General features: G+C 43.0%; 2 protein-coding genes, 1 long non-coding RNA gene and 1 other non-coding gene across 4 annotated transcripts; all 4 read left to right on the forward strand.

Annotated features, from left to right (window-relative positions):
- The first annotated feature begins 5,310 nt into the window (after positions 1–5,310).
- On the forward strand, positions 5,311–53,743 carry Aplf (aprataxin and PNKP like factor). Its single transcript, XM_052720717.1, has 10 exons — positions 5,311–5,618; positions 9,943–10,014; positions 19,445–19,617; positions 24,268–24,409; positions 24,711–24,840; positions 29,714–29,898; positions 38,469–38,821; positions 42,954–43,079; positions 47,699–47,745; positions 52,465–53,743. The coding sequence occupies exons 1-10, from the start codon at positions 5,523–5,525 to the stop codon at positions 52,671–52,673; spliced, it is 1,533 nt and encodes a 510-aa protein (XP_052576677.1). The 5' UTR covers positions 5,311–5,522; the 3' UTR covers positions 52,674–53,743.
- Positions 15,659–15,822, forward strand: LOC128100236 (U1 spliceosomal RNA). The gene has a single exon (XR_008214748.1). It is a non-coding gene; the product is annotated as a U1 spliceosomal RNA (small nuclear RNA).
- Positions 53,744–54,205: 462 nt separating the features above from the next.
- On the forward strand, positions 54,206–58,790 carry LOC128099064 (uncharacterized). Its single transcript, XR_008214417.1, has 2 exons — positions 54,206–55,998; positions 58,260–58,790. It is a non-coding gene; the product is annotated as an uncharacterized LOC128099064 (long non-coding RNA).
- A 32,262-nt stretch (positions 58,791–91,052) lies between these two features.
- Prokr1 (prokineticin receptor 1) lies at positions 91,053–103,315 on the forward strand. Its single transcript, XM_052720149.1, has 3 exons — positions 91,053–91,197; positions 92,807–93,426; positions 100,090–103,315. The coding sequence occupies exons 2-3, from the start codon at positions 92,924–92,926 to the stop codon at positions 100,784–100,786; spliced, it is 1,200 nt and encodes a 399-aa protein (XP_052576109.1). The 5' UTR covers positions 91,053–91,197; positions 92,807–92,923; the 3' UTR covers positions 100,787–103,315.
- Positions 103,316–132,554: the final 29,239 nt, after the last annotated feature.

The following is a 132,554-nucleotide window of genomic DNA, read 5'->3' on the forward strand; positions in this document are numbered from 1 at the left end:
GAGTTTCACCTGATGTTGCAAACTGTGAGGGCGGTCATTTGTGAGTGGCAGAAACGGGAACCTGAAAGTTTCCTATCCCCAGTAAGGTGGGGAGTATCAAACATTAAGACCACCTTCAGCTGTGACAATTGCATAAAGTGCTGAGGAATCAGAAAAGGTAAGGGTTTTCATTTCTTCACGTCAGAAGACTGTCACAGCCATCTTGCAGTGATGGCCTTGTACACTGGTGACCTTCACAGTTGTGTTCACTGGACTCTGCAGCTTCAGCTCACATGGAATACACAGGTAAGTGGCCTCAATGGAACTGGATGGTGATAGGCTCAATGCTTATGGCTAGGGCTAGAGTTAGTGTTATGTGACAATCTTTTCTGGAGGCACCTTGTATAGATTCATGTCCCTTCCTCTTTAAGTGTGCCTCTTTGTTTTTTTAGATTCCATACCATTTCAAAAGCCCAGTATAACCAGTGCAAAAGCCAGATGGCCCCTAGAGAATGACAGTGGGTTATGAAGCTAAATAGTTTCTCCCACTTATGTGTTCAACATTGTTGTTTTGACTGAACAACTGGATCAGGATTAGGGTCTTTCCACCTTGCTAATACATTTTTTTAAAAAATATTCTCTTGGATGCTAGATCCTAAGACCAATTTGCATTTACTTGAAATAGTCAAGTGTGTGCCTTCGGAGATCTTTCTCAACGTTCTCTTTGTGGTACTGCTTTTTGTAATGGGATAGTGACCAAGGGCCCTGCTTTTTAAAGGTCTATAGGAAGGTTTCATTAGCTAGATTACATCAAGCTAACCCCAGAGAGTTTTTACAGATTTAGAAAGGCATCTAAAAACAAACAGGTGAATCTAAAGAAATGGGGTTGAGGACCAGTCCACACAAGGTGAACCTGAAGGGGATGAGTAACCAATCTATACAAAGTGAATCTAAAGGAATGGGGGTAGGGACCATCCATACAAAGTGAACCTGAAGGAATGGGGTGGGGACCATTCACACAAGGTGCATGGGGCAGGCTCAGCTGTATGATACCTAACAAAGTCATTTTGAAAAATTTTACAACTTGTTCCTGTAAAACTACCCTAGGTATTCTTGGGGCTACTGGGTAACTGGTAGATTTTCACATCCTGACTCACCCAAATTGTCCGCCACTTATATAACTTGACAAAGATGGGCTCCATGTTGGGTTTGGATAAAAAGACTCAAAAAGGTTTTGGACAGGCTAAGTGTATCCCATGGCACCAGTGTCCTTCCATGTTATAAATGTTATAAATCAGATGAAAACAATTGGACCACAAACTGGCTATTAAAAAATAAAAATGCTGGGCATGGTGGTGCATACCCTTTAATCCTAGCACTCAGGAGGCAGAGGCAGGCAGATCTCTGTGAATTTGAGGCCAGCCTGGTCTACATAGTGAGTTCCAGGAAAGCCACGACTACATAGACACTGTCTCAAATCAATACCACCACCACTACCCCATATAGCCCATATATCTGCAGCTATTAAACTATATATTCTCTGCTCTCTTGGGGGCAGATTAGAAGTTTGAAGATTGGACTGGAGAAATGGCTCAATGGTTAAGAATTCTGACTTTTCTTCCAGAGGACCCAGGTTCAATTCCTAGCACCCACATGGTGGCTCACAACTGCCTGTAACTCTAGTTCAAGGTATCCAACACACTCACATAGACTTACACGCAGGCAAAACACCAATGCACATAAAATAAGATTAAATAAATTATATGTAAAAAGAAGTTTGAAGATTTTCAGATTTCATTATACAGTGTATTTATTTCTTCCAAAGTACATCTGTGATTGTCCCATCCCCATTCAACATCTCCTGTGTAGTGTCCACTTACACGCAATGTTTTACAGATGTGGTATACAAAGATAAATATGATATGTAGCGTAGCTCACACTGTAAGAATGTTCTTTCTCTTGGATTGGTGGACAGACTTGCATCAGCTGATACCAAGGGGTAAGGAGTATTAACTGTCATTCTAGCTAACTTAAGAGTCTTTTATTTTTTCTAAAGATTTGTTATTTATTATGGATACAATATTCTGCCTGCATACCAGAAGAGGGCAGCAAATCCCATTGTAGATGGTTGTGAGCCACCATCGGTTGTTGAGAATTGAACTCAGGGCCTCTGGAAGACCAGCCAGTGCTCTTAACCTCTGAGCCACCTCTACAACCCCAACTTCAGAGTCTTAATGGAACCATTGGTATTAGGATTATGAATCTTTCGGGAGTAAGTAAGAAGAGTGACAATTTGCAGTAATCTTGTGGAAATTGGTACTGTGTGTGTGTGTGTGTGTGTGTGTGTGTGTAACCCCAACCTTAACCTTTCACCAGTGGTCTCTCCTGGGCCCAAGCCTCAGCTACTCTCCATGACACCTTAATGCCTTCAAGACAGGTACCACATTACCTAGTTCGGCTGCCAGCATGAGGAGCAGCCTCGGTCCCCTCCAGACCACAGTTTCTGTGTGCTGACCCTGAGGAAATACTTCCAGATTTCACCTCAGTGATGCTGGACTCTTCTTACGACTAATATCTCAGCTCTGGCTAACCGGTGTAGACTGTCCCAGCAGAGCAAAGGCATCCCTTTAGTGCTGCTGGTCTCCTGTTAATCACAGCTGAGTTTTAGCTCCAGCTGACCATAAACTACAGATTCCTGACACATAATATCACACAAACTGCCATGATAGTCTTTGGCTCCTCTGAAGCCGAACCAACCAGGCCTCCATCAGCTTCACTGCTCTCAGCATTATCTCCCAGGCTCCCACAGAACAGCCCAGTAAGCTCTAAGCATTCAGTTCCTTTTCAGCCCAAAAGCCCAAAGTCTCAAAAACAACATGGTCAGGTCTGTTACTGCAATATCCCACAAACCTAGTGCCAGTTTCTGTTCTGGTCTAGGCTTCTATTGCTGTGATAAAACACCATAACCAAATGAAACTTGGGCGGGAAAGGGTTTACGTCAGCTTGCCGTTGTAACACACTATGATGTAACAGGCCCCTAGACCTTAGTACAACTGATGCCGTGATGGAAGTGCCATTCAGGCCTTGGAACCCAGGACATAGGCAGCACCACCTGCCAAAGCAAGAACAAAGACCTAACCCAGCCAAGTCCATAGTTCTGGGAAAGTCCTTAAATAGTAAACTTGCTTTTTGGCTTCCCTAGTTCTGATTCAGGCTAACTGAGGTCTGTCAACCCAGGGTGTGATTTTGTGCTTAAAAAAAATCACCCGAGAAAGGCTTGGGAATGCATTCGGGTCCCGAACACCAATGTAGTCACCGGCTGGCTAAAAGACTTTCTATTGGCTTGAACCCATGCCTGAGTGGTCTTCTCTGGTGGATACCTCACGTCTCACAATCATGAAGGCAAGTCAGGGCCAGAACTTGAGGCGGGAAGCTGGAGGCAGGAACTGGAGCAGAGAGCGTGGAGAACCACTTACTGGCTTGTGTGCACAGCCTTTCTTCCATTTTTTTTTTTTCCAGTTGATTTTGAGACAGGGTCTCACTATGTAGCCCTGGCTGTCCTGGAATTCATTATATAGATCAGAGTGGTTCCAGACTCATGAAGATCCACCTGCTTCTGCCTCCCAAATGCTGGGAAGTTCCATCACACCTTCTACAACCCATGACCACCTGGCCAGGGGTGGCACCAAATCAGTGAGGTTGGCCTTGTCAAATCAATCATTAATCAAGAAAATGTCCCACAGACATGCCCAGGGGTGCATTTTTGTGCAAGTGGGAGATAAAGATCTAGTTTCATTCTTTTATGTGTAGGTAATTAGATTTCCAGGCATCATTTGATTTAGAGACCAAAGATCAGGTTTGCTCTAGATGTATAGGATTACTGCTGGATCCTCTGTTCCACCCCCACCATGCTATGTTTTGTGCCAATACCACACTGCTTTCATTACTATAGCTCTGTTGCATAATTTGAAATCAGATATTGTGATAACACCACCATTTCTTTTTTCCTTTAGGATTGTTTTGGACATTTGTGGGTCTTTTGTGTCTCCGTATTAATGTTTAAATTGTTTTTCTTAGTTCTGTGAAAAAATTTCATTAGGAGGAGGGACAAAGAGCTCCAGTGACCCTCAAGTCCATCTTCAGCCTCCTAAAGCAAGGTTTAAATAGAGGGCCGGAGTCATGAATATCTGAGCTAGGGTGTGGCCCTGCCCGTTACTGGGGGTGTTGCCCTTGCTCCAGCACCGTGTTCTGACAAGTTGATGGGGCTGTGTGAAATCTTCTTTGGAGGAAAACTCTCTCCTCTGGCTAGGCCAGGCTTTAGGCTTTTTCTTCACACAGCATGAGCTTACTGGGGGAAATTCCAGTCTCTTAGGACCCATTGTTCTGATAGGACACAAGTGTCTCTTTAGAATATCTTCATCCCTACCAGGCTGGTTACGAGGTGGCCTCTTGGGGAAAAGAAGATCTTGTTGCCTTAGGGATGCATTAGGCATTCCGACTCCAACTCTGTTGCAGAGTCCTGCCTGTAGTGCAGGCCAGAATACGGAAGGGAAAGCCTTGCTGAGTCTGGACTCAGCCACAAGAAAGGAAAAGATCCGAACAGGGCAATGCCAAACTCTGGGCCAGGCTTCCTCCAAAAAGAAAGTCCCCTCTAGCTGGGAGCCCTGAGCTTAGCACATGGCTTCTCCATAGGAAACACCCTCACCCACCCCCACCCCCCACCTCCGGTATATTCACTTCCCACAGGTCTCCCCCATTTCTTTTTGGTGCCTCTATAGATTCCCAGCGAGAGAACAGGCCTCCTCTATAGAGAAGGAAGATTCTCCGGCTCCGCGGGCCAAGCGCCTAAGCCAGGCTTCTGCCGTAAAGAAGAGAAGGCCCACTGGCGGCAGATCCCTGACTGAGCATGGGACTCCTGCACAGCAAAGAAAAAACCCTCCTGAGGCTGAACCCTAAAAATCTAAGTCCAGGCATCCTCTTTGGGGTAGGGAAGACACTCCTGCCACTGAGGCCTTATTCTAGCCCAAGCCTCCTCCTTACAGAAAGGAAAAGAACGTCCTCCTGTCGGGAGGTCACAGGGCCACCAGGCCAGCGATGTGGCTGTTTAAACACCCAGGTAAAAACTCTCCACGAACCTTGACGTCAGGACTACTGTAGCGGGTTCCGCCCACCCCCGCAACTCGAATCTGCACAGGCGCAGAGATGCTCATATTGCCTTCTGGGATTGGTAGTTTTTCTATGAGGCCTGCCCTCCAGAAAGGAGCGGAAGGGAGGGGTCAAGGACTACAAGTCCCAGCGTTCCACGAGTTCTGTGGGAGGAAGGGCTGTGTGAGCTCCAGCTTTTAAGGAGTAGTTTGGCGGTGAGCTGACGGGGAGTCCCTGCTTGAGTCACTGGCTTGCGTGGCGTGGTGATTCCGGAAAGGGAGGAGGCTCGCTCACCAGTGAAGGAGCCTCAGGTCTCACACCCCTCCGGGACATGCCCCGTGTGTCTCGTGGTGGTGGCTGCGAGGCATCTCCTGGCGAAGAAACCTGCTGTCATCGCCATGTCTTTGGACTTCTTTCTGCAGCCTCTGGATGGCGGTCCCCGGGTGCCCGTGGGGCCGGGGCAGACGGTGATAGGCCGCGGGCCTCTGCTGGGAGTAAGTGTGGGAGGTGCTCCCGGGCTCGGGCAGCCGGAGTTTGCTCAGCTGAGGCCCTGTCTCCTGTCCTAGGGAACTCCACGGCTTGGCTCCGCTTGTCAAGATTTTAGTTTGAGGGCGGTACGTTTTCAGTCAACGTTAGTCAACGCACAGACATTTCTTTTTGGTATCTGTAAAAAGTACTGAATGTGTTAACATCATTATCATCCTCTCCAGCTGACAAACCAGGGTCAAATCCAGGTTGAGATAACTAAGTTCGGTTATAAGATGTAAAATGTAAACAGACACAAATAAACAAACAAAAACCCTATTAGCTTTTAAGGGCCAGTATTTTAGTTACTCCAAGGTTAACGTATTTCGTGTTGACCTGAAAAACTTAACAATATTTACAGTACTGTGTGGCCCATTACAGAAAAGGTTGGTTAACCCAGTTAACTCTTTCTTTTTATCCCCTGGCCTCGTCTGCAGGGCCAGTGGATCTTATCATAATAGTAGTAGTCCTTTCAGTAATATCAGTAATTAACCCTTAAGTAGTCTGGGTAGTGAGCCAGTCATTGGTCTAAAGAGATAGTCTAATTTAAAGTCAGGTGCTTTTTATTAGCCTCGTTCAGATGAGAAAGTTGAGCTATAAACTGGTCATTAAAAGATGATACATATACAAATGGCCACTAAGCTATATATTCTTTCTCCTCTTTGGGAAGATTAGGAACCAGAACATTTGCAGATTACACTATGAAATCGTATTCGGTAGTATCCCACCATTTGGCATTGCCACAAGACATACCATTTACAAAGGCCACTCTAGAGATCCTGGCAGTCAAGTAAGAATATCAAAAGGGGCTGGAGAGAAGGGTTAGCTGTTAAGAACCTGTGGCTTCTTGCAGAGGACTGAGTTCAGTTCCCAGCACCTATGTTGGGCCGTTCACAACCACCTGTAATTCTGCCTCTCCTGGCACTTCACACACATGCATATCCTGACATATATAATAAAAGATAAAACCTTAAAAATCACATCACAAAAAAAATCCTCAGTGTTTTCAGTAAGTTTATGATCTTTTTGGTTGGCTATGTTTATATCTATTTCCCTAATTATATCTGTAACCCCCCCCCCCCCGTGCCATATCTCCTATAGTGTCCACTTTGTGCACACCGTTCGATGACTGTAGCACTGTAGGCACACAAAGATGAGTGAGGCATACAGGGTCCCCGCCCTGCAGGTGTTTTGTCTTGGGTTAGTGGAGCAGACCTGGGTCAGCTCATACCAGGGTATAAGAGTGTAGTCAGATGGCTAGTTTCCAGCGTCCGTGTGGAGCCGTTAGTCGTAGCTTTAAGGCTGTTTTGGGAATAGGAAAAGTGGTGCTTGAGGTTGCCCTTTGTATGCTGGCTCTAGGGGTGTGTGTGAGAGAAGAAACAGGTATGCATGGCACAGTATGGATGAAGCGGAAGTTCACATGCTGCCTACCTCTTCCCCACGGTGATTGTGTACATCTTTACGTAACACTGCGTAGTTTGCCTTAGTTTGTTGGGTGGCACACAGGTTGGGAAGAGTTTCCTGGGAACGTGCTTCTTTTGAATGAGGCTAAACCTGCAGCGCAGCATGTACTTCCTTTGGTAGTCAGATGTCGGAGACTAACCTGCTGTAGCTTGCTTCAGAGGGGCAAGAAATCCTGCCGCCAGTGCAGACTACTATGGATTTGGTGAGGACAGGGGTGGATTTGGGCCTCTGTTTTATAAAAACAGGTCCTGCCATGGTTTCTTAGCCCTGCTAATAAGAGATGAGCCTACCTGATGGCTGGTTTTTAGCAATAGCAAAGGCTAGAGACTCAGCAGCCAGTTTTATCTAGTCAGAAGTTAAACTTTCCTCTTTAAGCATCTTTTTTGGGTTCCTTTTCTTCTGGAAAGATGGACTGCCGTCATCTCCCACCTGAGTGCTATTTTCTGTATTCTCACTGACCTGCTTTCCTGTTTTCTTCCTCCCTTCTTTCCCGTTACCACATGCCTTTCCTGCTCCCACATAGACTGTCAGATTGCTGTTTCTGTCTTTCTTGAGCATGTTAGCTGCAGTGTTTTGTTCTTTTTTTTTTAAAAAAGCATTTCTTTTGATTTATTATGTATACAGTGTTCTGTCCATATGTATGCCTGCAGGCCAAAAGAGGGCACCGGATCTCATTACAGATGGTTGTGAGCCACCATGTTGATGCTGGGAATTGAACTCAGGACCTCTAGAAGAGCAGTCAGTGCTCTTAACCACTGAGCCATCTCTCCAGCCCCTAGCTGAAGTGTTTTGTAATCTCTGTTTCCTGGTTGTACTTTAGTCACTGATATGGTTTGCTCTAGCTGTTGCTTTCTTTGGCTTCTTGGAGGATGTGTTGGTGTGTTAGAATTTAGGTTATTTCAAATGTATTTGTTTTTAAAGACAGGGTCTCTCTCACTACATAGCCCAAGCTGCTCTTGAACTTGCAATTTTCCTGCCTCACTCCCAAGAGCTGGGGTTATGGGCATGCAGCCCTGTACCCAACAAAAACACTTTTTTTTTTTTTTTTTTTTTTTGGTCAAGAGATGTTTGTAATGAAATAAACCGAGTACCCACTAGAGGTCACACTATACTTTTGTGTTATTCAAAATATCCTTTTCTTCCTAGTGTTAAGTCTGTTAAAAGATAGATTGGGATTAGATAGTATAAAAAGGAAAGAAAACTAAGGTAGACTATTAGAGGAAACTTCTTTGTATATCGTGGTTTTATCACAACATTCCTCTGACAGCAAATCCATTTGTGGTGAAATAACAATGAGATCTCGATACTCAAAATAAAAATAGGAACTTTGTACTCTGAGCCGCAGAGTAATTTGTATTTCTGTTATTGCTTCTGAATGGTTTTATTTAGGTATAGTCATATGTAAATGTTTTCTATATCATTTGTTTTTATTAGAGTAAGGATTTTGAACACTGCGTAGTCTGTGAGTGACTACCTAAGTTATCCAATCCTCTGGGCTTTCAGTATCGGGATTTGTAAAGTGAATAATAGCTGCAGTAGCTTTATGGTAAGTCCCAGTATGTAGCTCAGCATGTAGCTTATTGAACGATAAGGTGAGTCATTAGTAACTGCTGCTGATTCTGTCCACTCAGGGACACGTCACAAAACAATGACGGAGTCTTTAAACTTTGATTTTTTTTTTTAAGTTAGTATAGTTACTTCTTTGAAATAGCCATATTTTAAATGAGGCTTTGAAGATATTTTTCCTAGAAATTATTATGTTTTAAATTAACTGTTTTTTTTGAACTAATTACTTTTTGTGGTCCTCACATTGTTGTGGCCCTGTACATTTAGAGTCATTAAGTGTGGAAGTGCTACATGATTTTGAAAAATGAGTACTGATTGGTGACAGTTTCTATGTTTTTGCAGCCTTAATGGGTTTAATTTTATCTATACATTGCTATAGCATGCTTTGAGAGATAATGTTGGTCCTGCTGTATATAATGCTAGACTTCATGTGTTTGATAGTAAATAAACTAATCATTAGACTGGTCATATCGTCATAATGTCATATAGTTGTTGCTTAAGATGTTTTTATCATGTATCAGCCAGGGATAAAAAAGTTATTCTCAACTATTACGTTTACAGTGAGGTGGGAAGGATGATCATTTCAGCATTTAAAACAGAAGCAGTTTTGAACTTTGGTGTGGGTAAATAGTTATGAGTGTAAATTGACCATTGCTGACTCAAAGCAAGAAGTAATTATATTGAAGACATAGATGTTGATCTTTTCTTCACTGTAATGTTTGACTTGGGCTGTTTCCCTCCTGCCGCCTTCTCCTCCTCCTCCTCCTCCTCCTCCTCCTCCTCCTCCTCCTCTTCCTCCTCCTCCTCCTTCTTCTTCTTTAAACTACCACACGCGGCCCCAGAACAGGAATGAGGTTGTTGGATCTGCGTCTATCTAACCTTGTGGTCACACCCTTCACATTTACCGCTTAACATTTAGGACAAGCTGAAATTTTATATTTGAAATGTTCCCTAACCAGTACATCCTGAATATTTTCTTACTTGGTAGATTTTACTGGAAGGAATCCTCTCTAGATTTCATTGTAGGAATTGGGATGTTTGGGGATGTGTAGATCCCAGGTAGTCATTTACTCTTTAATGATTTGGGTAAGTCCCCTCTTCTCTTCATTGTTTCGTTATCTGTTAAATGAGGGCAGTTGTTTGACATGTAGTTATTGAGTTAATAATATATTTAATGTCTAGCTACTAATTTCATAGCTGTTGCTAAGGGTTTTGTTTATCTTTTAAGGAGGTAGCTAAATTTGACATGTTTTCCCCTTGTAGATAACAGACAAAAGAGTATCCAGAAGACATGCCATTCTAGAGGTGGTGGGTAGTCAGCTTCGAATCAAACCAGTGAGTATATTGATTCATTTTTAACCCTTTGCCTCTTGCCCTTCTACCATCTGATTAGAGATGCCTGTTTATTCTAAGGTTTGGAAATAGGGAATTTATATCAGAATCTATTTGTCTCATACTTGCAAGGTAAATTTCTAAATAATAAACTGTATTTCTCATAGTACAGAGCTGAATTTGAATGGTTAGATTTAATGGAAAATGATTGCCTGTGTGTAAATTGTAATTTTGTTCGTTACTAGATTAGCCAAGTAATTCCCAAAAATACCTGTAACATGGGTAAGGAAGAACACTTCCTCTGTGAGAAACCTGAGCTCTCATCCCTAGTGCACATGTGAAAAGCTATGTGTGGTAGTTTGAAAGAAAAAGGCCCCTAAAGGGAGTGGCATTATTAGGAGATGTGCCCTTGTTAGAGGAAGTGTGTTACTGTAGAGGCAGGCTTTGAGCTCTCATATATGCTCAAGATACTATCCAGTGTCTCAGTCTACTTCCTGTTGCCTACATATCAACGTGTAGCAACTCTTTCTCAAGCACCATGTCTGCCTGCATGCCATCATGCTCCCTGCCATGATAATAATGGACTAACCCTCTGAACCTGTAAGCCAACCTCAATTAAATGCTTTCCTTTATAAGGGTTCACTGCAAGATCACTTGTCATAGATGAGGACACTAAAATAAAAAGATGAAGCAAACGGTCAGCCGATAGATAGTGGAGGAAACTCTAAGCTTACACTTCCTCTCAGACAGAGAGAAGCTAGAGATATCTGAATGGCATGTCTCCTCACAGCAGTAGAAACCCTAACTAAGACACCATGTGCGTCTGTAACCATAGTGGTAAAGGGAGCTGAGACAGTGTACCTGCAGCTTGCTGGCCAGCTGGCCTAGCTAAAAAATGGTGAGTTCTAGGTTCAGTGAGAGACTCTGTCTCAAGAGAATAGAGAAGAAAGTGATAGGACACCTGAGATCCTCCTCCTGCCTCCAAGGGACACGTGCAGTGTTCCTCACCCCCAAACCAAAGAATGCCTGTAGCTATGTAATGTGTGGTTTTATGGGAACAGATGAGGTAGTAAGTAAATTCACTTCAGTGTTAGAGGATTTTTATCAACACTTTTCTATGATTCTTTGTATAGAAGTGAATATTTGTAAATTGTGGAATGTATTCTATTTCATTGTTTTGTAGATAATTTTCACTTAAAGCATTTTCTGTAGGCTGGACTTTTAATCCTTTGCTCTATAGCCTGAGCATCAGTGTTTTGCAGGGGTGATCCTGAGACTATGTAACTATTCTCTTTCAGTTGCAAACTCCTTTGTATATGAGAATGGGTTGTGTGTATGAGAATTCACTTTGGAGTATTTTATTTGTGGTGAAATAAATATTATGGAACTAAATCCACTGATTTATGACATTTAAGCCATTTTATATTTTTACCCCCATCCTTGCTTGTGCTCTACTTCTGAGCTATACCCTAGCCCTGTGATTTCTATTGTATAAGTCATTACTTGAACTGTTGTTGCAATGATAGCCTATTAAATTAAGTACTGGGGAAACTTTTAAGTAGAACTGAATTTACCCTATCTCAACCCTGAATAAATAACATTTTAAAACTTTGTATGCTGTTCTCATGTTGTGCTGAGTGCCTTGACAATGTGTCAGTGTCATAGTTAGCACCCCTGGAGCTCAGCAGTAGTGCATCTCCGGATCTTCACTTTCTTATTTTCCTTAGTTGAGATCACTTAAGCTCACTGACTATGGGGAGTTGGACTAACTTTGTGTCCCTGGTATTTACTGTAATGCCAAACTGGATCAGGTTCTTAGTACAATTGAATGCACGAGTCAGTGTTGTGATGAGAAGTATAATATGGAATTTCTGGAAGTGGGTATATTGCGGGTTTTTATAAAAGTACTTGTTTTTCAGTGCCCAATTTCTAATACTCTTCTAATGAACTAATGAAATAAAGAAGTTTGTTGTTACTGAAGCACCTTTAGGGAAGGAGTCAGGGGTATTTTGGTTCCTGTTTCTGCAGAATGTTGTTTAGACTTACTTCATTCAGAAAAGGAAGGGTGGATGATGACATATCTGGCCCCAAGTGAAAGCTATGTGACAACACTCAACATTCTGCAAGGTTTTGATCTGTTATCCTCTAATCCAGGGACATGACAGGAGGAATACACACTGCACTTTAGTTTTGGATTGGTAGATCCTTTGAGTTGTCTTGATGATTACATTTCTTTTTTTTTTAATTAACTCTTAGACTTTTCTAGATTGTATTAATATTCAAATCCTACTGATAATATCATGTGCAGAGAAATAAACCAATATGATTTTTACAACATATGTATGTTATGGGATATTTGATTGCACTGTGATACTCTGAGACTGTTAATAAGGTTAAACCTTGAATCAAGGGGCAGAGTCCACAACTAGCTGACTGGAATTAGCCATAGAGATTTTTGAGGGCCCAGATAGAGAGGCACAGGAAGAGACAGGGAGAAGCTTGAAGAGATTCATGGCCCTTTTGATTTGGGAAGGTGGAGAGAGAGGGTCAGCTAGAGGTTCTGTGGCTGCTTTCTTGATCTATCAGGTTTGTACCCCAATATCTGATTCCTGAGTTTTTATTAATAATAGAACAATTTAGGTAATTGCTTCACCTAAATTTCCCCCTTTTTGTCTAAATAAAAAAGGAAGGTTTTAACTTTAACATAGTAAAACTATATACTTTAAAAACAATTATCAGTAAGAATTATATTTACAATTTCCAATCCATTCATATTTGGCAAGTTTGGAGAAATTACTCTATTATCTATCCTATCTTGATGAGTCCAAAGTTTTATACCTAAACCACTTTCTATCATAACTTGTATTATCATCCTAAAAATACCTTTTTAGACCTTGAAACATTTTCTTAGATAAACAACTTAAACTTTTATGTCTCTCAACCTTATAAATTTTACATCTCTTTTATAAGTTTCTTTTCTGATGTGTAACTATAGAATCAGCCTTTTCAGAACTCAAAACAGCTGCCCATTGAAACCCTGAATATGTATCTATGGTATGGTATACATACTTTAATTTTCCAAACTCTGCAAAATGAACCACGTCCATTTGCCAAATTTCATTTCTTTGAGTACCTTTTGGGTTTGGTAATGAAGTTTGGTTACACAAAGAACAACTAGGACATTTTCTTATAATTTCCTTGGCTTATTGCCAAGTGATAGAAAAATATTTCTTCAAACCTTTGCTATTAACATGGTTTTTCTTATGAAATTCTGAGACTTCTAGCACATTTCCCACCAGTAGCTGATCAATTTAATCATTACTTGTGCTGGAGGGCCTGGTAGACCCCTATAGGAGATGATATGTGTTATATACAAGGAATCATTTCTATTTCCAATTACTTGTTATAGTTTGCAAATAACAAAGTTAATTGTGAATCATCTGGAATAAATTCAGTAGTTTCAATATGTAAAACAATTCTTTTTACATATTGAGTCAGTAGCTATGTTAAGAGGTTCTGGAAAAGTCTAATAATACCATGAGAATAGTATATAATTCTGACATTTGAACAGAATCATAAGGGCATTGAGCCACTTTACTTATTTTTCCTGACTTATAACCTGCCTTTCCTGCTTTATTTGCATTAGTATTAAATGTAAGGGCTCCAGAAATTGGTGTTCCTCATACAATATAAGGAAGAATCCAATTAGTTCTCCTTACAAACTGAAGTCTCTTGCTTTTGGGATATTTGTTGCTAATCTTTCCCCCCAAATTACGTCAAACTCTTTGCCAATGTTCATAATGAGGAAATTTGAGCATTAGTAAAAAGTTACCACAATTCTATCTGGTACAATCCTGTTAATTGATGGAGTCTCAATTTTCCTCTCAGAATCAATTCTGAAACCCTTTCTACATAGGTCTTTAATTTTTTACTCTGTGTACTAAAAATATCCATTCTAATATATTATCTTCTCTCTGCATAAGAATTCCTGTGGGAGAATGCATAGAAGGTAAAATAACCAGAATACAATCAAGCTCTGGATCCAAACAACCCACATGTACATCCTGTAATTTCTTTTCTACCAAAGTTAATTTTCTCTCAGTCTTAGTTGATAGTTTTCTTGGACTGTTTAGGTCCTTATCATCTTGTAAGGTTTGAAATAAGTTACTTAGTTCTTGAGTTATTTATCCAATTGTGGGCTGTAGCCAGTTAATATCTTCCAGCAATTTTTGAAAATCATTAAGAGTTCGTAATTATTCTCTCCTGATTTGTACTTTCCATGGTTGAATTTTCTGTAAACCTATCTTATATCCTAGGTAATTCATAGAATCCCCTCTTTGTATTTCTTCAGAAGCAATTTGTAATCCCCAACAAGGCAAAATTCTCTTTACTTCATCAAACACTTTTCCTAAGGTATATGTATCTGAATCAGCCAGTAAGATATCATCCATATAATGTTAAATTATAGGTTGAGGAAATTGTTTATTAATTATTTCTAACATCTGTTGTACAAAATATTGACACAAGGTGGAGCTGTTTAACATCTCTTGTGGCAGAATTTTTCACTGATACCTTTTAACAGGCTGAGAATTATTATAAGTAGGCACTGTGAAGGCAAATTTTTCTCTATCCTGTTCTTGTAAAGGTATAGTAAAAAAAAGCAGTCATTGAAATCAGTCACCATAATAGACCTAATTTAGGTAATAAAGAAGACAAGGGAATTCCAGATTACAAAGAACCGATTGGCTGGATCACCTTGTTAATAGCTATCAAATCTGTTACCATTCTCCATTTTCCAGATTTCTTTTTAATGACATATATATGAGAATTTCAAGGACTGGTCGATTCTTCAATATGTGGAGCATTTAGCTGCATCTGTACCAGCTGTTCTTGTACCTATAATTTTTCTGATGTCAAAGGCCGTCTTTCCACCTAGACAGGTTTGTCAGTTAACCATTTTAAAGGTAGAGCTTTGAAAGATCAATAGCTGTTGTGTCCTGATTATATACAACCTGAACAGTCAGTGACTGTTCTTGATAATACCTTTCAATATTTTTCTCAGAAGCATTCTTTATTTTATAGTTTGTTTCTGAGATTGGAGGAATGTTAATCTGGAAAATATATTTTTACTCTTTTCTTGGTATTGCTTTTGGAAATTTGTTATTGTATTTAACAACTTACAGTGTCAAGGTTCTAGAAAAGGCATGATCTTATATAGTTAGCAACTTTTTGAATGGGAATTAGAATCAGATCTTTTAACTCTATGGAGTAATTTTTCTCTATTTTATTATTTATGATTCATAATTTTTAACTATTGAGTATTTTTCTTTAAAAAAATTTTTTTGTGTTAAAACTGCTGATTTACCTTAAGGAGTTTTAGTGATTTAGTTGAATAAAATTTTAGATTATGAACAACCTTAGATTTATATATATATATAAGTTTGATTTAGGACAGAGATGGTATTGGGGCAGGAGATGCCTGTGGCTCTTAGAATCTTTTCCACTCCTCTTCTGCATAAAGCCATGAGGGTAGGGAGTTGATAAAGACATCCATTTAGGGCTGAGTGTCCAAAGTCTCCCACTTTTTCCATATTGTCCAGCTGTGGATCTCTTTGTTAATTACTGTCTACTTAAAAGAAGCTTCTCCATACTTACCTGGCAGGGGAGATACCATGATCACGAAGGTGGTTTTCCCAGGGCGAGGCTTATCCATTGCACTCCGGATGTGCTGACCCCTGCGATTTCCCCACATGCGGGAAACTCGACTGCATAATTTGTGGTAGTGGGGGACTGCGTTCGCGCTCTCCCCTTTAAAAAAAAAAAAAAAAAAAAAAAAAAGAAGCTTCTCCAATGAGGGTTGAGTGATGCTCCACTCTATGGCTATAGCAATATGTCATTAGGAGTCATTTTATTGTTATGTTTCTTTAGCACAATGATACTCAACCTTCCTAATGCTCCGACTCTTTAATATAGTTCCTCATGTTGTGGTGACCCCTAGTCATAAAATTATTTTGTTGCTACTTTATAACTGTAATTTTGCTACTGTTATGAATCATAATGTAAATATCTGATATGCAGGATATCTGTTAGGCAACCCCCAAAGGGGTCACAACCCACAAGTTGAGAACTACTGCTTTAGCAGAATAATAGTGGTAGGTTTTCACCTAGGCCCATGATCTGTTTAGTCTTAGGTTCTTGTCTACTTTAGCAGTGTCAGGTATGGGGTTCATCTCATGGATTGGGCCTTAAGTCCAATTTTAAAAAGTGGTTGCTTACACCTATGACATCTGTGCCACTGTCCATTCACTTTATTCTTCTAAGCCAGTTCTCTCTCTACACAGCTTCTATTCTGTTCTCTTATTTAGCTCCTTTCTTGCCTGATTTCTCTCTACATTTTTCTTATGTTCCCTCTAAGTGCTATCTTAATTCCTTCATCTTGTTCCACTCCATCTAGGTTCTCATTCATCTAGTTCTTTCCCTCTTAGCTCCTTTCCCATCTTCTTTCTCATCTAGTTCTTCCTCATTTTGTTTTTCCCTACCTGGCTCTTCCTCATCTTCCATCTCATTCTTCTAGTTCTCTCTTCTAGTCCTCCAACCTAGTTCTCCTCAAGTCTCTGAGGTTTACAGTTATATACCTGTGCAATAGCAATGTTCTGGCTAAGGCAAGGTCACCAGACTTGAATTCCCTCAGGATCAAAAGGAGGGACAATAAGATCCACACAAAAGAGCAGTAGCTGTCAGCCATCATCTGCAACCCAAAAGGGAAGTGACTAATGGGGAAATTAATCAACTAAGGGCTAAATTCGGTTAATATCTAAGCAAAGGGAATTTTATGTGCTCAAACTATGTTCTTAGAAGTAGTTAGTTAAAATGTTAAGGATCTATAAGTCACTAAGTCATGGGTGAAAATAAAACTGCCTTCTTTTTTCCTTTGGCCCCTTACTGTCCAAGCTGTCTCGGCTGCCCATGTTTTCTGGCAGGGTGGGGAAAATGTAGCTAGGTAACCTATGTCACAGCTTGATATACCTGTAAGTCGAAACCCTTTAGTTCTAAGTTAATTGTTAAAGGTAGATCTAAAACTAGAGATAAGACTTTGGAAAGGGGAAGGTTAATAAGCTTAATTAGCACATCTGCCAGGCCTTCTCAGACAGATAGTCTGGATGCTTATATCTGTTCTTAGAAAGTCTGGGGAGTATCTCAGATAAGATACTTTCATCCAGAGAAGGTCCTGGCTGGATGTTGCTAATGACGAAAGTTACAGAAAGGCCTGAAACTGGGGGTGTGGCTGTGTTGCTGTTGCTGCTTTAGCACAGTTGGGAGATGTGTCCAAATACTTTAATTGTGCCCAATGGATGATCAAACACACTGTTCTAGGAATGGAAAAGCTACAATAGTACATGAGAAATTCATAGCAGGAAACAGGTAATATTCAAAAGCCAATATCACCAAGTCTCCTTAAGCCCTGGCTTTATCCCCTGGAAGGCCCTTGGCTTCTTCCAGGTATTAGCTTTTGCCATAGTCAGCTGAATTCCTACTTCATATTTCTGTGGCTTCCAGCAAGGGTCCAGTATTGACGGTGTAGCAGAAGCCAGAGGCCTTGAACCAGACCAATGACTCATTACAATGAACATTTGCAAGTAAAGCTGTTTGGGCCAAAAGGTATACTACATGACACATTGCAGCTTCCAGTGCCACTATGACTAATGAATATGTGATGGGGAGGGGAAAGACAGAAAGAATGGTACATGTCCAGTGGAACTGGAGACGTGACAGCTGTGATGGGAGGGAGTGAGAAAAGACTGTGCCCAGAGGAGCAGGTTGTGCCCAGAGGGGTTGGTGAGGTGTTTTTTATTTTATTTTATTTTATTTTATTTTTATTTTCTTTTGGTGGGAAGGTTACAAGGGGAGAGGGCAGATATGAAAGAACTGGAAAATACATGGGATTGGGGTGCATGATGTGAAATTCCCAAAGAATCAATAAAAAATTTTGTTAGAAACTTTGATTGTATATAATTTCATATATATGTTAACAGTAAATAATATGTATTTAGGCTTAACTTAAGGATTGATCAGTATACGTCCTTGGAGTATCACGTTTACTCTGGAGTCCACTGTCTAAATAACTTAAGAAAAAGATTACCAAGGACCATTAATTCACTTTTTTGTGGGTAGATTTAATAACTGCCTGAGGATCTGATGTTTTAAACCAAGCTTTCCTAATTCCTTGGGATATGTTATTGCATAAATAATGATAGTCTCCATCTCAGACAGTCATATGTATATGTACAAATACACACACACACACACACACACACACACACACACACACACACACACACACACATAAATGGCTGATCAATAAAAAATGCTGAGTGATTAAGTTGGTATGCTAGGGAAATGGTTGATTTCTCTAGGAAAAAGTAATTTAGCATAATGTAATAGAGGAAGAGGTCACAGGGAGAGTTGTTCAGAATCTATTGATTTGTTTGCATTACGGTAGATTACGTTATCATGTAGTAAGGCTTCTTTATTTCAAAACCTAATAGTAAAATAAAAAATTGGCTATTTGACTTACAGAAATGGCCAGTTTTACCTTGATTGCATTTAAGATTTTTTTTATTACATTTTGTGTTTAGGGGAGGCATGTGTGTAGAGAGCAAAGGACAACTTGCTGAAGTTGGTTCTCTCCTTTCTCCATTTGGGTCCTGGGGATTGAGTTATGTCCTCAAGTGTGGTGGCAGGCAGGCACCCTTACCTTCTAAGACTGCTGACCAGCTTATATTTGCAAATTTTGAAGTGCCTTTCAGTAGGTATTTTAAAAATTCCTTTTGAGGAAACTAATTATCTCTGCTAATATGGAGGCAGTCAGTGGAAAAATATAATCTAAAATAATTAATGCACTGATAGTTTTGTCTTTGATATATGTTAATTACTTGTGATTTCAATCTAAATGATATTCATGGAAGGAGTTATTTAAAAGTAAAATTATTCTTCAAGACAGCTAGAAAGAAGGCAGTAATGCATGAGATATTTGATCACCATATCCTGCCTCACGGTTTTTCACTTTTAAATTGTATCAGAAATTATTAGGAGAAAATAAATAATAGCAAAGAAGTGCTTTTGCCAGAGGACGAGTGCATTTTGGAAACACAGTGGAGACCCTTCTCATACTGAGAATTATTTTTTCATCTTTCTTATCCATTGAGTAGCTAGCTTATTTAACACATCAATTGCTGATTTTGCTTGTTATCTTGGATTCCTTCAGGAACGGAAGGTTTTCATGTATGAATGATTATGTTACTAGGTGCCAGGCTTACTAAACTTTCAAGTGTAATTTTATACTTAATTGTTTTGATACCAAAATTCTGGATCATTTCCTATTAGTTGTAGTTTTCTCAATCCTGCTGTACCACTGTATTCTTTTATTGATTAGATCCATACAAATCCGTGTTTCCATCAGTCCTCTGAGGAGAGCCAGCTCTTGCCAATGAAGACACACGTGTGGTGCTGGTTGAATCCTGGGGATAGCTTTTCCTTGTTACTCAACAAGTACTCTTTCCGTGTTTTCTCTCCACAAGCTGAGGTGGAAATGGAGTGTACTTTAAGGTAAGCTTGCCTGGTGAACTTAGAGTGAGTAATGGCATTTGTATCTGAGTCCCCTACCCCCACAAATGCTTCAGTGAAAATTGTTCTAGGTTTGAGTCATATTTGGCTGCAGTAGCCACATAATTTGTGTTTCTGGAAAACATTTGGCTTTGGAAATGGATGCTTCATGGTATGCTCCAATGTGTGCTATCCTTTACCTTTTTATTCCTAATGTTTCCACCAAACAAAACTAACTACATGTTTCCTTGAATTTTTACCTTTATTAAAAATTTTCAGGTATTCTGACTTATATCACTGCCTTATCTTATAATAATATCATAAAGTACAGAGTAGGAGGACTGAAGAAATGAGGTAGTAGGATGAATGCACGGAATCTGCTATAAAGTTAAAATTCGCAAACTAGTTTCTGAGCCAGTTGCCAGGCAATGGCTGGGCTTTTTTCTGGCTCTAAATGACAGAGTTCAAACACTAGACCTGTAGAACTGATTGGATTAGTTATATAGAACTAATATTGACGTATGCATTAGACATTTCTTGATATCATTGAGGTTCTCATGCACTTTAGAACTACCTCAATTTTGCTTTGTCTACCACATCAAAATTTAAGATTGTTGTTGTCAGTCCTGTGTTCATCTGCTCACATTGAAAAGCCAGTACGTGGTAGACAAGAGTGCCCTCAAGAGCCCTCACCCTAAAAAGTGGAAGGAGCTTTCTTCTCCCCAGAAACTATCCTGGGGACCTAAGTACAGGGAAGGGCTTATATAGAGATAGAGAGGAGGTGCATAGGCAGTGATGGGAAGACCATTTGCTGGACAAGGTCTTAAGGCAGCATGGTTGTCAGATGGTGTGGGTTTTAAAGAAAGGTTCTTTAGCAGGTAGTCATCTAGGTGTTTGTATAGAATGTAGAATAGTGGACAAAGGGAAAGGAAGTAAAAGCAACCGCCAAACACAACTCCTGAGAGTAGCCACTGTTAAGTATGGCAATAAGCTTCATGTATTTGAACAATGAAATCTTCATAACAATGAGTGTGAGGGATTCATACTACTAATATCTCTGTTGCAGTTCAAGAAAGACAGAGAAGGTTTGAGACTTGCCTAGGGTTACATAACAGGTCCGGGTTCTAGACTTGAGCAAGCTATTTCCAGAAGGATGCTCTTACAGATTACCCACTACTGTTCCACTCACTGCAAAAATACCTGGAGGATGGTGAAGTCAACCTGGAATAGTCATAGAATGGAAAGAAAGAGGGAGGGAGGTGGAAGGAGAGAGAGAGAGAGAGAGAGAGAGAGAGAGAGAGAGAGAGAGAAAAGAGAGAGAGAGAGAGAGATCCTCATTAAAACTCTGTAGTATGATATTGAAGGAAAAAATTAAAAGTATATAAAGTGTATACTATTTCTATCAAATGATGGATGCATTCATATAATGAAGTCATAAAGACATCATACTCAAGCTTTTGGGGATGGAATGGAGGGGAGAGGAACAAATTTGAGGTTGTGTACAGAGAGGGCTTTGATTGTTTTTAATTGGAGCAAATTGGACAAAGTACTCTCGTTGGGGTAGTATACATAGTATTCATATTTGTAGGTAGGGAGATAGGGTATGCTGTCTTATTGCTACACGTTTAACTCTTATAAGAGTTTAAACAAGACTAAAAAGGATCCTCTCTGTGTAGTACTTTGTTGCAGTTGTTAGAAGTCTTTTACCCTGGTAATTTTTTTTCTTCCAACTGATAGGATATTTAAGTTTTGAACCCAAATAACAAAATAGCAGTTAAAAAAAGAAAACAAAACCCCTGGTTAGTTCTCATTTTGCATTTGTTTACATACTTTTTACAGCCTGTTAAGATTTTATAGTATCATTCACAGCCTACTTTTTAGGAGCATGTGGCTACACATCACCTATAAGTTTTCATTTTTGACTCTTGTTTTTACTTATGTCTGAAATTATTCTGCTAGAAATACCAAAGCTCACACTTTTCTTTTGAGAAGCCATAGAGAAATCCAAATGAGAAAAAAATATACCTGGTTTTGTATTTAAATAATTAAATAATTCACATGGGAGCAGGGTTAATTAATTTTGCATTCCTGATGCATCCCCAGTATTGGGGTGCAGAGTGTATGTTGGCTCCTTGGATATCAGATTGAATGATATTGTGAGGGAGCAGGATTTTGTTTTCATAGCTAAACTTCATTGTTGATAAGGAAGTAACATAATTTTATTCCCTGGGGAGATTTTCTTAAAGATAGTCTTAAGGAAAGTACAGTAAATTTTTGTCATGCTAACTTATTTTTTCCAAACTATTAAAGTTCTTAACACTCAGATTCCATGTAAATAGCTGCTAGTTTCAAGCACTAATTCGGAACAAAGCAATAAAATGTTGATGAAAATCTCATTATAATGTGGGAACAAATAACTTTGAAATTGATTTGTAATTACAGAAAGGGTATGGATTTGAATGGGAGAGGAGCTTGGAAGATCTTGGGAAGTGGTTGGGGGAGGAGAACCATAATCAGACTATATTGTATGAAAAAATCTATTTTTAATAAAAGAAAAATGAAAGGAAAAAATTTCATTTGTAATTATTTTCAAATTAGCTCATTTTTATTAGTAGCATATTTTATATTAAAGATATAAAATAAGTAACATATTTGAACATAGCTTAGAATATATTTTGAACTCTTAAGGAAACTTAATTGCCCAAACAATCTTAAATATAAGAATGCTACTGAAGAACTCAACATTTCCCAATTTCAAAACCAGCTGCGAAACACAGTTATCAAGATAGTGTGGTCTTGGCATAAAAACAGACATAGCTCAGGGAGTTGAGGGTTCAGAAATTAGCCCTTACATTTACAGTCTTTACTTCTGACAGGGGCACCAATTAAACAGGGTAAAGTCAGTTGTCCAGACAGTACTGGAACAGCTGATAGCCACATGAAAAAAATGAAGGTAGACTTTTACTTTATATCATATAACAGTCAAAATGGATCAGAGACCTAAATATAAAGAGAGAGAGCATAGGTATGTATCTTTACCACCCTGCTCCAGGTATGGCTTCACCAGTCTAACATCAAAGCAACAGCGAAGACAGGAGCATTAGATAAGCTGGATTTCCTCCCATTTGAAATATGTGTGCTTATAAGAGCACAGTCAAGAAACAAAAAGGACAAGTGAATGACAAAACTTTGTAAATCATGTATCTATAATGTTTTACATCTAGAATATATAAGCAGTTATAACTCAAAAATACAAGGCCAACCCAGTTTTAACATGTGTAACTGATGAGAATAAATATTTCCTAACAATAAAATGAAAAGATAGCATCATTAGTCATTGGGAAACTTAAGTCAAATCTATAATGAGAAAGTTTTAACAATTTGAAAAAAAATGCTCACTAAGCTACTAGGCAGCTATAACCAAAGACATTAGTAAATGTTGATGTTAGCATATGGAGAAACCAGAACTCTCATATATGATGTGGTGTTGTGAAACAATACATTCTCCTTGGAATGTCCATATTCTGATAAGTTTTTAGGCTGTGGTGGCACACACCTTTAATCCCAGCACTCAGGAGGCAGAGGCAGGTGGATCTCTGTTGAGTTCCAGGCCAACCTGGTCTACAGAGTGAGTTCCAGGAAAGGCGCAAAGCTACACAGAGAAGCTCTGTCTTGAAAAACCAATTATATATATAAACAGCTGTGTGTCCTGGCACTCCCCCTCCTAGGTTTATGCCCCCAAATTGAAAACATGTGTTCACACAAAAACTTATACTTGGAATCCCACAGTAACATCATTCGTAATAGTCAAAGTTGAGAAACAAGTCAAATGTCCATTAGCTTTTGAGTAGTAATCAAATATGGAATAATCTTGGAATATAGTTCCTGCCATTTATTATGATTCCTGCCATTGAAATTCAAGTCCGCCTTTGAAAGAGATCATTCCTTATTTTATAGCTACTAAAAGAACATTTCAAAACTACAAATCAGACTCTTCAGCTACACATTTCTGAAATCTCTTATCTTCAGTTTTAAAGGTGTTTTTATTTTCATTTTATGTGTATGAGTGTTTGCCTGGATATATGTGTGTAAGTGCACCATATATGTGCCTCTGGCCACAGAGGCCAAAAGAGGGCATTGGACCTGGAGTAACAGATGGTTGTGAGTTGTCATATGGATACTGGGACCTAAACCTAAGTCCACAGCAAGTGCTCTTAACCACTGATCCATCTCTCTGGCCCCAGCCCATGATTTTTAAGACTAATATATGTTGTGATAATATATGTGGCTGGAGATAAAACATTTTACTGTAGTATAAACTGTTTTTAGTTTTTTTTTTTTTTTTTTTTTTTTTTTTTTTTTTTTTTTTTTTTTTTGGTTTTTCGAGACAGGGTTTCTCTGTGTAGCTTTGCGCCTTTCCTGGAACTCGCTTTGGAGACCAGGCTGGCCTCGAACTCACAGAGATCCGCCTGGCTCTGCCTCCCGAGTGCTGGGATTAAAGGCGTGCGCCACCACCGCCCGGCTGTTTTTAGTTTTTTAAAGTTTGACTGAAGGAGCTCAGTACCCCAGTGAGAAGTCCTCAGAAGCATAGAACTGAGCAGCCTCAAGGTTGCCACCAAATGATAAAAAACAGAGTTCTGTTGTATTTTACAGGAACAGTCAAATACTTGATGAAGATGACGTGTTGAGTGAGATGCATAAGTCCCCTGTGATTAAGCTGCCTGATGAGACAACCAGTGCTTCACGGCTGCAAGGAAGCCCTGAACTAACCAAGTGTGCTGCCGTCGAGACTCCGGTGAGAAACCTCAGAGGCACCTTCCTAACGTGGTCTGTGCTTCCCAAATAGACAACTGACGTCATGCGTGTTATAACGCCTGTGGCACTGACCTGCTTCTGTTGTTTCTAAGTCTGTAGAGAGTGTCAAACTAGGCTGACACAAACCAATAGATAATGAATTTCTTGTCAAGAATTGAACTGACTGGGTCTACAGTTGTGGGTAGCTCTGCTAATGGTAATTTTCCTCAAAGTAAATCATTTTACAACTTCACTAAGGGTGCATGTCACCTTTAGGAATTAGTTTATGAATGTTCTTTTAGTCCTCTTCAGGTGCACGTGGAGATGGCAGTGGGCACCAGCCACACCCTGCCCAGAGGAAAAGAATCCTCCCAGCTTGGATGTTAGAAAATTTAAGTGATCAAAACCTTTCAGCACCTGTTACGGGTGGAGGTAAGTTTTTGTCTTTGCTGATGTTTTCAAGGAAACATTAAAGACAATTTAAAGGTTTTCTGAGCAAATAGGTATCGAGTGGTGGTCGCACACAGTATGGGTTAGCCTGGGACTTTAAATTATGTTCTGTCTATTTATTTACTTTGAGACATGGTCTTAAACTTGTTATGCCCCTGCCTCAGTCTCCTGAGTGCTGAGGTTACAGTTGTGGCTGCTATGCCTGTTAACCTAAGATTTACTTTCAGATGTGCATGGAATATAATTCAGAACATAAGCTATTACTTTATGGTACTTGTCAAACAGCATTCTATCCACTGATATCTTGTTGAGCATGTGATATTCCTCTTTTATTGTTAGATGCACTGTTAATATATATTCTCAGGTGAGCACGTTGGTGTCATTGTAGCAAGAATCTTAAAATTCTTATTAATAAATTCAAACCTGAGCCAGGTTGGGGTGAACTGGAAGATCAGAGAACCAGAACAAGCCACAGCTACCTCACCTCGCCAGATCCTCAGCTGGTCTTGTTTCCTCAGACTGGAGGCCTCTGAGTCCTCATCCAGAATGGGTCTCAGCTGAGCTGCTGCTCAAAAGCCTGAATGCTTAACCAGGCCAAATGCTTAACCAGGCCAAATGCTTCTAGTTCCTGGTCCTCACGCCTTACATATCTTTCTGTCTTCTACCATCACTCCCTGGGATTAAAGGCGTGAGTCACCATGCTTGGCTGTATCCTTGAACACATGGATTTCTGCCTAGCTCTGCCTCCCAAGTGCTGGGATTAAAGGCATGTGCTACGCATTCTGTCTCTGACCCCAGATAAGTTTATTAGGGTGCACAATATTTCGGGGAACACAATACCACCACATGTCATATCTGAGATGAAAGGACACCACAACCAAAATATTTTAAAATAATCAAATAAAGTAACCAGGCACACAGTGTGTGTGCTACGAGATTAAAATACACATGAGTCTTGTCATGGCCCAGTTTATGTCATGAGCTTATGCCACCTCAGTGATTTATGTCTTTCTGCTGGACATCTATTGTTTCTTATTCATCTATTTATTTATTTATTTATTTATTTGTTTATCTATTTATGTATTTATTTATTTATTTTTCTCCCATATAGTACATCCCTATTGAAGTTCCTCTTCCCTCCTCTCCTCCCAGACCCTTCCTCTGACTTTCCTTCTCCCCCAGTTCCAGTCCTGTTTCCTTTCAGAAAAGGGCAGGCCTCCCAGAGATATCAACCAAACATGGTATATCAAGTTGCGATAAGATTAGGCACTTTTCCTCATCTTAAGGCTGGATGAGATAATGTAGTAGGAGGAAAAGGGTCTCAACATTAGGCAAAGGAGTCAGAGACAGTTTCCACTCCACTGTAGGAGTCCGATGAGAAGACCAAGCTATACAACCATAACATATATGCAGAGGGCCTAGGTCAGACCCATGCAGGCTCCCTGATTGTCATTTCAGTCTCTGTGAGCTCCTATGAGCCAAGGTTAGTTGATTCTGTGGGTGTTCTTGTGATGTCCTTGATCCCTCTGGCTTCTACAATCCTTCCTCCCTCTTTTCCACAGGGTTCCCTGAGTTCCCCTGATGTTTGGCTGTGGGTCTCTGCATCTGCTCCCATCAGTTGCTGGATGAAGCCTCTCTGATGACAGTTATGCTAGGTTCCAGTCTAGGAGTATAGCAGAAATTCACTGGGAATCATTTCACTGACCTTTTTTTTTTTTTTTGCTGGTCGTGTTTGGTTCTGTCCTAATTCTTTTCTGTCTGTGATTTTTCTCAAAGTTTTTGTTTTAACAAATGTTAAAAGTTAAGTGCCTTTTCTGTACATCAGTAAGATTTGATGTCAAATGCCTCTCCTATACATCAGTAGGATTTGATATCAAATGCCTCTCCTGTACTTAAAGAATTTTGAATATCAAATCAGCCTTGCATTCTTGATAAACCCTTTGACTCTTGGGCTCTTTTGGTTGTCTTTGGATTCTGGGAAATGAACTTAGGGCCTCATTTGCTGAACAAATTCTACCTCAGCAGATTTTCACCTTTTTTTTGTCCCTTTTATTTGTTAAGGATTTTTAAATGATTGTTTTAAGTGGTGTTGAGCAATAATCTTATTTTAGTGTGAAGTATTTTGGGGGTTTTAATGTAATCGCTGGCCTGGTAAAATGCATTGAGAAGTGTTACTCTTCTCTGTTTCCTGAGAGAGTTTATCCTTGTGCTGCCCACTGTAATAGAGTACTGTAGCCTAGGTGACCTAAGTGACATTTACTTTCTCACAGTTCTGGAGGCCAGAAATCCAAGATCAAGGTGTCAGCATTGTGGCTTGCTGTTAGCTATCTTCTCTATGTATCACATCTCTCTCTCTCTCTCTCTCTCTTTTTCTCTCTCTCTCTCTCTCTCTCTCTCTCTCTCTCTCTCTCTCACACACACACACACACACACACACACACACACACACACACACACGAATGGTTTTGAGATGTTACAAACATTCCATTTGTAGCAAATTTGCCAGTGTCACTATTCCTGTGCTTTGGAGACATTACAATTATGATTGCTTGAATATAAGGACTACAACATGATTGACAGTAAGTGAAACAAGGGAAAATGGTGGGATAAAAGGTGACTACTGTATATTACTCCTATTGTGGTGCGATGGATAGTTCTGTTGATAATATAGACAGTTGTTGAATGTTGCACAGCCTCAGGGATGGACCTGATTGGGATGGTGAGGATAAATGAGGAAACTATAAACACATGGACACACAGAAACACAAAAAATCTGGAATTGAGTAGACTGGGCTCTCTGATGGAAAAACTGCAGCAACCTAGAAGTTCAGCATGCCGTGTGTGTGTGTGTGTGTGTGTGTGTGTGTGTGTGTGTGTGTGTGTATATGTATGTGTGTGTATGTGTATGCATATGTGTAGTTGAATATATATATGTATGTATGTAGTTGAACAGAGCAAAGAGGCAGGTTTATTGCATACAGCTCAACAGGAGGCAGGTTCATTACATATAACTAAACAAGGAGGCAGACTTAATTAATCTCAGTAAGAACAGTCTCTAGGAGTGGTCTTCAGGCTATAAATATCCAGGGGAGAAAGCTGTGGTGGATGTTTTCTTCAAACACGGTCAACATCCACACTGAGACTCTCGTGGAAGGCCTTGCCACTCCCATGGGGCTGAGACATTGCAGTTCTCAGCATGGCTGTGCCCATGTCAACAACATGTATTCGTTCACTCAGGGCTTCCTCTGCTCCCTACAGCCAGTGTTCCATCGGTATTTATTCCCTGAAACTGCTTTAGGCCCTTCGGGTATCCTTCAGAATAAGGCTAAGAGACTGATGCCCATAGGCCAGATCTGGCCACTGCCCATTTTGGAGTAAACCTGTATTGGAGTACAGCCATGCTCATCTGTCCATATCTAATGGCTACTCTTTGTTATGAAGGCAGAGTTGAGTAGCTGTAGTAGACACCCTATAGCCCTCTACAGAGCTTTATAGTCTGTCTTTTTCTTTTTTTTTTTTTTGGTTTTTCGAGACAGGGTTTCTCTGTGTAGCTTTGCGCCTCTCCTGGAACTCACTTGGTAGCCCAGGCTGGCCTCGAACTCACAGAGATCCGCCTGGCTCTGCCTCCCGAGTGCTGGGATTAAAGGCGTGCGCCACCACCGCCCGGCTAGTCTGTCTTTTTCTAAAAAAAAGTTACTAATCTGTCTTAGAACGACAGTGACTACGAAGTGTATACATACTTACATCCTAGACAAATTTTGGTTATATTCCTAATTTACTTAGTCCAAAATATTGAGCACTAGTTTTATAAGAGGCACATTTTAAGGTCCTGAAGGCCTTCCCCAAAGGGGGAAATAGTAAGCAAGGCATATAAAGTCTTTGCCCTCAAGAAGCTCTCCCTGCAGTATAGAGGACACAATTAGCCATGAGCTTTTTCCTCTTACGGTACAAAGGCTGTTTCATCTTTTCTGATTAGACAATTATGAATTTGTTGACAAGATGGGATTCTGACTAAAGGTTCACCAACTATAATATATGGATAATATGAAGATAATATATGGATAATATATAGCATATAGTATACATTGTTACTGAGATTTCTTTATTTACAAAGTCTATAGAGGACATTCTCATTCCTAGGTTTTTGGAGTTTTTACATATATCTGAAATCTGGGTTACTCTGTCAGCTTTTCTCAGAGAAAATTGTTGCTATAATTTAAAAAATTGTAACTAATGTGTCAGGTTCTCTCTTACTTCATTTACTTCTAGTGACTCTGTGATTTCCACTTTGCAGTTGCAAACAAAGCTTGGAGTTGAAGTAAAACAGTTAAAGTGGACCCATTGTGTCTGAGCTTGGTGCGCTCTGGGTTGGCGTTCTTAGCCACTGTGCTGCCTAATGCTGTTTGAGATTGCAAATAAGTATTTCCCAGTGGACATTACTGGAAATGTCATTTGGATTTGCAGGTGTCCAGCTCTATCATTCTGGGCCATAATCCCTTAAGACGGGGTCTCTCACTGAATCTGGAGCTCGCTGGGTTTGGCTCCACTGGCTGGCATCAACCCCAAGTGTTCTTTGTCTTTGTCTCCCTGCTCCCTCCAATGAAGTACTGGGGTTACAGGCCCAGCAAGCTCTACCCCCACTTTTTTTCCCTTTTCTTTTCTTGTGTTGGTGCTGAATATGCACACTCAGATCCTTAAGCTTGCACAGCAAATTATCTTCCCCACTGAGCCATCTCACAGCCTGTGAGTCACTTGCTCGTTTATCCTTTTCAGTCATGTAGAGTATTGACCTTTGAAGATACGGGAAGTAATTTTCTTCTTGTTCTTTGTATGTGTGTGCTTGTGTGTATGTTAGATAAGGATGTCATCCAGAGGAGTGGAGAAGAAGGAACCTGCAAAGATAAAACTCCAGTAAACAGAACATGGCATGGAAGAAAGCGATTAATTTCACTAGGAAATTCAGAAAGTATGTCAGCAGAACAGGATCCTGGGAAAAAATGTAAAAGTTCTGATCAAGAAGGACCATTTGTTTCATCCAAGGTGATTAAAAATATGTTGTTTATTTTCTTTATCTGATATTTGAGACAGGAATTACGTCCTTTTAGCCCTTTGGATAAGACCAAGTGATAGAAATGAATCATGTGCTAAATTTATCAAAAAAAAAACTAAGCTACCGCCTTTTTTGTGTTTATATAGATATAAACTAGCTTGCTCTCTCTCTCTCTCTCCTCTCTCTCTCTCTCTCTCTCTCTCTCTCTCTCTCTCTCTCTCTCTCTCTCTCTCTCTCTGTGTGTGTGTGTGCGTGCACACACTTATGTATTTTTCTTTTTTAAGAGGGTGCAGATCCCCTGGAACTGGAGTTACAGACAGTTGTGAGCTGCCATGTGGGTGCCGGTCAGGAAGAGCTTTATTGAAACTAATTTTGAATCTAGAGGGAGAGTTTGCGTTGTGGGCTAATATTTCAGAGTAGAGAAAGGCGGAGACCTCTTGGCTCTGGTCTTAGTTTGGCCTTTGTTCTGGTCGCCTGGTTGCTGTTGTGTGTGGACTTAATGTCACCACTGAGTAATAATGGCGAGGAGAACAAATGGTGTATCATTCTTCACAGAGCCACAGGATTACTCTGCTGTGCCTTCGAGTGATTGCAGACCTTTCATTCCTCTTCAGTTTGTCCCAATCCTCTAGAATGATTTGGCCCAATTGACATTCCTTGATGTTGGATATTTAAAAAGAAACAAGGCCTGTTTATTACATGAAGTTTTTTAAAAAACAAACAAAAAAAACTTGGATAATTGTATTTATTCTTTGGGAATTTTGTATAATGTGTTTCTTCAGCTCCTCCCATAATCACCCTCTCCATCCTTCTACTCATACCTACTTACCTGAGTTTTCTTCTCCGCCAAGTCCCATCAAGTCCAGTTTATGTCGCACAACTAGTCTTAGGAGTGAGGCCTACCTGGATATGTGGCTGATCTACCAGGGGGCACATCCTTGAAGAAAACTGACCTCTCTCCCAGCAGTTATCAAATGCCAAGAGCTCCTCAGTTAGTGGGGAGATTATGCTCACCTTCTCCCTCTAGCCAGATTCTGTGTAGCCTGAGCTTGCACAGGATTTGTGCACACTGAGGCATTGTAGCAGGAAACAATAGAGGTGGCCCCAGAACAGAAAGTCCAGGCATTTTTCTTCCTTTGACAGTGGTAGCTTAAGGTGACAGATTCAGGGCTGGGTAGGCCACTGGCTGAGCTCTGTGGGTCTCTTAGTCTCAGGAGGCCAGGCTGGTCCTGTCCTGGTAGAATACACCTTCACGTCCACCTCTTCCCCTAGGGAGAGACCAGACTCCCTTAGCACCTGTCCCAGTGAGAGAAGTGGATCCAGTCTCTAAGACTTAGTGTTTTTGCTTACTAATGGCGTCAAGTAATAAATCAAAACAAGATGAATTCTGGCTCATATATATTTGCCTTTAAATATTATTAAAATGCAATTTGTCTTATATAAACTTTTAGCCTTCATATATTTTGAACAGTGAGCATATCAATTCACTTTGCCTATTTTACAAGAAATTATTTAGTTCCAAAGAAAACCTAATATATGTGTTTTAATATACTTTATCCTGACTAAGTTTCATAATTATAAGAAAGACTTTAAGAAATATCTTCTTAGCTAATAGGTAGGAGAGAAGCAGTGAGGAGATCCCAGTTAGTCAAGGTGTTTGTGAGGTTTTGATGCCATCAAGGGGGTGTAATAGATACAGGAGGACTGCAAGCTCCACTTGGCTAAGTGTTCTTCCTGTGAGGGTCCTGAGGGAGCGTTACCTCTCTTTGTTGAGTAGAAAGGAGGCCCAAACCCTCACAACCTCTCTGCCGGGCTCTAGTGAAGTTGAGCCGGAGAACATGGCTGACGCTGAAGACCCAAGCCAGACTGGCCAAGCTCCTCCTCCATGTCTGCCCAGTTTCTGTCTCGGTCTTATCTTATCCCCAGAGAGCAGCCAGTCGATGGGATAGCACAGTGAAGAACGGGGAGACAAGCTCACCATGAGAGAAAACAGAAGCTTGGCTGGTCCATCCAGTCGGATGTGTGGAGATGCCTTACAAGACCTCAGAGCAATTGTCCAGGACTCTAGAGTAGACATTTTCTTAAGAAAGACTGGAAAAGGAAGTGGAGAGAAGGGGCAGAAATCCCTTCTTGCCCCTTTCCTGAGCTCTGACTCATTTAGTCCATGGCCTGTGTCTAAGTAGTGCCTTATGTGTACTCCTGCGATTTGAACATGCCCTCAAGGAGAACTATTGATACGCCATCCTTCAGCACCTGGAGGAAACTGAAGCCCAAGGCCACACTGCTAAGAAGCGCTGATGGCCGAAGTAGATGCTTTTGTGTACAGTGGGTTTTCCTATTGTGCACATTAGACTATGAGTGAGTTTGTGACGAGCACTCTTCTCTTCATGAAGTTAATTGTTCTTTTAAAGTCCAGGATTTTGTCAGTCCTCACAGGTCTTCTGCAGTCCTTACAGGTTGTATGTCTGTCCAGCTTATGGCCAAAGTGAGGGCTCTGGAATTAATCAATGTAAAGATCTCTGCTGTGTTTTGGATGTTTTGTCTCCTCTAAAAACTTGTACTGAAGCTTACTCTCCCTGTGCAGTGGTGCTTGCTCAGTACTGGCTCCATACTCAGGAGTAGACTCCAGTTGCTAGGAAGTCCACAGGAGCCGGTGGACTCTCTTTGCCCTTGTGTCACAAGAGGACACGAGTGCACATCCTGCTGTGCCTCTGTCATGTCAGAACACATTTGTCCTCTCTTCCCTTCTGCCCCATGAAGACAGAGTAGGAAATCCCACATCAGATGCCAGCAACTTACCATGGCCTCCCCAAAACTCAGAACTGAGAAAATACATTTTGTCTTTGATAAATGACCTAGGCTGTGGTATTTTGTTGCAGTAGCACAGAGATTAAGACAATAGTATTTCTTTTACATAATCTAATTAGAACTGTCACAGGCAGCCGAAGGAAGCACAGCCAAAAAAACTTCTGCAAAATCCTTTCATAAAATTATTAGTTATCTCTTGCTGTAATCAAAGTAAGCCCAACACTTAATCACTTAGCACAACATGACTTCTTATTTATTACAAATCGTCTGAGTTGGCTGGGCTCAGTTGGACACCTCTTTATGATACATTTTTGGTATTAGTGGTGGTGGGTTCAGGTTAAACGACTCTGCTCTCATGAATGATGCCTCTACAAGGATTGATGGGATGTCTGCAAGCTGACTGGGCCTCCCTCCCTCCACTTACCATTAGGTAGTTGAGACTCAATCCCTTTACCCAACAGCCGGATTCTAAGACGGTAAAATTAAAAGCTGCCAGATCTTTAAGGCCCAGATCTTTCAATGACTGGAACTGGTCATTTCTACTGCACTTTTTGGTCATGGAAAGTTACAAGGTTCCAGGTAGATGACAGACCAAGTACTAAAGCAAGGGAGAACAAATACATCTTGAGAACCCCTAATCCAAAAGTGAAAAATAAAATACCTCAAAATCTGAAACTTTTTGCATACTGGTAAGATTCTCAACTCACTTGGGACTTTGGATAGTTTCAGATATTGATGCTCAACCATAAATCTTTACAACTACTCCAGACTCCAAAAACTCAGAAATCCTAAGCATTTTGAACAAGGGGCAGTCAGTCAACTGTTGTCCTTGGAAATTTGGATACAAGGCAGGCATTCATTTAAAATTGAAGCAGCAGTGGGGACCTGCGCAGGAGGAGGCACTGGAAATGTATTGAGTACTGAGGTCCTTTAGCTCTCTAGAGAGAGATTGGAAGCGACAAAGTAAGATCTCTGAGATAAAGGAGGGAAATGATGGTTATATTGACACGACTAAGAAGTGCAGAGACTTTAGCCACTTCAGGATGGTGAGCCATCGGATTGGAAAAGCATCTAGGATGCAAAACTTCAGTGCTGAGTGTCTGAACACTGGATCTGGGGAAGGAGAGGGAATAAAAGGCAGGTTCCAAGTTTCCAGTTGGGAAGGACAGATAGTTAAGGTATTGGGAGAAGTTATGGTAGAGAACACACAGGTGGAATTTCAGTTGTTGTGTTTTCAGTTTCGGGGGATAGACTTCCTAGGAAGCAGTATTTAGCTAGTGCTTGAACTGTCAGTCAGAGATTGAGTATGAGGCTGGGATTTTTCCATTATTCTCCAGGAATGTTAATGGAATTGATACAGGACTTTTAGGCAACTTATCAGCACAGACATTCCTGCCAAGAGCATCTTGGAAACAACAAACCACCCTGCTGGATTTATGTTAGAGGGTAGTTCTTTATCCTATCCTTTAAAATACATTAAAACTTCAGATGGCTGAGGGGCAGGAAGTGCTTACTAGACAAGTTGATAAGCTATTTTAATAGTCTTAAGAGTGCATTCTGCTCTTCCTCAGAGGACCACTAGCCCCATGATCTCCAGTCTCAAACACATCTTTTTTTACTTTGTAGGAGATCTTTCTGTTATCAGAACTCTCTCGCCTCCCATGTTTAATCCTTCACACGTTCAACAAATAGCAGGGGATGCTTAGTAAAACTGAAGCTCTCATTCTCCTACTTGCCGTAGGTGATTCACCTTCCATTTTTCTTGTTCCCTTACCCGCCCCACCAGGTCGCTCATGAGCTTTGGAATTGGCACAGTTCAAATTTGTGTATCAGCAAACTTAAAAATTACTGCGTGTAATGGATTTTGGGATCATTTATAAATAATTGAAACCAAGAATGTTAAATTCTTGAATGCCAAGGCTACTATATATTAATATTGCATGAAGTTCCATAAGAGCATTATGATTTCCAACTTTTGTGTCTCTTATTTGGTTTTTTTGGGTCGGGGACTGTCTCAGGTCTCTCTACATAACCGTGGCTGTCCTGTAGCTTACTGTGTAGACCAGGCTGGCCTCGAATTCAAGGAGATTTGCCTGCCTCTGCCTCCCAAGTGCTAAAGGGGTGTGCTACCATGCCCAGCTGTCTCTCTTATTTGAAACCCCCTAATTTACATATTGATACCTGTGATTTTAGTGTTCCTTTCTCTCTAAATTAGCATGTTATACATGTTGCTGTGGGGAACTAAAGTTCAGTTCTTAATGAAACAGATTCTTCTTTATGTTCCTTAGAACTACACAGTTGAACTATGATGCTATACATTTCATTCTCTTTGGTTTTTCATTTTCAAATAGCAGAATAATACATGCTTATTGCCCAAATAGAATATCCAGAAGCATGTTTATTAAAAATGAAAACTTCATTTGCCTCATCCTTCAATCCCATTGTTGCATTGACTTTTGTAGCATTATAAAATCTTCATCTGGATTTATACAGGCAAATACACACACACACACACACACACACACACACACACACACACACACACACACACATATATGAAGATGTTATATTTATTTCCGACATGGTTTTGCTAAGTAACTTAACTTGGCTCATAACTTGATCCTTCAGCTACAACCTCCCAAGTACTGTGATGACAGGAATGTGCTACTGTGCTTGGCTATGAGAATTGTTTTTAATTTAAAGTTTTTGAGAGTTTCATACTTGAGTAAGTATTTACATCATTTCCATCCCTTCCCCTACTCCCACTTAAATTTATGACCCCTTCCTCTTTAGTTATCATTGATAAATACATAGGCACACACACAACCTACTGAATCCACCCAGTGTTGCTTATGTGCACATGTGTTTAAGGCTTCCCCTTTGGACTGGATGACCTATCAGAGGACTCATCCCTGGAAAAAATGGAATCTCCATCTCTCAGCAGCAGTTGAGTGCCTGTAGCTCTTTATCTAGGGGTGGGGTCTTGTTAAATTTCTTTCATTTTATGTTGGCGTGTCAAATGGTGTTCTCATTATACAGGTCATATTTAGACCATATTGTTGAGGTTTGGTGGATACAGCCTCCCTGTCATGTCTAGAAGACATTGTCTTACAGCAGGTGTTGTGGTCCTCTGGCTCTCAAAAGCTTTCCGCCCCCTCCTCTATGACTTCCCCTGAGGCTTCTGTATAGGAGTTAGTTTGGGCACCCCTCTGTCACTTGTTCTCTGCATTTTGACTGATGGTGGATCTCTGGAATAGTCATCATCTGCTACAAAATCTTTGATGGGGGGTGGTGTGAGAGATTACTTAAAACATTAAATGCCATCACAGAATAATACTGTTCTTTAGTTAAAAATATCCTTAGAGGGCCAGGGAGATGCCTAAGTGGGTAAGAACATTTACTCTGGAAGCATGAGAATCTAAGTCCACATCTCCAGTCCCCACATAAAAAGCCAGGCACAGCTTCATGTGCATGTGACCCCAATACTGGAGGGAAGAGACAGGCAGATCTGGAGAGTTCTCTGGCTGCCCGGCCTAGCCTAAAAGGCAGACTTCGGGTTCAGGAGCTCCTGTTTTGAGCCACTAGTGTGAAGACTAAGAGAAAAGGCATCTGGCACCTTGCTCTGGCCTCTGCATGTGCGTATGTGGGCATGCATGCACCACCCCCAACAAATACAGAAACCAACAAACCAACACAACACTCCTTTTAAAAGCAGTCCTTAGCCATGCCACTGTTAGGTCAACAGCTCTCCAATATTTTATAGAAAAGATGTATTTTTTTTTTTATCACTTTCCAATGTCTCTTTGTTCTGAAAGAAACTGACTAAGAAGTTGAGTGGGATTGTTTCCCTTCAAACATCTGCTGTGGCTGGATGCTGGAACAACAGTACTGTCAGGATCCCGTGTTTGGAAGTGTGAATCACCCCTTTCCTGTGGTGCTTGTTGAAAGGCGTGAGAATCGTCTGCCCTTTCCCCTCCAGGCTTTGTACACACAGATATCTGAAAGGCTGGGAACTCTTTTTTTTTTTTTTTTTTTTTTTTTTTTTTTGGTTTTTTGAGACAGGGTTTCTCTGTGTAGTTTTGCGCCTTTTTTGGAACTCGCTTTGTAGACCAGGCTGGCCTCGAACTCACAGAGATCCGCCTGGCTCTGCCTCCCGAGTGCTGGGATTAAAGGCGTGCGCCACCACCGCCCGGCAGAAGGCTGGGAACTCTTAAGGCCTCGGGAAGTGTGGTGCCTCTGAGGAATCACAGCCTTCCTTCCTAAGCATGGAAAATGCCTTGTAGAGTCTAAAATGCCACAGGAATAATAATCTAACAAGTTTGGGGCTCTTCGTTTCACTACCAGACTCACTGACTTACCCACCACTGAACAGGAGTGAAGGAAATGGGGGATCTGTCAAGTGGACGGTAGTCAGGACTTCTCAGTTCCTGTCCCTGAATTCCAGCTGTTGGCCTGTGCCAATTGGTCCTGAATGGAAGGGGATGGGACTGGGGTGTGACAGAGAAGGTTGGAAGTAGAGTGTATGGTGTAGAGGGATGTAGCCTAAATGCCACCACCCAAGTGTAAGTCATAGAAGATAGCCAAACACCTGCTTTTCCTAGGTTATCTGCTGCTGTGCAGAGCCATGATAGACCCACATCCTGTGGAGAACCTATTTAGCCAGTGTGAATACTGTTTCAGAGTTACAGTTTCTTTTAAAAGTATTGAAACATTTAAATAATTAGTCCAAAAGAAGTCATGTGAATAATATGTTAGGAAATTTGAATTATCAGCTATCTATTCGTACTAAAGTCAGCTTTCACCAGATGGTAGCTGCCAGGCCCCGAGCCCTTAGAAATGGAGGTGAACATTGATGTGTGTCTGGTGTGTGCTCCTCATATCTGTGACTTGGTTAACAAGAACACATGTGTTTAAATGAGCAATATTTCTGCTCCACAGAAAGGAGGTTTTTGAGATGAGGCTTACTTTTTATGCTGGTGGCCAGTACAAATTAAAAAGGCATACCGGGGTGATTGGAATATCTCCTTGGTACCGTGTTCCTGCGCCTTGGTGCAGGGACTGTGTTGTAGATCTCCCATTTAAGGTAGGACTCTCCACAGTCACTTGTTCTCTGCCCTCTGACCAGTTGTAGTTTTCTGTGAAAAGAAGCCCCTTTGATGAGAGGTTAGAGCGGCACTAGTCTACGGGTACTGAAGGTCAGTATCAGGGCAGCTGTGTATTTTATCCATTTAACAAGATGGCAGTAGTCAGCTCTCTGGGGCTTAATTGGCTAACCTGACATTTACTTAATCAGAACTCTCAAAGGAAAGGTGCTTGCTTTCTCCGTTGGTGATAGCATACCCTCATGCAGATTTATGTGTAGACATGAACCAGTTGGTCATTCTGCCATATGAAAACTACCTTTATTTGGAGAGAACTAAGTATTGCAGTCATTTTTAAGAAATTACAAGGACAGTGTTGTTGGATAGTGACATTTAAGAGCTTTTTGAGTTAGATTATGTAACAATGAAATAGAGTATCATTATAGCTACAAATTAATATTGTGAAGTCTACAAATTGTTAACAATTTATAAACTAAAAACAGAAAATGGTATCTTTAGTAGCTTCAAAATAAGATGTTTGAAGTTTTAAGCTTTAAATATCATGAAACTTGTATTTTTGTCCTCTTAAACTTTAATTTATATATTTCTTTTTTTTTTTTTGTTAAAGTTTGCTTTTTTAAAATGATGCCTTTTCTGGCTTTCTTTTACAGGAAGTTCCAGAATCATTGTCTTCAATCACATTAGGTGATCCAGATCCAGATACTGTGAAGATGAGTGAACCGAACACCGCAGTTCCAATAGAGGAGCTTGGCGAGGTTTCTAGACATAAAACTGTCAGCCAAGCAACAACAGATGGAGAGGGGGAGACAGTGAGCCGTCCTGAGAGTCATTCAAGCGTCCAAAGGAAGTCACCTCCCGAGACATCGCAAGGGTTCTGTCCTGAGTCCAGCTCTGCTCCCTCCAGTCCTGATGCTTCGCACACAGTGGCTGATTCAGTTCTAGGCTGTTCAGAAGGAAGCAAGGTCCGGAGGGCGTCCTGCATGTATGGGACTGACTGCTACAGGTAAGATGGACCCACAGGTGGCGTTTCAGCCCAGTGCTTCACTACCTGCTGCCTTGCAGTCCTGTGCTGTTGTGTTAAGAGCCTAATAAACCATTGCCCTAAGGTTAGGTGCTTTACCACATTTCTACCGGGCTGCACTTTCCCACTGTGCATTCTGGTAAATCCTGCCAGAAGCTTTTAAGATGCAATGGGGAATTAAATGTTTTATGTGTAGACATGCTGACTAATGCAAGTACCTGAATACTGGGGAATCCGGACTTAAAAACTGAATCACACAGACTTAAATACCTGCTTATTTAATATCTTAATTTTAAAGAGATACTTTCAGAAAGTTATTATACCTGTCTACTAAGATAATTTTAGATTGTGTTTAGGCATTGTGTTATATGTATATTCACATTTTTCTATAAAATAGAAAATTTTCTACTTTGAAAATTAGAAAATGAAATTTTTATGAATTCATATTTCATCCATTTAAATTGTAATCTTGGTTTTACAACAGCCTGTGTTAATCGGTCTGTTTCCACTGTTAGCCATCCCACTTGTCAAACTGTATCTGTGAAGTGCATCCTCATGCCATGTGCACAGAGTATGTACACCACACATTCTATGCATTTCACACTCTTATTATTGCTCTTTAAAATACATTGTTATTTTAGCATTAAAGTAGCTATATTTTTCAGTTTCAACAGTCCTGAGTTTTAAATTTATATATGATATTGTCTGTGGAATGTCCTTAAGCCTAGAACACAATGTAAAAATCTACAGCAAATCAAAAGCTATCTATTACTTTGGATTTGGAAAGACCCTGTTTTGTGTCTGCATTAGTTGGCGAGGGCAGCCATAACAAAACACCACAGACTGGCTTGCTTTGGTAACAGAATTCCCCTTCTCTCAATTCTGGACTTTAGAAATGCAGCCATAACAAAACACCACAGACTGGCTTCTCTTCTTGCCCTGAAGGTGGTTGTTTTCTCGGTGCCTTTTCTCTGTATGTCATTTCCCTGGTGTCTCTTCCTCACCAAGGAAGACACCAATCATTTTGTGTCAGGGCCCCAGCGTTATGACCTCACTTCACCTTAATTATCTCTCTCCTAGGTATATTGGAGATTAGTGCTTCCAACATAGAAGTTTTGAGGGGACACAATTCAATGAATAGCAGTATTCAACACTGTCATTTCCTTTTGTTAAAAGGAGTAAATGTGGGCTGGAGAGATGGCTCAGAGGTTAAGAGCACTGCTTGCTCTTCCAAAGGTCCTGAGTTAAATTCCCAGCAACTACATGGTGGCTCACAACCATCTGTAATGAGACCTGGTGCCCTCTTCTGGCCTGCAGGGATATGTGCAGATAGAACACTGTATACATAATCAATCAATCAATCAATCAATCAATCTTTAAAAAAAAGGAGTAAATGTTTTATCAAATAATAATTCATTCACTTATACTTTATAATAGTATGTTAGTTTTAATCACTCTTAGCTTTAGGCAGTAACTAACTTTATTAATTTTGAAATAAAGGATGTCTGAAAAATGTTTAAATCAAAAAAATTGTATTTGTAACAAAGAGGAAGAAGTAATTTTATTGAAATGTTTATATTTGTAAAGAAAGGGGAAGAATAGCATGTTGAATTTGAGATAAACCCACATATCTACACACATACATGTCTATAAAATCATTACAAAAGTCTAGCTTTTCTTCAGCCTCTTGAGCCTCTCCCTTCTCTCAAATGGATAATGTCCCAAGTCTCTATAGTTTCTAAGTTTGCATTCCTCCTTGTTTTGTGCTTTAATTTTTAAAAATTAATATACAAAGTAATGGGTTTTATTATAATATTTTCACATATTTGTTATTATAATTTATTTAATTTATCCTCCTCTGATGTTCTCTATGTTCTTTTTTTGTTTTTTGAGACAGGGTCTCCCTATATATAGTATAGTTCTGGCTGTCTTGGAACTTGCTATGTAGACCAGGCTGGCCTCGAACTCATAGAGATCCTCCTACCTATGACTCCCGAGTGCTGGAATTAAAGGCATGTGTCACCATGTCTGGCTCTCCATGCTCCTTTTATCCACTTCCCCGAACTTGCTGGTTCCCTTTCCTTCCTAAATAATCCCTTTTCCACTTTCATCTCACATCTGTTAACTTACCATCTTTATTTCCCTTCTGCTTTAAGATCTCTCTCTCTCTCTCTCTCTCTCTCTCTCTCTCTCCCTCTCTCTCTCTCTCTCTCCACTTAACATGATGATTTTCATTTCCATCCATTTTCCTGCTAATGTTAAGATTCTTAGAATGTGATTCTCACATGCATGCAGTAGAGTTCCCTAGAGACCACAAAGCATTACTGTTGTTCCTGATCAAATGTAGAAGCAAAGAGGAAAAGCCAGATACCTTTTCTTAAGCATGCATTATATCTCCATGAATTTTATATTGGAGCTATGAAGTTACATGAGGGTCAGTGAGGTGGCTCAGTAGCTGTGCTGGGTAGATGATGATGATGATGATTACTACTACTACTACTATATTGTCAACTTGACACAAGCAAGAGTCATCTGAGAACCTCAGTCGGAAAAAATAAGTGCCTCCATGAGGTTGGACTGTAGGCAAGCTTGTGGGACATTTTCCTGATTAATTAATGTGGGATGGCCCAGCACATTGTGGGCAGTGTTAGGTAGGTCTTGAGTGGTAAAAGGAAGCAGACTGAGCAAACCAGTAAGCAGCATTCCTATGTGGCCGCCAATCCAGATTCTGCCTCCAGGTTCCTGTCCTGACTTCCCTCAGTGATAGAGTGTAACCTAACAGTTGTGAGTGGAAACAAACCCTTTTCCCCAAGTTGCTTTTGGTTATGGTGTTTTATCACAGCAATAGAAATCTAATGAAGACAATGGGAAGAGGCACTTGCCACCAAACCTGATGACCTGAGTTGGATCCCTAAAACACACGTAGTCCAAGGAGAGAATGAACTCCCACAAGTTGTTCTCTAACCTCCACATGTGGGCCATGACTTACACACACACACACACACACACACACACACACACACACACAAATAAATACAAAGATTATTTTTTAAAAAGCTGTTAAAGTATATTATTTGTAATATGTGAAAAGGTATATTACAGTTACTGTAAATAAATAAACACACTTTTCTGATTTTTCACTTTAAATTTCTGCCAGGGTAAACCCACCACATAAAGAGATGGCTGTCAAACTCTAATAATAATTTAAGAGTAGAAAAGAAGCCTGAACCAAAGAGTTTGAAAACTGCTTTTAGAAGACATGATAGTATACTTTGTGTAGTCAAATGAGTTTAAAGATTAGAAAGGAAACATGGATCTATCTAGAATGTTGGTAATGTTTTTATCTTAGCATAGGATATAGAAATTTACAAAGGCTATGGATGCTTATATTTGTTGTATACCTACATAAACAATATAATGTTTACAAAGTGTGTTTTTGTACACATGACTTGTCATATCACACTAGAAATTGTTTACCTGGGAGTCTTTTGATGATTAGATGTCACTGCTCTAGAGGCAGTGGGACATGGGAGAATAGAGCCAATAACTGAGGTGGATTATAGTCTCATGCAATAGCCGACTTTATTCAGAGTCGCAGACAATTTATATTCTGAGGGTTAAGAAAGGTTACATGAGTAAAGTTCTCATGAGTTCAAGCTATACAAGGACAAGCCACACGTGGGAATATGTTTTCCCACGTAGGCATATAAAGGACAGTTTAAACATTTAATTGAAATAACAGCAGCAAGCAATAATGAGTAATTTGAAGTAAACGTACTCCTATCTGCTATACCTGGGAGGAGTATGAAAATACATTCCAAGAACAATTCTGTGTTTTGACGAAACTGAAGTCACAAGACTCTTGTCTTGTTTCCTTGGAGTTCTCTCACAAGCACCCAGAATTCTGTTCACACAGCTTTATTCCTGGACCATTTTCCAACAACTCTGTCAGGTTGGTCAACAACATGGCATGGGGATGTCCTCAGTCTTTATATCATCAGCACAGGTGTTTGGTTCCTTTCTGGAATAATCGGGTATTCTTGGTCTCACTCTGTAGCCACTGTAAACCCGTAACTTCCTGTTATTTTTTTTCTTCTGTTTATCACTCTCACAGGAAGAATCCTCTCCATTTTCAACATTTCAGCCACCCTGGTGATAGTGATTATGGAGATGTACAAGTCACAGATGAAGGTGTAACTGGTGACAGGCCTGAGTGTCCCTATGGGGCATCTTGTTACAGGTAAGGGAACTGAGCCATGTGGCTGACTCCTCCCTAAATGCTTCCACGCCATGTGAAATCAGGTGACTGGAGCAGCTCTCCATCTTAAGTCTGTAGCATAGTTTTCATTAAATTTTTGGGGAACACAGATTTTCTTTCAGATAATTCTAAATTGCTATCAATCTTCCAAGTACCTGAAGTTTTTCTGTATTTCTGTCTAAAATACAATCAACTTAATTTATAAGACATCCCAATACATACTCTATGAAGACTCTGAGATGTGATATGTAAGTCTATTGGGGATGTTATCTCTATTTCTGTCTGATTCCTCAGCTCCCACTAATCCACCCCTCTTGTCAACGCCTGGAACTCAGTGGCAGCTGAAGAACATGAGAACCTCCCCTCTGCATGTCCACACTGTCACCCTCCCCTCTGTCAGACAGAGTAGACCTCTCCATACCACAATCTTTCTTTACCAGAATGTCTCCCCAACCAAGCAGCAAGCATATTACATTGACAGAAAGGATTCTTGGTATTTTGAAACCTTGTTTAATGTGTGAATAGACTTAAATTTAACCAGATTGCAAAAGAAAGTAATCCCAAACCTAAAGAGCTTTAATGCAGACAGCCATTTTGTTTTTTTAGCTAACTCTGAGTACATATTATTGACTGAATCTAGTGGCCACTGTAAGTTATTGCACATGGCCTGTTTTTATTGAACATACCAAGGGTACTTAAATTTCTATTCTGCAAATGCTCCAAGCTAGTTTCTCTGTTGATTTGATCATGTGTTATGGTGTTACTCAGATTTTCTATGCTCTCACTGATTTTATTCTGTTTTTGTTACTGAGTACTGAACTCAGTAACAAAAATTCTTCAGAATTTTTAAATCTCTTAACTTGTATGTTTGTCTTTTTTCTTTAATCCTGCTAGCATTTTCTGTCTTAAAAACTTTTCCTCACTGGAAAAGTCATAAAATGGTTAAGTGAGAGCTGTCTGCCTCTTCCACATTGGTGGTTTAGGTACTTTTCACAGCTGCTGTGACTGGGTTATTTTCCCAACTTCTTTTTCTGCATGTTCACTTTTGGTGTGTAGAAAGTTGTTCTTTCGATGTTGATTTTTTTTTTTTTTTTTTTTTTTTGGTTTTTCGAGACAGGGTTTCTCTGTGTAGCTTTGCGCCTTTCCTGGAACTCACTTGGTAGCCCAGGCTGGCCTCGAACTCACAGAGATCCGCCTGGCTCTGCCTCCCGAGTGCTGGGATTAAAGGCGTGCGCCACCACCGCCCGGCTTGATGTTGATTTTATACCCTGCTACTTTGCTGGAACTTTCCACTGTAAGTCTTCTGGTGGGGGTGTAGTAGGGTCTCTTAAAGAGAGGACCATATCACTAACAAAGGGGCTAGTTTGACTTCTTCCTCCCCTGTTTGTATCCCTTTTATTTCTTTGCCTTATTGCTCTGAGATTTCATACATTATAATGAGTAAGAGTTGAGAGTGAGCAGCTTTTCTTATTTCTTCAGTTGTCAGAGGCCGCCTCCAACCTGTTGAAGGGTTCTTGCAGGAAGGAGTGAGGAATGAAGAAGTATTAGATAGAAATAAAGGCCTAGTCGAAGAGAAAGACAGAGACACAGGATAGCTTCGGAAGGGCCCTGGATTAATACCCAGCCGCCCTGAGTTTAATCATGATGGGCTTTTTATACATAAGCAAGGGGAGGAGCTTCCCCCTTTCAAGGTCAAAGTATAAAGTACCAACAAGTGTAGACCCTTCAAAACACCTGGTAACCACACCCTTGGCCAAATCATCCCATTATGCAGCCCTGATGGGTAAAGCAAGCTCAGACTCTCTGACCTGGAGTAAGGCCTTACTAGGGAGCCTCTGTGGGCCCCCACTCATCAGCATGATGTTATCTTTGGGTCACAATGAACTCAATGTTGAGTGGATTTAACCAGATGTGGATCTTGGAGCCCATGTAGCAGTGCAGGTGCTGGGGAAGCTGTCTTCTGGGTCGTGGATCATGTCCCAGTGATGGGGGGGGGGGGGGGGATTGGAAGGTTCCTGTTTGAATCTGTGGCTTTTGTAGTCATGGGTGCTGTCTTGTTCAAGAACCCTCTAGAAAAGTCAGTGCTGAACCACTGGGTGTTGACCTGTAGCACTGGTCAAGCTACCAGGGAAGGAGTTTGAATTATAACTGCAGAGAGCCCTGTGAAGATAGCCAGGCTGGAGAGGAAATGGAAGTGTTTTCCATCCAGCCATCGAGTAGAGACCCAGGGAAGGGAAGATGGAGGGAAGGGACCAGATGCAGGAGTGATTGTGACGCCGCAGTGCTGGCCACTGCACCCCATCTTAGGACACTGCATCTTCATCTTCCCTTTGAAAGTTACAGCCCGCTTCACCCTTAGCCAGCCAGCCACATCAGCCAGCCTAAGCTTTTGGTTCAGTTCCTTCACTTGTTTTCAAATCCCAATGTTTAGGTACTTGGCATTTCTAAACCAAACTTTGAAAGACACTCAAGTAATAAACAGCTAAGACCATATTTGACTTTTCAATGATCTTGCTCAACTATTATTAAGGGGGGAAGACCCCTTGGTACCTGAAACAAACATGTGCACAGGAAAAAGGAAAAAAAAACACTTCAAGTTTCAAATGACCCCAGATAATGATAAGTGATCCATGTAGAAAATAATACTTACCAGCTGGGGTTGTAGTTCAGTGGTTAGAGCACTTGTCTGGCATGCTCAAGTCCCTGGGTTTGATTCCCAGCACCTGTGAAGAAAAGAAAAGGAAGGAAGGGAGGGAGGGAGGAAGTGGATAAGAAGGGGAAGGGAAGGGAGGGGAGAGGAGATGAAGGAACATTTGTCAGTAGCCTATTCTTTCATTTTTGTAGGTTTGAAATTTTTAAAATAAAAACTAACAAAACTCCTGAGCTGCCCAGTAATCTTTTTCCTAGATGGAGGAGGAAGATCTTTGGTGTCCATGTTTTTTTTCCGTTCCTTCTTCCCTGATGCTCAGCACTGACAAGAACTGAGTTTACGAGTCAGTCACCTGCTCCAGCGTGTTCAGTAGAGAAGGTGCCGAAGCTTTGCTGTTTGCAGCTCTGGGGGCACATGTCAGTTGTCTTGTTCATTTTTCTCAAGCTCAAAGTTTCCATTCCAACAGAAGGTCAGGTTTAGGTTAATTACCCCACAGTCTTAAGTAGACTCGTTTCCAGCCCCCGAGCCTGTTGAGTTATGACTCTAATTAGCTGTACAGTTGCCCCCTTGCACTGTTAATGCTCACCCACAGGAGAAGTTGTGAAAAAGAGATATAGCATCAAGGACTGCCACAGACACCTGGCCCGGGGCTGGCCTGGGAAGGAGTCTGGCTGATCTGGAACTGTTACTGGCAGTGCCTCTCCACCCATGAAGCTGCAGTCTCCACCGCGTGTGGCTCTGTTGTTAGATTTCCTCAGACGGGGGCACTGACACTTAGTCTGTGAGAGGGTGCTTGGGCTGGGATTCTGATCGGTGTTCCTCGTGTTAATCCCCACCCTCCTTTCAGTAGTGACATTCCCATCGATAGAACTGTTACTTTTCCCAAGGGTCAGTAGAAGATGTTTTATGGAGGAAGGTTTTTTTTTTTTTTTGAGGGGGGCGGTTTGAGACAGGGTTTCTCTGTGTAGCTTTGGTGTCTGTCCTGGAACTCACTCTGTAGACCAAGCTGACCTCAAACTCAGAGATCCACCTGGCTTGCCTCCCGAGGTGTGTGCCACCACCGCCTGGCAGGAGGGAGTTTTTAAAAAAATCGATTTTAAATTGCTCTTGAGTGAGCAGGGAGCTCTACCGTATTTGTTTGTTCGTTTGAAATTTGTGTTGTTCGATATGCTAGTTAAGTTAGCTATAATTTAACTAAATTAACTAAAATCAAATAAAACTCATTACAACTTACATGCAATGACATTGTATTTTTCTAAATCTTATTACTTAACTTAAAGTTATGTTTTTATAATGACTTCCAATTGCCTGGAATAAGGAAAATACTTGGAGCAGATATGAAATATTAGGTAATGCTGAGAACCAGGAAACCACTGTTTATATGAGATGGTTCCATATAATTAGAAGTTATTTGTTTTATCTAGTAGTTTCAGAGGCACGGAAGAGGAAAATCATAGTCCTTTAAAGATAAAATTTTATTGTGGAACATTTTAACAAAGGGCACAGGTTTTAGCTGATAAAAAAGAACATTTTTACATTGGTGCTGTAATTTATAAGTGGAAGATTTAGTCATCTGATTATTATGAAGCTCTTAAATCCAGTTCATTAAGTTGTCTGCCTTCTCTCTGCTGTCGTTTCCCGAGTTCTGAAGTACTGAGCCTGGCAGGGGATGCACACTCAGTAACTACCGCATCGAGAAGGCGAACACTACTGGGCAGAGCGGCACGTGCCTGGTCGTCAGGCGGTGATGAAGATGATGATGGAGGCAGAGGAGGGGTGGAAAGGCGGGAAGGAGGGGCAGGGGCAGGGGCAGGGGCAGGGGCCAGATCCTTTCATAAGGTGCTGCTTGGCCCTAACGTTATTTCTGGGTTACTGAGCATGCACGTACCGTCCTAGCACTTTTCAGTCTTTGGGGAACCCTGTCCTATTTTTGCCTCCTGTTCTTTTTCAGGAAGAACCCCCAGCACAAGATGGAATACAGACACAGTGCACTTCCGGGTAAGTAACTATATATACTTTGGTAAACTCAAAAGAAACCTGTAAGTAATTCTCCCATTAAACCAGTTATTTAGAAAATATTGTTGCTTTTGTGAATTATTGTTGCTGATTTGAATTATTTCTCCTAGGTTTTTTTTTAATGAGTTTTTAGTTGATTTTTTTTTTAAATGAACTTTCAGAAGCTGAGTATGATAGCTCATAACCTGGAATCCCAACACTTGGGAGGCTGAGGCGGGAGGATTGCCTCAAGTCTGAGGCCAGCTTGGGCACCATAACAATTTCCTGTCCAAATAAAGGAAAAACTTATAAGTTTATATATAGCAAATGCTTTTCCCAGTCATAGCCCAGCAGTATATGATGTTCCTGTGTCTTTTAGGCATCTTTTGTTTTTAAGTATGTGAGAACAAAATAGAAACTGGTATGAGCAGTGATGAAAGCGTGTTGACTTCCGTAACAGAAAAGCCCAAGGGCGGGCCTGGTTTTGCACAGTGCTTATTGTGTTGGCTGGTTATTACTGTCAGCATGTTCCTCATCTCCTTTCATCATTCTGTCATAGAGGACTGTTCCTTCTCCAGGTACTTCCTCTCAACTAGAGGAATTTTTACAGCCTTATTAAGTGGGGCAGTAGAATCAGTGCTGACATCTGAGGAAAGAAGGAACACCTTCTGATTCATGATTATTAGAAGGAAGGCTGAATTTCCCTCCTTCAACTAGCCTAGACCAAATCTTCCCTTTGAGCCAATCACAGTAGCTGGTTATTATTCTGAACCAGAGCATGAACCTTCTCCAGTACCACTGGGACTGTGGGCATCCTGTAGAGTGTAAACTTGTAGCTGTCCAGTTGACCATTGTTTTACCTGGTTTTGAGCTCTTTAAGAATTTTCCTAGAAAAAAAAGAATTTTCCTTTCAATAAACCTCAGTTTCTTTGGGTTGTGTATATAACGGAAGGACTACGTCAGCAGATAGTGTCTGTGCCCATGAGGAGGGAGAGTAAAGCAAATGCTGTCAGGACTTTGTATCTACGTGTGTAAACCTGCTTGTGTCCAAACCATGAAGATAACTTGCAATGAGAGAAACCCACCGAGAACCTCTTTGTTGACCACTCAAGTGTGTTAGTACTCTAGACATAAATGGACCCCTTTGTCTTGGCTAGCAGGCTCTGGGGCCGTTGCATGACAGAATCTCTTTACTGGGTTGGATTTAATGATTTTCCAGCAATGATATTTATTTAACTATTTTATTGGCAGATTATGCCAATATATTGTCCCATATAAAGACATTTGTGGGGCTGGAGAGATGGCTCAGAGGTTGAGAGCACTGGTTGGTCTTCCAGAGGTCCTGAGTTCAATTCCCAGCAACCACATGGTGGCTCACAACCATCTATAATGAGATACTGTATACATAATAAATAAATAAAATCTTTAAAAGAAGACATTTGTGTATCTTTATCAAAATAGGAACTATTTACCTAAAAGCTGTCAATATGCATCATATAGCATAGTTTAAAATGTCTGAATAATCTTTGAAAAGTTTGTTGGGATTTTGTGGAAGTGTTTTCTAAATGAAGAATATACTTTAGAACTGTGAACTTAAAATATTTTTTGAGATTAATATAATTACAACATTCAACAGTGAATGTTTAAAGAAATTTTTTTTTTGTATTGGGCAGCTACTTTTTCTTATTAGCAACCCAGAAGCACACACATTTAGACCGCTGTTTAACTGGGTATCGCTGCCCACTGTTTCAGTTACTTGCAGTCAGTATTTGTCTGAGGAGAGCAAATAGAAAGGTCCCGAAATAAGTAACTCATAAGCTTTAACTACTGTCGTTATCTATTCCATTTCATTATTGTTGCTATTAGTCTCTTACTGTGCCCAGGGACAAATCAGACTTTATCATAGGACGTGTGTGTGTGTGTGTGTGTGTGTGTGTGTGTGTGTGTGTGTGTGTACTGACTTCAAGCTCCCCTGGAGATCTTAGGACAGCTGTAAGAAGGGAGCAACTCTGAACTCTTGGGAATCTCTGTGTGCTGATGTAATCAGAACACCTTTTCCTCCTCTGAAACTTGTGAGCCTGAATACTTTCAATGTTAAGTTAAAGGCTAGGGTCTCAAGAGTTCCTAATTCAGAGATATCTAAGACAGAATTCTGACAGTTGTTTTTCTCATCTCCCAAATGTTTAACGTTTATCATTACCCAGCTCCTAAGCTCATATATGTATTTCTTCACACACTCATTTTTTCAAGTGTCATGTGTCTTCTGTGTGAGGAAGGTCACAGGGATATGAGAAGTACCACAAAGCTAAGAGGTCTTGAAAGAATCAATAGGACTTGCCAACTGATGTGCCATGGAATGAAGGCCAGCATGAGGGAAAGGAAACAGCCATGACCTTGGACGGTAGTGCAGGTGATCAGGAGAATGGAGATGACATTCCACATAGTAGAAGTAAGGAGAAAGAACTAGGTCCATTTTTGTTTCTTTTTAAAAAATTAAACATATTGCATTTGAGGTGGACACTCCTGACCACATAAGATAATACAGTATAGCATAGTATCAGCATTAAAGCAACCACTTAGACTCTGGGATTTGGTTTCTCAGTTGTAGCCCTCCTGAAACGCTGGGTCCAGAGTTTTACTACATGTTGTGGCTAAGGGGTTGCATTGCTTGTGTATTGTTCTGTTGCCGTCAGCCACGTTTCTTCTGTATCTAGCTAACATGATTTCTTACTAGCTTTCCACATATTTTCAGAGTGCTAGAGGTTTGGCACATGATAGTGAATGCGCAAGAAATCAGTGCCAGGAAAATTGTGTCATATTGCTGCTGCCCTACCTTTTGATGGCATGTCAAAGCAGTTATCGCCAGCATTCACCTCTGACTTTCGGAGTTGTTCTTTCAAGCCCCTCGCTATGTGGTATGCATCCTTCTAGGCAACTGATGCTGCTTCAAGAACTCAGAGTGATTACTGAGAGCTGCTGTAAAGTCTCTGAACTTCTGTAGTGGTGTGCACACACTGATATGTCCCCTCGTTCCCCCAAGAAACGGAACCCAAAGATCTAGAAAGAAAGTGATTCAAGAAGAGCAACAGGCTCACCTGGGCTGTCAGAGCTGCTGCTTAGACGGGAAGGGCTGAGAGGGTAAAGGCGTGTGGGCTGTCAGAGCTGGTGCGGTGGTGTGGTAAAGCGCAACAGGAGTTTACAAGTGTGAAAACCTACTGCCGTCTTGATACGTTACAAAGACAAACTGATCCAGGCAGTAGTGATGTACGCCTTTAATCCCAGCACTCAGGAGGCAGAGACAGGCGGATCTCTGTGAGTTTGAGGCCAGCCTGGTCTACAAAGTGAGTTTCAGGACAGCCAGGGCTGTTGAGAGACCCTGTCTTGAGAAACCAAAAGAAGAGAAAGAAAAAAAGAAAAAAAAACTAGTCTTTGGTTATAAAATGAAACATTATTAAAAATATTATCATAGCATATAGTAAATTTTCCTTCTCTAGAGGAAAGAATATTCATGGGAAAGAAGAAGGAAGATAAAACCTGAAGAATTGAGCTGTCAATCTGCTATGAAGCATGCATAGCAGCATTGGAGTGGTTCTCCTTGGAACTCACCCAGTGGTTTGTGCCAGGCAGGAGCTCTGCCACTGAGCTGTGTCCCCAGCCCCAGAACTGCTCTGCCACTCCTACAGTTCTTACTATGTTGTGTTATTCTTACGGCTTCCTCTGCAGAATTAGAGTAATTAGAGAGTTAGAGAAGGCCAACATTTCCCTGCAGGCTTAGAGGCCGACATGGCCGCATCCTAGTACGGTCTGGTGAACAATGGGAAGTCAAACTTGTAGTTATTGCTTTTTCTAAAAGGTGTTTCACCATCATGGTAATGAAGTGTTTTCCATCAGTTGGTAAAAATAAACGGCAGCTTATTTCTCCTTTCTGTCTTCAAGTAGTCAAGCTGCCAGTCCATTTTCACAGTTCACATTGTCCCACTGATTTGTAGAGATAGTGAAGATTCCTATTTTGGCTTTAAAATGATTATAGAGTTACGGAAGATCTTTGAAATACTTTAATTACTTTATAGATTTAAAAACAATATTTAATTCCATTAGATGAAGTAAAGTTCATCAGAGAATTAGTCCCTACTTTAAGAGATCATTCAGAGTCTGAAAGAGTAAGAACACAGTTGGGGAGTCTATCAGGAAACCTTCCCCTACAGCAGTTTGGGGTCCAAGATCAGAGGAAAGGCAGACAGGACCTGGGACAGTCTGTAGAGAATCCAGGCCTGACAGGAGTTTCCTAAGCTCCTGCTGCTTGGGGACTGCCCTCTGTCACCGAGGTTTCCAGAGAAAAGGCTTCCTGGTTGGTTCTTAGTTTCTAAACATCTACTCACAAGTGGCACATGGTGCCACCACTTGACCTTTGGCTGATTTAGTGGGGATGGGAGAGTATTCCTATCAGCAAGGCATAGCGTAGCTGGGGTGAAGGTCTGGACAGCATGGTCTTACTAGGGACCATTGCTTTGACTCTCACAGGCCAGGCTAGTCACAGAATCTCACAGTGTGGAGAGTTAGAATAATAAGAAACAAAAAGTCATTTCAGTACCTGTTCTAAAACTTAAAGTAGTAGGCTATATAGTAATTAATTCTTGCTGCAGGGAGACATTTTATGACAGACATCCCTCATCCCAGCTTGAGTAGTGATTGATGTGTTGTTTGCAATGTTCTGCTTTTCAGTCAGAGTGGCTCTAGATGAAGATAGTGATGATGTTGGGCGGCCCAGTGAGAAGGACCCGAATGACAGCTTTGCTGACGACGAGGATGAGGAAGAAGGATATGAGCCGACAGATGAGGATTCAGACTGGCAACCAGGAGAGGATGATGAGAAGGAAGATGTGGAAGAGCTTTTGAAAGAAGCAAAAAGGTTTATGAAGAGGAAAAAGTAACTTTTCTACAATAATATAAAACTCAGATTTGCTTTTTCTTTATGGGAAACATCCAGAAACTGAGTAGGCACTTCAGTAATCATTTACTTCTTTTAATAGTTCTCTGCACTTGAAACACCAGCCATCAGTGAAGTAGGTGGACTTTATGTGATTGCCTGCTTGGTGTCTATTTAATTCATCTGTCAGTGGAAGCAGGTCACGAGGTTAGGCAGGGACTGATATTTTTCATATACTTTACATACTGCGAATAAAAGCCATAGGTTGTACACACCTTTGACCTTTGTAGTGTACTATGCAAGCTTATCCAGGCAACCGCAGAACTGTGGGAGGCATAGCCCTCCACTGCTGTTTAGAGTCCCCCCCCCTCCCCCCAAAGCTCGACTTGATCAAAATGACAGCCATGCAGTGTCTGGTATTTTTCTAATTCATTAGATGTGGCTTGTGATTTCATTCATGCTTTTGTCCTTTGGATCCTGGGGAAATTATGAACCAACCGATGATGGAAATGATCTTGTTATCCCATAGGGAAGCGATGCTCACCTTGCAGGGAAATGCTTTCTGCACACCCCACAACTTCAGCTCTTTTCACATCATGCCCTTCTTGATTACTTCACTTGCACTGTGTAGCTTTACACTTAGGCTGCAGAAAAGCTTCTGGCCATAGTTTTCTCAGAGAGTCTCCTCAGCTTGGCCGAGAGGGGAAAGTTCCCTGCCATGGTTAGGGTTCTGGCCTCTAAGAAGGCCCTGCTCCAAGTTAATGAGGTACATCTCCTCACTCCTGCCCTTGAACCAAGCTCTCAGTAGCTCTTCATTTTAGGCAGCTTAGAGTTTCTAGGAGCGCAGTTTTCACTGTGAGCGGAGTCTACACACAGAGCTGGAGTGTATCATCATGAAGCAGTGAGCTGGAAACACCGTGTCATGCTTTAAGAGGAAACAAAATGCGCGTCTTAGAAGAACAGAAGGTGTTGAGTATGGTTTCTTAGTATATATGAGTCTCTCCATGTAATTGTACAATGTTAAATTTTACTTAAACTAAAGAAGGACAAAATAAATATTTCTCTATACTCTTACTAGTTACTTTGATTTATTTGCAAACGTGTTTTTCCCTTCTGTGTTAGGTTCTCTAGAAGAGCACAACTGATAGGAATATGCTATAGGGGGATTTATAAGATTGGCCGACATGGTGAGGGCTGGTTAGTCCACATGGCTGCCTTTGCCCTGGAGAGGCAGAGGACCAGAAGCTGCCCAGTACATGAGGCTGGCTGAAGTCCTCAGCAGTCCCATTCCGGCGCTGGTAGCCTAGAGGATTCCGGAGAGCTGCTGATCCTTGTTGCACTTTAGAAGGCCAAAGAATGGAGATCAGAGTGTTGATAAAGGATGGCTGCAGCAGAGGCAGAAGTGGGTTGACATGCTCACAACAGGGAGTGAAGGTGGGTGACAGAAGCCGCATTACTTTCCTCATAGCCTTAGATCTGTACCTTTGGGTGGCAGCCGCCTGGGGGTTCCGGGGGGGGGGGGGGGTTATCCTGGGAGATACCTTCACAGACCTGCCCAGAGACACATGGCTTAACTAATCCTAGATCCAATCAAGTTGACCAACCAAGATTAACACTCACACCTTCTGTTCTCTCTTTATTCTTGAGGGCCTTGGATATAGCATTATTTTTGTCTCCATACCATGGGTTTATAGACATGTACCATCACACCTGATTTATGCAGTGCTGGGAGTTGAATCCTGGGTCCTATGCAAATCCTCTGAGCCACATCCCCAGCTCAAAAGCAATATTGCTTGCTTATCTATCTGGCTGCCTGCCTGCCTGCCTGCCTGTCTGTCTGTCTGTTTATTTTGAGACAATCTTTCTCTGTAACCCTGGCTGTCCTGGAACTCATTATGTAGACCAGGTTGGCCTTGAACTCACAGAGATGGTCCTGCCTCTGCCTCCGCATGCATCATCACACCCAGCTTAAAAACTTGTTTTTAAGCCGGGCGGTGGTGGCGCACGCCTTTAATCCCAGCACTTGGGAGGCAGAGCCAGGCGGATCTCTGTGAGTTCGAGGCCAGCCTGGACTACCAAGTGAGTTCCAGGAAAGGCGCAAAGCTACACAGAGAAACCCTGTCTCGAAAAACCAAAAAAAAAAAAAAAAAAAAAAAACTTGTTTTTAAAAAGTAATTGTCTTAGCCAGGCCATGGTGGTACATGCCTTTAATCACAGCACTTAGGAGGCAAAGGCAGGTGGATCTCTGAGTTCAAGGCCAGCCTTGTCTTCAGAGGGAGTTTTGGGACAGCTAGGGCTATTACATAGAGAAACCTTGTCTTGAAAAACCAAAAAGAAAGAAAGAAAAAAAGATTATCCTAAACATCAATTTAGAACAAATGCTGTCCAACGCAGTGTTCAGTGAATTTAAACTGTGTTCCAGCCTTGATCATAGAGTTATTTCCTGTGTGTGTCTCACTTAGGTTTAATTTTTGCAGCAAATGTGTTTAGTTGATCTTTTGAGAGGTAGAGGGTTTTCTAGGACCTCGGGAAGCTGGAGACAAGAATATGGGGGATACTTGATTATTTAGTACATTGTCACTTGGTTCCAAATGACTTTCTTTATACAAGACTTTTTTCTAAAGATGGTAGTGATTGCAAGTATTCATTGTAACAGAAACATACCGACTGTGAGCATAGAATGGCAATGCAAAGCTAAGAACAAATGGATGCTACCTTTCTTTCCATTAATCTGCAGAGTTCAGTTTGCACAGTGAAGGGGAACCACACACCCACAAGCTGCATCCAGCCCTTCTTTATGGTGTTCTCCTTGTTGGTTAGGAGTCTCATGGGGGAGGGGGTCTTCCTGCTAGTCCTCCCAACCTGTGCAGTTCCACCTCTAAACACGAGAAAGAAGTGATAATAATTGTGGTGGTTGACGTTAGCATTTGCCGTCCTAATGTAATTACGTACTAAATATTGTCTTACTTCATTTGTGCAGAGTTGTGTTCTAGACCTTGTCTTTGCCTTACACTAGCAGTACAGCGAGAACACAGCGGTGCTGTTTTTGATGTGTGCACAAGCTTCTTGGGATACTTGTTCACTTCCTCAGGAATTAGTCTAAATGCCTAATGCCCTCATGAGCCACCCAGTATCAGTATCTCTGCATCCACCACCTGACACGCCTGATCCCCTCCTCACACTCAGTTTTTCTGTAACATGATTTCTTTCCACAGTGTGTAATTTAGGTTTTCTTTTCTCCTTTAGGATGTAAGCTCCATCAGGACAGAGGTTTTTGTCTACTTCCTCCACTGCTGCTAGTGTTTAAGAGTAGAATGCAGAAGATAATGGTATGTGGTGTGCTATTTGTGGAGTGGACGTGTAGTTATTGAGACATTAGGGGCCGTGTCAGAAAGAGGAGTGCGGTGTGGACAGAAGCAGGATTGCAGGGTTTCTCGGGTACAGTGGTGGAGAGAAACCACGGCACTGATTCCAGTACTGGAGAAGCTCAGAGATAATGAAAGCAGAGGGCGTTTGTCTTGTTGCATTGTGATAATGAGAACACAGGGACTGGTGGAGAGGAAGACTTTAAAAGATGTGATTGTCAAGGAGTGAATATTTGTACAGTAGTTAGTATTTAAATTTAATTATTTTAACTTTTAAAATTAAAATAGAATTACATAATTGTGATGGTTTGAATGAAAATGGCCCCCATAGCGTCATATGTTTTTTGTGTGTGTTTGTTTTTGAGACAGGGTTCCTCTGTGTAGCTTTGGAGCCTGTCCTGGAACTTACTCTGTAATGCAGGCTGGCCTCAAACTCACAAAGATCCGCCTGCCTCTGCCTCCCAAGTGCTGAGATTAAAGGTGTGAGCCACCACCGCCCGGCCACTTATATGTTTGAATACTTGGTTGTGGTGGTATTGTGTTCCCCAAAATATTGTGCACCCTAATAAACTTATCTGGGGTCAGAGAATAGAACAGCCACAATATTAAACATAGAGGTTAGGCAGTGGTAGCACGCCTTTAATCCTAGCATTCCAGAGGCAGAAATCCCTCTGGATCTCTGTGAGTTCAAGGCCACATTGGAAACAGCCAGGCATGGTAACACAGGCCTTTAATCCCAGGGAGTGATGGCAGATAGCAGAAAGGTATATAAGGCATGAGGACCAGAAACTAGAAGCTTTTGGCTGGTTAAGCTTTTAGGCTTTGAGCAGCACAGTTCAGCTGAGATCCATTCTGGATGAGGACTCAGAGGCTTCCAGTCTGAGGAAATGGGATCAGCTAAGGAATGTGGAGGTGAGGAAACTGTGCCTTGTTCTGTTTCTCTGATCTTCCAGCATTCACCCCAATACCTGGCTCCAGGTTTGTTTTTATTAATAAGAACTTTTAAGATTCCTGCTACACTTGGTCCCTAGTTGGTGGAACTGTTTGGGAAGGATTAGAAGGTGTGGTCTTGTTGGAGGATATATGTTCCTGGGGATGGGCTTTGAGGCTTCAAAAGCCTCCTGTCATCCCCAGAGTACTTTCCGCCTCCTGTCTGTGGATATGGATGTGAGTTCTCAGCTGCTGTTTCAGTGCCCTGCCTGCTCCCATGCTCTCTACCCATGGTGATGGACTCTTATCCCTCTAGACTATAAGTCCAAATAAACCCTTCTGTCCATAAGTGGCCTTGGTCATTGTGGCGGTTTGAATAGGAATGGCCCCCATAGTCTCATGTATTTGGATACTTGGTCCATAGGGAGTGGCACTATTAGGTATGGCCTTGTTGAAGGAAGTATGTCACTGTGGAGGCAGGCTTTGGGATCTCATATGCTCAAGCTAGGCCTGGTGGGCAGTCTCCTTCTGCCACCTGTGGATCATGATGTAGAACTCTCAGCTCCTTCTCCTGCACCATGTCTGCCTGTGTGCCACCATGCTTTTCTCCATGATGATATTGGACTAAACCTCAAACTGTAAGCCAGTCCTAATTAAATGCTTTCCTTTATAAGAATTGCTGTGGTCATGGTGTCTCTTCACAGCAAGAGAAACCCTAACTAAGACAGTCATGGTGTTTTTATCACAGCAACAGAAAAACACCTAATATAATGATTTTCTCTCTCCCCTCCCTGTAACTCTTATGTACTGCCCCCCCACTCTCATATTCATGGCTTCTATTTCTTTAATTGTTATTATGTATATATCTTAATTTACATTTATTAAAACTGATTTTCAACTTGATTATACAATTCCTTCTGAAAATCTTTTAAAAGATAAGTGCTGGGCTGCATCACAGACCTGCTGGGTCAGAATTTCTCAGATGAGCAGCAGTACTGGTGCCAAACAAATAGACCGTCACAGTGTAGTCTGGCATCAAGGATAAGATGCTGTTGAAGTGGGAGGGCAGTCAGTGTGAGCCTCTTCTGTGGGTCACCAGTGAGCAGCCCAGCCCACACAGTGAGGAACAGACATCTCAAAGGAAAATGATACCAAAGCTTAGGATTAGCCTGGGAGACATTCATTTTCATGATAGATGAAGATAGGTATAGTAGCAAATATTCTTTGAAATCAAACTATAAACTCAAGGCTTCCATCAGCATCATGTATTAACCTTGCATTTTAAACTCTGTTAGGTGTGAGCTCAGCCTCTCACACTACCAGCGATGGCCAGAGAACCCAGACGTGGGGGAGAATCAGATCTGTGGAGTCTGGGAGGAAGGCCTGCAGAAGCCAACACCTGGAGGACAAGAAAAATACACCCAACTATCTTAGCTTCATCTCCTGCTGCTGTGATCAAATACTAAGGACAGAAGAACTTAAGAAGATGAAGGTTTGCTTTGGCTCACATCCACACAATCCATCATCGTGGAGAAGTTGAGGCAGCAGGAACTGATCTCATTGTATCCTCAGTGACTGAAGAGGCAGAAAGTGATGGATGCTTGTTAGTGCTCATCTTACTTTCTCTGCTTATACGTGGCAGGGTCCCCTGCCCGAAGATGGAAGGGAGGGAAGGAGAAGGGAATTCTAGATTCGCTTAAATTGGTAACATTAATCACCACACTAACAAATGTGATATTTTAATCTGAATAAAATCATCTTTGTGGGGAAAATATCAGATGGAAATTGGAAGTTAGAAATAATTACAACATTGTGTGATACACAAATATATGCTTGGTGAATATTTTGTTTTAAATGTGAAAAATAAACGAACTAGGTGTTTTACCCCCCAAACCAGACAGAAGTATCCATATAAAACCAGGAAAAACAGGACAGACTGAAGATCTTAAGATGAAGGACTAAAAAAAGCAATAGACTTGATTAATAAAACAAAAAATAGTCTTTGAAATGATCAATAAAGTTGACAACTCTTCACAAGAGAAAGACAGGAATTAGAGGTAGAAAGGGTTACCACTGCAAAATATGGACATTTTGTAAAGGGGTATATATAATTTTTCTTCAATTTGTGGATCTACATGAATATGACTTTTAGAAAAATACAATTATTAAAATTTACTTATTGAGGTATTTTAAAATCTTAATAGATCGAGGCCTAGGAAGTATTCAGAGGTCAGTTCCTAGCTCACTGAATCCCTAGCTTTGCATGTAAAGTCCACCAAACCTTAATTCATAAAATAGCTTTCCTGTTAGAAATCTTAAGATGTGGGAAAATGTGGGGCCTCACGATTCTTTAAGTCATCTGAAGCCAGCTCTGAAAAACTTAGAAGCTGATCCCATTGTGAGCATAGAAAGTCCTGATGACTGGCCGGTACCCAGCACTGCAGTGAGATCCCGGACCTGGCAGGATCTAGGCTGCATATTGGAGGGACTTCAGTGCCGGTAATGGATCCATGCACTCCATCATGTAACGGGTTTTTAGATGAAGCCTGGATTCCAGCAGCACCAACAAGCCATGCTTAGGCACCTGTCCCCTTAGGCCAATTACAGAATTACAACAGAAAACAGGAAGAGATTTATTCAGTGTGGCCACCCAGGGAGGAGGAACAAAGGAATCCAGTAGCACCAAGTGCAGACATGAGAGAAACAGTTCTTGATCACCAGCCTTTTAGGTATATGCACTTACAATTCTCAGTGATAAGTACTAATTGGCCAGGTCTTTCTAGAAGTCAATTTAGCCATAGCTATTAATATCAAAATATTTGACTCAGCTCTTCCTATTTTAGGAAACTGCCCTACAGACACATTTGAGCCTCACTATAAAGATGAATACACCAGGACACATGGCTCCATCTGTACTAAGAAGAAAGGGGGGCTGGAGAGATGACTCAGTGATTAAGAGCACTGGCTGCTCTTCCAGGCCCTGGGTTCAATTCCCAGCAACCACATGGTGGCTCACAACCATCTATAATAGGATCTGATCCCTCTTCTGGTGTGCAAGTGTACATGCAGAACACTCATGCATAAAATATAAATAAATACAATTTTTTTTTTAAAGAGGAAATGAAAACATGCAAGCAATGAAGTAATACAAAAGGAAGCGACTGTCAGGCAGTGGTGGCGCACACCTTTAATCTAACACTTGGGAGGCAGAGGCAGGCCGATCTGAGTGAGTTCGAGGCCAGCCTGGTCTACAAAGCAAGTTCCAGGACAGCCAGGACTGTTACAAAGAGAAATCCTGTCTCAAAAAAACAAACAAAAACTTGAATAAATAAAAAAGGAAGTGACCTAAAACATCCTTCAATGGGGATAAGTTATGTATAAAAATGATAGTGCTAATTCATGGCTCTAAGGTAAATAATGAGCCCAGCATAATATATGCAAAGCAACTGTGTGCATATGTATTTACATATAAACAGAAAATGATAGGGTGCATACATAACTGCTGTAGTACTATCCTCCAAATCAGGATGGTCCTAGAGGTGGACTGTCAAATTCAGCGTACATACTAGTATTTTGCCTGAATAATATCTAAGATGGGTTTAAAGTAACATTTGTGCCACAAATATATGTTTCTAGGCATTACATTTGATTCTGGGAGTGAAAAAGACAGCGTGCAATCATGAAGACCTCAGGGGCCCCGAGAACTGTTATTTCTGGTGCCCCAGAGACGTTTCTATCAACAAACTGTTTTGCTAAGTAGTAACCCTAACCCTAACCCTCAGTCATTGCCTGTGGGGTTCTGCTAAACCATAAAACAAAAACTGTTTAACCGCTAGAATTTTAGGAGATTTTATGGATCCCAGGCATATTTTTTGTTAAAGGTTAAACAGTGAATGCCCTGGCCCACATCTGATGCCTGGACTTTTCTCATATTCCCCCAATTCCAGGAACTTTCAGCATAGCCTTGTAAGGCAATGTGGGGTGGGGAGTTGGTGGGATCTGGGGGTGGAGAGAAATGAGGTGAAAGGGTGAGCATACTGAGTTATGCATCTTTACCCAGAAGGCACTGCGCCTTCTGGAGATTTGCTGATATTCTGTGGTGATCCATCCCCACAGTGACACTGAAAGATCTGGTTTCTCCTGGATGTCTGGGGACATGGACTGTGCCGCAGTGTTGATGTCGCTAGGTCATTAGTAGACATGGAAGGTTGCTCGTCTGTTGAGTATGGCTGGGAGAATGCAAGCTGGATAAATGCAAAATTGAAGAACTTGGACTGGTTCTGACCCCACACCACAGCCTCATCCCAGTGTTTAGGCAGGGAGTAGGGAATAGTCTCTAATTGTACTAATACCGGTTTAATGAAAGGTTATCTTTGGAACTCATCTCTTTGGCTTTAAAAGACAGGTTATTTGTTCCAAAACTGAGATTAAGCAAAACATATACCAAGCATCCTTGATTACCTGTTGGAGAAATTTACCTCTTTCAACTGTGTTGAGAGATAAGTGCTAATGGACAGAAGATACTTAGATATTTAGATACTTGGATATTTAGTTGCATGGTAGGTCTAATTAGGAGCCACAGATCTTGCCTGATGGTCTTCAGAGATTCAGTACTTGTTTTTAAATAGTGGCTGACATCTCAAGATGGTGCTGATCACTATGTCTAAATATTAACCATGCCACCTGGAAGAGATGGCACTCTCATGGCTTAGCTGTTTTCCATTCTGTATAAAACAGCTTCTGGCAATTAGCAATCTGGATTCCCTAGCCAGGGTACATGTTTGTTGCTGAGGTAAAGTTGACATGGGGGATCTGACTAACTCTACGCCATGGTCTGGCTATTTACTGAGACAATGTCTAAGAATTTATATGATCATGCAGGCGCTTTGTCAATATTCCCCCTGAATTCCAAAAGCATACAGGGACTTTGTAAGGAAAAGTTCCTTGGATCTTCAGAGCCCTGTGTGCAGTGTGCTGCGCCAAGGTGCTTAGCTTGTTACAGATTTATGTACGGCTGGAAGCGGCAGCTGTTGGAGAGGCGTTTTAGATGAAGCACATATTGCAAGAAAAGGAAAGTTTGACTCTGAAGGCGGGAAGCAGAGCAAAGGCTGCACAAGGTATACTTCGTGGCAGGCTGAGCCTTTCCCGAGGGATGTCTTTGATACTTCCGAATAGACAGAAGTGGGACGGGCTGCAGCGACACAGGCTGGAGACAGGACCGTGAACCCCGCTGTGCTTCCCATCACTTCTCATGCCCGCTGCTTCCCTTCTGTTGAATGAACTCGGCTCCGCACAAGTCAACTCTGGGCTTGTTCCAAACCCACCGAAACTCATGTTTGTGCAGGGTGAGTCGTTGTCTCCTGCCAGCCTGGGAACTGCTGCTCTTCAACCAGGCTGTACGTAAAAATGCAGTAACTAATCTCTTAGGCCCAGGGCCAGATTCGAGCACTGAGGCTGGAGTTTCTCCGAGTAGATAACTCAAAGGGAGGGTAAAATGGAGTTCCAAGCAGTGGAGAGGAATCGCTATAGGAGTAGTTAGTATGTATGGCACGCAAGTGAAAATTTATTTCTTTTAGCCGGGTGGCAGTGGTGCAGGCCTTTAATCCCAGCACTCCAGGCCAGCATAGTCTACAGAGTGAGTTCTAGTACAGCCAGGGCTACACAGAGAAACCTTGTCTCGAAAAACAAAAACAAAAAAAATACTTTTTAAAAAGAAGAGATATATTAAAAACAAAAAAACAAAACCAGCCTTCTCTGTCCTCTGCGATGGCAGCACAGAAATGTGATGCAGTTTACCATCAAATACAGGGTGACAGCATTCCATCACCCAGCATGGAACGAGGCCTTATGACGTTCAGTTTGGAAGATGCATAGAATAGGGAGGAGAACAGAACGGGATGTGATGGATAACGTTTATTGTCACTTGACAGGATCTAGGCACACCTGTGAGGGGTTATCTTAATCAGAGTAACTGAGGTGAGAAGAAGACTCCCCCTAAATGTGGGCAGCACCATCACCTAGGCTAGTGTTCTAGAACAGAAGAAGGAAAATCACGCTAAACCCCAGACGCTTTCTGCTTCTTGACTGAAGATGCAGTGTGGCTCACTACCTCAGCTTCCTGCTGCCATGACTTCTCTGTCCTAACAGGCTGAACCCTGTGCTGTGCGATGCTGTTCCTGGGGCGATGTGAGCAAACGTCTCCCCCAATAGGGAATCCACACTGGACCAAAGTAGCGACACCAGCGAAGTCCAACCTGGAACCATGAGTTTATTGGGGTTACTTACCGTAGTGTGGGTGAAGGGTTTCTTATAGGATCTGGACGACACAAAGGCAGCTGCCTCCTCAGAAGCACACCTCAGCATGAGTGACAGCCCACAAAAGCTGGAACCCCAGAGCACACTGCACAACCTGCAGGCAGCTCAAGTGGCCCAAGAGTCTCTTCAGCAGTTCTTACTGCGCATATAACCTTGGAGGAGGAGGGGCCTCTGAATCAGGGAAGATTTTAGAATTTCCTTAGACCAGATTTCTTCACTTCTCAAGTCTTAAAAGTCTCCTTTTAGAATTTTTAGTCTTCTGTGACATTACCTCCAGGGTAGAGTGTTTCAGTTTAGAGAACATTGGCATGCCCCACCGTGGAGGTGTGAACGGAAGCAAACTTTTCCTTCCATAAGCTGCTTTGGACAGATTTAAGACACCAAGTGAGTGTTGCTGCTGAGAACTGGGGACAGTGCTGTGGTTAACCTGACCATGTGGTTCTTAGGCCTTTGGAACTGCTTCATGGGGAAAATGTGGAAGTGTTTCCAACTTTGGATTAGAATAGTTCTTTAATGCTTTAGGCAGAACTTAATGGGTCATTCTGAAGGGGTTTGGAAAACCAGAAGACACAGAAAAATGCAGAAGCCAGGCTCAGGAGGCTTCAGGGGGAACCAGTCTATCAGGGGCCATTTTGTGTGACATTTTGGGCTAGGATCTTGCTTCATTCTGCCCATACCCTGAGAACTTGAGTAACATTGAAGGCTGTGGCATGGCTACTTCTCAATGTACTTTTCCAAGTCTACAGGGGGAAAAAAGCAAAAAGTAGGGAAGAGAAATACGTATTTTTAAAAAATACAGTATATTGAGGAAAGAGTACAAAAAGTTAAAAGTTGAAGCCACGGATCATGTTAGAGTAGAGACTATAACTATTAAAGAGAAGCATCCTGCTAAGCAATGGGACAATAGCAAATGTGTCCCCAGGGCAAGACCCCTCCAAAAGTGGGGGGGGGGGGGCTTAAGCTGTGAGGATACAAATTTAGTTGAAAAGAGAGAGCCTGAACTGAGAGTGCAGTGAAAGGTCTTTTAAATCCTCAAAAGCGAGTATCCAGGCAAGTGTTTCCTCAGGTTCAGCACAGACATGGAGACAGCTGTGGTCTCAGGTACCAGGCCACATCTCCAACTGAGGTTGGAACTCAGAATCATCTAAGTGGCGCTAGTGTGCATTCTTCATTGTGCTATTCAATTAAACTCTCTATTCTTAATTTACTACTAAATCCTCCTTTGTCTTCAGGCACGAAAGATGCAAAGTCAGGGCCTCATGAAGTCTTGCTCCATGGTTTCAGAGAGCAGCTGAGGCCAGGCTATGTGTGGCAGGGTCAGAGTCCCTTCAACAAGACTCTGAGAGGTCACTGCACAAAGCTGTGGAGCCTAAGTTGCAGTGGACAACCGAGGATGCTGGAAATGCCGGAACCCAGGCTATCCACCCAGGAAAGCTTCACGCACACAGTGGAGCCATCTCAACAGAAATGCTGTGTGTGCTATAGGTAGCAGAGCTGAGACTACTCAAAGGTCCAGGTTATTGTTTGTGGCTTGTTATGCTGTTCAAGACAAGGAGGAATTTAGTTGCTAAGGGGTGTAGTGACTGCAGTTGTTGAATTGACAGGCTTGGATGGTGTCAGCATTTGCTCACTGCAAATGTCCATTCCCGTAATGCATCTGATTCTAGTCATACACACCCAACTATGCATGAGATGGTAAGTAGGGGATTCTTCCTAAAAATTCAGTCAGAGGAAACTTTTGACCTTATTGCTCTTGCCCCCCAAACCAGTTCAGGCCAGATCAGCCCATCTCCCTTGTTTGGGGGATGTGTTCGGGGACATGTTTGTATAGAAATTATAAGGGGTTGTTGAAGGGCATGCCTTACTTCCATTGTTTAAAGCAGATGTGTGTGCAGCCTGACCTAAGTGGGGACATGGGTCACACTATAAGAGAAGCTGTGTCCACATAGTATGTGCAGCTGAGGGTTTAGGTTGTCAGAGGAGGGATGTGTACATAGCCAAACCAAGAGGAGTCCCAGCTTCCTGAGCCCTCGCCTATGGCTACATCAGGGCTGCAGGATTTGTTGTTTCCCCTGCCGCATTTCAGTCTTGACTCGGTGTGACCACCATTCCTCGCTATGCCCATTCTTCCCTCTTAGAGGGGTGAGCAGTTATGACTTCAGAGTGATAATTTGGGGTATCAAGTTGACAAGGGATGAACCTGGGATGGTCAGCATTGATGGGCCACTTGGCAGGCTCTAGAATCTCTAGGAGACAGGCCTCTGAGCATACTCTGGAGGTATTATCTTGATAAGGGCGGTTAAAGTGGGAAGACCTGCCCTGAACAAGAGAGGTACCATTCCCTCGGCTGGAGGTCTGCACTGCACAAAAAGAAAGCTAGCTAAGCACATTTACAGCTCTCCGCTCCCTGGCTGTGAATCACTGTGACCTAACTGCCTCGAGCTCCTGCACTGTGACACCTCTGCTGGGATGGACACGACTCCTCTGCTGGGATGGACTCAACCCTAAAAACTGGAGCCAAAATAAACCCTTTCTTCCTAAGTTGTTTTAATGTTTTATTATAACAACTTACAGAATAACTAAGGGGGCAGGTAGTTTTGGGGGGACAATTCAGAGTAAAACAGTACTGTTGTAGAAGGATTCCTGTCACTTGTAGGAGTCAGGTCTGGTGTCACACTGACTGCCTCCTTGTGGCCTCGTTAGCAACCAAAATCCAGTGGCTACCAGGATATCGTGTTTATCTTTTCTCAGTGAGCCTAGACTGCTGAGAGTGGGAGTCTGTTCCTGGTCTAGGAAAGGTAGGGACACATGGCAGAAATGAGAAAGGAAGGGGTGCAGGGGGCTGCCTGGAGGTCACTCCTTTCCTAAAATGTCCCCAGCAGATTGCCATGTCTAACTGTAGCCTTTCCCAAGGAATTATCGTTCTGCGGGATAGTTAGAAGTGGGTGCAAAGGTAGAAATTTGCAGAGTGCTAGTCAGCTGGGTTCTTGTTTTGAGGCATGCCATTGATTATCATACATGAGTGTAGAATGTGACTCTTTAACATCAAGAAGGAAGAGTAAGGATTAGTGAGGGCATTTGCTGACCTTTGAGAAGTTCCAGTTGAGGGGCCTGACCCAACAGGGAACTGATGGTTGCTTACACTACCTGTGTCACCAATGGTCTAGTTTTCCTGACGGTGAGGGCTGTCTTTGTTCTCACACAATGCTTAGCCCAGTGCTGTGTAGAGCCTCTTCATAGCCAACAAAACCTAGGTCCCTTTTAGCTAAGGGATAGATTATCTGCAACACAGGGAACACTGTAAACATTTCCATCATAACTACCTGTGACGCCCAAATTACTCAGTGTTAAAAACCAACTCCAATGGGAGATGCCGAATAACGTGCATGCGTGGTGGTGGAATGTGTTTTCAAGTACACCTGCGGCGTGGAAGAGAGCAGTAGTAGACCTCAGCCCTTCATAGGTGTTAGGTGTGTGCTTGGCTATTTCATTTCTAAGTTTCAAAGCTTTTAGCTTTTGCTTTCAAAGTTTTATCATGTTTATGGAATTCAAGCTAGTATGGAAAAGTCAATTTCTTCTCTATATTTATCACTGTATCTGGGAAAATATTAAAAGTGGTTGAAAATGTGATTGATCATGCCATAAGTGATTTATTAAATTTATTAAAGGCTGGCTCATATTCCTGGACTTTCCTCTATAACTCAGTAGTTTTCAGTCAGATGTAGCCTCAGAAGGTATTTCTGTTTCATTGTGGTGACCGAAGATGTGTCGGGCAAGAGCAGTAAGGACATCGTCACTCAGCTTCGCCTTGACTGAAGCAGCACCACAGGCTGTCCCTCTAATGACCTCCTGTATAAAACATCTTCAAAAACGACCTAAGAGGGCCGGCGAGACAGCTCAACAGGTAAAGAAACATGCCGCCAAGTTGACAGCGTGAGTTTGATTCTTAAACCCCACGTGGTAGAAAGAGAACCAACTCCTGAAAGTTGTCCTCTGACTGCTGCATATGGCATGTACATGAGCGCACACACACACACACACACACACACACACACACACGCACACACACACACACACACACACGCACGAATAAACTAAAAAAATACAGAAGACTATTTGTTACAGAATCATACAACAGAATACTAAGGAAACTATAACATAATAGTTAAAGAAAGAACATTGACATTTTATACTAATCTAGTGATTTTGTTTCAGTAAAATCAGAGAAAACAGAGAAATGGCACAAACAGCGTGCGAACCACGCACAGCTACTGCCGCCATCGACCCACGCGGGTAACTCCCCTTTGTGGAGCCTATTCCTGCTTTACAGCAGACAAGTTAGACTAGTGTGAAATGAACTCGCCAGTTACAAGGGAAAAAAATAGCAGCAGTGACAGTCTAAGGAGGGAGTCATGTGACCATGACCGCTCTCTCACGTGTTCCACAGCAGCCGGCATGGCGCACCTAAACTTACGAAGTTTGTGAGGTCTGGTTTTCATCTTGTCCTTTGACTTTGCTGTAAGGCCCCACTGAAATCACCGTCATCCAGAACTGGCATCTTGTTTGTTAGATTTGCTCCCGAGAAGAGCAAGCTGCCATAGAATGGCAAGATGGGTGCCCACTTGGCAATCATTCCTTCAGCTATAAATGAAGTATTTTGAAAGAAGAAATTCAAATTAGAGACATAGAGACCCCATTATGCTAATTGTAGCTGATTTCCTGCATCAAATGTCTTCCTGCCTCTGTTCCTGGCAGTGAGTGATGGACAGCTAATTCAATCAAATTCAAGCACTGTTTGCTTTTCTTGACCTTTACCAAGAAACAAATTTTTGAGCGCTGGACATAAATGAAGTGTTTAATGTGGGGAGAATAATGTGTACATCACTCTTGGTAGCAGGGTGATCTGATTAGCTGTGCCATCTATATCCTACTCCAGAGTTCCGGGATGGGGGGTGGGGGGCTCATCCGAGCCAGGGATGCTGGTCTCTGGTTAGGGAGGCCTCTAGCTAACCACTGCTCCCAAGTGATTCCCAAGCACATTTATTTGAAACATTCCAGTTGGTTACAGTTTTCTTTGTGCTGGTTGAGTTGAACAAATTCTTTACCTTGGTTTGTGTGTGTGTGTGTGTGTGTGTGTGTGTGTGTGTGTGTGTGTGTGTGTTTTCTGCTTCCATATGTGCTCTCCATGCCCTCTCCTGGGAAGATTGGGTAGTGCAGCAGCTGATCTCCATCCCCTCTGAGGTGTGGACTCCAGGCCACTTTGCATCAATTGTTGCAAGGACAGGGACAGAGGACCTACCATGTGTCCAGCATACGCTTGGTACCTGCTGTGGTGAACACACCCACTCTTCAGCTTTTTACTTGTAGATCCAAAGGTGTCTATATGACCCTTCTTTCACTTACCATGTGGTCTTTCACATTCTGACATATTTTCTAAAACCCTTCATAGATAATTGCCTGGGAGAAAATTTCCTTTCCACATCAGGATTAGTTTGGCTATTCCCAAACTGGCTAGGGGCATTTTCTCTATCTGGTTGTCATGTATTGGGACATCTCTTCAGTCCTCTCCTGACAATGGTGAGCTCGGTCTGTGGGTGGCAGCCTCCTCTGGGAACAGAGCCCAGGAAAAGTAGCCATGAGGTTCAAGAGCCCATGTTCAGAGTGCAGGTGTGCACGTGACTTATGTGCAGTGAGCCTAATGCTGTAGAAGCAAATAACTTTGAAAATATGTATTTAATAACCAACAAATAAATTATATTCTGTTAACAATCTGTAAAATTATTGTAGCCAAAGTGTTTTTTTCAAAATAAAAAATTAAAGCTTAAGTATATAGATACGCACAATTTACCGAAACTGCATATTCTGAGTTTCAGCATTAGTATAATATTTATTCTTTGTGCAGATTCTTGTGCTTTAGTCATTTTCTTAGCCATGTCTGTTTTTTTACGCGGTGACACAGTGTTCTACTGAAGAATACATGTTTAAAAACGTAGCCTTATGTTTACATCTTCATGGTTGCCGTGTATGGGAAATCAACCTGAAATCATTTTACTTTTCTCTGAAGAACACAAAGCTGTTAGTGGACAAAATATCTGCCATAGATGCTGAAGTATCCAATGAACTTAGAGTAAACTTGGCCAAACAGAGCTGCCCCCAAATACGTTTGGTTGTGTATTGATAGGGAGCTATGTCAAGCCAAATATTTTTAGAGCCACGATCTCGTGCCTCCACTCAGAATGTCTTTCTATCATCTATTTTTATACAATAGACTCATCAAATATATGTTCAGCAAAGGACTGCAGATGCCTTAAACATCATAGATCTACTCAGTCTCATCCAATTTCAGCACTGGATGTGATTATAAATAGAAACTCCATCAAATATTCTTCTTGGGGGGACCAAAAAAATTGCAAGACATAAAGAAAACAAAACAAAAGGCAACAATGATTTTCCCTATCTACAATTACATCAAACATAAGTAAGATTAAAGTCCTCTATTAATGTGGATGCACAGGTGTCTCTTTAGTGAGATATAGAGTCCTTTGGGTGTATGCCCAAGGGTGCTATAGCTGGATCACATGGTAGATTTATTTCTAGCTTTTTGAAGAGCCTCTACACTGGTCTCCATAGTGACTGAACCAGTTTGCACTCTGACCATCATGAGTAAGTGTTCCTCTCTATTTACAGTAACTAGAATGGAAGCAGCCTGGATGTCCATCAGCTGATAATGGGTAATGGAAATGTGCTACATTTACACAACAGAGTATTATTCAGCTGTTAAGAAAAATGAAATTATGAAGTTTGCAGGTAAGTGGATCATGGTGGAAACAATCATTCAGAGTGAGGCAACCCAGACAATGAACATCACATGCTTTCTCTCATTGGTGGGAATTAGCTTTGAGTCTTCAGATATGTATATTCCCTTTGGAATACCCATAAAGATCAGGAGATTAATAAAGGGGTTTGGGTGGATTTTGAAGAAAGGAGTTAGAATGAAATGATAGGAAGGGTTAACAGGAAATAGTGGAGCAGGAAGTGTTAAATGTGGAGGAGGTGGGAAGGCAGGGTAGAGGAGGGATACAGAAAGGGATTAATAACATTTCATAATATTATTTGGATAAAAGACACTTCAGAAAAAGTCACACAAAAACCTACTATTGTAGAATCTTCCTAAAAGACATCCACATATAAAAAGAGTTTAGATGTAATTACCCTACAATGAGGTGACAGTGCCTCTGCTAGACACTGTAGAACACCAAAGAAAAAGTCCAGTGCCTCGAATGGGTTACCTCTCGTGGAGTTGTTGGCAAGTGAAGTCCATAGACACCCAAATATTAAAGACTATTGCTAATGCCACTGCTCACCACCCAGAACTCAACAGTAAGACTATATTGCTGAAGTCAGCACAATGCTTGGGTTGCAGAACATGGAGAAATCAAGCTGGTACTGACCTGGAAGCTTCGTCCCTGCTGGTTAGGTTTCATAGTGTTAGAAGGTGCTACACATACTACTGGAGGAATGAAACAATCATTGATCTTACCCAGGTATAAACCCTGTGAGCTTTGAAAATTACCTTCCTGGCAATACATATTCACCGGTGCACCAGTGGCATGATCATCCTGGGAGTAACCAACCACTTTCTGATTGGATTTAAGGCCTGCTCCACAAGATGAAACCCACACCTGGCACCATTATCAGAGCCAATAACCTTAGATAGACTGGTCATAGGCCCTAGGGGAGAAACTGCTACTGCTATTCAGCTACATAGGAATAATGTTAAACAGACACTTAGTGACATCATTATACCCATAGATTAGGTTCTCACTAGAGAACCTTCTTTTTTGCAGTTAATTGTAGTTAACAATTAACACGGAGACATAGTACTGGTCAAGGCACAGAGAATAATAGACTGTGGAATGTTGAATCCTAAATGGGACATCTGTATCACTGCTCCTGCCCCAGAACAGAGATAGTAAGAGCCAAAGCATGGCAGTTGTACATAGGAAGTCATAGTGATTGAGAGAGACAACGCACACAAGACCCACACAAGCTCAAGACTGACAAAATTCTACATGGAGAGTGGAGGTGAGTGCAAAGTCCCAACTCCAGATAAGGAGTGATTGGCAATGGATAGCTGCAAAAAGCAAAGGATAGAGACGTTTTCTTTAAGGGTGTGTCACCTCATTGGCAAATCATAGTCCAGCAAAAGCCACACATCCAAGAATATATGCCTAGCACAAACTGTGCTGATGGATTAAGGGAAAAAAAGACCCAAATTTGGGTGGGTAGGGAAGGATAAAGGGAGCTGGGGAAAATGGGGAGGAGGGAGTGAATATGATTAAAATGCACTATATGGAACTTGCAAAGAACTAATAAAAACAAGAAAAAAAGTCCCTCATCAAAACTCACTTTATACCTAAGGACATTAAAGTGACTAGATCGCTTAGTGGCAGAACACTTGCCTAGCCTGGACAGGGCCTAGGTGTGAGCTTCAACACAGCAAAAGTGAGTAGGTAGGAAAAAACATCCCACAAAAATCATAAGCATATATACAAATACCACACAAAATATACTTTAAGTTAAAGACTTATAAAAGACAAGCACAGGTAGTATAAAATGTTTAAAAGATTAATTTACTGTGGAGATAAATAATTATGAACATATATGTATCTTACATCAGATTTTCTAAATGTATAAAACAAATGCTGGTGAAATCTAAGGGAGAATTAGCCTGATGTACAAAAATGGAAGGAAACTTTCATTCCTCCTCTTTCATAGTCAATAAGTAACCTCATAGACGCTCAATGAGCAAGCTGGGAAAATGAACAACACCAAAGTTCAGTTATAGCTAACAAACATCTAAAGAACATCCACCCAACAGGAGTAAAATGCACATTATCCTCAGGTGCACATGGAATGTTCTCCCAAACAGAACATATGTTGGGCCACAAACAACTCTCAGCAAAATTTAGAAGATTAAAGTCATACCCAGTCAGGATGGACTGAAACTAGGCATTACTAGCATCGAGAAACTGGAAAGATAACATGAATATTGGAAATGAAGCAGTGTACGTTTAAACATCCAGGAGACTAGAGAAGAAATTACAAGGGAAATCAGAAACTATCTTAAGAAGATGAGAAGGAAGCAGCATGCCATGGGATAAAATCATCAGCAAGAAGGAAACTTACAGCATGTTAATACACTAAAGGGAAGATATAAGTAAAAAGCTGAAGTTGACATTGTATAGGACAGAAAAAGATGGACCCAAAGCTGAAACAGGAAATAATCAAGATTAGAACAAGATAAAGTGAAAACAGAAAAGCAGTGGAGTTAACAAGGTAAGGCTTTGTTCTTTGTAAGTATCAACAAAATCATTTGAATGTTAGTTGGATTATGAGGACTAGAGAAGACCCAAGTAACTAAAAGCAAAAGGAAAACGGGGCACTGCAACTGATTTTAGGGGACTTCCAAGGGTTACAAGCTCATGTAAAGTGGCTACCCAGCAGGGAATATGTTAATTTCTAGAAACACAATCTACCGAGACTGTGACTAGACATAAAACTGGCAAGTGGGTGGAGCCAATCACGAAGACACCACTCTAAGAAAAGCCCTGGACTCATTGTTCTCCCATTTGTAAACTCCTCTTGGTACCAAAGCCAGACAACACAACAAGAAAACATTTATCTTCAGTGTCCTCATTGTAGATGCAGACAAAAAAAAATTGACAAAAGTCTATGCCTTTTTATGAAAAAGAAATCATGAAAGGAAAAACAGAAAGAAATCACATGAACATAATATAGAGTCCATATGAAAAACAGACAGCTAACATCATGGTCAAAGACGAGGACTATGACAAGAGCCCCTGTTTTTATTACTTGGGTTCAACTGAAAGTCCCAGACAGAGGAATCAGACAGGAAAATATAGAGAAAAGGCAGAAAATTTAAAAAGGAAGCATCAATTCTATTTGTTGAAAGCATACATAAAAACATCAAAAATCATACATACACACACATGTACTCACATGAATATAGGGATATATTCACATATGGTGATATTTTATTTGTATTAAAATGTTATTTGTATGTTAATAAATAAAGTTGCCCGGGGGTCAGAGCTATTAGCAAGCCATAGGAAAGCAGGGCAGTGGTAGCGTACGCTTGTAATTCCAGCACTTAGTAGGCAGAGCTGGGTAAGTCTCTGTGTGTTCAGGGATACAGCCATTATTGGATACACATGCCTTTAATCTTAATACCAATCATGGAAAACCTGGAGGCCTATACAGACAGGCTGTGAGGAGGCGGTCATGTGGTTGGGTTTACAACCAATGAGAAGGCAGGACAGGAACTCTATATAAAGACTTTAACACAGGGGTAGCTCTGGTTCGGAGAGGTAGGACCACTGCAGGAGGAAGGGTAAGGTTTTGGCTCTTGGCTCTGACCTCTTGGCTTTCTTCTTTGCATTGGTTCTGTGTTTATTGTTTGATGGGAAGGTTGGATACATCTACATTTGGCGCCCAACGTGACAAGAATTCATTAAAAACCGATTGGCTTGGCTTGGCGGCAGGTCCGGTTTCCAGCCTGAGCGGCCCGGCTGCCTAGCTTGGGCCCAGGCCTGACTGACCCGCAGGGCAGGTCTGAGTTGTTTGTAGCATTCACACATCCTGTTCTAACCCATAAACAAATTCAGCAAAGTTGCAAGATATAAAACAAACACACAAAATTCATTTTCTCTTCATCAAGATAGAATAATCTGAGAAGGAAACTAAGAAAATAATTCAACTTAACATAGTATCCAAAATAGTAAAATACTTTTTTATACATAAGCAAGTGGCATATGTAATGAGAGCTATAAAACATGCTGAATGAAATTAAAGAGAACAAAAGTTCATGAAAAGACAGGGGAAGATCTAATACTACGAAGATGTCAGGACTTGCAAAAGGATCTACAGATTCAACAAAGAATCCTATCAAAATTCCAATGGCATTTTTGAAGATATGATATGAAGGGAGATTAGAATAAAAACAAAACAAAACAGACACTGATAAGTGTTGGGAAAGATGTGGAAAAACTGGAACCTTTGTCATCAATGGGAGCTAAATGGTGTAGCCACTGGGCTGAACTAAATGTAGGATTTCTCTTTGATTCACAACACCACTTTGGTACACAGCCAGAATAACTGAAAGGCACATCTCAAATTCATGTTCACAGAAAGCATTATTCAAATCACCAAAAAATAGAGGCAACCTGCATGTCTATCAACAGATGGTTGGAAAGGCAGTGGGGTGCATGCATTCAGGAGAGTCTTGTCCAATGTGAACAAAAGGGAAGCTTGGACACAGGCTACATCATTGTGCTAAGCAAAACAATCTACTCACAAAATGATATGCGTAGAATTCCACAAAGGGGCTGTAGAAATCGAATTCACAGAGATGGAGAAATAGATGGTGGTTGCCAGAGGCTATGCATGGAGTGGAAATTGGTTAACAACGACTATAGAGTTTCGGTTTTGTATGAGGAGAAAGTCTGGAGGTCAGTTACCAAACCACACAAAAGTGGCTCACATCACCAAGCGTTGTTTTTAAAAATGGTGAAAATGGAAACTTATGTTGTGTGTGTTTGTTCTGCAACATTTTAGAAAAAGATTCTTTTCACAGTAGAGATATTCCAAAGTACCTTTAGAGTTAAAACTGTTTTGTTTGATTTTTTTTCATTTCTTTAGTCTTTTCCAATAGGTAAATAAATGTTTCTGTTTAGGGCCTTTGTTTTTAATAACTTGCAATTCTTTTAAAGCTACAAAATTTAAGTAATCTTTTACAGGCTTTGAGTGCATTAACTGAAAATTTTAAATTGTTTATGTTCAAAGTGAAGCCAAAATTTAGAGACACTTAAACTTTTAATGTAATTATAAGGTACATTAGTTGAAAAATACTTTTCAAAGGCATAAAAATTCCTAAGATCTGACTAATAATAGAAACCATGAAGCAAGTAACTGTCTTTAGTTTTGAACTTATTACTTACGTTTTAATAACAGTTACAATAATACCAAATGCTTTGCTTTGTTAAAATCAACTTCCAGAAGCTTTACTATGACAGAGTGACCAAAAACAAGTTAATTCTTTGTTGGAATCAGTTTGATTAACATTCCATTAGAATCATTTAATTCTAATACAATACAAATATACATTCTAATACCAACATAAAATGCTTCTAAGAAAAATTTGTTTTATAAATGGAGCCAACACATCAATAATTACTGCTTCAGTTGATTGCCCACATCAAAAAATGGAGAATTAGCTGGGCTATGGTGGTGCACGCCTTTAATCCCAGCACTTGGGAAGCAGAGGCAGGCGGATCTCTGTGAATTCAAGGCCAGCCTGGTCTACAGAGCAAGATCCAGGACAGGCACCAAAACTACACAGAGAAACCCTGTCTCAAAAAACAAAAAAACAAAAAAACAAAAAAACAAAACAAAATTGGAGAATTAGAGCAGTTTAGTCTAGAAGACTGGCTATTCGATGTAATTTAAAGTCATGGTTAGAGCTGTATCTCATCCCATAGTGCACCTGCCCAAAGGATCTGAGATTCACCTCTTGGATCCCTCCACCACCAAAAGGTCCCATGTCATGGCACTTTGGGTGAAACCCTTTTAAAATAAGTCCTGTTGGTGGCACACATGCTAATGCTTTTGTGGCATTTTTGTGTCTTCTAGCTTCATGTACTTGGAGATGTCTTACTACTCTGATGGAAGATCACCAGCTTCTCTCAGCGGCTTGAAGCATCTTGAAGGCCACTGCTGGCTGGCTGGCCAGGAAGTCAGTGCAGAGGCTCACACTGAGCTCTTTTCTGTCTCTGATGGAAGACCTGAAGGGGCAAGCTGTCCCGAGTCTGTATGCACCTGTTCCTTACAGATTCACCTACTTGTATGTGACCTTCCAGGTAGACATCTGAGTATGCAATTCCTGGTTCTAGAAGGTTTTGCTCTCTAGTGTCAGGAAAGCAGAATTTTGTTTCTAATTCTTTGGTTTCTCTGGACAAATTCAAAGACTTCAATATGCACCAACCTATATTCTCAGCTTCCTGTGGCAGACTTGAAATTCTCTTCCTACTTTGGAAGTTTAGCTAGTAGAAGGAGGCACAGGAATGTGGACCAAAATTCATATTCTGCCCAAGACCTCTTCCTACACCAAGTCCTAGCAGAGCAGAGGCGGTATACAGTCACAAAACTGCTTTGGGTTGAGTCTCCAAACACTGTAGCCAGCAGCTTAGGTCTGAAAACTCACCTGACCTCCTTTCAGGCCTGGCCTTAGCAGCCGTGGCTGTAGACACATCTTTGCCATGGAATTTACATTCACAACACTGAGAACAAACGAAGGAAAAGACATTATTTCAGGAGGAAGTAAATGCTCAGAAAGGAGAAGACAAGAGAAATAAAGATAGGAATCCAGAGACAGAGAGCTGTTTTAGACAGAGATGTTCTTTATGAGGAGACACTTGAGCAAAAGTATGGATGAAATGAAAGCCAGGACATCTGGGGACACGGGGTCGTCCCAAGCACAGGGGGCAACAAGTACCAAGACTTCTGAGCAGGGCGTGGGGTTGACATGATCCAGGAGGAAAGGGAAGACCAGGGGGTCAGGGCCGAAAGAGCAAGGGCAGCGCACTATACAAGAGGACCAGAACAGTCAATGAAGTCTGGCCGTGCAGCACCTGGCAGGGGCCGCTGTGGCTCAAGGAAGCATTTGAGAGGCACCCCCACCCTCGCCACCGCTCTATTTTAAAATGTAGGAAAATGTATTCACTGGTTTCTTCCAATCTCCCTTCCTTTCCTTTTCTATATTTTTTAGCCTTTGTTCCTTTTTTCTTCCCCGACTTTTTTTTTTTTTCTTTTCTCTGCCAACAGAGATTGGGCCATGTTCCTTACCTGAGGTTAATACAGCCGCTGGCACGTGGAGGCTCACACACATTTCTTTGAGTGAGGGGGAAAACTGAGACCCAGAAAGATGAAATAACATTTTCAAGGCCATGTGAATATTTAGTGGGAGAGCCAAAGCCAGATCTATTTCCAGCTTCTTTACCACATCAGGCACATGCAAATCAAAAGCAGATCCTAAGAATTTTATAATTAGTGTGCGTGGCTTATTTCCTAAGAATTTTATAATTAGTGTGCGTGGCTTATTTCCTGTCACCAACTCTAAACGCAATCTAGAGTCACACAATCACCCAGAGAGGACAAAAAGCACTCTCCATCTCATTTGAAAGCACTTGTTGATACACTGAGTTGAGATGAATGGTTTTGGGGTGACTGTGAGCTTCAAAGATGTTCTGTCTTGTAAAGAGCCAGAGGGTGTGCTGGTAAGAATGGCGGGACTAGACCATTGTCGTGTTGGGCATAGGTAGTCTGAGTGCAATTTTTCATTAATGAAGAGATGAACAAGAGGAAATAGTCAGGAAAAATTAGAAAAGAAAAAAATGTAGCCTATCTAGAGGCCCTAAAGCAGCCAGAACCAGAACAGAGGCAATCAAGAAGGACCTATATATTGAATAGGTATGAAGAGAGTGGACATCCTTGTCTTGTTCCTGGTTTTAGAGTAATTGCTTCATTCAAGTTTCTCTCTGTTTAGGATGATGTTGGCTGTGGGCTTGCTGTGCATTACCTTTATTATATTGAGGTATGTTCCTTATATCCCTAGTCTCTCCAGGACTTTTTATCATGAAGGACTTTTTATCATGGATTTTGTAAAAGGCCTTTTATACTTCTGCTCATATATATGGTTATGTAGCTTCTGTCTTTCAGTCTGTTCATGTGGTTGATCACATTTATTGCTGTTTTAATGGCACAGTTTTGGTTACCGGTGAGGATAATCATTTTATTATTTAGCATTTGGGTTTTCTTCCCAGTTGCCTATTTGGGATATTTTTCTTTTATGATGCTAGTATTTCCTTTATTAAAATGTTTGTTTTTGTTTTGGGATTATTTTTAGAGAGAGAAAAACATGAAGTTAGATGGGTAGGGAGGTGGAGAAGATCTGAGAGGAGCTGAGGGAAGGGAAAGAATATGATCAAAATATATTGTATAAAAAATTAAATTGCCGGGCGGTGGTGGCGCACGCCTTTAATCCCAGCACTCGGGAGGCAGAGCCAGGCGGATCTCTGTGAGTTCGAGGCCAGCCTGGGCTACCAAGTGAGTCCCAGGACAGGCGCAAAGCTACACAGAGAAACCCTGTCTCGAAAAACAAAAACAAAACAAAAAAAAAAACAAACAAACAAAAAAAAATTAAATAAAAAATGACCCACGTACTTTAGAAAGCAATAATGCAAATGGCCAAGGCTTGCAGCATCTCTTCCAGGGCACAGGAAGAAGGTCAACAGTGCCTCCAAAAGATGTGCAGGAAATTCAGGCTGACAGAAATCTGGAAAGCCAGACTTGGTGACTGAGATGGACTGCACCCCATCCATGACACTCCTCCATGTCAGCTCCGCAGTCAATCTAAATAGCATCCATGGTGATGGAAGGAATGAGCTTTCTTGGGGAGCAGAGATCCCCGAGGGGTCCTCCAGTTGCTGAGACATCTGGCCAGGAGGTGGTTGTGAAGGCAGCCCAGGTCTCCACCTCCGCTCTAACAGTAATGACTTGTTTGGCTACCTGATGCTGACCCAAAGAGGAGGCAACTACAGCATGTGCAGAGTGAATGATTGGAGGTAATGGCCTCCTGAGGCCTGCAGGGCAGGGTCCCCAGCACTGACAGCACCATCCACAGACGCCAGGATGGCTACAGCACCATCCACAGATGCCAGAATGACTACAGCACCATCCACAGACCCCAGGATGACTACAGCACCATCCACAGACTCCAGGATAGGTACAGCACCATCCACAGATCCCAGGATAGGTACAGCACCATCCACAGACTCCAGGATGGCTACAGCACCATCCACAGACTCCAGGATGGCTACAGCACCATCCACAGACTCCAGGATAGGTACAGCACTATCCACAGACCCCAGTACGGCTATAGCACCAGGCACTTGAAGCACAATGACTACTCTTCCCTAATCCCCAAATCCTGAAGCTGCAGAACAGATCAAGATTGGACAAACAGCTCACAAGATGATGTCGCAAGTACTTGAAGCTTGCCAACAGGGCAGGCTGCCACACCCAGTAAGTTTTTGAAAAGAATGAGAAATCTGCCCAAACTCTCGTAGCTGCAAATGAACTTGAATGATTGCCAGTGGAAATTTGGGGAAGCAAAGTAGGATGGGAAATGTGGAAACTGAGGGACAACTTTAAGCACAGGTGCAAGGTAAAGGTGGCTGGCTTTTGTGAGGATGGGGTTTATACCAAGGGAGTTGTGCAGCTTCTCCTGAGCCACACACTCAGTAAGCCTAGCAAGGACTGGAGAAATGGACCAATGATTAAGAGCACTTGCTGCTCTTGCAGAGGACTGGGGTTCAGTTTCTAGCACCCACACTGTGACTTTCAACCATGTTCCAGGTGACCCCATGCTCTTGTCTGATGTCCTTAGACATGTACAATCACAAAGGCAAAACACCCGTAGACATAAAAAAAATTAAATTAATTAATTGCCAGGCGTGGTGGTGCACACCTTTAATCCCAGCACTTGGGAAGCAGAGGCAGGTGCATCTCTGTAAGCAGAAGCTCTGGACCCACGTTGAGCATGGACAAGTGATGTCATCCACAGGAAGCACAGTGGTGACGAGGTCGAGTCAGGCACGTCACTCTGCATTGTGGCATGTTTTAGCAACTTTGGTTCTTTTCAAACTTTTTTTTGTATGAACAGGGCTTTTATTTTTCACCTGCTTTGTAGACAGATTTAGTCCTTTCATGTTTATGTGTCTAGCCATTCCATTTTCCCACTATGTTGTAGTTACTTGCTAATTAACATTGAATGAGGTTTTATTGGGTCAAATCTCTTGCACTTTCTTGGCTTTTGGTCATTGATAAAATTATTTCTATGTTGTCTTATCCTTGAACTAGAAAAAAAAACATTATGAAGTTTTTAAAAATGTGTTTCTGGGGCTTTCCCATTTGTATCTCTACCTGTCCTCCCAACACACATACGCTTGTACACACACACACACACACACACACACACACACACACACACACTCATTCATGCAATTTGAAAATTATGTACATATAAGCCAGTTTTGTAACTCGTTTGGTAGCTATGCGGAAGATTAATTACACACTTTAAGAATCCTCCTGAGTGTCCTTCGAGTTCATCTTCCCTGGTGCATTTCTCTAGACCTGTGTAGGTCCTCAAGGACCTCTGGCACGCCCCAGGTCTTTGAATGATGTCATCTTTCTGGCCTGATGCCTCTGGCTGGTTCACTACTGGCAGCAGCTGCAACAAAAGTCAGACAGACCAAGAACCAGGAGATGGGAAAGGCTGTGTGGGCTGCACTGAGCAGCCTGGATGCGTCACAAAGCAGGCTAGGCAGCGTTCAGTACAGACTGAAGAATCTGAGAAAGTTCAAGATGTCTCCAGATTAGATCATCTGATTCTTCAATTATACTACTAATCCAGTTTTCATTTTTAGTCTATGTTCTTGTATGATCTAGACCAGTGGTTCTCAACCTTCCTAATGCTGCGACCCTTTAATGCAGTTCCTCATGCTGTGGTGACCCCCCAACCATTAAATTATTTTGATGCTATTTCATAATTTTCTATAGTTATGAATCATAATATAAATAACTGATATGAAGGATATCTGACACTCCAAGGGGTTGTGACCTCCACGTTGAGAACTGCTGTAAACAAAAGTAGCTTATGTTTATTGGCAGTTTTGGTTTTTTAATAATTTTTTAGGCAGTTTCCCTGTGTCCTCGGCTGACCTGGAACTCATTCTGTCACCCAGGCTAGTCTCAGACTAGTGGCAATCCTCCTGTCTCAGAGTCCCGGGATTACAAATGGGCACCACCATGCCTGGCTTCTTGCTGTTTTTAATGGTACAATTTTGGTTACCAGTGAGGATAGCATTTTTTTAATTATTAAACATTTGGGTTTTTTTTTCCAATTGCCTATTTGGGATATTTGCCTATTTTTCTTCTATGGTGCTGGTATTTCCTTTATTAAAATGTAATACCATTACATAGTCTAAGGATCTTGCCCCTTTGTTTGCTATATTTTTCATGTGTTTAAAATTTATTTATTTATTTATCTATCTATTGATTGATTGATTGGCTTTTTTGAGACTGAGTTTTTTTTGTGTAACAGCTCTGGCTGTCCTGGAACTTGCTTTGTAGACCAGGCTGGCCTCCAACTCACAGAAATCCACCTGCCTCTGCCTCTGAGTGCTGGAATTAAAGGCATGTATCACTACTGCCCGGCAAGTGTTTACATTTTAATGGGGAAAAAATCTATCCATTTTTCCTTTGGGATATTACCTCTTTGTTGTTATTGCTAAATAAATACTTTGCCACTCTGAAATGGAATGCCATTTTCTCCTTCATTGTCTTTGTATTACTTTACTCATTTATGAAATTTAAGCTACCGCACAAGAACAAGAGTTCATTAAAACACCATAGGATGGAGAAAACGGAAAGGAAAACATCCGTAGTTTCTCTCCTTTGACCTGAGTGTGGGCAGCTTGCCTCTGCCCCCCGGATACCTCCTGCTGTGGGTGTAGGCTGTGTGTAAGCCTCTCCCCACAAGAACCAAATTGCAATGTGCTTTTATAGCCTGAGGTTTTCCAGTTAGTACTGTACCATGACTGCTTTCCTTGTCAATCACTGCTTTACAGCATCATATCCTTTGTACTGAGATACACTGGATGTTCAGAAAAGTGCACCTTCATAAGGGCACAACTGGATAAACTGTTACAAGCCAAAGATCTCCTCTCAGTGGCTACTATCCGGAAATGGGGCATGGCCTGTAACAAAGGCCCCATAGCCGTCACCCCCACTCCGTTTACTCACTCTGCCATCCGGCCACTGTCCTATACAGCATCCAACAGCTGCAGAGTCGCTTCCCATGTGTATCCCTTGCTACAGTTGCTGTTAGGTTTCAAACACTGGATAAGTGGTAGAGATGCCTATATAGAAGTGGACCTGGCCATAAGGCTCTCCCATCATCCCTCAGTCCCTACCTGTTACTGAGCCCTCCTGGATTGCACACTCCTTTCCCTACCCCTTCCCTGTATAATCCAGACATTTTGGTTCCCACTGCCTTTGTACCTTTGGGCCCCTGGATGCGCACCTGGTTTCCCTCTCTCCCCTCTCCACATGGTACAGCTCAGTCTGGACATGTCCACTCTGGACTCTCCCAGATGTCCCTGCCTCTGCCTATGCTCTCCCACATGTCTACAATAAACTTTCCCCTCTGCCATATCTAGGAGCAGTCTTGCTTTCCTTTTCCTTTCCTTTTTGTTTATTTTTTTCATTCAATTGTGTTGTTCTCTCCCAGAGGATCTGTTGAAATCCCAAGCCAGGACCTGTGAACAGAAGCTTGAGAACTCAAGCATTTGCCCAGATGATCAGTGAATGAAATGAGAATCTGACTGTTCCAAGATATGGTTGAGGAGAAAGATTTTATTGGAGATATGAGGGAGAGTGCTGCCAGAGGCATCTGGAAGAGTCCAGAGCAGGGAGAGAAAGTAGGAAACTGGACATGGCCAGTAGATTGAACTGGGCCATGAGATAAGGAGGAAGAGGAGAGAGACAGAGACAGAGACAGAGACAGAGACAGAGACAGAGAGAGGCAGAGAGAGAGGGGGAGGGGGAGAGAAATGGGGGGAGGGGGAGGGAGAGGGAGAGGGAGAGGGAGAGAGAGAGAGAGAGAGAGAGAGAGAGAGAGAGAGAGAGAGAGAGAGAGAGAGAGAGAACAAAAACCAAGAGAGAGGGGTCTGAAGAGACCGGGCCAAGAGAGTGTACATCCAAAATGGCAGGGTTATATAGGAATCAGAAGCTGGGGAAAGGGAAGCAGAGCCCACAGGCTGGAGAGGTTTAGGGGAGGGGGGCGGGTGAGAAGAACTGAGAGGAGCCACAGGTTCTGGGTGAGCCTGGGAGCCATTGTCCGAGTTGCTATGCTAATAGTCACCACAGCCATTGTCCTGGGTTTCTTTGGGATCTGATCCTGAGGTGGAGAGGAAGCCCTTACGGTGAGTCTTGATCCAGTGGGACCGTTGTCAACCCGGAGAACAGGTGCTGGGAGGCCAGGTGACAACAGCAAGCCACAGGTTACCATGAGGAAACGCGGCCACCACAGGAAAGCCAGAAAGGGCTCGATCTCAGGGAGCACGACTGAGACCCCTGACTTGCTTTGGGACTTCAGCCTGCAGAACTAAGAGATTAAATCTCTGATGTTTGTGACACTTCCTTATGATAGCCCTAGGAAACTGCAGTCGTGTGATTTTTGAATGATACTGTTTTTCCCCGTCATTTTATTATCCTTTATTGGGTTATGTATGAGTATTTCTTTCACTTTTTCTTCTCAGAAGGAAGTGTAAGTGTGACCTGTCTACATAAAGGCAGTAAATGTGGGTCACCAAACCTCACCTCGGAGTGCTGCCTTCTAGGTCCAGATGCCACAGCTGCAGATCTGAGGTGTTCTCAGCTGCCTCCAGCTCTGTCATGTCCCCAGCCCACAGGGACACAACTACCTCCAGCTCTGTCATGTCCCCAGCCCGCGGGGACACAGCTGCCTCCAGCTAACTAGTGCAGACAATCAGCCTCTCGAATCTGAGACTGAAGCTGACTTCTCTGAGCTTCTGTCCACTCCACCTGTCCACACATCTTCCTAAAAACGTTTGGGGTGCTGTCTATGCTATTCCCCCAAGATGTTGAGCATCAGAGGGAAGGTCCTGTCTTACAGCTTTAGGAGCGAGGACCCTCATTGTCCTGCCGTGGACTGCAGATCTCTTCCAGGGGAGAACTTTCTTCCCCATGCTGCACTGGAGGCCCCCAAACAGCATCCTCTGTCCTTCTTTAACCACGGGGCTGAACGAGGAGGACTGGAGGCAGAGGCAGAGGCCGTGTGAGGACTCCGCCCCTGCTGTTCTCCTTTCTCCTCCACTGTTCCACGCAAAAAGTTATCCCACCAAGTTGACTGTAGTGAGACTTCAGCCTTCACACACAGGTATGTGCTGAGCCCCTGTGTTCAAATCATGGTCACCCCACTGCTGCTTAAACATCCATAACATTCTGATATTAACAAGACAAATTTCTTTCTGTTGCACTTCTTTAAAAATTTTTTTTTTGTTTGCTATTTTCTGTTTATTCTTCCAAATAAATGTAGGAATAGTTTCTCCACCTTCCAAGAGTCCCTTGAAGAATTTGTTTGGGACGAGAGTAAAGGAGTGAGATTAATGACAGCATTTCCATCCTTTGCATGTCAGGGCTTCTGTCCATCTGCATCTCCTTTCACACCCCCTCCAGCAAGGCTCAGGGAGCGAAGAGGGGGGCAGTCCAAAGAACCTGCTGAGTGGGCTTAGGGAGGCACTCAAGCCTCTCTGGCTTGAGTTCTGGAGAGATAATTGGAACAGGAGGCAGGATGAGCTCTGAGCCAGCTCTGGACGAGGCTGTGCTGAGCGCAAATCTGATGAAAGCACAAAAGGAGCTGATTTAGTACATTTGCCAGACAGGAGGAACTCAGACCGGGCCCTGGAGCCAGGGACAGCGGAGAGAAGGGGTAGCCGATGGAGACAAACAGAGCAGGCTGGGCAGACAGGAGAGGCCATCATTGGCCAGCACTGGATGTGGGGGAGGGGGGGGGGGCGCTGAACAAGTCCACAGGAGAAGCACTTTTAAAAACTTGTCAGAACACAGTTTGCTGTCTTAAGTGCCCAGTATGGTGTGTTAAATAAGTTGACAATGTTCGACCACCGTCACTGTTCATCTCCAGGCCCCTTCATCCTATCAAACCGAAAGTCTAAACCCGCTCAACAGTATCATCATTCTCTCTTCTCCACCATCATGCTTCCTGGCCCTCCGCTCTTCCTCACCCACGTGGAATGATACAGTGTTTGTGAGGCTTTGTGACCAAATGATTTCACACAGAGATGTTTTCAAGATAGGATGTCACAGATACGTCAGTAATTCATTCATTCCCTCTACTCCCTGTTTTAAAAGTATGGAAATATTGCAGGACATGGTGGCACACACCTTTAATCCTAGCACTCAGGAGGCAGGGGCAGGAGGAATCTCTGTGAGTTTGAAACCTGCCTGATCTACATATGGTGCTTCAGGCCAGACATTAAGGCAAGATTACATAGTCTCTCTCTGTCTCTGTCTCTGTCTCTGTCTCTGTCTCTCTCTGTCTCTCTCTGTCTCTCTCTGTCTCTCTCTCTCTCTCTCTCTCTCTCTCTCTCTCTCACACACACACACACACACACACACACACACACAAAACAAAAAAACACAACAAAAATGAGAGAATCATTTGGGACTGGAGAGATAATCTGGCAGTTAAGAGCATTGGCTGCTTTTGCAGTGGACTTGGGTTCAATTCCCAGCACCCACATCAATGGTTCATAATCACCCATAAATCCTCTTCTGTCCTCTGTAGGCATCTGCTTACAGATGCTGAAATATATATATTCATGTACACACACAAAAATAAAATAAATAAATGAAGATTTTTAAATGTGGAAATAGGAGAGACAGAGAGAGAGAGAGAGAGAGAGAGAGAGAGAGAGAGAGAGAGAGAGAGAGAGAAAGGCCCAGGTCTGGTGACACACATCTTTAATCTCAGCACTTGAGGGGGTGGGCAGGCAGGTCTCTGAGTTTGATGTCAGCCTGGCCTACATATTGAGTTCCAGGACCACCAGGAATACAAGGAGAGACCACGTCTTCAAAAACTCAAATTGTGGGAGCACACACATTTACCATTAGAACCAGTTTAAGTTAGCCAGTCAGTGATGTTAAGCAATCCTCACTGCTCATCCCCATTTACCGCCACTCACCTTCAGAACTCATTTTGTGAGATTAAGATTCTGCGCTCATCAAGCAACAACACCCTACATCAGTCAGTTTTCTGTCACTGTCACTGATTGACTTGAAAAAGAAAAATTTGCCATGGCTCACTATGTCTCAGGTTTCAACCAGAGCCCAGTCGGCTCTTCTGTGTTGGGCCTGTGGTGAGGGAACAGCATCATGGGGGAGCTCTTGGTCAAGCAAAGCTGCTCGTTCATGACAGCTAGGAAACAAAGCGAGAGAAGAGGCATGGGATTCCAAATCTACCCCAAGCACAGCCCCAGGAACCTAACTTCTTATAAGCAGGCTACACCTCTTAAAGACCACACCTTGTTTCCACAGTAACAAGGCTGCTGCCAAACTTTCCCCAGATACTCTTTTTGGGGTGGGGGAGGACATTTCATTTCCATCCATAGCATACCCCAGTTCCCTAACTTCTCCAAGTTTCTGTCTCCACCATTCTATTTCTCCCTCCATGCGTTTGACTTCTCCTGGTAGCTCACATAAGTGGAGTCCTACAGTCTTTGTCTTTGGGGCCTGACTTCTTTCACTCAGCATGAGGTGCTAATGGATATAAGGTTATGTCCATGCTAAGCATATGCCAGATTCTCCTTTTTTAAGGCTGAGTACTATTCCACTATGCATCTCTTTGTGTAGTCATCTATATCACATTTTGTTCTTCTTTCTTCTTTCTATGGGCACTTGGATCGAAAACTGGCACTAAGAAGTGGGAGGTGTTGCTGCTGGATCCTATGCCTTGAATTAGTCTTGTGAGAAGAATTTGGAAGAGTTTGGACCTGTGAGCTAGAGAAGCTCTAGAATGCTGTAAACAGAGCTTACTGGGTTATTCTGGTGGGAGTTTGCGAGCCCTGCATGCTAACAGAAATGGGAACAGTAGAGGCCAGGATTGTGAGGTTTCAGTGGAGAACAAAGATACTCGGAGGAACTGACCTATGGGTGATTCATGCTACATTCTGCCCATACCCTGGGAACTTGAATGAGGCTAAATTCATAAGCAAGGAGCTAATTTCTTTGGCAGCAGAATTTTGAAGACAGCACAGCATTTGGGCTATGGACTGGTTACTGCAGATGTCTCTTGCTCAGAACTGTATATATAAAGAGAGCAGAGATTAAAGTTACAGACAAGGAGGGTATAGTTGATTGGTTTTTTTACTCTTTTGGCTCTTTGGGGGGCCTGCCACCCAGCTCCCTAATAATCACACACATGGAGACTTATTCTTACTTATGAAAGCCCAGCCTTAGCTTGGCTTGTTTCTTGCCAGCTTTGCTTAAATTACCCTGTCTACACTTTGTCTCTGGGCTTTTATCTTTCTCTGTCCTATATACCTTTCTCTCTTTCTTACTCTGTGGCTGTGCTGAGTGGCTGCTGGTTGTGTAGCTGGGTGGCTGGCCCCTGATGTTCTCTTCTGCTTCTCCTTTTCTTGCTCCTTCATCTTACTTCCCAGATTTCTCCTCCTATTTATTCTCTCTTCAGGCCAGCCCCACCTATCCTTTCTCCTGCCTCACTATTGGCCATTTAGCTCTTTATTAAACCAATCAAGTGTTTTAGACAGGCAAAGTAACACAGTTTCACAGAGTTAAACAAACGCAGCATAAAAGAATGCAACACATCTTTGCATCATTAAACAAATGTTCCATAGCATAAACAAATATATCTTCAACTAATATTCCACAACTGGAGGATGCAGTAAAAGTATATGCAATTGTTAGAGATTAGCATAGTCCTTGTGTTCTATGCTAGGACAATAGGAAAGGTGGCCCAAGGACAAGACCCCACCCATCAAAGCCTCAAACTTGGGAAGATGTTAATTCACTTGAAAGAAGAGAGCCTGAACTGAAAAGGCCACCAGCTGTCTAGGAAAGTGCTTTTCCAGGATTGGCAGCTAATGTGCTCAGGAACCATTGTAGCTGCTGTTCCGTGCAGTCACACTACCTCTGGAGCGGACAGCAGGGCTTGGCTATGTCATCTACTTGGTGCTGGCTTTACAGGCGTGCAAGGTCATGGAGGCTTCCATGAAAGCCTCAGAAACCACTGGGGCCCAGGCAAACATGCAGCTGCATTGGATTCTCTTGAGAGGCCACTGCATGCAGCAAGTTCAAGTTTCAATAGAGACTCCAGGATGCTGGAGGCCAGGACTATGAACTATCACTGAGAAAAACTTTGGGATGGAGTTGGAGCTGGACCAAGAGAGGCTACATATTCTACAGGTGGCAGAACTGGAGAATTGGGCTGCTGTTTGTCAACCTGCTTACATCCGGAATTAACTAAAAACCTAGTTTCTGGGCACACCTGTGAGGGATTTTTAGTTAACTGGGTCACTTGAGCTAAGAAGATCGGCCTTAATTCCAAGTCACTTGAGGTAGGAAGACTCACCTTAAGTACAGGCCATTTGAAGTCAGAAGGCCCACCCTAAATATGGGCCACACCTCCTTGTGGCAGCCTATATAAAGGAAAAGGAAGAAGGAGGCTTTTGCTCTTTGCTTGTTCGCCCTTGCTCTAGCTTCACTGGATTAGAGTCTACTCCTTCAGGATTCTGGCATATACTGAAGACCAGCTGAGACATCCAGTCTCGTGGACTGTACGACTACTGGATTCTTGGACTTTCTTTTGGGAGACAGCCATTGTTGGATTAGCTGGACCACAGCCTGTAAGCTACTCTAAAAAGGTCTCCTCCCCATATGGACAGAGAGATTCATTTTATAAGTTCTAGGCCTCTAGAGCAGTTGTTCTCAACCTGTGGGTCTCGACCCCCTTGCCAACCCTCTATCTTTGAAAATTACAAATAAAAAATAACAAAATTACAGCTATGTGGTAGAAACACAAATAATTTTATGATTGGGCGTCACCACAACATGAGGAACTGTGTTAAAGAGTCGCAGCATCAGGAAGGTTGAGGAGCGCTGCTCTAGAGAACCCTGCCTAATACAGATCTGACACCAGGAGTGGCGTGGGTCTTTCCACCTCAACTGATCTGGATTTAAGGTGGGTCTCTCTAGCTAAATTATCCAGTTAACTTAAAAATCCCTCACAGGTGTGTCCAGAGACGGTTTTTAGTTCATTTCAGATGTAGTCGAGTTGACAACCAAGAATAGCCAGCGCAGCTGCCTATGCCCAGATACAGGTCTGCAAAGTTTGGTGTTTGCTCTTCCAAGTTTTGTTCTTGCTTTATCCTATCTTTCTTTACTGTCATCCTGTTCTTCTTTTCGGGAATGGATATATGTGTCCTATGCCAATGTAAATTAGAAATATACAACTTAAAAAGCAAAAACAGGAGCTCACAATAAAAGGATTGCCTGAGTCTTAGAAGAGGCTTTGGACAGAATTGGGACTGTTAAAGATGATGAGGACTTCTGGAGCTGGAGTGAATGCACTGTGTTTTGTGAGAGGGCCATGAACCTTTGAGAAGCAAGCATGGAATATTATAATTTTGAAGTGATATATTTGGGTATCAAGTTGACAAGGGGTGGTCTTCTGGGAGTTACTCTTGATTATCCTGATAGAATTTAGAATTACCTAAGAGACAAACATAGGCACATCTGTGAGGGTATTTTCAGAAAGGTTTAACTGAGGAGGAAAGACCAGCCTCGAATGTGGGTATCACCATCCCATAGGCCAAGGACCCGAGCTGAACGAAAAGGAGAAAGCTATCAGGGCATTGGATCTCCTTCTGCTTCCCAACTGCAGGTGCAGCTCACCCAGTCACCTTGCCCTCCCATTGCCCTGCCTTCCCTGCTGTGATGACTGTGTCCCTTCTTAGACCCTGAGCCACACTGACCCTTGCTTTGTCACGCTGCTTGTATTCAGTGTTGGCTCCAGCAACGAGGAAAAGAATTAACAGAGGTGTCTTCAGTGTGCTACCCACTGCTATAAACAGGGTATGGAAACATCTCTTTGAGACCCTGTGTTTATTTGATTTTAAGTTAATACCTAGGAGTGGAAACGCTGGATGCTAAGGAAAGTCTTTAATTCTTTTCTGAGGAAGCACCAGTTTGCACCTCCACCGCCAGTGCACAGGAGGGTTGTACCTGTTACAGTTCACTCCTGTTGAAAGTTTGGTAGTATTTAAAGGCATGCACATGCTCCTTTGTTTCTCTTCTATCAGTTGATGGACATTGTTTCTGCCCTTTGCTAATAGTGAATAGTGCTGCTATGAATATCGGTGTACAGATACCTAATTTCCTGCTTTTGTTTTTGCAGTCTTTTATTTTAGATGGGATCGCTGGCTGTGTAGTGGTTCACATTTAACGTTTGGAGACCAGGTCATTCTGAACAGGCATGGGCGTGGAGGCTTCCTCCTTGCACTCGCTCTCCAGAAAGCCCTTAGAGTCTATTACAGGGGGGAGGCAGCTCAGCTGAGGGCTGCAGAGGAGAGTCCAGAGGTGAGGTCTGAGCCGTCCCGGCTGCTCAGGCAGAGTAACTGGGCAAGAGATTCTCTGTCCTTTGAAGGCGCCAAGCTCCCGTGACCAGCCTGCCCACTTGGGTGGCAATGGGCCAGACAGGTGAGCCCGAGGTGCTCAGTGCTCAAGGCAGGCACAACCTGCTCTCCGTGTGCAGGGTAGTCCTAGAGTTGGCGCTCAGGCGACACACGGAGCCACCCCCTCTGCATCCAGACACTTCAGCAGATTCAACTACAGTCGACTCAGGGGCTCATCTCGGAGGAGCTCAAGGATCTCCAGAGTGGGGGGTAGTGAGTGAGGGGTGAGGACAGAGGGGGCAGGAAGGTGAGCATGATGCAGGGACAGCGGGTGTGGGAGGGAGATCACTGACTGTGGGCAGGAACATGGGGCGGGGCCAGTGCGCCGTGGGCGGGGCTGGCTGGCCTCAGCCGCTGCTCTGTGAGTCCGCCGAGGTAGCAGGAACTCAGCTGCCACGGAGCCTGAAAAGACCCTCAGAAGACAGAAGGGCTACTTTCCCTTGCTGCGGAGCTTCTGGGGAGAGACTGTCTTCGCCTTGGTTCACAGGTACCAACGGTCCCGGAGAAGCCCAGAGAACCACGCATAGGAAGTGAACGGAGCCCAGACTGCCCCCATTCACAGCCTTAGGTGAAGTAGGAGAGGGTCCCTCAGAACTGAAGTCCCAGCAGCACAAGACAGTGGGTAGTGGGCTTCTCCACAGAGCCGAGGACAGTTCCAGAAAAGACCGTGGGACAAATCCTCTAACCATCTATCTCCCTCTTAGGCGATTCTGGACCCTTTCTTTAAATTCCGACTTGGAGCAGTGATGGCAGCATGCTGATGGGGTATCCCTCAGAAGGGATATTTCTGGGCTCCCAGCTAAGTCCACTGGCCTCTCGGCTCTGGGTTCTCCCTCTTATCTGATTAGAGCAGAGCTGGGGGCTGAGCTGGCCAAGAGAGAAGGGCAAAACCCACTGAAGAACTGTGAGATGGAGCAGGTGGGATGAGCCTCCAGGGGTGTGGAGGGACTTTAGCCTTGTCCTCTTACTCCTGGACAGCAGGATTCCTGGGGGGTATCATCTTGGGGAAAACTTACTTTCTCCCTTTTCTAGGATCTCAGGTTTGGCTACCTTCTTCCCCTCTGACATTTAGGGTGCTTTCCAAACCCCAATCCTCTGCTGTATCCAGTTCCCTGGTCTGATGTCTTCATGTCTTGGGAGGGATGTAAGGGAAAAGTCAGCAAGGAGAGAAGACATTCCCTACTGACAGACCCTCTCCCCCTGCCCTGCTCTGTGGGAAACTGGTCTCTGATCCGGGCTCCCTCCCTTCCTTAGAGCTGGCCTAGAGGCCTGAGGACTGACTCCTGTGGTTCCGGGATGTAACACTGCCTCTCCAACAGTTCTGAGCTTTATAGACAGTATTGATCTGCCTGGGGGATGTTAAAACCCTGCGTGTTTAAGCTATTAACTGGAGGACACACCACTCACCCAGGGATTTTGCCCTCAGGTCTCCTTTCTAACCCTCTAGGTTAAGTGACAGCCTGTGATTGTGCCCCTGTGACCACTGCCTAGGACAAGCCTTGGCACATGATGTACCAACCTTATAGAGTCACAGCAGATTTCGACATGAGCACAGGAATCTTGGTGAGGAGAAGTGGCTGCTGGAGGGTTCTGTGGACAGGCTTCCACGTTCAGTTCTCCGTGGAGGGTTCCACGTTCAGGGCTCTGTGATTCTGCAGCTGTGTTTTGCAGACCCCCATGATATGTCCTTTCTTTCCAGATGTGGGAAGCAGCTGTTGTTATCGCAGAATGAGACTGTTCCACAGAGACAGAGTTCAGGCCGTCAGACAGGGCCTGGGGTTTGGAGCAGGTCTCCTCTCAGTCCCACCTTCCCACACTCACAGCCTTGGTCTTGGAGGAAGAGCACCATTTTTCGGTCTCCATTGGAGTGGAAATAAATGGAGTTAGAGTCTGTCTCTGCAGTCCCCCAGCCTTCCCCAGCTGAGTGGAAATGTGGTTTCCCCTCTCTCGTGTTCTCTCACTGGCCCCTTTCTTCCATCCATTAGCTGAGCGTACGGGGAGCAGGTGGCTAATGGATCTGCATAGGTTTCGGGATGATTTTAAACTCACCCAGGTTCACTCCAACATGTAGCCAACCGTGTGTATGTCTTTCAAAGGTTTAAAATGGAACTCAGAAACTGTGCCCCTCACATGCTGGTCAGGAAGATTTGACTCACCCAAGAAGCATCAAGAACCTTGGAGCTGCCGCTCCAGTACAGCGCCCCCTGGTGTTCATGGCAGCACCTGCCTGGATGGAGACCACCGTGGGGGCTGTGGGTGAGAATACCACGGACACTTCCACCAGCTTCCTTTCTGCACTTGATGCCCATGGAGCCCAAACTGCTTTCTCTCCGTTCACTTTCAGCTATGGTGACTATGACACACCCTTGGATGATGAGGAGGATGTGACCAATTCTCAGACTTTCTTTGCTGCCAAGATTGTCATTGGCATGGCTTTGGTGGGTATCATGCTGGTGTGTGGCATCGGCAACTTCATCTTCATCATTACCCTGGCCCGCTACAAAAAGCTTCGCAATCTCACCAACCTGCTTATTGCCAACCTGGCCATCTCAGACTTCCTGGTGGCCATTGTGTGCTGCCCCTTTGAGATGGACTACTATGTGGTACGCCAGCTCTCCTGGGAGCATGGCCATGTCCTGTGTGCCTCTGTCAACTACCTGCGTACTGTCTCCCTCTACGTCTCCACTAATGCCCTCCTGGCCATTGCCGTTGACAGGTGAGTGACACAAAGATGGGCACAGAGAAAGGGGGTTGGCTTTGTCCCTTTCTTTCCTGTAGTTGCATGGTGATGACATGCATCTGTATTCCCCATAGATGGGACCCATGGGGACTCAAAAGCTCACTGACTGAACGCCTAGCCTTATCAGGGCTGGAGGTAGCTGAGGCCTGAGTTGGACAATAGGAAAGTCTTTGATCACGGTCTCTGGATGTTCTCCTAGATAGGCCTGATCACAGCTTAGACAGGTAGGAGGAAGCGTTGAGGGGTGGGGCTAAGTTATAAGGAATTACTTCTTGTGTGAACATCTGGAGGGAATTCCCCATCTCATCTAGACGTCCTCTATTAAACTGTGATATCCCGGCACTAAATGGTTTTTAAATAAGATTGGGGGAGTTGTTTTGAATAAAAAAAGTTGGAGGGTCAGAAAGAGAGCATGTGGTTGCTTACTTTTGTTAGTATTGTCTGAATCCCACCTCACTTCACACCTATCATGCGACAGTACAATCTTCTGTGGAGATGGGGAGTGAGGTCAGTGGGAGCAGCTTCTGCGGGTCTTTCTTATTCTTAGATGTTTCACTTGGTATGAACTTGTGCTAATGAGCCAGGATCACTGTGATCAGGGAGTCTTTGCAAGCTTCTTGGTGCATTTGACTCTAACTACAAAGTACCTTGTTATGGTCTATGGACAGCTGCCCTGAGGGGCTAAGCAGGCTTCCATGTACCTTGAGACAGCTTGCCATCCTCTTCATCCAGAGAGCCTACAGCACAGGCTCTCTTTGTTCCAAGGCCCCAGGGCTCTGGGGTGTTTGACCTGGGCTCCAAGTCAGAGCAATGGAGCAAGTTTCCTGGCAGTACAACTGGGGGTGGGAAGGCCCATGAAAGGTCAGTTTCTAAGGAAAGGGACACCAAAGAGCCTGGCTTTAAGACCACTGAGGGGCAGAGCCCCTGCCTCCTTTCCCCAGAGGATGTCAGAGGGTCAGCGGCTGATGGGCCCCTGGTCTGTCACCTACAACAGGGATGTTGAGGTCCTCAATATAAGTCACCAACCTTGGGGCAGTTGCCCACTTACTTAAGCAAGGAATCCAAAGAAACCTAGCAGAGGATAGTGTCAGCCACGCTATCTGCTTCCCACGTGACTTTCAGGGCTGCCCAGGGCAGGCTCCTGCAGCTTTGCCTCTGGCATTCCTTGAAAATGGAAATGCTGCCTTGTCTCTTAGCACAGGAACAGGACAAAACATACGGGGTCATTTCCTGGACTTTCATATTAGTGACACAGCTTTACCCAGAAGATGCTCACAGGTACTAGAAGCAGGACAGGTAGGAGCCTGCTGTGACAGAGTCCTGCTTCTCTGTGAGATCCATTCACCACAGAGAGGGCTAACAACTGTGGGGGAAAGAAGCCAGGATAAACTGAGGAGTACTGAGGAGCTATTAACAGGGATATTGATGAACCATGACACAGGACCAATATCGTCAAGACAGCTCAAGCACATATCCCATTTTCACACCCACCTCTGATGCTTTGAAACATGGTATATATCTCTCTGCACAGTGCACACTAGACACACTGAGAAAGATGAATCAGGTCCTGCTCTGCTCTGGGGAGAGCTGGTGGTGCTTGGAGTGGCCTTCTGACTGTAAATTTGCATGCAGCTGTGGGGGAAAACCCCAGGTGCTGGCCTTCCTTAGTTTTAGGTGACTTTAGGTGACTACACTACTGCCCCAGAACCTTTAGTTTTTGTTGTTTAAATTGATATTTGTAATCTTTGCCCCAGATGGTTTTTATTTTACTATGTTGCTGTCATTTAATTTCAGTTTTGTGGTTCAGTAGTCATTAATTTTTTTCCTGTGAGCTATTCAAAACATAGTGATTTTTCAGGTTTGGTTTTCTTAGCTTTTAACCTCTGTATAACAAATAGACACACTCATTGTTAGAATGTCTTTATTTTGTTATGAAATTTCTGCAGGAATAGTTAGTGTGTGCTTGATTTGAACCTGCTGGTGCCCTTCACTCACTGTGGGGCTTTCCCCTGCTTACTGGTTATCTGCCTTCTTCCTGCCTCAGGCTTTGAGGACAGTAAGAGAATCTGATGTACTCGGTTGCTTTGAAAATTGAATGCAATCATATCTGCAATACAAGGTATTTTCTTTTTCTGTCTTGGTATTTTTGAGACTGGGTCTCACTGTAAAGCTCAGGATGGCTTTGAACTCAAAATTCCTTCTGTCTCATGCATCAGAATGCTTGGATTACAGGCATGTGCTGCCATGCTTGGACAGAGTAATGTGAAGTCAGATCCAACACCGAATAAGGAGCAGATAGCACGGTTCTTAAGTTAATATTAAAAAGACCACGTGACAGAAAAACTGAGTAAGCTGGAGGGTTTCCAGCGGGCTAAGGGTTGTTTTTATGATGTACAAATCACAATCTAAGGCTAGGAACTGGGCTCTCAAGCATGGCCTCGCACAACAGTTTATCTGCTAGTAGCACGGATTTAGTGTTTCTCTTCTTGCTTTCACTGTCCTTCTAGGCATCAAGGCTGGAAAGTTCCTCTCATCCTGGCCAGTGTCTGTTCTAGAGCATTTGCTCAGTTGTCCTGGTCACGCTCGCCCCTGCGAAGGCTCACTTGGCTGGATGGCCTTAGTCTTCCTCTGTTATTGATCTTCTGCTTAGAGTGTCTCTTGGTTCTGCCCAGCTGCCCCCTGCCAGACCCATCCTAGCTTTTATTCACTCATGCATGCATGCACTCTTTCAAAAAGAGTGTCTCTGTAGACTGACTGACTGCTCAGTGCTGGATGCTACTGCAAAGGCTGGGGATATGGTGGTAAACAGAGTAAAGCATCTCACTCCTGATGAAGCTATGCCAAAGGGATGAAGAGAGCTCTCTGTCAGGCAAAGAACTGTGGGAGGTGAATTCAGAAGTGAGAAACAAGCAAACAAAAAACCCAAACCAAAACAACAACAACAACAACAAAAAGCAGAGAAACACACCAGCAGAAACATCAAGAATGATGGAGAAGAGAGATAGTGTAGACGAGTCAGGAGAGGTGTCTCTAAGAAGACATTCGGATGACCCAGGAGTGACCAGAAGGTTCACTCCGTGAGGGTTGAGAGAAAGTGTCTCGGATAACAGGATTTGTAAGCACAAAAGCCTGGAGGCAGGAACAGACTCCATGGTTCCAGGAACAGAGAGAAGACTTTGTGGCTTAAGGGGGGTGAGCGAAGCTGTAGCCCACCGAATCTTCTTGAACATAACTGGTTTCTTGCTGAAATAATTGATACGTATTCCAAACCTTGCAAGCTGTGGACTGGAATGAAATGTCCTGTCAAAAGCAACATGCCTCGCTGAGTCACTCACACCTTTCTGCAAAGTTCAGCCCCGACCCTCTTACTGCATTTCCAGCATTTTGTTGCTTAGCCCCACACTGCATCTCAGTCTCAGGCTAAGTAAACACATCTTTGTCCCTTTCCCCAAAAGGTCTTTTCGGCAATGAAAGTTTCTGTTCACCCAGTACCAAACCATGGACAGGGTAAAGTTATTAAAACTAGCCCCAAGCTCACAGACAGCAAACGTGAGAAAAGGTGTAGCCAAAGATCATTCAAGGCAAGGAACTAAGACCGGCAAAGCCGTTAGATAATAAGCCAAGGTTTATTATTTAATAATAAACAGTGAAGTTTATTACTATTATTATGTGTTTACAGTGAAGTCTGGAGAAGGGTGGTGTACAGTGAACGAAAGAGGTGGTGCACAGGAGGTAGACTTTAACGTGGTCATTAACAAGTGATCACCAAAAGTCTTCTAAGAGGCCAGAGCACTGTTTGAGGAAGCCAGGAGGTGGGATCCCTCCAGAGACGGCGGGGTCTAGGGGAAGCCTGTGAACCAGGGACTGACTCTTCAGAATAGTGATCAAAAAGGATGGGGTCATATTTCAGAAGACATAAAACTCCACCAGACGATGACAACCTCAAGGAAGGGGTTGGCAAGATCCTGCAAGAAGTCCCCACCCCCACCCCAGCCCTTGGGCAGGGCCTCTGGGCCTCCTCTTTGATGTGGAAACAGCCGCACTGCTTGAGGTGTCTGTAACATTCTGGTCTGCTGCTTAGGAAATGCTGGGAGCCTCCTCTTCCCCTGGCCTGCTGTGCTGAGGAAACCAGTCAGCGTGTGTGTCCACTGATGTGCTGAGGAAACCAGCCAGGGTGTGTGTCCACTGGTGTTGAGTCATGTGGTCCGGGCTCTGAAAGCACACATGCCCCTGACGAGTTCATCACTTGGGGTCCACTACCATGCCGTGGCCAGCCTGGTAGATTCTTCAACGGCCACTCTCAAGTCAGACCTTGGATGGGGACAGGCATGGGGTCCCAACAAAAACACCCAGTCCACGGTTATCATGCCACCACTGCCCCTCGGTCGCCTTTATTCGTTGTTCTCTAGGAACTGTTGGCTCTGAGTGGATCTGAACCTAACCCCCTGCAGCGGTGGACACAGCGCAAGGGAAGCCATGCTCAGAGAGAGAGAGCAAAGGAGCTGCCAATAGTCTGACTGCCTCGAGGGATGGTGTAGGTAGAAAAACAAGTCTGTGGTAGAGAGGAAAGAGATGGGTTGCTAAGGTCTGGCGAAGTTCAGGGAGAAGGGAGCATGCCCCATCCTGCTGGGAAGAGAGGAAGCAGATGGCCTGGTAGAGAGAACGTGGGGTTTCTGGAAAGATGTGGGTCAACAAGCTATACAGCTTTCGATAGATCATTCCACTTCTTCATGCTTCTGCTGGCCTCTCCATCAAATGGGCATCTCTGCTCTTTTATACCTTTGGTAGGGTTGAGATTACCTAAATGAAAGTATGGGCTTGCTATTGTAAACTTCGTACTAATACGGAGTTCCAGAGCCAAGGCCAATGGAACTCTCCAGAACAGTGTTCTGAACTTTGCCTGTTGGTTCATGTATCAGTGACAATAGTGTTAACTGGGTGGGATCGTTGCCTGGGTGAGGGTCGACTGTATAATATGGCTAACACAATTTGAGCACTGGCACTCATCACTCTACTGGTTGTAGATATGATGTGACCAGCGGCTTCAAGCCCCTGCCATGACTTCCCTGCCATGATGGATGGACTGTAGCCTCAAACTGTGAGGCAAAATAAGCCCTTCCTTTCTTAAGATGTTTTTGTCAGAGTATTTTAATCACAACTTAGTAACTAAGAGATGGCACGTGTGTGTGTGTGTGTGTGTGTGTGTGTGTGTGTGTGTATGTGTGTGTGTGTGTGTGTGTGTGTGTATGTGTGTGTTGATGTGATGTGAACCCAGAGCCTCTGCATATGAGAGGAGACGAATACCCTACCACTGAGCCACACTCCAGCCAGCATGATGGCTGCTATGAAGGGTCCATGTATGCACAATGCCAACAGTGCACATAATCCTGTTCCAGTTCTCCAGCGCTAAGAAGTTGCCTGGAGTTCCAGGGATGCATGCTGGTGGCCTGCAGCAGCTATCTGGGGTGTCCAGAGGGTAAACATGCCCTATCCAGCTTCTTCAGACTCTTGAGAGCTGAAAGAGCACAGGGTCTCACTCCAGGTTCCTCCAGGTTCGCCCAGTGGGGGATGATTACTTGTGAAATTCAGTCAGAAAAACACAAGAAGGGACCTTTCTTCACATCAAAGTCCCGAGAAAGATGACCTCAAAGGGGTTGTCTACAAAGAGAACGGAATCGGCCTGGCTCTTCTTCAGGGCCCTGTCACCTTGCCATCGACTCTGCCTGGAATCAGCTATGGACACAAAAGAGTTTGTCCCCGGTGTTTGTCGGTCCTTCCCACTGCACTCCCATCCTTCTCCCAACCCTGCGAGCTGTGCAAAGCCTTCCAGGAAGCCGGAGCTCTCCGCACAAGTGTGCACTCTGGGAAGGGTGCCATCATACCACCCGGGTGACTCACAGCCTCATAAAGTGCTCTCTGCTTCCTGGACCACTGTGGTAACAGTGTAGGCTCTTTGGAGCGAACAAAAGCAGCATCTTTTACTGCCTGATGCTTTGTGGTTGAAAAAAAAAAAAGAAGTCCTGTATACGCTAATTGATTTTCACATCAGCCCTGTGAGTGGGGGTCTAAACATTTTCTGCCAAGGGTCTTGTGTCCTATAACCTTGAGAAAGTTCCTCATCTTTCAACAGCCTGTATCTTTCCAGGTGGAAAATGAGGTAAATACACTTTTCCTCTCTGCGTGCAGAACAATGCTTTCTAAAACCTGGAATGAAAACAAGACGTTGGCCCATGCTTTGGTCGGAAAGGGTGATTTTTCCTATCAACCAATTCAAGTTGGAGTTGTCAGGGCTGCTTAACTTTGAGCCTTACCAGCCTTAGGAGGATTGATGGACCACTGCCTGGCCAGAGACCTGTGGGAACTATAATTACTACATTTAAAAGTAATTTTCCCCAGTATATGACAGGTTTAAAACTTAGCTAGGAATAGTGTATTCATTATCACATTTAATCTTTAAACCACCCAAATACTTGGGCAGATGAGAAGTTAGAGGTGGAGCTGAGGTTTGCTGCAGAACCCTCGCCCGGCGCATCTCCCTCAGGTCACATCCAGTATCACAGGCGCGCATCTCCCTCAGGTAACATCCAGTATCACAGGCGGGCTCCTTTCGCAGTTGACTTCTCTTCTGTTCTTGCCCAGGTACCTGGCCATAGTGCACCCACTGAGACCGCGAATGAAGTGTCAAACAGCCGCCGGCCTCATCTTCCTGGTGTGGTCCGTGTCCATCCTCATCGCCATTCCTGCCGCCTACTTCACCACGGAGACCGTGCTGGTCATCGTGGAGAGCCAGGAGAAGATCTTCTGCGGCCAGATCTGGCCAGTGGACCAGCAGCTCTACTACAAGTCCTACTTCCTCTTCATCTTCGGCCTCGAGTTTGTGGGCCCTGTGGTCGCCATGACCCTGTGCTATGCCAGGGTGTCCCGGGAGCTCTGGTTCAAGGCGGTGCCGGGCTTCCAGACAGAGCAGATCCGCCGGAGGCTGCGCTGCCGCCGCAGGACCGTTCTGGGGCTTGTGTGCGTCCTCTCGGCCTATGTCCTATGCTGGGCGCCCTTCTACGGCTTCACTATCGTGCGCGACTTCTTCCCCTCTGTGTTCGTGAAGGAGAAGCACTACCTCACCGCCTTCTATGTAGTGGAGTGCATCGCCATGAGCAACAGCATGATCAACACGCTGTGCTTTGTGACGGTCAGGAACAACACCTGCAAGTACCTCAAGAGGATCCTGTGGCTCCAGTGGAGGGCCTCTCCCAGCGGGAGCAAAGCCAGCGCTGACCTGGACCTCAGGACCACAGGGATGCCTGCCACTGAGGAAGTGGACTGCATCAGACTGAAATAAGCAATATGGTACCACAGCGCCTCGATGCTCACAGCACCGAAGAGCTTGATTTTCTGCGATGGCAGAGGAAAGAGACAACCACTTAGGCATGCTATTCAAGGAACACCAAAGTGTAGAATTTCTGAAATGGATAGCTGAGACATTGTCACCAGTGGTCAGCATTCACTGAATACCTAAGTTTCGCGAAGAGTAGACACCAGTGAAAATCATTTATTTGACAGATGAAGTGGGGATTATAGCAAGGAAATGTGGTACCGAGTGTCTGGAAGAGAGAGTTTCCGAACAGAAGGCAGAGCAAGGTATGCAGGACTCACCGGAGCCACACGTGGTCCCAGCTCACCTCTAGCAGTACTCTTGGGCTTTCCTTCAGTCCCAGCATTAGCAAACCTGGAGCAAGAGTACAGAAGAGGTTCCCACTGGGAGGGACTCAAATGCATGTGTGGATACGCCAGGACTCATGGGCAAGTTCTGACCACCACCCCCGCCAACCTACGGCCACCTCTTAGGCCTAGAGCTCTGCATTAGACAGTGGGGGGCTTCTCTGGAGAATGGACGTGGGGAGAAACTGCATGGACTCTGTGTGCCATTTGGACAGGGAATTTGGAGTTCTGAGTCATATGGAGAGGGGAAATCTGGGCTCATGAGAACATGGTTCCCTTACTTCATGGTCTACTCACCACAGGGGGAAAGATGGTAAAGAGGAAGAGTCAGCTGGGACCTCCGAAAGCATGTGTGCAGGTTAAAAGATGCTGTGGTTCCATCCCTCAGGCACTGTGGCCTGGACCACTTACACTTCCCCTAGCGTTCTCATGCCTCTGTGCTTACGGAGCGTAGAAACCCTTGAAGGTAAACCTAGCACCTCACTTTCCCATTCCTGCTTGCTCTCCAATACGAGGTTTCAGCCCAAGCAGCCTATTTGGTGAGGTTCCTTCACTGGTATGATTGGGAGAAAGATTTCTTAGCCACTGGTGCCTGAACCTTGGTTTGGTCATGAGTCTGCAGATTCAGACTTGCTGCTCCTTTAAAATGAAGGTGACCTGGGAAAAAGTCACCACACCTCTGCTCTTCACTGGGAATGAAGACTTGCCTGTCAGTGGCATGTCTGGACACTCAGGAAAGGGGTTGGCCCCACAGGGAGCTCTAGTGACCCCACAGACTTATGAAAGTTTCACCCATTTGGTAACTTGCCTCCTTATTTTGGCATTTACACTTCTGGCCTGAGAAGATCTGAGGTCCAGCTTTGACTTTGTTGTCTACACAGAGACCTGAGATGAGCCTTCTGAAGACAAAGGTAATACTTAAGAAACTTTTTAGAATTGTTGTGAGATCAATCAAATAATATGTGGAAGACACGCCTTTAACAATTTGAATAGAAAATAACAGCTGCCACCGCTGCCACACCACCACGACCACCGCCACCACAACAGTGAACTCAGCAACTGTGGGTGCCTGGACAAAGGAAAACTTGTATATATGTATCTTATGTATAGATCCATCAGCCTCATCAACATCTCCCCTCAATGTTCTTCATGTGAATTATTTTCTTATGCTTCTCATAGCACATTGATACAAACAAGACCACGCTCTTTCAAGGCGGATTCATAAAGGGAGTGGCACATGGTCTCCAGACAGGAGTGGTAGATTCCAGATTAGAGCATCCTTGTTGCCAAGTAGACTACCTTTGCACATGTGCTCCCAGAATCAGATCATCCTCACACACCATCATCGCACACGTGCTCCCCTCAGCATGAACGATGCCTCTCAGCCTGTCGTTGTTCTCATGAGTATGCAGAGCTGTAGAGTGGCCACGCCCTTTCCTCGGATTTCATTAAAGGGCAAGGCGTTAAGACTGGGTGACACCCGTGTGTGTTTTCTCTCCAAATACAGGAAACTTTGTTTTTGACCATAAAGTTCTTTTTAATTGTCTATTTTCCCAGAAAACACATTTCAAAGACCCATTTATTTATTCTCATTCAGTACCCGACAGATTTACCTTACTTTAAATCAGAATTCTTTCAGAGGATAAAAATTCATTAAACTACAAATCTAAATTAAACACAGAGGGACAAAAACCCTATTTTTAATTTTAAACTTTATTACAAAAATATTGCAAAGACTGAAAGAAAAGAAAACTATATACTAAGATTAACCAGACCCAAAGACTCTTATTTTTTTAAGAATAAAACCACATATTACATCATAAAACGGCTAAGTTAATTTGGGGATTTAGAAATGCTTAGATGGTATAATTGACTGGGATTGTGTTCACTGTTCCTACTACTAGGGCTAAACAAGAGTTGACTCTGTTAAATTGTTTTAATCCATAACATGTGAACTCTTCTGCCTTTCAGCCTAAAATGTATCAAAATTTCACTTATCTGACTGTCTGTAATACTTCCGGATCTTAGTGTTTGCTTGCGATTTTTATGGTGAACGGTTGTTATCAAATGGGAAAACAGAGCCGGGCGGTGGTGGCGCACGCCTTTAATCCCAGCACTCGGGAGGCAGAGCCAGGCGGATCTCTGTGAGTTCGAGGCCAGCCTGGGCTACCAAGCGAGTCCCAGGAAAGGCGCAAAGCTACACAGAGAAACCCTGTCTCGAAAAATGGAAAAAAAAAAAAAACAAAAAAAAAAAATGGGAAAACAGTAGATGTACACAGATGATCACTGACTGTGCCTGTCATTTCTCGCCTCCTCCTATCCTTCCCCGAGCTCTAGTATGATGGTCTTTGAGATGACATCAAGTAGATTCCATGATCATAGGAACTGTGAGAACAGTGCTGTCTTATTCTGCTTTTGCCAAGAGCTTCCCATCTCCATCAGGAGCTATGGCTGATGGATGCGCCTTCTTCCTTGAGTCTGGGCTGGTGGGGACAAGAATACTTTTCAGCATCCGAGTACTAAGATTTGATGTCTGCGGTCCCATTTATGGCAACTTTAGGAGTAAACCTGTGAGCAGGCCCAGTGTGTACACATGCAGGAGAATGAGGGAGAGACTGAAGACTCAGTGCTGCATACAGATCCCTGGGGCTAACAGCTCAGACAACCGGCTTCTCAAAACCAACCAACCAACCAACCAAACAAACAAACAAACCAACAAAAAACCTTACACTCAAAAAGCGACTAGTGGGAAGCCCCAAAAGATGACACTCATGATGGATATTTCTTTTATGTTCTCTAAATACTTTCAGTGTTCAAAGAGATATGCAGATATCCTAAGCAGAAGGCTATAGATGTGATTTTGCAAAAGCATACCATTTCCATAACTAAGACAGGAAATAAAACATAAAGTCTTAAGTCAAAGACATTAAAACAGGTGATGTGGTGGTCACCACAGCATGCTCTGAAGCATGAAGCAAGAGCCATGCTTGTTATGGACAAAGAAGCTGGAGCACTTGGGAAAAAAACAGATTAGATATCTGACTACTGTGCTTGAAAAGCATGATCTTTTGTAACCTGGTTGCAGAGAAGAGACCAATTCTCCTTCCTAGAGTGTGAGAATATCAGGTTCGAAACTGGAATTCTACAGTTGTAGAAACTGAAGTGCAGCAGGCGGGTGAGATGGGGGAGGCTGGGGGTGAGGAGGATGGACATGATGGAGCTCAGTGCCACACAGCTGGACACTGAGAGCCAGTTAAACTCAAGATTGTGGAGCCTAGCATTCTTCTATCACAGAATTCCTTGGTGCAGAGTTCATAACATCTTAGAGAGGGGATTCTGTCCAAGAATCCTTGAGATGTCTATTCAACCTGCCTGGCCTTCTCTGGAGACCCTTAAGGAGTTTAGCAGAGACATTCCTGGCTCCTTTGCAAGCCAAGTTTTAGCTCATTTAACCCTGGACCTCACAGCCAGTCACAGATGCTCCAAGGCTCAAGAATGAATTAAGAGCTGTTCCTGATGGCTCTGTTTACCTAGCCTAGCCTGAGGCCTCTAGGAATGTAACAGAACAAAACCTGGCTTCCCTTCCCTGAGATGCAGAACGAGCGTGACTCCATGCTTGCCTGAATGTCGACACATTCAGGATGCCGGAGTTTAGAGACTGCACAGAGCCAGCTCATGTCCTTCCCTGGGAGGCCAAGACTGATAAGTTTGTGAATGAGGCAGGATTTGAACTTGAGGATTGAAGCATAGAGAAATATAAGAGAACACTGTGTCACAGGACCAGAAAGCAAAGGTTTTCCCCACAGCATTGAAACTGTGGTCCCTGTGAGAAAGAAATTAAAACCTGAAAAACATATTAAATATAGTTAAGGGCTAGCACAGTCCTCCCTTTCCCTCATGGTGCTTTCAAAGGCTGGAGTGAGAACCACTTCAGAAAACTCTGTTTTGTTTTTTTTTTGTTTTTTTTTTAGTTTGTGCGACAGTCGATTTGAATTATGAATTGACTGTATTAATAAACACCAAGAAGACATGCTTTGGTTTGTCTGTGACAGCTTCCCAGAGAGGGTTAGTTAAGGAGGGAAGACCTGTCTGGAATGTGGGTGCACCATTTAATGACTTGTGGGCCTGGACTAAATGAGAAGGGGAAAGCAGAAAGCCAGCCCAGCACCAGTGCCCGCCCCTCTCTGCTCCTCTGCCCACTGAGACTCAAGTTTCACACTCTGTCACATACTCCTAGCTGCCCTCCCTCCTGGACTCCCATGGGTGTTATACTCCCACATTGTGAGGCAGAATAAAGCCTTTCATTCTTAAGTTGCTTTTGTTGGGTATTTAGTCACAGCAACAAGTCAGGTGATGAATGCAGCCTGAAAACACTTTACATTTTCATCTATCACATCTGTATCTGCTTCTATCTTTCTTATCGTTGTTTAGTTACATTTGATGACATGCCTCCTTTGCCGTGTCTCCCTAATAGAAATGTAGATGCTCATGTGCTATAAGAAAACTATTATCTTGGAAAGTGTCTTAATTAGTGTTCTATCGCTGTGAAGAGACATCATAACCAAGGTAACTCTTATAAAGGAGAACATTTAATTGGGGCTGGCTTACACTTTCAGAGGTTTAGTCCATTATCATCACGGCAGGAAGCATGGTGGCACAAGGCAGCACTCCAGGGACACAGCGCTGGAAAAGTAGCTCAGTTTTATATCTGGATCCAAAGGCAGCAGGAAGAGAAAGAGACACTGAGCCTGGCTTAAGCCCATCCCCAGTGACACACTTCTTCCAAGACCACATCTGCTCCAACAAGGCCACACTCCCTAATCCTTCTCAAGCAGTGCCACTCCCTGATGACCAAGCTTCAAATATATGAGCCTATGGTGACCATTCTTATTCAAACCACCACAGAAGGTTTGGTGGCCAAAACAGGAAGCACAGAGACTGATTTGGAAGCACACTAATAAAAGAGATGGATGGAGTGGATCTTGTGGGGGTGTCTAGCTTTTTGACATGGTCATAGGATAGTATCACCCACAAATGTGTTGGGCTCATTTCCATACGATCCTGGGGTACATATGGGCCACGAGTCTCAAGTAAGCCTAAGTAAGGGAGAAGGAGATGATCATGGCTTTAAGTCTGGGGAACTGGAACGTCTAGGACTGGAGCTGATTTAGGAGGCATACAAAACATTTATTATTATTTGATATATTGATTTGAGGTATTGATAAAATATTTAGACTACAGTTACAGCAAGTAGCTAGAAAGAACAGTTAGAACTCAGAGCAGATTGTAAGAGAGTTTTCATTGTGAACTCAGGCAGGGGCCACGTTGTCAAATCAGACTCAGGTCAGAACATTCACAAATCATCAAGCTGAAAACGTTGAATCTCAAGAAACTCAGAGGCGTTGATAAAGCAGAGGTTGGCTGGTACAAGCCAAAGGCTCCCAGGTTTTCTCATAGCAACATAATCTTTGCTCCAAAATAAAAGACTAGTAAATGTAAACATGTAAAGTACATTTTATATATATATATATATATATATATATATATATATATATATATATATATGGCAGGAAACATCCATTTTTTGAAACCTCTTTTTAAAAGTAGAATATCTCAGGAATTTACCTAAGACCTTAGTCACTTTTCTTTCTGTAGTGGCCAAATACCTTCAAGTGGCAACCAGAGGGAGGAGCAGGTTTTGTTTGGCTTGGGGTTTGAGGGGGTGGAGTCCATCATGGCAGAAAAGGCACAGTGACCGAGTGAAGCAGCTAGTCCTATACACCAGAAAGTCAGGACTACAATGAATGCAGACATTAAGATGGCTTTCTTCTTCTCGCCATTTCATTTAGTCCGAGATGCCAGTTCACGGTTTACTGCTGCCCATATTCATGGGACTTCAGGGACATGACCAAAGGTGAGCCTCACTAACGCTGGGGAGATTGGGGTCCTTAATCCAATCAAACTAGCAATAGAAATTAACATCACAATAAGTAATCTCGTGAAGGGCTATCTTGCTAAGAGAATTTCACAGATAAGGACTCTTATGTCAAACTATTAGAAAACTCCAGAAGACCCAGGGGTCCATACGTTTTCAAGGAAGTAAGACTGAATCACCTGCCTTCTTCCCACCTCTGATCATGCCTATCTATCCCTGGATACACTTCTGTAGTGGTACACTGTCTTAGTCAGGGTTCCCATTGCTGTGAGGAAACACCATGGCCAAAGCTACTTGGGGAGGAAAGGCCTTATTTGGCTTATATTTTCATATCACTGTTCATCATCTAAGGAAGTCAGGACAGGAACTCAAACAGGTAAGGAACCTGGAGGCCCAGGAGCTGATGCAGAAGCCATGGAGGGGTGCTGCTTACTGGCTTGCTCCTCGTGGCTTGCTCAGCCTGCTTTCTTATAGAACCCGGGACCACCAGACCAGGCATAACACCACCCACAACAGGCTGGACCCTCTCCCATCAATGGCTAATGAAGAAAATGCCCTGCAGAGGATCTTATGGGGGCATTTTCTCAAGGGAGGTTCCCTTCTTTCAGATGACTCTAGCTTGTGTCAAGTTGACACAAAACTAGCCAGGACGGCCACACACTAGCTGCCTCAATACCTTCCTCCCTATATAATTAGAAAGAGCAGAGCTTATAGAAATGCTCAATAACTGTTTGAGAAATAGAATGAGATAGACGAACCAGGGATGGGAAAGAAGAAAGAATACTTTTTAAAATTTCAGAATGACTGGGAAATTAAGCTTCCCTCCGCTGTCCAGTATTCTATTTTTCCTTGGTAAAAATAAATCAACTTTGTATCTCATAGTAGATACTGTGTATCCCAGGTTCCCTTGCTGCAAGGGTGCTTACAAGTTATCTATCATCAAAATCTAGAGGGAAACTTAGTAAAGTCTTCCTTTCTTTCTTAAGAAGAAAGGAAACTGTTTTATCTTTTCTTTCCAACATCCTGCTGTTTAAGGAGGACAGTTGCGATGGCTGGAGCTCTAGCAGCCGTCTCTGATTAAAATAAGGCTTGTACTAGACTGTGGGGGAGAAAAGGAGCCTACGGTAACTCTATGACATCCACACCAGCACTGACCTGACCGCCTCTGACAGAAATAAACTTCCCTTTGGTTTAAACACTGGAAGGAGTGCTTTTTCCAGTGGCTTCCCTGGGGGAATTCTTTGCCACCTAAAATAGCTGTTTCAGCTAGTTAGGATGACATACTGTTGTCCACAGGACCTTCCGTCTGTATTCAACAAAAGTAATATGGTCAAACCAGATGACTGGGATATCAGTACTCTCCAGGATATTTGTGTCGCAATGAAAATCTAATCAGAATTTCAGTTTAATTTTAGCAAGCCTATGAAGAAGACTTTTTTTTTTAAACCTGACTTCAAAGTGCATCTTATCTTAGGCAAGTTTCTCTCTCTCTCTCTCTCTCCCTCTCTCTCTCTCTCTCTCTCTCTCTCTCTCTCTCTCTCTCTTCTCTCTCTCTCTCTCTCTCTCTCTCTCTCATGTGTGTGCGTGGTTTGTGGTTTCATTTTACTTTTGTTTATTTGTTTGTTTTGGCTTTGAGACAGGATCTTGTTGCAGCACCCAGGTTGGCCTTCAATGCATGTAGCCTAGGCTGGCTTTGAACTCAAGATCTTCCTGACAGCTGCATACTGTGATGCTAAGCAAGGCTTTCTTTCTTTAAAATTGCCTAAATGTCACATTTTGCATACAACTTGGAACGTAACACTATACCAAGCACAGCACAGAACTAAAGCATTATTGGCCCTGGTTACCCAAATGTCTCTGCATCCTGTGTGCTTACTTCACAAGCTTGGCGCCATTGAGAGCAGTGGTAATGGAGCTCCCAAGGGTTGCTGATCTAGAAAGGGGGTCACCTAACAGGTGAAAACCGGGCTTGTGTGGTGCTGGGGTGTAATGTCAGTAAGCAACAGTATCTGCAAATGCCTAAGATATCTTCCTTTTTGCACATAAAAAGGCCAGTGTTTTGAAAGAATGAGTGTTGTAGAGATGGAGTGCCCGGCCTAGTCTTTTGTTTCTTCTTCCTTAAGCCAATGTCTACTAACACTCAGAAGAGGGTTGAGGGTGTGGATGCCATCATGATATATTTTCGGTCTAGGGATCATATTTTACTGGGGTTTCCCTCCGTCTCTAAGGTAGCAAGAAGGAAAGATGGCTGCAACCATGTTGTAAGCCTCCCCCCACCAATTATCAGAAAGGACGCAAGCTGGCCATGAGATGGGAGCTCTGGGGCTCTGGATTCCAGATACTCTTTCCACAAGTGCTGTTTCAGATGCTTACACCACTAAACTACACAGATGGTGGGCTGAGCGCAGGCTTGCAGAAACCTGGATTAGGACTGTTTCCTGTGTGACAGCTATGTATATGGTTCTCTGACTTTTTAGTTTAGGAAGTATCCAAGAAAAGTCTCCCTTGGATTTCTAACAGGAACAGTTTGAACATCAATAAATCTAAAATGACCTAGAAAGTACATTTTGTTTATGAATGGCAAAGGAGAAATAAGGAACAATGAAGGCCACCTCATGTGGACATACACAGAAACTTCCAGAACCCTTGAATGAGAACAACCATTTGGGTTTCAGTGACATTCAGTACTTTTGGAAACATCAAGAGAAAAAAAAAGGTGTCTAAAGACCTTCAAAATGGAAGTTTGCAAAACAAACCTCACTCCAGGTCAAAAGAAGCTACAAGAACGGTATATATGCAGATAAAAGGCTTCGGGGATCAACCATTTTAGACGTGCTAACACATCACAAAACTGTGGAGGCAAGCATACCACACTTCACCTCCAGGCACAGCTACCACAGGTGCTTAGCTCTCCCAGGTCCATAACATAACAGCAAGGTCGGATACCCCATCCGCCTTCCACGAGTTACTGAGGCTTCTGAGAAAGGTCTAGGCTTCATAAATGAGTCCTTGGTCTTGACTCGTTGCTTCTGACCAGCAGCCCCGTTCCTCAGGCTACGCCAGCTGTTACTGGATTCTGTGGGTTGTGACCTTCCACAGGAGGCTCTTCCTCTACAGCCCCCTGTACACCCCTTTCCTCTAGGACCAGGTCACGTACACTGTGCTCGGCAGAATACCTCTTCCTTCCTCATCAACAGCAGCTCCCTGAAGTTTCTCAAATCTGAGTACTGTCTGTCCTTTACCAGTAGAGCCCATAGAACCCTCGGGGGATCTTGTCCCCAGGAAGCCCAAGGCTTCATGGAGCATGAAGTATGGAGGAGCTGATCCAGGTGCATGACCTTGACAATGTCAGCTAACGCTTGGGCAAGTGTGTATATAAATATCTACTGAAAATGAACGTCTACTGTCTAGTATTTTTCACACAGTCTGACTAAGAAGCAAAGATTGCCCTGAGAAAACCACACTCATTGGGTCTGAAGAATCAGCAGTCAGGTATTAGTGTCTTCTCCATGAGGGTATTCTACTCATGTGCACACACACATACACACACACACACACACACACACACACACACACACACACACACACAAGTGTAAGTTACTCTTTATCTTGTGATGGGTAAACATTAGCCTGGGGTAGTTAGTTGTGAATTCCAGGAACCTGTGAATGCTGCCTCGTGTGGTCAGTGTGATTGCATTAGTGATCATGGAGTCTAGATATGGAAGTTTACCTAGTGAGCCCCAAACAGCATCAGAAAGCATCCTTGCAAATGGAAGGTGAGCTGTGTGTGATTTTAGGTGGCTGTCATGTGACTCTGCAATTGGAGGTTGGAGGGATGTGTTTTGATATCAGGAAATGCATCACAAACCATCAGGCAAACCTGCTTCCCCTGCACAGCCTTCAGAAGTCAGCTCTCACTCCAGTGTGCTGCAGTGGGGTGGTCCTGGGCTTCTGACTGCCTGTTCTAAGGACATTAACTCCCTCAGGCCTGTTGCTTTGGGGTTATTCTGGAAGGCGATTTCCGAAGAAGCCTCAGCTCAGCTTCCAGATTTGGCTGATAGGTCTTGCTGCTCAATTTCGCCCCTCTCTGCTTTAGGCTAACAGTTGGACTCCTGGTCTTGCTCTGTTGTGCGGAGGAACACAGGCCCTTCCTTGGGGCAAGGCATTTTTGGGGAGTGAGATGATTATTTGTGATGAGATGAGTCATTTGGATTGCCATTGGATTTCTCCTTGTTGTTCTCGCTACATCCCTCATTGTAGTAGAGATATTCCATAAGTGCCACAGTCTAATTGCTTTTCTCAGAAAACCCTCTTTCAGGGCTTAAAGGCACCCCTGCCCCTCCAAGCGTGGTCCTCAGGACTTGGAGAGGCAGATCAGCTCTGGGACTTTTCTTCCTCCAAAGTGTTTTCCCTAAGCCCCTGGTCAGGAATCACTCTGCGGGAGTGGATGGCTCATTTGTTGATGAGCAGGCCTCTCCCTCCCTGTTATCCTGGTGGGAGCACTGTGTTCAAGCAGACTTCAAGCCTTCAACTGAGTGTGCTGTGTTACTCCCTCCTGTGCTTAAGGATCTGCCGGGAGGGAGGGGTCTGTGGGGCTCAGAGAACTGTTAGCTGCTCAGCCCAGATCCTCTGCATGTCACTCACTCCAGGGTTCGGACCGAACAAACAAGATGAAAGCAATTCCCTTCACTTTGCACGAACTGCTCCTTTATTGTTTTGCAGATTAAAACATTTAGAAATTCTGTTAAAAACAGTCATTGTTCTTTGTATCATTATTGTTACCACCCAGCGTTTACTCAATCATTAGTTAACAAGTGTCTGGATGGTGTTTGCTGTATGTTAGGGCATGCTGGGAATTCAGCCATCAACAAGGCAGGGCTATTGTCTTCATGTAGCTCCATGAATTCTCTATCAATCAAATAACCCGAGGAAGAGCACGCACAGACAGAAATGCCCACAGTGGTAGGCGTTCGGAAGCGGGTGGGGTGAAGGGCTAGCATGTGGTGATTAGGGAAAGGCAGCCGAAAGGAAATGGAGGTGGTTTGGATTCAGGGACGTCTTGGCTTCTTGGAGATGAAGATGAAGAAGCCAGCCCTGCAGAGACCCCGGCAGTCTTTCCCAGTGTTGGAGTCTGCAGGAGCAAAAGCACAGAGAGGACCAAGGGGCTGAGGTAAGGAAGAACAAGGAGCTGTGTGGTTGGACCAAGGAAGAGATGGATGGAGAGGCTGCTTACTGACCAGCCGGGGCCTCACAGGCCTCAGCAAAGAGAATGGCCTCTCCTTCAAATTTGAGGGTTGCTGTGGCTCTGAATTAGTGTTTAACATGATGTGTATAGTCCACTGCACTCAGAACTGAGTTAGTGTGCGAGAGAGGGCCAAGTGTATCAACCCAGGTATCAACCTTGGGGTGAGCTATGGAGCTCAGACTCCATTTCTGGAAAACTTCCATGCCTTTGAGCTTTTTATTGATGGCTGCTGAGACCCTGGTGTTTCATTAAGTATTCCATTTAATAACATTTTTCTTTTTTTTCCTTTTTTTTTTTTAGATACAGCATCATCTTTTAGCTTACATAGGGGGAGTACTATACTTTTTGAAGTTTTCTTTTTTCCTAATTGTCTTTATTGCTAACTAGCATGCTTTATTTTATTGGCCACTATATTTTAGGCTGTGTGCTGAATAATTTTATGTCAGCTTGACACAAGCTAGAGTGATCTGAGGGGAGGGAGCCCTAATCTGGAGAATTGACAAGACTGGACTACAGTCAAGCCTATAGAGCATTTTCTTAATTAGTAACAAATGGGGGAGGGCCCAGTCCATTGTGGGTGGTGCCACCCCTTGGCTGATGGTCCTGGGTTCTATAAGAAAGCAGGCTGACCAAGCCAAGGTCAGTAAACAGCACCCCTCCATGGCCTCTGCATCAGCTCCTGCCTCCAGCTTCCCGCTCTGTTTGAGTTCCTGTCCTAACTTCCTTCAGTGATGGGCTATGGATGAGGAAGCATAAGCCAAATAAAGCCCTTCCTCCCCAGCTTGGCTTTGGTCATGGTGTTCAACACAGCAATAGTAACCCAAACAAACAAAGACAGGCTGAATGGTTACAAGCCAGACTGCCTAGTTAGAATAATAGCTTCTTTGCTTACAATGTGACTTTAGGCAAGTTCCTTATGACAATTGCTTCCTCCTTCTTAATGGAGATGATAACAACATTAATTTCTGCAGATGTGGTGGCCCAGTCCTGTTAGCCCAGTACTCTGAAGGCTAAGGCAGGAGGATTGTGAGTTAGAAGCTGACCTGTACTACACAGTGAGTCTCAAACAAGCCAATAGGTAGACAAATACCTGGCTACTCAGTACTTTTAACTTAAGTGGTATTTATGAGGACTGATTGTGTAAATACTCGTAACAGTCTTTAGCACAGTGTCTGGCCCCAGGTGTGCACAGTGAGTGCAGTTTTGCTCATCTTTTCTATTTTGTTTGTTTGTTTGTATCTGTCTGTGGATGTACATGCATTTCTCAAATGCTGGGACCTCTTGATCTTTGCTCAAGTTTAAGAAAGGGCATCGTGAGGTTGTCTTGGAGGCAGCTGCACTGGGGGTGCGGCTCTAGGGTCCTCAGCTGGGCTGCATTCTTCCAGGGTGACACCCTCCTTCCGTGCTCTCACCTGCGCTGGCCAAATGGCCGGGGGGAGGCACTCCACTTCCCCCTGCTTGCTCAGCCTTTAGCTCACTAGCATTCACGTAACTCCCCTGTTTTACAGTGGTACTCCCTCCATCAAAAATGTTTTGTGTCCCAGATGGAGAATCCTTTGACTTAATCCTTCCCCCAAACCAGCCTTCTTGTTTTCTCACCAGGCCAGAACAGGCATCCGGCTCATTAGAGATGGGGGATCTGGAAGCAATAGCTTTTTAACAGGCTCTTCCCATCTTCCAGTTCTCAGCTTCATCTCTGGTATTCTTCCAAGGATCAGGACTTAACAGATGTGTGGAACTTTGAGGATTCCGTGGTGCAAACACAACTTCTCATCTGTCTACACTGAGGGTCTAGTTGGAGCTTTCTTGGACAGTCAAGCACGTTTGGTTTCCAACTTGCAAACTTTTGTTGCCAATTTTCCTCTCTTGGTTCCTTTGTTAAAAAGTCCCAGAACCATTATTCTCATGGGTTTAGAAAGGATGAGAGACACATATACCAATGTGTCAGGTCTGACTGGGGGGATAGTCCTTTATTACATATACATATTGGAGGCCTGAAGTCCAGAGTAGCCACATTGACGGTTGGAGACAACCTAGAGAAGAGGTAAGTTTTTTTTGATTTGTGGCCAAATATCTTCTCAAAACGTTTCCCTTAGCATGGGAGCTCTGATGTAATACCATTGGTCCTATTTTCTTTATGACCTCACTCTTGTCTCCAGAAGGACCCCCAGAGTCCCAGAAACTCATGAGACTTTGGCTCCCTCCCTCCCCCGCCCCATCCTCAGCTGTGAAGCTGCTGGCTGAACTCACAGAACAACAAAATGTCTTATAGTAGCTAATCCCTGCTGGGGGCTCTTCGTTTTAATAAGTTAGTTTTCATAAATAGAGACAATTTCTCATGATTCTGGAGTAATGTGATGGATATTCCACTCAGGAAAAGTGTGAGCCACTGCTGGTTAACTGCAGGAATCAGTTCTCCAGTGGCTCTGAACTCCACTTCAGCAGCTGATGCTGAGACACCAGAGTCCACCTTGCTTCCTGGGCTATGTGGGTACCCTTACTTATTTAACACTTCAGTTAAAAAAAACATTTCTGCTGCTCTCCACGTGCCTGGAACTTGAGCAGGCCAAGGGTGACAAGGGAATGAAGAAATGACAGACACACATTCAGAAAAGCTGGGGCCAGGTGTCATGTGCTCTGATGGAGCTGCACCCATGACCCAGAGCCTCAGCGCTTTAGTTATGCACAGTACAGCGGAGGAGTTGGCTAGCCTCAGGGGGAGGAGCTTTAGGTGAGCAGCCTTAGGCTGTAAGCATCAGGAGGAGGAGGAGGAGGAGGCTGTGGTCGCTAGATTTTGCACACATTATCAGCATTTGTACTTGGACCACACAAAGGCTTTGCCATCCCCCTGAGCCTGACCTGAGGGAAGGGCTTTGGCAATCCCTCAGGACTTTGACGGCTTGGTCCTTGACTTGGCAGTGCCCATGCCAAACAATGCATATTCACTCAGGACTTCATCCACGCCTTACACATTAGGGGTTCCAGGATTCCCACACATTTCTATGGAAACTTTCAGACCCACACACATATTATACAACCAGAAAGAGACCTTAACAATTGCTTAATCTAAAATCCCTATTTTCTAGGAAAAGGTGGTTTGAACCTGGAAATTTGCTTAAGGTTGCACAAACAATTATGGTTTTGTTTTGTTTTAAATTATGGCCTTTCACACAGGATTTCTAGAGTTCAAAGACATCAAGTCACATTCTTTCCAAACATGTTTACTCCACGTCTGCTCTGCTGCAGACAGTGCTCTAAGCACTGGGGACCCTGGGATGAGCAATCACACAAAGCTTTGATGTCGCAGAGTTTATATTCTGGTTGAGATAGGAAACTGTTCTTTCTAGGTACACATTTAAATAAAAGAACGAGTGTTTATATATGACTTCTACTATAACTAAAGTAAAGGAGGAAGCAGATGAAATGCATATATACATGCTCATGTGTGTAAATATACACCCATGCATGCTGTAGAACATGAGGAAAGATAGCAAGGACTGAACAGCATGGAATGATGGCTTTTTAAATTATTAGTTGAGAACGTTCTCTCTGAAGAGGTGACATGTGAACAGACATCTTAATTTGAAAGTGAAACTGCTCACATCTGGACTAAAAAAAATCCATGGTGAAGAGACAGCAAAGAAGCCCTGAAATGAGAGAGCAGAAGGCCAGAGAAGTGGTGGGAACTGAACAGGAAGGAGCAGCAGAGATGACGGACAGAGAGCATATGTCACTGAACCCTGACGGCCACTGAAGGGTTTCAAAGGCTATTCTCAGTGTTTCACAAGTCAGTGGGACATTTTTGAGTAAAAGAGTGACCAAAACAAGCTGCCTTTAAAAATGTTCCCTCCTCCATAGTGTATAGAATGGACTGTAATAGACAAGGATAAAAGATAGACCTATTATGAGAGCAGGTGATTATGTGAAGATAATAAATATTTTAACAATAGGAAGACACGATTAGGAACAAATTTGTGTCAATATATCCTAAAAGGCTAAATGTCCACCAACTACAAAACACACATTCAAGTGACTTACTGGAGTAGACTATGTGATGGTCCACAAAACAAGTTTTAATATGGTTTTTTTTTTTTTTTTTTTTTTTTTTTTTTTTTTTTTTTTTTTTTTTTGGTTTTTCGAGACAGGGTTTCTCTGTGTAGCTTTGCGCCTTTCCTGGAACTCACTTGGTAGTCCAGGCTGGCCTCGAACTCACAGAGATCCGCCTGGCTCTGCCTCCCGAGTGCTGGGATTAAAGGCGTGCGCCACCACCGCCCGGCTTAATATGTTTTAAAGAGCTGAAATGACCCAGAATATATTCTCTGAAAAATGTGATTAAATTACAAATGAATATCAATATTAAAATAATTCTCCAAAGTTTGGAGATTGAACAAGACATTTAAAAATGACCCAGAGGTAACACCATGGAAAAAGGGACAGAAAGACTGGAAGGTTGGAGGATGGGAAGGAGTCCCAGGAAACACTGTCTTCTGGATGTTACACTGTCAATGTGATCACAGCACACAGCAACTGTGCCTGTCCCACAGCACAGGGAGGCAAAAGAGGGGATATCTGGAAGAAGAAAGGGTCTTTAGGAGTGGGATACAGAGTGTCCGCGGTGTACTGCATGCTGGTACAAAATCATCAAAAATTATTATAAAAACAAACAAAGAAAAATGAACCAGTAAAAAATTACAATGCAAATTAAAAAATATTTTGAACCAGATGATAATGAAAGAATACATCAGTGTATTGTGGTGAGCAACAGAAGCATTTCTTATAGTTTTAAATGATTAATTTGAAAGGATTTAAAAACTGATAACATCAGTTTCTACAAAGATGCTAGAAACCAAAGAGAAAACTAAATCCAAATAACACAGCAAAGAATAGAAGTAAAATAAATGAAAATAGATAAAAAATAAGGACAAAATCAAATTAAAAGACTGCTTTTTTAAAAGATTAAAAAATTAAGATGCTAAAAATTTCTTAGCAAAGCAAATCAATAAAAAGTAGGGAAAAAACAAAACAACCACCAAACCCCACAACCATGCAGTTCCAGGGTGAGATAGGAGACTTCAGGAAAGACCCTACATAGATTCTACACATTAAAAAATGTAAAAGGTGCTAATATGAATTTTATGCTAACCAAATTTGTAATTTAGATAAATGAACAAATTTCTGGGTAGATACAACTCATCAAAAGTCACTCAAATGAAAATGGGGAAAAAATCTTAAAATTTCACATCATTTAAAAGTTAAATTTGCAATAAAAATCCCTGTTCTCTCTTAATACTTTCCCACCAAAAACAACAGCAGCAGCAGCCGTGATGGTCCCCAAACTCAAGTCCAATACTTTATAAGACACCAGTCTGGAGGAGATTGTACAGTTGAAGGCAATTACAGGCGAATGCCCCTTGTTAATCCAGATGGAAACTGTAATAAAATCGCAACCTGAAATTTATCTCAGGATTGCAAGTTTGGCACAGAGCTTACACATCAACCAACTCAGTGCAATGCATTAACAGAATAAATGATAAAATCTTATGATCATCTAAATAAAACATAAGTTATCGATTCCAAGTTTGAGAAACTGCTGACAGGAGGAAGTGTCTCCTACCTGTGGAAGGGCATCTACATGAACACCCTTTCTCCTTAGACCAGGGTCATGACCTGGTCACCTGCTCCGGCTTGTTCTACTCAATACTGCTACAAACTCCGCTGGTTTCACTGAATCAGGACAATTTTACAAAAGGCATTAAGATTAGGGGAAAGAAACCCTATCATTTATACGACAAAGTGAATTTTGTGTGTAGAAGTCTCAAGTAACCTATAAGCAGCCTGTTAGAGTTCGAGATTCAGGTTAGTGAGTTTGCAGATCATTAGTCAATCTGAACATAAAGCCAGTTACTTAAGTATATAACAGCTAAAGCACCTAGAAAGTGAATATTTAAGTACTACTGTCTACACTAGCATTGAGTTTTATCAAACACTTAGGAACAAAAGTTGTGTACCTAGCTACACTTATAACTACAAAATCAATGGAATAATAGCAATTCTCCCAACAAAGAAAACTGCAGGAATAGAGGGATTTGCTGCTGACATTTACTAGATCAAGATACCAATGCTCCTGAAACCCATCCATAAAATGAAAAGAAAGAAATGATCTGGAACCCATTCTCCAAAGCCAGTATTGCCCAAACCAGACGATGATTTGATATGATCAGAAAATATAGACTCGTTTTCTCTATGAACATAAGTGCAAAAATTATCTACAAAAACTTTGCAAACTAAAGTTAACAATACATTTAAAAAAATCGAACCCCATGAACAGGTTGGGTTCATTCCAGGATGAATGACTGTTCCAATAAGTGCAAATCAATAGATGTAATACAGCAATAAGTCAAACCAAGAGTGCAAGTTACAAGATCTGCTTAACAGAAGCAGAAAAGTTGTCCGAAGAAACTGAACAAAGTTGTGCCAACCCCTGAAGAAGCTGGGCTTGTGGTGTTGTAATAATCATATCACCTCAACATAATAAAAGCTGTGTGCAACAACCTTGGAAGCAGCAGGGGGCGGGGGGTACGGTCCAGTACACAGCGCTTGTCAACAGCCATCGTGGTGCTGACTGAAGGGGGCCGAACTGAAGGACTCGCTCCAAAGTCAGGAATGAGACCTGGAAAGGCAGGCGCCAGATCACTCCCATTAGAAGGTGCAACGGTTCTAGAGGAGACCAAATGAGGCCAGCAGATGCGATAAATGCAGCAGAGCAGGGCATGACATCAACATAGAACATAACAGGAAGAATAAAATGGCTAGCAAGAAGGAAAAGGAAATGAAGACATTCATAATGAAAACTGTAAAGCATACGCTAGAGGAAAGACAGCTTCTTTAACAAAGGGTGCTCAGGAAACAGGGTATCCACTTGTAAAAGAATAAAACTAGGTCCATAGTTTTCAGCTTGCACAAAAGTGAATTAAAAGTGGCTCAAAGTCCTAGTCACAACTTCCGAAGTTAAAACTGCAAGGGCGAACACTTCCAAGCAGAAGCAGAGACCACGGCTTTCTGAATAAGATTCCTACAGCGCAGGAAGTAACAGTCAGGGCTGAGTAATTTGACAGTATCAAATTAAAAGGTACATCCAGAGAAACAATTACTGGAGTGGGGAGACAGTCTATGGAATGGGAGGAAATCTCGGTCAGCTATTCAACCAGTGTGGGATTGATACACCAATACATAAAGAACTTTTCAAAAAAGTACACACTAAAAAAGAAATAACCCAATCAATAAACCAAGAACTGAACTGAACAGACAATTCTTACAGGAATTGAAACTACCAGGAAGTATGTGAATGATAAATATCTGATAGTCCCAATGGCTGTCATCAGGGAAACATAACAGCAGATGTGGATAAGGATGTGGGAAAAGAGGAATCCTTAATACTGCTTGTGTGAATGTAAATTTGTGCACCCATGATTAAAATCAGTATGGAGGCCTCAAAACAACTCAAAATAGTACTGCCATATGAACTGGCTTTACCTTTCCTGCTGTATTGCCAACAGAATCAAAGTTAGCAGATAATAGAGTTACTTGCCTGTCCATGTCTTTCTGTACACTGTTCACTAAATAGAACCAGCCTACAGGCTCACCAGTGTATGGACAGACACAGAGAGTGTGGACCAGATACTCAATGAGTGTCATCCAAATACAAAGAAGAACGAAATGTTTGCAGGGCAATGGATGGAACTGACTCAGAAAGATAGTCATGATGTGTTTCCTCTCAGATGTGGAATCCAGGCATCTATGAGTAGGGTCTGGGAGGAGGGGAAGCTATGGCGTGGGAATAGTGGCCTGACTATGACCAAAGTAAGTTGTACATAATATGAAAACGTCACAGCGAAACAGTAAATCTGTGCAAATACAATACTTACAAAGGAAAACCATGATGGCTAGTAAGTATAACAAAAAGTTCTCAGCATCTTAGTTAGCAAAGAAATGCAGAATAAAGATCAAGGAGATTCCAGTTCTCACAAATACAAATGGTTAAAATGTAATGAAAACATTCCCAAGACTGTGAAGAGCAGTTTTTACATACTGCTAGTAAAAACACAAAATTGAATTTGTCAAATGCAAATGGACTAGATATTGTTGATATATTTACTGCCTGTATATATTGTATATAGTCATTGTACTTATTGTATATAGTGTTTCTTATATTAGTTATGATCTTTTTTATTTTAAACAAAAAGGGGAAATGTGGTGATATTTTGTGTATTCTCTAACAAATAAAGCTTGCCTGAAGATCAGAGGGCAAAACCAGCCACTAGTTAGCCATAGAGGTCAGGCAGTGGTGGCACACACCTTTAATCCCAGCACTGGGGATCTCATGCCTTTGCTCCCAGTACTTGGGAGGCACACACCTTTAATCCCAACACTAGGGAGGTTGAGACCGGAAGTGATATGGCTGGGCAGAGAAAGGGAATATAAGGCGGGAGGAGACAGGAGCTCAGTCCTTTTGGCTGAGGAGTTGGTGAGGTGAGAGGTGGCTGTGGCTTGTTCTTTTGTCTCTCTGATCTTCCAGCATTTATCCCGATATCTGTCTCTGTGTTTTTATTAAGACCAATTAGGATTCATGCTACATAAAATGGTGCAATGCTTCCCACAAGAGGATGTCTTCTGTGACCCTTCTCTGTAGCTTTCTGTAGTTGTGATTTCCCATAATATACACAGTGTCTCACGTGAGCCACCAAACAGTTGACACACACCTGCTCTACTTGGTAGCTGTGGTTTTTATTTTTTGTTTGTTTGTTTGTTTTTGTTTTTTGTTTTAATCAACTTGATACAACCTAGAGTCACCAGGGAAGGGGAAACCTGAACTGAAAAAAAAATTACCTTGATCAGACTGGCCTGTGGCCATATCTGTGAGGAATTCCTTTGACTAATGATTTATGGGGGGTAACGGGGACTGCACACTGTGGGCAGCATCATCCCTAGACAGGTGGGCCTGGGCTGTATAAGAAAGCTAGCTGGGCTGGGCCTGGTGGCTCATGCCTTTAATCCCAGCACTCCGGAGCCAGAGGCAGGTGGGTCTCTGTGAATTTGAGGGCAGCCTATTCTACAAAGAGAGTCTCAGGGCAGCCAGGGCTGTTATACAGAGAAACCCTGTCTTGAAAAGCCAGAAACCAATCAACCAATCAATCCATCCATCCATCAATCAATCAATAAAATAAAAAGAAAGAGAGAAAGCTATTTGAGCAAGAGACAGTGAGGGAGCCAGTAAGCAGCACTCCTCCATGGTCTCTACTTCAGTTTCTGCCTCCACATTCCTGCCTTGAGTTCCTGCCCTGACTTCACTTGGTGATGAACACCCTAGAAGTGTAAGCCAAATGTATCCTCTCTTCCCCACGTTGCTTTGGATCAGAATGTGTCTCCATAGTAACAGAAAAACAAATGAGGACAATTGTTGTGAGTGTTCTGGCCCTATCCCGCCACGTGAACTCAGCTACTGTGTGTTTGCTAGAAACAGTGTTCTTGCACAATCAAATTTGTGGTAGCCATTTAAAAACAAGACAGAGAACAACTCCACTACCTCCCACCATTTGCTCTCTGTCCTTTCCTTTTGTCTTTGGTCATCAGCCCTTTCTGTGTTTCTGGAGTCCAGTCTGTGCTATGCTGCCCTACAACGAGGCAGAGGAAGTTTGGTCACTTTTGTGTGACACTCACATAAGTGGCAAAAATGAATTGGTTAGAAAATATAGCATTGTTCATGTATCCCAAAGCAATTAAATTTTAAATATTTGTGTGTGTGTGTGTATGCACACATGTGTACATGTGTATACACACATGCGTACATGTGTATACACACATGCGTACATGTGTATACATATGTGAACTTTTGCCATGGCATGTGTGTGGAGGTCAGGCTATAACTTGCTGGAGTCCTCTTTTTTTACCATGTGGGTCCTGGGGATTGAACTTAGATTATCAGGTCTGGTGGCAAGCCCCTCTTTCCCTTTGGTGAGCCGTTGTGCTGGCCTGCTAAGACAATTTTGAGCTGTTATTTTTTTACTTATTAATTGAGTGAGTTCAAAGAAATATCACAAGTCCATTTACTGCTTGGAAATGGCAGAATGGAAATCAGAAACTAGGATTGTGTTTTATGTGAAAGTTTATAGTCAAACCAATGTTGTAGCTGCATTTGAAATAGCATCACCTTCTAAATAAGAGGAGAGAGAATTCTTGTAAGGAAACGTGTCTGTCATGAAAACAAAGAGCTTATCAATGACATTTACAGGAAACCATTGCCAGCCAGCAAGCTATTTGTTTTGCATGCTGGGTCATACCGGGTTCAAAATTTCTCTTATTCCTCATAACTCACGTTGCCCAGGAAGGCATCTTGGAGACCATGTCATCCAGCCTGCTTGCTTTTCAGTTGAGGAACACATTAGAGAGATTTGCCATCAAGGCAAGGGCCACACAGCTAGTTAAGATTTGAAAGGAGACACTGGTCTTGCAACTCATCAGTCTTCCTGTTACTACAAGAGGAAAAATCATAGTGTGCCTTATTGTCAAGGTCCTAGGGGGACAGAGTGTCAGTTTCAAGGAGAGTTGGTTAATTACAAAAACACCCCTCCTCAGGAACCAAACCCTGTGCCTCCCCCCACCTGTACCAACCATGGCCCCTTCTGGTTTGGGCCAGGGCTATGGGAAGGGGACAGGAGACAAAGAACCCAGAGGAAATTCAATTCAGCCAGGATTCCACAGAAGCTGAAAGGAGCGGCCAGAGGAGGTGCTCACAGTTGAAACCTTAGTCAAGGGTCTACACTTTTTGTAAACCCACATGAGAGCTTGGGAACAGGGTAACAGCCCAGAGACACTAAATGCAATATTCAAAATCAGCTGCCACAGACCCAAGTCTGTGGCAAGTTACCACCCATGGCCCACCTGTTTCTCTCTGTGTGGCTCCTTTGGAAGTCCTTCATTGAATGATCTTTCCGCTTGGAGTGATGTAGCAGGGTTACAGTATGACTGTGATGAGCTTTCACCATGGGGAATACATTCCAGCCTGGTGAGAACTAAAGCCTGGGCGACTTTGTGCTTTCTTCTGAGTCTTTATTTCCAGGCTGGAGCTAGTCCTTAGTTCTGGGAGTCAGGGGAGTGCTGACCACAGTTCATTGAAATAATGTAATTTGTGCCTAACAAACAAGCAGGGCCTGTTGATTGGTTCCCAGGACTGTGGCTTATCCTTAGGAAGCAAAATATAGTATACCCACTGTGAACACATCATAACACACACACACACACACACACACACACACACACACACACACACACCATCAGAATTTAATAAATAACAATAAATCCACATGATACGTTGGTTTCAGTGGCTACAATTCTCTAAGCAGTCATGATTTCTCTTGATGGGTGGCTGTTGGCAAATATGGTTTCTGTCATTCCAATCTTAAATAATAATATTAACACTGAGATCAAGTAGTACATGCAACACAGTAGTCACATCTACATATGTGTGAATGTGTAGGTCACAGAATGGCTACAAAAGGGTCAGAGAGGTGGCAGCATTACTTTGGGAGTCGAGGATGGGAGAGGGATTGCTTCCAGAAAATAACTTCCAACTACATGGTAGATACTGAGAGGATGTTTTGGATATTTCATGATGGGATAAGAAGGTAGATCCTTCAGCACTCATGGGGCGGAGGCAGGTGGATCTCAGTGAGTCCGAGGCCAGTCTGGTCTACAAAGTGAGATCCAGGACAGCCAGAGCTACACAGTGAAACCCTGTCTCAAAAAACCAAAAGAAAAAAAAAAAGAAGGTAGATCCTTGAGCTACTTCTAGTGAATCAGGAGGCATTATCTAGGTTATGGACCATGGAGTAGAGGTGTTCCCTAAGAGTTAGGAGTCCTACCTCTAGAGAGAAGTGATGCTTTTTCTAGCCAGCAGCCACGGAAGAAGTGGAGTGGTGACTGCCTCTCTCTACGGGAATATCTAAGCATCTGCTTCTGTTTAAAGATTTATTCATGTTTATTTTTATGTGTATGATTGTTTTGGCTGCACATATGTCTGTGCCCATGGAGGTCAGAAGAGGGTGTTGGAGCCCCTTGGAACTGGAGTTATAGGTGATTGTGAGCCGTCCTGTGGGTACAGGGACTCAAACCCTCTTGGTTGTGTTCCAACAGCCTGTCAAACTCCTACTCAGCTAGAAGGAGTTGTGAGGGAGCATGTGAGTTGACAGAGGTGCTGTGGAATGAACCTCCATACCTCCCAAGAATTCCACTAAAGTCGGAAAGCAGAGGTGAGTCTGAATCCACATCGATACAGGACACAGTGTGCACTCCAAGAGAACAACAGACTTGTGGAAATCCTAAAGAGGAGGCTTGCCTTGTGGAACTGAGGGGTTTAAATGAATTTTGCCTGTGTCCCCTGGACAGCTGGTGTTGGGTTTCCATTAAAAAGAAGATTTTTAGTACACAGTTGGGGACAGAGCTTTAGAATCCAAGTAAAGGACAAGACTCGAGGAGATGACTCCAGGACACAGGTGTACACCAAAGGATAAGGAACTGATGACATCAGAAAGGTTGTCAGCAGGACACGTGGAGTGTGGGAGGAGAGGAGGTCCTGGTGAGGAAAATCCTCAAGGCGAGGGATGTGTATCCACAGCCAGGGTCCTCACAGGGTGGGTCACCCATGGGAAACCCTGAGCCAACCAAATGGCAAGTAAGTGTCAACCTCTCTGCATTGCTATGACGTCACACATTTAATGACGACAACTACAATAAACTGAGACAATCAAATCCTGACCCCAAATCCCAATGACATGAAGTAATATGCTCACTCCTACATCTTTTAAAAAAGACTTAAAGGGGCTGGAGAATTTGCTTGGCTGTTAAGAGCACTGACTGTTTTCCCCAAGAATCCAGATAAAATTCCCAGCACCACATGGTGGCTCCCAACTGTCTGTAACTCCAGTTTCTGGAGAACCAATGCTGTCTTCTGGCTTCTATAAACATAAAATAAAAACAAAATTGCAAATATATTTAAAAATTAGATATGAGGACTTGAGATTTTGTGATCAGCTACACCATGTACATCCTAAAGTTAATTCTCATTTTCACTTTCTTATTTTTAATTATTAACATCCCTTAAAAATGAAATATTTTTTCTTGTAAAATTTTCAAATTTTCTTTTTAGTTTCCCTAAATTACTTTCAAAAATAATTTCCTGGCTAAATCATTTGGCCTTACCAGTTCTTGATATTGGACATGTGTGCCTCCAACACTTCAACTCTTTGGTGAGGAAGCCGTATAAGATGAATTTAAATGTAGTAATTTCAATTGCACTTGAAGCATCTAGTGCTGCTTGGCATTTTCTAAGACACTTTGGGGAAACACATCGAGCTGATGCAAACTGTTATCAGAATGGGAAGAGCCACGGGAGGTGTAGCCTTCTGAGAAGAGTTCAGATCCTGTCTGGTCAGCTAGTGACCAGACCTGATGGATGTGAGTGAGGAGGGGGTCTTCCTATTGGTGATCAGGGTCCTGGCAGAGTGAGGGTGGGATGTGTATGGAGAGTGGGTGGGGGTTCAGACACACTTGACTGAGTATTTCCAGTGAACTGGAGGGACTGTGTGACAAGCCTGCTGTGGCAAGTGCTGCCTGAAGGAAGGAGTCACGGGAGGACTCAGCCTGTAAAAGGGTGTTTCCTCAGGGATATAGGAACTGAAAAAACACAATTGCTGTTAAAGAACTCTCCCTTAGCTGAGATGCCCACACGATGTTGAAGAGCAGAACTGAAGGACAGCAGGAAGTTCTGGGGGCTCCAGGAATCCAGCTTGAGATCCCTCATCCAGGAAGGGACCACTCTTCACTCTTCTGTGGCAGGCTCCCTTGTGGGTTGGATGAGGCCCTGTGCTTGGTTTGCGTTCACCGCTGGGAAAACATCTCCACTTCATCAGCTAGAGCTCTGGGGGTCCTGAGAAGCGAAAGCTGACTTTCCTGTTTTTGCTGTGGACCTGATTCCTGTGAGGCGCCAAACTTGGAATCCCACAGCAAGAGCTCAGGTGGCTGGAAGTCCAGCAGAGGGAGCTAAGAAGCAAGAGCTTTTCCTTCTGCCAAATAGTCCCAGCAGTTATGGACACAAAAACAAAACAAGACAAAACAAACCCAGAGAACATTTCTCTCCGGGGCTATAATCAGGAACAGATTTAAGTCAAGCTCAGAAAGCCCTGTAATATGGTCACTGCTCCTACGGCACTTCTGTTTCTCTTTGCCAGGTCCTCTTCCCTGAGGGTCAGGAAGACAAATGCAACATCGGCCAGCTGACCGGGACGTCTGCCCTGCCTCACGAGCCTCCTTGGAGACAAAAAGAATACAATTCAATTGAACTTTGGATTATGAGGCTAAGTGGCCAATGCATTTTTCATCATGCTTTCCCCCTAGTAAGTTAAATAATGGCTTTCTTTAAGGTAATAGCATTATGCTTTCTGAGAGATGCTTCAGTGCAAATCCTGTGACAAGGCCGGCCATCAGATCTGTAAAGGAGGCAGCTAATTACCCAGAATGCATTGTATGAGCTCGATTTTATGTTTGGGCACAAATGGTCCAGTAATTGAGAAATGAAAAAGGAGAACTGGCCACAGAAAAGATGGAAAAATATTAATGTAACTAAGTATTGTGGTGGTAAAGAGAAAAGAAATACTCTTTTTTAAAAAATGACATGGGCTTGAATTATTTAAAAAAATGTTAGGAAAAAAAAGAAATTGAACAGAATACATTCAACTCCTGAGTGAATGGAATAGTAATGGTAGTTTTGTACTAATGGAGGGTCTACAGATTCATTCCTGGATATTAAGTGGATGATAACCAGAGCCTAATTGCCCTAAGTAGCATATGAATTGGTCTCTGTTCCTCAGATGGTAGGGAAATAATGACTATGGAGCAAATCTGCCTGGAAACAACTATAGAGTTTTTATTGACTTCTTGAGAACTCTTCCAATAGGTCACATTTAGCTTTTCTGGCTAGTTCTGTGGGTGAACTCCAGTCCAGGAGCTCTCAGAGTTGTTCCCTCTGAGCACACAGTGAACTATTGGCCATCAGTGACTTCTAGGCCAGGTGGCTTTGGACAAAGAGGATGCCCCACCCTGCAGGCCTCCAGACAGGTGCTTCTGCAGCAGGTAGATGACAGGGCCTTTCAGGTCACACTCCCCAGTCAATGGGTGACCTTACCAGGTACACTTACATAACATGTCTACTTATATGTCTATAGCATGTCCTCCCTGCTACAGCCATGTTAGATAAGTAGGAGTCAGCTAGGATGGAAATGTCTTCCACTCTCTAGTAACTGGCACTTGGTGCATAAAAACCCAGACTTCTGCTCTGTGTCCCATAGCATAGGGCCCGCCCAGTGTAGGCAGGGTCTCTTCTGCCTCCTTGATCTCCTGCTTCCTCTTGGGCTGTTTGGATCATGACACTTGAAACTTAGTTTTAGTTTTAACCACACCAAAATGACTTGCATAGGCTGCAGCCTTCCTTGCCCCTTTTGAAGACACCCATTGTTATTTATTAAGTGGTGCTGTTTGCCATGGGAGAGAAGCCACAAGGTACAACAAAACCCACTATAAGAGTTTATTAAGGGAAGGGAATAGAAGGGGTATGCATAGGCCTATGGAATGACTGTGCAGGAAGAGAGGGAAGGAATAGGGGGAACCCGCTTTTATAGTTACCCACCTCTACCCCCTCACATGCACATATGGGTTTAGATTATGTGACCATGCTGCACGAAGATTACATGATCATGCAGCACATGGATTACGTAGCATGTAAGGCCCTAGGATGACAAGGCATCTTGCTTGGCTACTGGACAGCGCATGTACGGTCATGTAGTTGGGGGAATGACTAGGAATTCTAACACCCATGTCTCTCCCCTTTGCCTCCCTGCTCTTGGTGTCACAAGGGAGTCCAATGCCACTCTCTGCGGGTTATTCAGCTCCTTCTCAAGGTCTGGTACTGGTCTTCATGGTGGCTGTGGTGGCTTGGGGATGAGTAGAGGTGAACTTTTCCCTTACACTTTCTTAAAATATTTTTCTAGTGGGGATACATGTCTTCCTAAGATAAATTTTGGTGCAAGTCTTAAGTCAATATTTTCTCAATTTTACTGTGATGAGTTAAACTACATTTTTGGTGTTTTTGTAAGAACATTTACTCTGACCTATAAAAGTTCCAATCATATCCTTGGTCTTGATGTAAAGAAAAACCCAAAGAAAAGAAAAAGAGAAAGTTCCTTAATAGGAAAACATATTCTATAAAAGCATTCCTAGCCAAACAGATCAACAAAATCTTATCCACTCGGATGGGCATAAAACGGGAGCAGAATGTTTCTCTGCTCTCCTTCCTTTCCCACAGAGGGCCATCTCTGAGTACTTCAGAATTCAGCCGTTCTGATGGTTAAACAGTTTTCCTGACCAAGAGCAATGACTAAGCTCTGAGCACAGGAGCCGGAAGTGTACCCCGCAGAACACAACCCACAGCCTCGGCAGGAAGTCAGTGCTTTGAAATCCGGGGAAGAGGGCAGGCTCTCTCACTGCTGGTCCCTCCTCAGACACACTTCTCAAACCAGCACCATCAGCACCACCTAAACACTCTGGAGAAATGCCAACCCACTGCCCTGTCCCAAACTTAGCAGGACTTCTGGGATGAAGCCAAAGGAGCCAAGCTTTGGTTGTGGGTGCTGGGGATTGCACCAAGGGCCTTGGACATGCTTGGTGAGAGGAGGGTGACCGGCCCCAGGTCGGGTAGGGGGCTTGAGGTGCGCTTCATTGACAAGGACTGTGTAAAGACAGCCTCCTTCACCCTGCAAGCAGCTCATTTCTCTTGCCGACTCTTGGTATCTGGGTGGGCAGGTGACCTTTATTCTGGTCACTGAGGCTCTGTAGAAGGATTGTTGTGGGGGGTCTCTGGGCAAAGAGTTCTTGCTTTTGGAAGGGGCAGTAGGGGTAACGATGCAAGTATCTCAGTCTAGCTAATTTCCTGTCTGGGTGAGGACAGAACTATTGTCTTCCTGTGTCATGGGGGGAGCTAACCTATTGAACTAGTCCAGATGAAATGGCATCTGGAAGCCCCTAAAATTGGTGATGCTGTAGCCAAACCATTTGGAGATTTCTTCTGTTATATTTGTATGGTTAAGATAATTGAGTTGGATTCAGCATAAAGCCCTATGATAAAATTCCCTTCTGGAGCTCCATTGCCTCTGGGTATATGAATACGTGGCTGCCAAGACCTGCTCTCTATCTCTATGTTAGAGTAAAAATTTGCTCAACTTCCTATTTCTTTTTTTTTTTTTTTTTTTTTTTTTTGGTTTTTCGAGACAGGGTTTCTCTGTGTAGCTTTGCGCCTTTCCTGGAACTCACTGGGTAGCCCAGGCTGGCCTCGAACTCACAGAGATCCGCCTGGCTCTGCCTCCCGAGTGCTGGGATTAAAGGCGTGCGCCACCACCGCCCGGCCCTCAACTTCCTATTTCTACAGCCCAGGGCTCCTGAAGAACAGGACTGGGCTCCCTAAAGCTCAGGTGATGTATCTCTACATAGACTCGTAGCAGCTAAATAAGGTCACAGGATTCTTTGTTGCGGAATTGGGTGTGTAGAACGGCTGTTGAGGTGTGACAGGCATACCCAGTCTAGATCAGTTTAACAGTAAATATATTCATATACTCACATGAATGAGTGGGGAGAGGCAGCCAGGAGAAAGAAGGCCTTCAGGTTCAGTCATTCATACCTCCCACTTCCGAGGTCAGGGCCATTTCTGACTCTTCTCCACGTTGAAGCCTTTTCTGAGCTGTGTTCTGATCATTCTCCTCCTGCTGGCATTCATCCCTCAGTGTGATTCCATCCCCCAAATCACATACTCATCCTTTAAAGCCCTCCATTCCTCCTTGCCCGTCTTTATCCCAGTTAGACCGGAACTGGGGAAATCAGCTAATGGAGTGTGGTTTGCTAGCGAAGTTGGCCTAGTTTGCTGTTCGCTTTTATTGAGAGATGGCATTTCTGCTCCCTGGTAACTCATTTCAGAGAAAGATGCCATCATGGACAAAGAACAGAGCCTTCATTGAGTATACGTGTGCTGTGTACTGATAATTATTAACAATAATTACTCTTAACTCTTGCATACCATTAAGAAACTTCAAGATGGACAAGGACACTGCAGTGTGTCATGTGGTAAAGGGGTGACTCCCAGACTCCCCTGTCTGCAATGAGTGTCTTTCATCTTCCTCTGGAACATGGGTGAACAACTTTCTCTCTGAGATCCCTCAGAAGATGTGGAATGTGGATCTCTTCACTTTTGCGATTTTATTTTAAATTTGAAGTTTCAATTATCTGGTGCAGATGGAGGAAGAACATATATGTGAGACATGAGAGTGGAGTGTTAGACAAACCCTCACCATGTGAGTCTCTAGGGCCATGTCAGACAGGTACATGCATTCTACCGTACAGTCTTGGACCCAAACTTCCTTCAGCCCAGGAGGATTTTGCCCTGGCCTACTTTTTTCTTTGATCATAGCTAAGCAACACATGCACATCCCGTCTACCCCAATCCCTGGCATTCTGTGTGTTCAGCAGCAACTCTTTGTGTCTGTCCCTCAATGCTTCTGTTGAAGTTAGATGTGTGTTAATTTAAGTTCCCATGCTATGTGTAACCAAGGCCACCTCTGTAAAGGACTGAGACTCAGGATCTGGCCCAGAGCCCAAACGTGGAGGCTTTTATTAGTTCTACAGCTGAGCTAATTCACTGCTTTCTTTTGGCACTTCAGCTTCTTTCCCTGCAAAAGACCAGGGGTTAATCACAGCCTGAGAGATTCTGCAAGTACACAGCTCACATCACTGCCCCAGGCTGACAGCAGTCACTCCATCTTTCACAGTTTAACTTACAAAGCAGATACGCATTCTTATCATTTCCCACACACAAACTGCATCCAGCAGGCACTGGCAGGAAAGCTTTGGTTTCTTTAAAGTGTGAGTGAAAACTGAGACAGGTCTTTAAGTTTTTCCATGTGTGGAGCTTTTTCTGACCTGTGTGTGGACTAACCTACTTTATACTGATCTGCATTTCTTCTCTTCCTAAAGCCATTACCCTAGACTTCATTGAAAGAGCCCATTTTCTTCTTTGCACTCATGTTCACTGGCTTAAGAGATCCACTTAATCATCTGATTAGAATGTTCAGTAATTTATTTTACCCAGGGAAGCATTTAGGCAATCCACAGGGTTCATCTGATGGGAATAGAAGTGAATAGCAAGTTATGAGTGTGACGACATCTGTCTGAAAGTTTTACAAAGGAGAGCTGGGGACTTCAGGGGAAGATCTAATAGATGGAATCTCTTCAGTGAAGTTGAGAGGTTCCTCTAGAGCCTGGTTATTAATGTGTGGTCTGGACACTGGTAACACCATGCCATTTGGGACATGATGGATCATGGGCAGTACTCAGGTTTCTTGAAACAGAATCTTCATTTTTAAATAAGAAGCCTTATGGTTCAAATGCATGGAGAAGCATTAGTGTAGGGTCTGGGCACCAGTCACTTTTCTGTTGCTGTGATAGGATGCCGTGACCAAAAGCAACTTAAAGAAGGTTTATTATGACTTATGGTTCTGAAGGGTTAAAGTCCACATGGCAAGGAAGGCATGACAGCTGATACGGGTGGGGAACTCCTTACATACTGTCTGGACACAGGAAACAGAGAGAACAAACTAGAAGTAGGTGGGTGGGATGAAGCTGCATGTTCTTAAAGCACACTGTGACATACTTCCTCCAGCAAAACGTCAAGTTCTAAAAATTCCATGGCCGCAGCAAACAGTGCCAGGAACAGGGAACCAAGTGAGCCTATGGAGGATGTTTCTCATTCAAACCACCGCAGCTTGCCTTAGAACCTCATTTCCCACTCTCTGTGTCTTCCTCCTTAATAGACTCACCAACTTTTGAATTTGGCACAAAGTAAATATGTCATAAATAGAGGATAATACTATTCTAAGAACAATTGAAAAGAGTTTTGTTGGAAATTGCCAAAGGACCCTTGAAGCAAATCAGTTTTATGATGTTGTATGAGCCTCTTCTTGCTGCTACAACAAAACCCACAAAAATTGAGTGTCTCAAGCCCCAGCTTTATTCTCTGGTAGGTCTGGAAGTTGGATGTTCAAAATTGGTCTCACTGGG

This window comes from Peromyscus californicus, unplaced genomic scaffold, assembly GCF_007827085.1.
Source record: "Peromyscus californicus insignis strain IS unplaced genomic scaffold, ASM782708v3 Scaffold_6__1_contigs__length_162567912, whole genome shotgun sequence".
Lineage (NCBI taxonomy): Eukaryota > Metazoa > Chordata > Mammalia > Rodentia > Cricetidae > Peromyscus > Peromyscus californicus.

Bases quoted from the DNA above. Each gene is read 5' to 3' on its own strand.
- Aplf (XM_052720717.1), top strand. From the start codon at position 5,523: ATGTCTTTGGACTTCTTTCTGCAGCCTCTGGATGGCGGTCCCCGGGTG. The intron at 24,841-29,713 runs GTAAGTTTTTGT...TGTGTATGTTAG, and splicing joins AGCACCTGTTACGGGTGGAG to ATAAGGATGTCATCCAGAGG. The intron at 29,899-38,468 runs GTGATTAAAAAT...TTTCTTTTACAG, and splicing joins GACCATTTGTTTCATCCAAG to GAAGTTCCAGAATCATTGTC.
- Prokr1 (XM_052720149.1), top strand. From the start codon at position 92,924: ATGGCAGCACCTGCCTGGATGGAGACCACCGTGGGGGCTGTGGGTGAG. The intron at 93,427-100,089 runs GTGAGTGACACA...GTTCTTGCCCAG, and splicing joins CTGGCCATTGCCGTTGACAG to GTACCTGGCCATAGTGCACC.